The sequence below is a fragment of the Euleptes europaea genome, chromosome 20 (genome assembly GCF_029931775.1).
Source record: "Euleptes europaea isolate rEulEur1 chromosome 20, rEulEur1.hap1, whole genome shotgun sequence".
NCBI lineage: Eukaryota > Metazoa > Chordata > Lepidosauria > Squamata > Sphaerodactylidae > Euleptes > Euleptes europaea.
Window position 1 is genome coordinate 19,888,447 of NC_079331.1, and position 121,308 is coordinate 20,009,754.

General features: G+C 48.2%; 2 protein-coding genes across 2 annotated transcripts; one reads left to right on the top strand and one right to left on the bottom strand.

Moving 5' to 3' along the window:
• Window positions 1-60,585: 60,585 nt before the first annotated feature.
• Window positions 60,586-61,467, top strand: LOC130492309 (F-actin-capping protein subunit alpha-1-like). Its single transcript, XM_056866107.1, has one exon. It carries the CDS (start codon window positions 60,586-60,588, stop codon window positions 61,465-61,467), a length of 882 nt encoding a protein of 293 aa, XP_056722085.1.
• A 7,535-nt stretch (window positions 61,468-69,002) lies between these two features.
• ST8SIA2 (ST8 alpha-N-acetyl-neuraminide alpha-2,8-sialyltransferase 2) lies at window positions 69,003-104,206 on the bottom strand. Its single transcript, XM_056866108.1, has 6 exons — window positions 104,103-104,206; window positions 83,974-84,036; window positions 80,731-80,859; window positions 78,289-78,546; window positions 74,623-74,916; window positions 69,003-69,288 (listed from the first exon to the last, which is right to left on the bottom strand). The coding sequence occupies exons 1-6, from the start codon at window positions 104,204-104,206 to the stop codon at window positions 69,003-69,005; spliced, it is 1,134 nt and encodes a 377-aa protein (XP_056722086.1).
• Between the last annotated feature and the right edge of the window lie 17,102 nt (window positions 104,207-121,308).

Below are 121,308 nucleotides of genomic sequence, written 5' to 3' on the forward strand. Positions count from 1 at the left end.
TTCCTAGAGGCCCCTGGTTGGCCACTGTGTGAACAGACTGCTGGACTTGATGGGCCTGGGTCTAATCCAGCAGGGCTCTTCTTATGTTCAACAGGTAACCCGAGTCAGGCTTGCTGCTGGCTGGGTTTTTGCAAGATGAAGATTGCTACCGGGGAGACGTTTTTAGCAAGGCCTGGCCTTGGCTTGGCTTGCGCAAGAGACTCAACATCTGAGCCAGGGGGAGAAAGCCCCCCCCCCAAGGAGGAAGCTGGCATGCCGCCTGCATACCAAGAGTGGTTGCCAGGCAACAGTGAAAAAGGATCCGAGCCTGGGCCTCTCCCGTCATGCACTGCCACATGCCTTGCAAACTATTCCTGCCACGTCGGCGAGAGAGTGGAAATTTACCGCCGCCTTCCCCACCCCCTCGATCTTCCAACACCCGCTTCTAACTGCTGTAAACCTTGACACTGGTTTTGTGCAAAAGGAGACACCCCATATCTCCCTAGCTCTGGATTATAACCGCAGAGGGTTTTAAAATATATGAACAATGTGCGAAACACTCCTTTGATTCTTGCACATGATTTATTGTTTAATAAAGTGGCGCCAGGAGGAGGGAAAACCAGTAACTGGTTGATACTGGTATGCACACCTTGTATGGAAAGCTAACACAGCCCAGAAAAGAACAAGCAGAAAGTATTCCACTGGCAGTGGGCTCTTTTATAAATTGTATAGAATATATTTTGCACAGAGTCCAATTGGAATACACCCCTACATACATACCTGGGTTATTGCTATTACTCTGCTATACATGTTGTATTATGTATTGGTGTGCATTGTAAGTAGGGTTGCCAGCTCTGGGTTGGGAAATACCTGGAGATTTTGGAGGTGGAGACTGAGGACGGCGGGGTTTGGGGAGGGGAGGGACTTCAATGCCCTAGAGTCCAGTTGCCAAGGCAGCCATTTTCTCCAGGGGAACTAATCTCTATCGGCTGGAAATCACTTGTAATATCAGGAGATCTCCAGCTAGTACCTGGAGGTTGGCAACCCTAATTGTAAGTGATGTTATCAGACCACTGATGAAGGCCAGGGCCAAAACGCGTTTGGATTGTGGTTTTAGTTTATCAACTTGTATTACTTGCCATTTGTGCTTTCTTTTAATATAATTTTTAATTTATCAGCTTGTATTAGTTGCCATTTGTTCTTTCTTTTAATATAATTTTAATGTTTTTAATATAGATATCAGTGCCTTAAAATAAATATATTGCTATACATAATTGAGTCTTTTCCCACCCAACCTTTGGGTACCCAGTGTACAAAACACTCCTTTAATTCTTGCACGTGATTTATTGTTCAATAAAGTGGCACCAGGAGGAGGGAAACCGGGAATGTGTCTGTTTGGATTTACAGGGGAGCATTTTTGCACATGACCCCAAAGGCACCCCCCGTGACCATCCATCAGGGGATTTGTGTGCCTGCCTAGATATCACCCATAGGTTGACCTTTGGAAACCAAGTGGGCATTTTAAGAAAGGCAGCTTTGCCATTGTGTTGGAAGCAAAAGGAATGGTTTGTGAAAACACTTGGGAGGCTACAGACTGGGGACAGAAGGGAGGTCAGGGATAGGGTTGCCAACCTCCAGGTGGGGCCTGGAGCTCTCCCAGAATTACAAGTGATCTCCATTCCACAGAGATCAGTTCCCCTAGAGAAAATGGCTGCTGTCCTGGGTGGACTTTATGACATCACATCCCCGCTGACCTCCCTCCTCAAACTCTGCCCTCCCCAAGATTTGCCCCGAACAGGAAAATGAAGTAAGTGGCTTTGGGTCTCCACAGGGGAGAAAGGTACGGTATAAATGAAGTACGTCGCTACATTAGTTGTTAAGAAGGTCCTGAATCTACAGTCATGCTTTATAAATGTAAAGCACTTTAGTGGGCCATAGTAAGAAACAAAGATGTACCATGCAAGAGTGTCCGTTCCATGTCTGATCTACACAGAAACAGGAGTGTCTCAGTTTATAATGAAGAAGAAGAGTTGGTTTTTATATGCCGACTTTCTCTACCACTTAAGGGAGACTCAAACCGGCTTACAATCACCTTCCCTTCCCCTCCCCACAGCAGGCACCCCGTGAGGTAGGTGGGGCTGAGAGAGCTGTGACTAGTCCAAGGTCACCCAGCTAGCTTCGTGCGGAGGAGCAGGGAAACAAATCCAGTTAATCAGATTAGCCTCCGCTGCTCATGTGGAGGAGTGGGGAACAAACCCGGTTTTCCAGATCAGAGTCCCCCACTCCAAACCACAACACCATGCTGACCGAGGTTGATATAAAGAGCCCTTCTGGCCTTCTCTGATATAATAACAAGGCTGAACTGGGAAGAGTCAAATCCTCCATCTTTCCACTACTCTCCCTAAGAAACATTCATTTTTTTCTTGGCAAGTCTTAATCTGTGTTCCCCTTCTGAATGTCAGCACATTTTAGCTGATAGCAAGAACAAGTATTCATGAAGCATCATTCCCTGATCCAGCCAAGTGTTGTAGCTGACAACCTGTCTGAAGCTTTTCAGAGACATTAATTGGGCCTCAGTTTTCTCCGCTTCTTGAGGAATTATTACAGGCTGTGCCATGAGTTCAAAAACAAGATTGGAATCAAATTTATCTTCTGAACATTTGCATGCTGGCTGTCATGAATATAGCTTTCTGAGAGTTGGTAATCCTAGGCATGAAGTGTTCAAATGACTCCTCTCCCCCAGCAATGCATTCCCATGATCAATCTGCCTGCCTGCCTGCCTCTCTGTCTGTGTCCGTCCATCCATCTGTCTGTCCATCTATCCACCCTTGGGCACACTGGGATCCACATAAACAGGTGAAGCTGCCTTCTACTGAATCAGACCCTCGGTCCATCAAGGTCAATATTGTCTACTCAGACTGGCAGCAGCTCTCCAGGGTCTCAGGCAGGGGTCCTTCACATCCTCTACTGGCTGATCCATTTTCCATTTTTAACTGGAGAGGCCGGGGATTGAACCTGGGACCTTCTGCATGCCAAGCAGATGCTCTACCACTAAGACGACTCTCTGACCTCTGCCCTATGCTCCACTCGTGCTGATTTTCTTTAATCTTTCAAGGACTGGCAACCCATGTTATATATAGGCAAGCATGTTGTGCATGAATGCATCATGTTCTTCAAATGCCATGCATCTGTTTTAGAAAGCTGCCATAAAACCAGCTCTCTTAACTGGGCAGCACCTTCCCATAAACTGTCAGAGTTGGCACCACTGTATGTCTTCTTGTAGGGGAGAATCTCTGGAGTGTGGGGATGTATAATGTGAGCTAGTCCAAAGATTGTTTTGGGGTGCAGTTGAGCCCCAGTATCTGTATGTGCATTTGTACTGGGGGTACCCCACTTGGGAGCAGCTGGCACAAGAACCGGACTTTGGACCAGGAGCCAGCATGCGCCACCTCGGAGGGCACAGTCCCCTGAATGTGGGGGTGTATGATACGTGGTGGTCCAAGCTTTCTTTCGGGGTTTTACATTGTCCTCAGTATCATTCAGGAATTAGGAAATGCAAATAAGGAACTGGGAGGGAACTGGGAACCAACTTCAGCCTCCTCAGAGTTGGAGAGAAAAGAATGATAGAAACAAGAGAATCTAGCAAGGGACAGGTTTTTTTTTTAAAAAGAGGCAATTAGTTGGTTAATGAATAACATAAAAGAAGCAAACCGAAGAATGACTCACATTTCCTATCTGGGGCTTCTGAAAAAACACCCTCCCCCCTCACCAGTTGTCGAATAGCTTCAAACACCATTGTGTAAGAAATTCTACCTAAGCTTATTGTTTTTGTCTGATTTATTTATTTACCATTTTCCTCCCAAAGTTAAGCACTTAGAGGGCCATGCATTTCAGCAGGGCAATCAGATACGTGCTTGCAAATGCATCTCTTCCCAGGGAGAAGTCATCAGACTGAGTCATCAGACATCCGGTTGCGACGAATCTCTAACGTGAGCTTAATTTTGGCTGGACAACAGTACCCGTATATTTAAGTTGCTCTCCTATCAAAAAATAAGCAAAAAATAATAATATTTTTTTTTTACAAAAATAATGAAAATCAAAATCTACTTCGGATCATGCCACCACTAAATAAATACCATCTCCCTCCCCTCCCACAAAGCCTCCATCTTTCTTTCCTTGCTCTCCTTTTGCTGATGATGTAATCCCAGGGCGGTTGCTATGGGAACCATTGTGCAATGCGGCATTTCCTGCTATGCTGCCAGAAGCCAAGCCCTGCTGGAGAAGAGCTGCTGCCACCCAGTGGCCAGCATGCAGGAATCTCCTAAAATCCACACCCTCCCCAGACACGCCTCGCACGTCCCCTGAGGAAGCGCATTTCACAAGGGATTCATCTGCATAAGAACATACGAAAGGACATGCTGGATCAGACCAAGGCCCATCAAGTCCAGCAGTCTGTTCCCACAGTGGCCAACCAGGTGCCTCTAGGAAGCCCACAAACAAGACGACTGCAGCAGCAGCATCCTGCCTGTGTCCCGCAGCACCTAATATAATAGCCATGCTCCTCTGATCCTGGAGAGAACATAAGAACATAAGAAAAGCCCTGCTGGATCAGACCCAGGCCCATCAAGTCCAGCAGTCTGTTCACACAGTGGCCAACCAGGTGCCTCTAGGAAGCCCCCAAACAAGACGAGTGCAGCAGCACCATCCTGCCTGTGTTCCACAGCACCAATAGGCATGCTACTCTGATCCTGGAGAGAATAGGTATGCATCATGACTAGTGTCCATTTTTACTGGTAGCCATGAATAGCCCTCTCCTCCATGAACATGTCCACTCCCCCCTTAAAGCCTTCCAAGTTGGCAGCCATCACCACATACTGGGGCAGGGAGTTCCACAATTGAATTATGTGTTGTGTGAAGAAAGACTTCCTCTTATCTGTTTTGAATCTCTCACCCTCCAGCTTCAGCAGATGACCCCGTGTTCTGGTATTATGAGAGAGGGTGAAAAGCTTCTCCCTGTCCACAACCCTCCAGGATCCCTGGCCAATCCAGCCTGGAAGAAAATTGCTCAGAACAGAACATTACCTGGCAAGAGATTAAACATCAGAATTCATAAACTGTGCAGAGGGTGGAGGAGATACTAGATCGATCCACCCTCAGATATTGGAGAATGGCTTCCAATCTACCCTTGGGGAGTTTCCAGTAGTCACGGCCAGGGCTTCTGTTGAACTCTATCTACGGAATGTGCAAACAACGTGGGCGGTTGACACAATTCCTCTCAGCTGTCCTCTCCCTCCTGTGGAATCCACTCCCCTCCCTGGTATGTTGAGATGTTGAGGGCCATGCACGAAGTAGCATGGTGTCTAGAACGCAGGTGAAGACATACGAAGTAGATGAGATCACATCATCACACCTTCTCACTGGTAGTGAGAGTCTACCACAGAGCCTGCAGAGGGTTGTTCAAGTTATTCCAAAGAGGGATGCTTTCAAAGTAGACTCTCAACGTTTCCCCAGAAAATTCAGTCACTCGACACACATGAACACATGAAGCTGCCTTATACTGAACCAGAACCTTGGTCCATCAAAGTCAGACCGGCAGCGGCTCTCCAAGGTCTCAGGCAGAGATCTGTCACACCACTTACTTGACTAGTCCCTTTAACTGGAGATGCCGGGGATTGAACCTGGGACCTTCTGCATGCCAAGCAGAGGCTCTACCACTGAGCCACAGCTTCTCCCCATTATGTTATGTCTACCACTGAAGAAGAAGAGTTTTCTATATGCCGACTTTCTCTACCACTTAAGGAAGAATCAAACCAGCTTACAATCACCTTCTCTTCTCCTCCCCACAACAGACACCCTGTGAGGTAGGTGGGGCTGAGAGAGCTGTGACTAGCCCAAGGTCACCCAGCTGGCTTCGTGTGTAGGAGTGGGGAAACAAATCCAGTTCACCAGATTAGCCTCTGCCACTCATGTGGAGGAGTGGGGAATCAAACCTGGTTCTCCAGATCAGAGTCCACTGCTCTTAACCACTACACCATGCTGGCTCGCTGAGCCACAGCCCCTCCCCAATGACACATTGATGGGGCATTTTGCAGACAAAAGCTCATGCAGTCATGGCAATAGACTCCATGGCTGTGAAAGTTCAATCTCAGGAGGCTTCTAGAACTTAGCCTGGTCAAAAAAAACCCTTTGACTGATTTTCAGCCAATGCGCTTGGAGGATATCGAGGGACACCTGTCATTTTTTCACTGCTCCCTTGGCCTAGGAAGAAAAATGCCTGTTAGGAAGAAAAAAAGAGTGGTATCTTTGGCATTTTAGGAGGGGTGATTCAGGCTTTATTGAAGAAGCCCTTTTTGGGCCGTCAAGTTGCTTCCTACTTACGCTGACCCTATGAATGAATGACCCCCAAAACATTCTATCCGTAACAGCCTCATGCAGGTCTTGCAAACTGAGGGCTCTGGCTTCGTTGACTGAGCCAATCCATCTCTTTCCCTGCTACCTTCAACCTTTCCTAGCATGATTGTTTTTCCAGTGACTCTTGTGTTCTCATGATGTGACCAAAGTATGATAGCCTCAGTTTGGTCATTTTAGTTTCTAGGGGTGAGTTGCCTTGAAGAGCGTGATGGAGCCACCAATATCCATAATCTTGTCTGTGTCAATAAAGGTATTTGAAATTTGAATTTTCCAGTGACTCTTGTCTTCTTATAACATGACCAAAGTATGATAGCCTCAGTTCCTAGGGGAAAGTTGCCTTGAAGAGCGTGATGGAGCCACCAATATCCATAATCTTGTCTGTTCCGGGCGTGATGACGTGTCATGGACTCTGTGTGGAGCTGCCCTTGAAGACTGTCTGGAGGCTTCAACTCATCTGAAGAAGAAGAGTTGGTTTTTATAGGCTGACTTCCTCTACCACTTAAGGAAGAATCAAACCAGCTTACAATCACCTTCCCTTCCCCTTCCCCACAACAGACACCCAGTGAGGTAGGTGGGGCTGAGAGAGCTCTCAGAAAGCTGTGACTAGCCCAAGGTCACCGGGGAAACCAGGTTCTCCAGATTAGCCTCTGCCACTCATGTGGAGGAGTGGGGAATCAAACCCAGTTCTCCAGATCAGAGTCCACCGCTCCAAACCACCGCTCTTAACCACTACACCACGCTGGCTCTCACAGCTGGACCACAGCTGCAAGATCACTAGCTGGGGTAGAGCTCTAGGCAGTCAGTCACTCCCCTATTGAAAGATCTTCACAGGCTGCCTCTTTGCTTGCAGTCCCATTTGAAAACCCTCCTATAGGGCCTAGGATAAGTTATAATAAGATGTTCCAGCACCCATATATTCCTACCCTGGCCCTGCAATCTCCTTTCTTTGTTTTTCATCCTGGAAGACCCGTGTTTTTTTTATCTACTACTGGACAGGCAGAAATCAACCGACAAAGCTCCCCACCACCACCACCACTGTATCTCCATTCTGGCAAAAGTTTAACATCTTGACGTTTATCTTAGAATCCTAGAGTTAGAAGGGGCCAGACAGGCCATCTAGTCCCACCCCCTGCTCAATGCAGGATCAGCCTAGACTGAGCATCCCTGACAAGTGCTTGTCCAGCCTCTGCTTCAAGACTGCCAGTGAGGGGGAGCTCACCACCTCCCTAGGAAGCTGATTTTTGCTAATGATAGAGCTATTAAAGAATGGGTGTCAAATTCATTGTTACGAGGGCCGGATATGACATAAATGTCACTTGGTCGGGATGGGCCAAGCATACCAGAACATTTAATGCCAGGTACCAGAGATACAAACTTTATAGAAGACTTAGGCTAAGCCAATTAATGATATTATTTTTTACTTAGACTACAAATAGGGTTGCCAGGTCCCTCTTTGCCACTGGCGGGAGGTTTTTGGGGTGGAGCCTGAGGAGGGCGGGGTCTAGGGAGGGGAGGCGTTTCAATGTCATAGAGTCCAATTGCCAAAGCTGCCATTTTCTCCAGGAGAACTGATCTCTATCAGCTAGAGATCAGTTGTAATAGCAGGAGATCTCCAGCCAGTACCTGGAGGTTGGCAACCCTAACTGCAAACATGCTTAAAGTAAAAACACTCTTGCAGTGGGCTCACCAGCCCAGATCGAGAGCGGGGTGGTGGTGGCAGCCAGATAAGAGCTCCCAAGGGGCCATATGTTTGACATATCTATATTATAGGAATAGGGAACTTGCTATAAAGAAAAGGTGGTAATCCTGTTCATCCCATGGGCACAACGTTGCTCTTTTGCAGCTAGGGTTGCCAGGTCCCTCTTTGCCACTGGCGGGAGGTTTTTGGGGTAGAGCCTGAGGAGGGCGGGGTTTGGAGAGGGGAGGGACTTCAATGCCATAGAGTCCAATTGCCAAAGTGGCCATTTTCTCCAGGGGAACTGATCTCTATCGGCTGGAGATCAGTTGTATTAGCAGGAGATCTCTAGCTACTATCTGGAAGTTGGCAACCCTATTTGCAGCCTTTAATTTGTACCTGTGATTGTAAGCAAAAGAAGGACAGTGGCAGGCGGTGAGAATCAGAGGCACTCAGAAAGACCTCTGTGGCAGAGTTGTAGGGTAGCTTTGGAACTGAAGCATCGCAATCAACCTTGAGGGGGGATGCGACAGATGATGCTTAGGACTCCGAGAAAGGAAAGGACCTTGGTATAGAAAACAGCCAAGCCCTCTAGTGGTAGAATATGTCATTGCTAAAACAAAAAGTCATGCAATCCCTTTATTAGGAACAACAGAAAGATTAGATCGCATTACGCATGCTTTCAAGTAGATCGGGATGGGTATTTGGGAAGGGAGGAGGAGGAGGAGAAGAGGAGGAGGAGGAGTTGGTTTTTATATGCCGACTTTCTCTACCACTTAAGGGAGAATCAAACTGGCTTATATTCACCTTCCCTCCCCCTCCCCACAACAGACACCCTGTGAGGTAGGTGGGGCTGAGAGACCTGTGACTAGCCCAAGGTCACCCAGCTGGTTTCATATGTAGGAAGGGGGAAACAAATCCAGTTCACCAGATTAGCCTCCACCGCTCATGTGGTGGAGTGGGAAATCAAACCTGGTTCTCCAGATCAGAGTCTCTAGATCAGGAGGAAGAGACAATAAAAGGTATGTATGTAGGGATGCCAGCCCCAGGTTGGGAAATACCTGGATATTTTGGGGGTGGAGCCTGAGGAGGTACGGTTTGGGAAGGGAAGGGACTTCAGTGGGATATAATGCAATAGAGTCCACCTTTTAAAGCAACCATTTTGTCCAGGTAAAGTGTTCTCTGTCACCTGGAGATCAGTTGTAATAGTGGGAGATCTCCAGCCACCACCTGGAGGTTGGCAACCCTATATATATATAACTGTAATCTTAACATGACAAGCAGTCAGATTTGGGTAAGATGGCGCTGGGCATAAAACGGGGTTTTTCAAGTTGAACCAATAGTTGCTGGGACCACAAAATAAACGGCCATCCCGTTTAGGGATGCATTTCAGGGTGAACACATTCAGTTGCTGGACTTACCATGTTTGACAGTGATGAATAGATGGAAGCTGGCTGCCAGGTTGGTTCAGTCCGGCACCGAACGATTCAAACGCCTGCCAAGCCAACCGAGGATGCCTTCGCTTTTTCCAGACAACGCATGCATGAAAACACTGCCAATTGGCAGCCATTAGTGTCATTAATGAATACTTAGGATTGCATGGAACAGCAGGGCTTTTTTAAACACAGCATTTAGGACTGATTGATTTATATGATTTGCAACTGGTTTAACCGTCTGAGAGCCAGCATGGTGTAGAGGTTAAGAGCGGCGGACTCTAATCTGGAGAACCGGGTTTGATTCCCCACTCCTCCACATGAGCGGCGGAGGCTAATCTGGTGAACTGGATTTGCTTCCCCACTCCTACACATGAAGCCAGCTGGGTGACCTTGGGCTAGTCACAGTTCTCTTAGAGCTCTCTCAGCCTCACCTACCTCACAGGGTGTCTGTTGTGGGGAGGGGAAGGGAAGGTGATTGTAAGCCAGTTTGATTCTTCCTTAAGTGGTAGAGAAAGTCGGCATATAAAAACCAACTCCTACTCCTCCTCTTCTTCTTCCCAATATATCTGAACAATGCATTAAATTTTATATATTATTATATATTCAGTGCATTGGAACAGAGGCAGGAGAATGCTGCTGCAGTCGTCTTGTTTGTGGGCTTCCTGGAGGCACCTGGTTGGCCACTGTGTGAACAGACTGCTGGACTTGATGAGCCTTAGTCTGATCCAACAGGACCTTTGTTATGTTCTTATGAGGCGTCCAACCTCCTAACTTCTGTCATGGGACAAGATGGCATATATGGAGGGTTCCCCAGGAACTCCCCACCCCCCACCCCCGCCAAGCACTGACATGCCCCAGGCTTACTTAGCTCCAACAAGTCTGTGGTCTGTGCCTTCCAACCACACTCTGGTTACTGGGTGCAGTTGGAGTTCCACCCAGGAGAGGGCAGCGGTTCCTCAGCATTCTCAAGCGGACGCCCAAGTCACGAAATCGTGAGGGCCCAACCTGCAATTTCGGGTTGGTGCTGCACAAAAGATTTTTAAAAATCTGCAATGCAGAAACGAAGCAGTTGCCTGGCGAGCACTCCGCAATAAAAGGGCTGAGCGTGTGGAGCTGTGAGCAGGTACCCTTGCTGTCTCCTTGCCTGCTAAAGCCAGCCTTTGCTCATGACCGGCGAGCCGCTCTTTGGCGATTCTATTATGGCATTCGGTTGGCTCCAAGACATTTGTTCTCAGGCCAGAGACATGCATTAGGATGGTGACCAGGAAACACTGGACCCTGTAACTAGGGTTGCCAACCTCCAGATACTAGCTGGAGACCACCTGCTATTACAACTGATCTCCAGCTGATAGAGATCAGTTGCCCTGGAGAAAATGGTCGTTTGGCAATTGGACTCTATGGCATTGAAGTCCCTCCCCTCCCCAAACCCCGCCCTCCTCAGGCTCTGCCCCAAAAACCTCCCGCCGGTGACGAGGGACCTGGCAACCCTACCTGTAACTGTCAAGGACCACGGATGTACTCTTTTGATCCCTCTGGCTGACATAGAATCATAGAGCTGGGAGGGACCACCAGGGTCATCTAGTCCAACCCCCTGAACAATGCAGGAAATTCATAAGAACACAAGAAAAGCCCTGCTGGATCAGACCAAGGCCCATCAAGTCCCGCAGTCTGTTCACACAGTGGCCAACCAGGTGCCTCTAGGAAGCCCACAAACAAGACGACAGCAGAAGCATCCTGCCTGTGATCCACAGCACCTAAGATAATAGGCATGCTCTCTGATCCTGGAGAGAATAGGTGTGCATCATGACTAGTATCCATTTTCACTAGTAGCCATGGATAGCCCTCTCCTCCATGAACATGTCTACTCCCCTCTTGAAGCCTTCCAAGTTGGCAGCCATCACCACATCCTGGGGCAGGAAGTTCCACAATTTAACTATGCATACCAACTCTTTTCTGTTTGTGACCACAGTGTGCAGGGAGTAATAGCGGCAGCTGCCCCACCCTGTTTTCCAGTGTTGGAGAGCCAGCGTGGTGTAGTGGTTAAGAGCGTCAAACGGTGATTTGGAGAACTGGATTCAATTCCCCACTCCTCTGCCCGAAGCCTGCTGGGTGACCTTGGGCCAGCCACCTCAGAACACCGCAGGTTTGGGAAACATTGGAGCAAGCCTGCGGAAACCACAGAAGAAGGTGGAAAAAAAGAATGGAAGAGGTTGTTGTGTGGATACTCCCTCCTCCCCCCAAAAAGTACCCTCCTGTAGTTTGAGAGCCAAGGCAGAGCAAAACACCTATGCAAAAGGAGCCTTAATTTAGACCGTTAAGATCTCTGTGGCAGGCATTCTGTAAAGTGCCAAATACAATGACAGGGTGGCTCTTCATCTTACCACAACAGTTCTCTGTGGAAGAGACATGGAGGGCACTGGCTACTACAGGCAAGCTGATCCAAGAACCCCTTTGCAAGACCTGTTCAGCTCGGAAGAGGAGGAGTTGGTTTTTATATGCAGACTTTCTCTGCCACTTAAGGAAGAATCAAACTGGCTTACAATCACCTTCCCTTCCCCTCCCCACAACAGGCACCCTGTGAGGTAGGTGGGGCTGAGAAAGTTTGGAGAGAACTGTGACTACCCCAAGGTCACCCAGCCGGCTGTATGTGGAGGAGTGGGGGAAACCAATCCAGTTCACCAGATTAGTGCCGGCCGCTCATGTGGAGGAGTAGAGAATCAAACCTGGTTCTCCAGATCAGAGTCCACCACTCCAAAACACCGCTCTTAGCCACTACACCACGCTGGATCCAGCCTATGCTGATGAGAACAGTCCAATTCCGACCTGAAGGTACCCTGCCTTCTAGAGGGCTGTTTCAACCTGCCAAGCGGCCCCTGTCAACCTTGCTATATAAATAGACTCCCCGCTGGCAAATGACCTTTGAAAGGAGAAATGTTTAAGCCTCTTTTGTGGGGGCTTTCATGGTTTGCAGGATGATGTTCATTGTCAGCTAGGAGAGAGTAATCCGTGTCAGCCATCAATAGTGGATTCCTGTAGCATTTTTGCTACTGGGCGATCCATTGGGGAGGGGGAAAAATATAAAGGCAACATCCGGCAATGAATCTCACACTGCAAAATGCCAGATGTCATTTATCCCTTCCGCGGCGTTGTCATTCTAGCAAAAGAGAGAGGGTATTGGATGATTTTTAAAAAGTCCTTTGAGTGTATTAACTGCTATCTGAAAACCCTCTTGGCGAGGTCTCTCAACACAAAAGACAGACAATAAAAAAATAGTTTAGCACGCGGCTCTCTCGCTTGCTTGCTCTCTTCTTCCTCTGCAGCTATTCTGGTATCCCTTTTGGTGGATGAATTAAACACAGTCAAAGACTGTTGGTGGGGGGAAATAAAGAGTGGGGAAAGCTAGAAGAAAAAGGAGGAGGAAGAGGGTTGGTTTTTATATGCTGACTTTCTCTACCACTTAAGGGAGAATCAAGCCGGCTTACAATCACCTTCCCTTCCCCTTCCCACAACAGACACCCTGTGAGGTAAGTGAGGCTGAAAGAGCTCTAAGAGAGCTGTGACTAGCCCAAGGTCACCCAGCTGGCTTCATGTGAAGGAGTGGGAAAACCAACCCAGCTCACCAGATTAGAGTCCGCTGCTCATGTAGAGGAGTGGGGAATCAAAGCCGGTTCTCCAGATCAGAGTCCATTGCTGCAAACCACTGTTCTTAACCACTACATCACGTTGGCTCTCAGCTAGGAGTGAGAATCAGATTATCCGATGCAGTGTGTGTGTGTGTGTGTGTGTGTGTGTGTGTTTGGGGAGGGGCTGTGGCTCAGTTGAAGAGCCTCCGCTTTGCATGCAGAGAGTCCCGGGTTCAATTCCTGGCATCTCCAGTTAAGGCCAGGCAATAGGGGATGTGAAAGACCTTAGCCTGAGACCCTGGAGAGCTGTTGCCAGTCTGAGTAGATGAGACTGCCCTTGATGGACTGATGGTCTGATTCAGAAGAAGGCAGCTTCATGAGTCTTGTCCGCCAGCTGGTATTTTAGAGGGAATTGTCTACTCAAACTGGCAGCGGCTCTCCAGGGTCTCAGGCAGGGGTCTTTCACAACACCTACTTGCCTAGTCTCTTTAACTGGAGATGCCGGGGATTGAACCTGGGATCTTCTGCATGCCAAGCAGAGGCTCTGAGCCACAGCCCCTCCCCGTAAATAAATTTGATAATGATGATGATGAGGAGGAGGAGGTCATTTGGCCTGTTGAAATGGCTTTTAGCGCCTGCTCCAAAAAGGAAGAGTCGTTGCTAGATGTGAGGGAATGTCTTTTTAATGCTCTGGGAGGGTCTTATCACTAGTAATCTCATCCACCCGCAGATATTTAAGCAACAGGAGCAGGAGAGGTGGGAAGGGAGGAACCCGTAAAATGTTAGCTGGCTTTCCTCAGAACTGTCTGCCACCACTGCCCTTATCAGATTGATGCCAGGAGCCCTCCCTGCCAGCGAGAGGCAATTTGGGGGAGGGGGCAGGAGGCAACTCCTGCCAGGCCCGATCTTCAGAACGCACTTCATCCGGAGTGACGTCCCCTGCCATTCCATGGAAACCGTCAGCCGGATTAAGCTTCAAAGATCTTCGCTGCCGTCTCAGATAAAATAAGGAGGCTTGAGCCAACGGCTTAAGCGGCAGCCATGGAGATGCTGGCTGGGGAGAGTGGAACTTTTACTGAATTTCTCTGCAAATGGGAAATGGCCAGATGTGTCTTGAATTGGCTTCAGCATATCCTGGGCCTCTAATTTGTATTGTTTTTAATTTTTACTTCATTCACTCCCCACCTTTACCCAGAATGGAGACCCAACGTGGTACACAACATTCTCCTCTGCCCCACTTTACCCTCACAACCACCCTGTGAGGTAGGTGAGGCTAAGAGGGCCCAAGATCACCCAGCGAGCTTCCATGGCAGAGTGGGGATTTGAATCTCCTCATGAGAAAATGGAGGAGGAGGATTGCCAACCTCTGAGTGGTTCAAAAAAGAGCAACAAAAGGCAACAACGCTAAAAATTAGTTGCGTAATTCATTCATTCAGATGCCTCGCAGGGCTTAATGCAAAAGCAAGATTGCGTGTTAATTCACATGTAAATGCCTCGCAGGGCTTAGACAGAAACTTACCAAAATTTACAATAGCGATCTAAGGCAAATACAACTGTAACTGTGGCAATAAGCACTAAAATTAAAACTGAACAAATTGTGCCACCACGTACTAATCACGAAGAAACGAATCCAAAGTAAAGTCCATGGCAGGGGCCATGGCTGGACTAGGGTCCGTGGCAAGGACGCGTTTCGAATGTCCTTCCTCAGCTTGCCAACTTTTAGCCAACTCAACTACAGGAGAGAGTAGCTACTCTTTGAAGTAGCTACTCTCTCCTGTAGTTGAGTTGGCTAAAAGAAAAAATCTTGGGAACTTAAGATGATCCGTTTTTCTTCCAAATCATACCTGAAACAGTGGAAAATTAACAACGATAGACGGCGATTTCTACGCCTAAAATTGGGTCGGCAAGCCCACGTCAAATACTGGGTCGGCAAGTACATGGACCCTTGCGCTGTTTTCCTAACTTTATAATCTGCTTTGAGTATCAGCAAGAAAGGTGGGCTGTGAGTACAGTATATAAATAATCATACCCAGTATCTATTTTTAACTTGCTTTGAATTTCAGAACGAATTGGAAACATCACATTTTTTAAAAGGAAGGCATTCTCTGGCAGATTGCCCAGCGGATTCGGCTTCTTCTTGGCATCGCAGGGGAAGGGTCAGGAGGTATTTTGTGTGTGTAAAGAGATGTCAAGTCGCAAGCAACTTATGGCAACCCCTCATGGGATTTTCAAGGCTTGAGACGAACAGAGGTGGTTTGCCATTGCCTTCCTCTGCATAGCAACCTTGGGCTTCCTTGGTGGTCTCCCATATAAGTACTAACCAGGGCTGACTCTGCTTAGCTTTTCAGATCTGACGAGATTGGGCTATCCTGGACCATCCAGGTCAGGGCCAGTAGGTATTACTCCCAGGTAAATGTTCCCAGGACTCCATGGTCTCTCTGTGTTTGTCACCTGCCTAGGGTTGCCAGCTCCGTGTTGGGAAATACCTGGAGATTTTGGGGGTGGAGCCTGAGGAAGGCAGCCAAGGAGCCTAACGTGGTCTCTTCCCACCCTGCGTTTGATCCCCAAAACGTCAGTAGATGCCTGGTGTCCAGGAAGAGAACATCCTGAACGTTAGGAGCGAAAAGTAAGGTTGCTAGTACCCTGTAGGAAAAAAACAACATATCCTCCCTTTTTAATAGAGGCTTAATGTGTGGAAATGAGCAGGTGGAGGTTTTCATGGCATGGAGATAATTAAAATCAGCTGAAAAATAACATCCCATTAAGCTTCTATTAACTGGGCAGGATCTTTTTCCTCCAAATTGCTGCCGACCCTAGCAAATGTGAAGAGACATGTGGGAGTAGGGTTGTCAGCTCCAGATTAGGAAATACCTGGAGTTTGGGGAGGGGGTGAAGTCTGAGGGGGTGGGGTTTAGAAAGGGGGAGGGACTTCAATGCCATAGAGTCCAATTGCCAAATGGCCATTTTCTCCAGGGGAACTGTTCTCTGTCGCCTGGAGATCAGTTGTAACAGCGGGGGATCTCCAGCCACCACCTGGAGGTGAAACCTAGGAGCTTGTTAACTGAAACATGGAGTTAACCTGTTACACGGAGGCAAATTTGCTACTCATGATATATGAAGAGATGTTGCACAAAACAGAGAAAAAGCAATATAGTCTCCATTTATTTTGTATTAGAAGGCGTTGCAACAATATTACTGAATTGAATTATATTATTGGATGGATATTCATGTACATACAAATATATTTATGAATATATTATTGTGGCTGTTGGAAGTTTATACCAGAGGTTGGGTACCAGCTGATATATTGTTAGTTTTGCACATTTAGTACCTGACTCTCCCCATAATTTTTATGCAGACCACCTGAAGGTTGGCAACCCTACACCTGCCCCGATGGCCATACTTATCTGTGCTGAACTGGTCTTGGATGGGAGACAGATCAACTCCTAACCAGCCTGTACCGTATCCACAACCAACACCTGCAACCCTGTTGCTGGGAAGGGCCGTGGCTCAGTGGTAGAGCCTCTGCTTGGCTTGCAGAAGGTCCCAGGTTCAATCCCCAGCATCTCCAGTTAAAAGCACTAGGCAAGAAGGTGATGTGAAAGACCTCTGCGTGCCAGAAAGCCTGGAGAGCAGCTGCCGGTCTGAGTAGACAATACTGACTTTGATGGACCAAGGGTCTTCATGTGTTCATGTAAGCTTCCCGTCTATGAATGTCTGCAGGTCCAGCAAGCGTGTTTTAATGATAAGGTTAAAGTGGCAATTCCTGTCTGCATCTCTAGGGCCTTTGGGGAATGCGATTAGCAACCGCAAGTGTGCTTGATATATTTTGTTCAAGACAAGATCAGAAGCGACGGGGAAAGTCGCAGAACCAGTCTGGGGGACACCGTGCCAACCAGCTTCAAAAACCTGACAACACTGTACAGTCAATTCTCATTCAGGTGTCTTCTCGAGCAGGGCAGAGTGTTCTTACCGCATGAATATCCAACCATGGAGGGGAAGGGGAAATCGGCTTCTGTGGCTTTTTGGTTCCTTGATTCTCAAAACAGAAAGGCTTGGTGACGTGATCTCTCTTTTGACCTGACGGTTCTGTGAGGACTCTCAAACCATTATGCCGTGTGTCTTAAGTGCCGTCAAGTGGCTTCCAACTCACTGCGACCCTATGAATCAATGTCCTCCAAAACATCCTATCCTTAACAGCCTTGCTCAGACCTTGCAAACTGAGGGCCGTGGCTTCCTTTGTAGAGTCAATCCATCTCTTGTTGGGTCTTCCTCTTTCCCTCTTTTCCTGCTTCTGACTTTTCCTAGCATGATTGTCTTGTCCAGTGTCTCTCGTCTTCTCATAATGTGACCAAAGTATGACAGCCTCAGTTTGGTCACTTTAACTTCTACGGTCAGTTCAGGCTTGATTTGATCCAGAACCCACTGATTTAGGTTTTTTGGCAGTCCAGCGTATCCGTAACACTCGCTCCAACACCCCACTTCAAAGGAATCTACTTTCTTCCAATCAGCTTTCCTCATTATCCAGCTTTCAAACCCCTACACAGTAATAGGGAATACGATGACATGAATTATGTGAAACACCAGTTCTTGGACCTGTGCTATCACCAGTGGGGTACACAGCTCAGCAGTTGCTCTTCCTCTGAGCCAGGGTCCCTTCCCCACTGAGAGCCAGCATGGTGTAGTGGTTAAGAGCGGTGGTTTGGAGCTGTCGACTCTGATCTGGAGAACCGGGTTTGATTCCCCACTCCTCCACATGAGCAGTGGACGCTAATCTGGTGAACTGGATTTGCTTCCCCACTCCTCCATATGATGCCACCTGGGTGACCTTGGGCTAGTCACACTCTCAGCCCCACCTGCCTTCCATGGTGTCTGTTGTGGGGAAGGGGAGGGGAAGGTGATTGTAAGCCGGTTTAAGTCTCCCTTAAGTGGTAGAGAAAGTCGGCATATCAAAACCAACTCTTCTACACTGAACTGAACCCTCTGGAAATGCAGAAAGACACCTTGCAGCAGTCCTGTGCATGTCCTGGGAGTTGCCATCAAGTCACAGATTCCTTATGGAGACCCCTGCAGGGTTTTCAACAGACAAACAGAGGTGGTTTGCCATTGCCTGCCTCTGCGTACAGCTGAGCTATGGTCCTTCACCCTTAAGATCAGTATTGTCTACTCGGACTGGCAGCTGCTCTCCAGGGTCACAGGCAGGTCTTTCCCCATCACCTCCTACCCGGGCCTTTTACCAGGAGATGCCCAGGATCCAGCTGAGCAGCTGCTCTCCCTCTGAGCCAGGGTCCCTTCCCCGCTGAAGCTCAGCATCACCTACTCGGACTGGCAGCTGCTCCGCAGGGTCACAGGCAGGAGGTCTTTCCCATCACCCGGTCCTTTCAACAAGAGATGCCCAGGCTCCTCCTCCGCCCGCCCGCCCTGCGCAGCCCTGATCCGGCTCCGGAGGAGGAGGAGGAGGAGGAGGAGGAAGGCGCCGCGGCCGCGATGCGCTCCGCCGGGCTGCTGCTGCTGCTGCTGTCGGCGCTGTGCTGGGCCGCCCTGCCGCCGCCCGCCGCCCCCAACGCCAGCCGGCCCGCCGCCCCCGCCGAGCCCCCCGCCGGCAACGGCAGCTCCGGCTCCGGCTCCGGGCGGGCGGGGGGGGGCTGGGCGCGGCTGGCCGAGCTGCCCGCGCTGCAGGCCGGCGTGGTCGGGGCTTGCGCCGCCAGCGCCGCCCTCGGGGCCTGCCTCCTGGCGCGCAGCTGCAGGTGCGGGGCGCGGGGGCGCGGGGGGGGCGGCGGTTGCCAACTGCAACGCTGGGCCCGGCTCCTCTGCAGGGGGACCAAAGGGGGGCGGTTGCCAACTGCGCCGCTGGACTCAGCTCCTCTGCAGCGAGCGTCAAGGCTAGCAGGGCCTCGCCTCCGGGGGGGGGGGCGGTTGCCAACTTCGCTGCTGGGCCCGGCTCCTCTGCAGGGGGAGCAAAGGGGGGCGGTTGCCAACTGCGCCGCTGGGCCCGGCTCCTCTGCAGGGGGAGCAAAGGGGGGCGGTTGCCAACTTCGCTGCTGGGCCCGGCTCCTCTGCAGGGGGAGCAAAGGGGGGTTGCCAACTGCGCCGCTGGGCTCGCCTACTCTGCAGGGAGCGCAAAGGCTGGCAGGGCCTCACCTGAGGTGGGGAGGGGGGCGGTTGCCAGCTTCGCTGCTGGGCCGGGTTCCTCTGAAGGGTGGGGGGAGAAATCAGTTCCCCTGGAGAAAAAGGCTGCTTTGGAGGGTGGACTATGGCGTTGAGGTCTCTGCCCTCCCCAGGTTCCACCCAAATCTCCAGGAATTTCCCAACCCAGAGCTGGCAACCCTATGGGCCAGTGAGGTTCATTGCAAGGGCAGATAGAATATTTGAAAATACAGGAGAGTATTTCAAAATATGTTTCTAGCCCTGCCTCCTTGCAAGGAGTTCAGGGTGGCATACAAGATTCTGCTCTGTTTTATCCTCCCGACAGCCCTGCAAGGTAGGCCAGTCCGAGAGAGAGATTGAGTGTGACTTTTCAAGGTCAGCCAGTGTCAGAGCTTAATGTCAGTGTGGATTTGAACTCAGGCCCTAGTCCACCACTATACCCTACTTGCTCACAAGAGCTCAGTAATTTTCACCTGAACCCTATAAGGTAGTCCAATGCAGACACACCTCGTTTTATTGCACCTTGCTATTTAATTGCATCTTGCAGATATTGCATTTTTGAGCACGTCTATTGGAGCCTTTTTTCCAACAGCACATGCTCACTTCCTGTCTCTGTGTCACATTTTGGCAGTTCTTGCAATATTTCAAACTTTCCCATTATTATTACAGTACAAATAGAGTATCCCTTATCCAGACATCCCATATCCGAACTGATCTGAAAACTGGATCCTTTGAGACGGCATGCAGGCAGATCCGTGCTGCCTGCTTTCAGTGTTTGCTCTCGCCTAAAAAAAAAAAAAAAATACAGCTTCCACTGCGCTGTAGATGGAGACTGAAAGCCGGCCCTTGTTTGTTTGTTTGTTGTTGCTCTTGTTTAACAGCTGATACAGCTATTCTGGTGAGATACTCAGTTACACCTTTGCTTTCTGATGGTTCAATGTACACAAAACTATTTAAAGTATTGTTTAAAATTATATTCAGGCTATGTGTATAAAGCGTCTATAAAACATAAATGAATTTGGGTCCCATCTCCAAGATATCTCATTTTCTGCTACAGCATATTCAAAAATTCCAAAATATTCCAATAAAAGGAAAGATCCAAAATACAGACCACTTCTGGACCCAAGCAGTCCGAATAAGGGATACACAACCTGTACATTGGGTTTTTTTTTAGACATAATGCTATTGCACACTTAATAGACTACATTAAGGGGACCTTAGATTTAACAGCCACTGGCTATCCATCAACTACTTCACACTTTAAAAAGGGGAAATTAAATTTATTTTTTCCTTGATGCTATTAAGAGAAAAGTTGCCACATCTCTCAGGCAATTGACCGATCTACTTGACAGCAGATAATGCAGTCTCCTCTTCTCAGAAAGTGTCTTTAGCTGTTTTTTCCAGGGAGTGATATATTAATTTTGTGCAATATTATTTTGCGGACGTGCTAAAAAAAAAAAAAACCCGTGACTCGCTTTATTGCGCTATCACCGAGGCATGCTTGTATATATTTTCTCCATATTGCAAGTCGCTTGGCTGGGACAGACCGGTGATAGTTTGCCTTGGACCACCTCACCAAGGAGGTTTTCTTCTCACGTGTCTTTTGTGTATGCGGTGTGCCCTTTGCTTATGTGTGCCCAGTGACCTTGCAGGGTAGACCAGTGGTGATGACAGTATCGGTGAGGGAGCTGGGTCCAGAGATGGTGGTTTGCTGAGGGTTTCCTGGCCGGAATACCGAGGACTTTATCTGTAGCGCCATCCTGTCTTTTGAACAGTTGGCTTCTGGCCTTATTGTTCGCGAGCTGGAATGGCTTTTAAATGTGAAATCTGGACTCTCATCAACCTAGCAAACAGTGCTTCTGAGTTCTCAATGAACTTCATGTACACTAGCAATCCTTCAGCTGTGCCTATAAGGTAGGCCAGCGTTCATTATTGTTATGTTACAGATTGCAGAGGCGAGATTAGAACTCAGGACTTCTGGGCTTGCAGTTTAGCTCCCGCGCTCCTCACAAGGAGACACCGGTCCGCATCAGGGATTGCTTTGCCCTACTGAGCAAATTCCTTCCCTCCAAAATATTCTAGCCCCACCTGCTTCCTCCTTCTCTCTGTCACATGAATTAGAAATCTGCAAAGATGCACAGGGAGGGGAATCCAGCTTCTTCCAAGACTCCGCTCTTCTGCCCCTGTTTAGTTTTGCTCCCAACTTTTGCTTTACCTTGGGGCTCCCCCCCCCCAAGGACAGTTTGGAACTGCACCGTGGGGGGGGGATTGATTGTACTTCCCAGCAACACCCCTGCACGTTTTTTCTTTGCATGCGTGTCTCAAAGTGGCTTACAATCGCTCCCCCCCCCAACAGATTGGCAGCCATTAGTGTCGTTAAAGACTTCTTAGAAATTCATGGAACAGTAGGACTTTTTTAAACACAGCATTTATGATTGACTTATGATTTATTGATTTATATGATTTGCATCTGGTTTACCTGCCTGAGAGCCAGCGTGGTGTAGTGGTTAAGAGCGGCGGACTCTAATCTGGCGGACCGAGTTCGATTCCCCACTCCTACTCGTGGAGCCTGCTGGGTGACCTTGGGCTGGTCACAGTTCTCTCTGAACTCTCTCAGCCCCACTTACCTCACAAGATTTCTGTTGTGGGGAGAGGAAGGGAAGGAGATTGTAAGCCGGTTTGATTCTCCTTAAATGGGAGAGAAAACTGGCATATAAAAACCAACTTTTCTTCTTCCTTGTGAGGTAGGTGAGGCTGAGAGAACCGTGACTGGCCCAAGGTCACCCAGCAGGCTTCATGGGGAGGGATGGGGAATCGAACCCAGTTCTCCAGATTAGAGTCTGCCTCTCTTAACCACTACACCACGCTGGCTCCTTTACAGCCTCGTGTTTGTCTCTGCAAAGCAAATCTGGCTGGAAAAAGCCACATCAGACTTGGCTCAGCTACCTGTTTCCCCCCCCCCCCCACCGCCTTCTTCAGGAAACATCTGTGAGCCAAGGTCTCCTGCTGGGAAATATTGCAGGAAGCCGCTGGCTGGCCCCTCCTGAAAAGAGGTATCCTGCCCCCTCCCTAGCAATCATTCTCTGAGGGGGCGGGGAGGTGGGGGTGAAACTTCCAGAGCAATCCACTCTCCTCTTGAGCCTTACCCATGGGTAAGACCAGCCGTGTGTTCTTAAGAGCCGGTCTTTCCGGCCCGGCAAGTCGGCATTCGGCCGTCTCTTCAAAGAACACGGTCACCCAGCTGTGTTGCAGCCTGTGGGAATATCAGAAATGAAATATTACAGTTCAGTTCTCCCCCCCCCCCCATGCTAACCATTTGCACTGGGTCACTAGAGCCAGCCTGGTGTAGTGCTTAAGAGCGGTGGTTTGGAGCGGTGGACTCTGATCTGGAGAACCGGGTTCGATTCCCCACTCCTCCACATGAGCAGCGGAGGCTAATCTGGTGGACTGGATTTGTTTCTCCACGCCTCCGCATGAAGCCAGCTGGGTGACCTTGGGCTAGTCACAGCTCTCTTAGAGCTCCCTCAGCCCCACCTCCCTCATAGGGTGTCTGTTTGGGGAGGGGAAGGGATTGTAAGCCTGTTTGAGTCTCCTTCTCTTTCCTCCTCCTCCTCCTCCTTCTTCTTGTTTTTCATTGGCCTAATTATTTCAGAGGCAGTGTGGGACTCTTGGGTGTGTGTGTGTTAATATCAAAGCTGTAAGTGACCAGTTGGCAAGTCAGGGATCATTTTCTCCTCCAATGGGTCCTTTCCCCCACAGTGGGGATGCTACAGCCAGGCATCTGGAATCCTTCAGGCTATTGTCTACCAAGGGATCGCCGGGCGATCCGACCATCCCATGACTGTGCGGTGGGGATCAGCCGCTCTCCATGTGACTCCCTGCTCTTCACTGGCAAAGAGGCTGAGCGGGGATTTGCCTCCCTCCCTTCCTCCCAGATGGCTTCTTCACTGGGTCCTAAGAGGCAGGCTGAAGCTTGCAGGGAAAGTGGCAAAGGTTTTGGAAGAGTGTGTGTGTGTGGGGGGGTGTTGGAGGAGATGGCTGCTTACCCTCCGCCTATCCGTGGCTCTTCAAGCAAGCTCTCCTATGCGCAAATGAGAGCAGTTTTCAGTGCAACTTTGCGCCTCTGCTTGGGGTTTCTTGTGACTGTATGTGGAAGATAGGGGCTCCTGTGTTTCTTAAACAGCACGGTGTAGTGGTTAAGAGCAGCGGACTCTAATCTGGTGAGCTGGGTTGGTTTCCCCACTCCTCCACATGACGCCTGCTGGGTGACCTCGGGCTAGTCACAGCTCTCTTCGAACTCTCTCAGCCTCACCTACCTCACAGGGTGTCTGTTGTGGGGAGGGGAAGGGAAGGCCATTGTAAGCTGCTTTGGAACTACTTAAAGGTAGAGAAAAAGCAGGGTATAAAAACCAATTCCTCCTCCTCCTCCTTCATAGTAGCTTAGCTGCATTAGATCTTGCTAGGTTCCCCCCTTGCCAGGTTCCCCTCCCCCCAGCAAGGTGTTGTGGTTAAGAGCGGTGGTTTGGAGCGGTGGACTGTGATCTGGAGAACCAGGTTTGATTCCCCTCTCCTCCACAGGAGCAGCAGACTCTAATCTGGTGAACTGGGTTGGTTTCCCCTCTCCTCCACATGAAGCCAGCTGGGTGACCTTGAGCTAGTCACAGCTCTTCAAGCTCTCTCAGCCCCACCTACCTCACAGGGTGTCTGTTGTGGGGGGGGAAGGGAAGGCGATTGTAAGCCGGTTTGATTCTCTCTTAAGTAGTAGAGAAAGTCTGCATCTAAAAACCAACTCTTCTTCTCCTCCTCCTCTTCCTCCTCTTTGAACAGCAGCCCACAATGCAGAAATTCATCAGGGGAAGCTTCCTGGCCTGCACTTGCAGTTCTAAAATTTCTTGCTGTTCATGATGTAGGAAAAGGGCCGATAAGAAAGGGGGCAACTCTTTTCTGACCTGAGTTCCATCTTGGCCAGTATTCTGTCTCCAGCAGTTGCCAACTTACCAGGTGGAGGAAGCCCGGCTTGCTCTTGTGCCTTGAGGAGCAGCTCGATGCTCAGAAACCTGACAGGGAAAGCTTTTAATAACATTATGGCTAAGATTCCAGTAATGCTCTTGAAGCCTGATGGATTCTAGTTGCCCATGGAGATAAGATCTAGTCTCTGACAGGTGCGCTCTGGTGGCCACAAGGTTACGTGGCCAGCCGAAATGGGATTATCCCGGTGCTTCTGGGGCACTGTCAAAGAAGGCCTTGAAAGAGCAGTCTAAGTGGAGCAGATAGTGTCGTAGATCACCCAGCGAAGGGTGTTTTGAATTCAGAGCCGAAGGCTGAGAGAAACTCCCATGAAGATTTTTACTGTGTTTAATCTGTGCTTGTGCCAGGTATACTCGCATGCTTGTTTACAGCAGTTTCAGGATTTGTCCTGCAAAATTGCTTTCAGCCTACCTTAAGTAATATTTAAAACACATACACACAACGAAATCAAGCATGCGTTAAATGAATTCAGAGTAACGTTTCCAGGGCCTGGAGGGTGTGTTTCTAATCTATTTCATGACAAACTTGCACATTATATGGGGGGAAAAAATCTGCTGCTGGGTTTCTCAGTGTTTTCTTTAACAATAAAAAGCATCCGGGTGGGAGAAAATTTGGATGGGGTAGTACTGGAACAGAAGCACTGCCCTCTGTGCCAGGGCCTTACCGGAAATCCCCTCCTTCCCTAGATGTTTTGGGGGCCGATTTTAACATGTTGCTGGTGAGGCAAAGAATTTATCCCATTTGGAGCCTCCGTGCGAATTATGCCGCAAAGCAGCAACGTTTTATGGATTGATTGGAAATAATCCTGCCTTCTTTCTGTAGAATCAAGGCGGCTGTCAAACCCCCAGCAAGCCGCAAAGCAAAGAGCATAAGATGGGTTGGTTTTGCACCCCGAGCTCCGTAGCCACGTTAGGAGTGCTTGTGAAGTATGTGTAGATGCTTACAGTGCCATTTAAATACACCCCTGCAAATCTGCCCAGGGGACCTCTTTACTTAGCTAGGTAAAGGTAAAGGTAGTTCCCTGTGCAAGCACAGGGTCATTCCTGACCCATGGGGTGACGTCACATCCCGACGTTTAGTAGGCAGACTGTGTTTACGGGGTGGTTTGCCAGTGCCTTCCCCAGTCATCTACACTTTGGAGAGGGGCTGTGGCTCAGTGGTGGAGCATCTGCTTGGCATGCAGAAGGTCCCAGGTTCAATCCCTGGCATCTCCAGTTCAAGGGACTAGGCAGGTAGGTGTTGTGAAAGACCCCTTCCTGAGACCCTGGAGAACCGCTGCCGGTCTGAGTAGACAAGACTGACTTTGATGGACCAAGGGTCTGATTTAGTATAAGGCAACTTCATGTGTTCATGTGTTCACTTTACCCCTAGCAAGCTGGGTATTCATTGTGGAGAAAGGCAGGATATAAATGAACTAAAGCAAACACATCAATAAATGCTGGTTACAGGCCATTAGTCAATTGCACACCCCATTCTGGGAACATCTGAGGTCTGTCCCCCCTCCCCCCAGCTTGCCATTTTCGGACATGCAAAAGTGGATGGCGGTAGAGAATGATTGGCCCATCAGCTGCTGATATCACAGTGGTCTAACTCTGCTTTGGGGGAGTGTTTTCCTTACCACTGTTGCCAACTTCGGAAGGATGGAAGGCTGAGTCAACCTTGAGCTGGCTGCCTGAAACCAACTTCCGTTGGGATTGAACTCAGGTCGTGAGCAGAGCTCGGATTGCAGTACTGCAGCTTAACACTCTGCACCACGAGGCTCTCTGTAAAGGTCTCTGTCTATGTGTCTCTGCTTCCCATCACCTGCTTTGTTATCAGTAAACTCGTAAAAGCAGTTCACACCTTCTGGTCTCAGGCGCCAGGCCTGATTGCCCCAAGTATCTTCCCCCCCCCGCTGTTCTTCCTGTCAGTACTCCCTCAGGCCAATGCGGCCTTGAAAGTGTGATAGCTTCAGCAGACTTCCTGGGACTCGTCTGATGTTTTGTATTATGCCAAGCTTGTAACTTCCCATAACAATAAGTGTGAACCCCAGTGCCCCGGTGCTCTGGAGTCAATATATTCTGTAAACCCGAGTAGCCCCTCACTTGCAACTTTCTACCTGTGCCTGTCTCATCTCCTGATGTCTTCAATAAATCCTTTGTTTCTTTATCAACGTCTAAACATTTAATTTAAAAAAGCAAACTCAGAGAGAGGGGATCTCTCACATTAAGTTGCAAGTCTTTGCCTCTCGGACTGCTGCTGTACCTTTTGGGACAGAATGCAAGGCGACGAGGAAAACACCCCTACTACCCCTAACGCACCGAATGAACCGGTGGTGCCGGAGAAACCGGACCCCAAGGAGGAGGGTGCCAAGCCAAAGAAACCTAGAAATCCCATCCCCGACCAAGGCCGGGACGAACGTCCCCGAGGACTTTTCAACAATTGGCTGGACTCCCCCAAGGGTTGGTCTCTCTCCCGAACCGCGGCGAAGGATCGCCGATTAGCCTTCCCCAGCACGGGACTCGAAGGGGACCCGGCACGCAAGGAGGCCCTGATGAAAGAAAAACGCAGGCAGTGGCAGGAGGATCGCCAAGCTATGCAGGAGCAGATAAAAACCATGCAGCGTGTGATGGGTGAGATGGCAGCGGCCCTTGACGCACTGAAAGTGCAACCGCCCGCCGGCAATCTCCCGGACGGGGCACCGGCAGCCCCTCCCGCCCCTCCTAGCCTCCCGTCCCGTCGGGACCTGAAAGTCACGTATGACGGTTCAAGGGACCAATTGACCTTTTTCATGGTCCAAGTAAACATTTTTATGCGAGAACAAGGCCGAACCTTTACTTCCGAGGAGTCCCGGGTGCAGTACGTGGCTTCCTTACTGCAAGGGGAGGCGGCCGCCTGGATGGTGTTGCAGTATAAACTCCGCTCGCCGGTGCTGCGAACCCTGAACGAGTTTATGGTAGCACTCCAAAACCGCTTTAAAGACCCGACTCTGGGTGAGCGGGCTAAAGCCTCCCTAATGCAACTGCACCAAAGAACCAAGTCAGTGGCGCAGTATGCAAGTAAGTTCCAGTCACTGGCCAGCCAAATCCTGGACTGGAGTGAGGCCACTTTGGTACAGTGTTTCAGGGAGGGCCTCAACCCAGACCTCCAACATTAAGCCTTTATGCAAGGGAACCCCCCGAATGTGAAAAGTTGGGTTCGCCACGCTGCCAACATCAAAAATCGCAAACAACTTCTGACCTTGTCCAAACAACGCATCGGACAAGACCCAAGACCCCGGAGCGACCGGGGCCAAAACTTCCGACTGGGGGGCAGCGGGGGTCCCTCTGCCGCTAAACGCCACAAGCGTTTTAAAACCGGTGTCTGCCTGACCTGCAAAAGTAAGGGACACTTTGCGTTGCAATGCCCCTCTCGTTCGGGCCGTCCCAACCCCCCACGCCAAGCCCCAACCAAACCACAAAAGGCGGCTGCCGAGGACCAGCCCCGCCGCAGGAGCGGACCACCGGGCCAACGTTCCGGCGCACCCTCCGGCGGCAAACTCAGAGAGAGGGAATCTCTCACACTCTCTTTACTTAGCTAGCTTGGTATTAGTTGAAATCAGATCTTAATTCGGTATCAGAAGAGTATGGGCTCCGTTATTCTCCCTGTCTTTACCCCACTAGGGCTATTAGGATTTCTGGGTGCCTCTTTTGTAAGTCGCATTTGTTTTCATCAGCCAAAGCAAGCGGGGTCGCTCCCACACAGAGAAGATTCCCCTGTTCCTTCTGTTTGTCCCCTGTTTTCCTCTCCAGCCCACTATTTCCAGCTCACCAATGCCAGTGGGCCCTTTTTTAATCGTCAGCAGTCTGATCTGAGAAGCTAAGCAGGGTCAGCACTGGTTAGTATTTGAACGGAGGCCCACCAAGGAATATCAGGGCTGTGAAGCTGGAGGGTGAGAGATTCAAAACAGATAAAAGGAAGTCTTTCTTCACACAACACATATTTAAATTGTGGAACTCCCTCCCCCAGGATGTGGGGATGGCTGCCAACTTGGAAGGATTTAAGAGGAGAGGGGACATGTTCATGGAGGAGAGGGCTATCCGTGGCTACTAGTCAAAATGCATACTAGCCATGATGCGTACCTCTTCTCTCCAGGATCAGAGGAGCAGGCCTGCTACATTAGATGTTGTGGAACACAGGCAGGAGAATGCCGCTTCAGTTTGTGGGCTTCCTAGAGGCACCAGGTTGAACAGACTGCTGGACTTAATGGACCTTGGTCTGATCCAGCATGGCCTTTCATATTATGTGATTCAGAGGCCAGTAATGGAAAATCACCTCTGTTCGTCTCTTGCCTTGGAAATCCTCCAGGGTCGCCATAAGTCGGCTGCGACTTGATGGCACTTTCCACCACCACCAGTGTGGGTTATTCCTTTCCCCAGATTTAGCAGCCATTGGCTATTCATCTACCAGTTCACACTTTAAAAAAAAGGGGGGCAGATGAACATTAATTTTTTCTTGACACTATAAAGAGAAAACTTGCCGCATCTCTCACATAACTCGCTGATCTACTTGACAGCAGATAACATAGTATCTGCTTCTCAGAAAGCAACATTAGCTGTTTTATTCAGGGAGTGATATTTTTTATTCGTGCAGTATTATTTTGTGAACATGCTAAGACAATGTGGGTAAGGGAGTCGACTTGATCCGGACAAAATGGGCATTTGCATTCTGCTGCAATAATGTTATTGTATCTCCCTTGCGTCTCAGCTGAGTGTAAGGCATTACGGTACACCACTGGTTCACAAAGTGGGCAGTACCACCCCCTGGGGGGTGGGATTACCTCGGGGGGGGGGCACTAAGAGGCAAGGGGGCAGCAGGGGGGGACTAGAAGTGGGTCCCTTTGACTGTGTTGTTCACTAATTTACAATAGATCAAGCTATGGCACCATGCTGGCAAATTTGGTGGAAACTATCAGAATTTTTTTCCAGACTTTGAAGAGCTGGTACCGCTGGATCACATTTATCAGTTTTGTTGAATAAATTTCAACTAAAAAGTTTTAATTTGATTTTGAATAGATGTGCAATTAATTGTTACTGTTTTGAAATGTTATTGTTATTATCTTCTTTAGTGAGTCATGCAAACCCCTATTTTGAATAATGTTTTTTATCAGATAGGGTAGGGAGCTCTGGGGTGGAGTTTGTGGAACCGAAGGGGCGGTGGCCCCAAATGTTTGGGAACCTTGTTTTATTCATTACACCTTGCCAATAAGAAAGCTCATCTAAATGTATGGATTTCTAACCAGTGGGAATAGTCTGGCAAGGGAAAAAGTTCTGTTAAAGGGTATCTGGGGTTATCATTATCATGTTAAAACACTGTAGCAATATCCGGACTACTACTACTGCTACTACTACTACTACTACTACTAATAATAATAATAATAGATGGCAGAAAGCCTGCCATCAGTGGGAGGAGTGGGGGACATGGTGCTTGAGGTGCAGAATTGACACCTTTCCTTCGAAGCATTCCCAAACCTGCTTTGGGTGCAGTCTTCCAGGAAAGATCATACAGGTTTGGGGGAAATTGCAGCACAGCTGTGGAAAGCCCAGAAGGTAGGTGGAAGCAGCAAGCCATGAACCCCACAGATAGGGCCTGAGGATCCCCCGGGATTATGGCTCATCTCCAGATGACAGAGCTCAGTTCCCCTGGAGAAAACGGCTGCTTTGGAGGGTGGGCTCTATGACATGGTACCCCACTGAGGTCCCTGTCCTCCCCAGGAATTTCCCAACCTGGAGCTGGCAAACCCCCCCCCCCCATGATAGCCCGGGGGAGCTGGCAACCCTAATCTTTCTTCAGTCCATGAAACTCATCAATAGAGATTTCTTTAACAGCTTGACAGGTGCTAATTCTAGTGAATAGCAGTGTTAATTTGGAGAATCAACAGAAGAAATGGGTGTGAGTCCTGTTGGCTCCTTATTGTCAGCTGCCTCCTAAAAAAAACAACACCTACTTGGGAGGGGAAATTAGCTAGTTGTGTGCAGAAGAGAGGGCCCAGGGTTCTGTCCTTGAACCTGTTGTCATTGCCCTGTTTTCATGACCTCCAAAACCAGTCCTAAAGAGAGCCTCCCTAAGCATGTGCCTTTTAGTTACCATTGAGTTCAAGCCTGTCAGGATTGAGCCTCTGTACCTGTTTCATCTTTGAAACCAGCCAGGAGCCTATCCAGGATTTGTGGTCTTACACAGAGCTTGTTGTGATGCCATGAAGATGTGGGGGGGGGGCTGCCGAATGTGGGTAGACCCCGCCCATTACCCTCCTGCCCCACCTTGTACCACCGTTATATATTACACACAGCTTCCTCCAGTGTTGCAAAGTATCAGACTAGGACCTGGGAAGTGTGTGTTAAGTGCCGTCAAGTCGCTTCTGTCTCATGGCGACCCTATGAATCAACGTCCTCCAAAACGTCCTCTCGTTAACAGCCTTGCTCACATCTTGCAAATTGAGGGCCATGGCTTCCTTTATAGAGTCAATCCATCTTTTGTTGGGTCTTCTTCTTTTCCTGCTGCCTTCAAGTTTTCCTAGCATTATTGTCTTTTCCAGTGACTGTTGTCTTCTCATAATGTGGCCAAAGGACGACAGTCTCAGTTTAGTCATTTTCTAGGGTCAGTTCAGGCTTGTTTTGATCTAGAACCCACTGATTCGGTTTGTTGGCGGTCCAGGGTATCGATAACACTCTCCTCCAACACCACGTTTCAAAGGAATTTACTTTGTTCCTATCAGTATTCTTCATTGTCCAGCTTTCACACCCATACATAGTAATAGGGAATATCATGTGTCCGGCCCCCTATCTTTTCAACCTTTGTGTAAACGATCTTGCACTTTAAGAATGGTAGACGGTCATTTCCCCCAATTGGACTCCTGTTATTACTTTATGCTGATGATGCTGTGGGATTATCACTAACACACAAGGAGTTTAAGACGTTTGCTGTCTATATGAGCTATTGTGACTCTAATTTATTATCTATACATTTTAGGAAATCTAAGATTCTGGTTTTTCCCAAACCCTGGTGGAGCCACTGTTGGAAAATTAAGGGGCATGAAATTGAACAAGTAAAACAATTTAGATATCTGGGATTGAACTTCCAATATAATAATAACAGGACATCACATCGAAACTACACTTTGTTTTCTCTATGTTCATGGTGGTCAAATTGTTCCTGTTGCTTTATGTGTATTTAAGGCTAAATCTGTGGCCCAACTTTTATATGGAATTCCTATTTGGATCCGAGAGGCCCCTGTTCGAATCCCCACTTGACCATGAAAGAGTGCTGGGTGATCTTGGGCCCAGTCACACATTCTCAGCCTGCCTGACCTACCTAGCAGGGTTGTTGCAAGGAGAAAAATGGAGGTGAAAAGAACGGCGTAAGCTGCTTCGGGAAGGAAGGCGGGGTGTGAATGAAGTCAGTAAATAAATGATGCGCCCACATAGCTGCACAGGAGGGATACATGGTGCATGCGCTTTGTGGGGTGGGGTTCTTTAAGAAGCTTGCCTCGACTAGCATCTTTTGAAGTGGAACAGCTTCTGTTTTTTCTCTTTCTCTTTTCTTAAAGATCTCGCAGGAAGACGAAAAAACCCCGCAAGTATGACATCATCACCACGCCAGCAGAACGGGTCGAAATGGCACCGTTAAACGAAGATGAGGACGAGGAAGAAGATTCTACAGTGTTTGATATCAAATACAGGTGATCTGGGCGTGGTTGCCAACTGCGGGCAGGGAAATGCAGGGGGATTTGAGGGTGGAGCCCGGGGAGGCCGCCAGGAAAGGCATTGGCGGGTGCCGTGTTGGGGGCCTCTGACTGGGTAAGTAGAGCAGTCAACTGGGCGACTTTGAGGCAGTCATTCCCTCACAGCATAACCCACCTCACAGGGTCATTGTTGTGAGTTAAAATTGTGGAAGGGAGCACAGTATTGGTAAATAGAGTTGATAGAGAATTGATGGAACAGTTTCCATCTTTTCTTGCAGTGAAGAATAAGATAATGGTTGCATTTGGGAATGAAGGGGAATGCCTGCCAGGATTGAGGAGCGGGTTTCCACACAAGTGGTGAGCACTAATTTGGTGAACTGGATTTGTTTCCCCGCTCCTCCACATGAAGCCAGCTGGGTGACCTTGGGCTAGTCACAGCTCTCTTAGAGCTCTCTCAGCCCCACCTACCTCACAGGGTGTCTGTTGTGGGGAGGGGAAGGTAATTGTAAGCTTGTTTGAGTCTCCCCTAAGTGGTAGAGAAAGTCAGCATATAAAAACCAACTCCTCCTCCTCTTCTTCTTCATCTTTGTCTTCCTTCGTCTTCTTCCTTCATCTTCTTTGTCTTCTTCTTCTTCCCTGACATGCGCATCTTCTGAGAGTGTACAGTGGAGAGCATGTTGGACTCGGATCCCGATCTCTGTTGATCCCGGCCAGACCCCCTCTCTTGGCCTAGCCCGCTTTTTTGAAGCGACCGATAAAATCTGATGCGAGAAGCCTCACGGCTTGGGTGCTTTTTTTGCCAGTTCTGTCTCTTGAGGGTGTTTTTGTCCCTGTTAGCAATGGAGGATGACTTCTCTGTCCTCCTACTTCCCTGGAGCGTGTCCCTACCAAAGAATAAGAGCCCTTTGCGTAGCTGGACCAGAGAGCTGCTTTTGGCGTACACGTGCTGAAGGGCTTTTGCTCTCCGGGAGATTGTCCGTGATAGCTTTCGTTCGCTAGAGCCCTGTGGGCCTCCGGCGTGAGGCGAATTGCTGCGGGCGGTGTGGCCATTGTAGATGTATTTATCCTTCCGCAGGAGGCGCTGGCACCTGGTTGGAGGGCGTCTTTTATTCTATTCTGAAGGAGTCAGAGCTGATAGTCGCTGGCTGAGTCACATATCTGCAAAGGCAGAATAAATGGCTTGGCTTTTGGGGGTTGTTGTGAAAGCATTTTGGCCTGATACAGAATTGATAGTGTAGAAGCTATCAAAAGGAGCAATCTTGGCCTGAACTGTGTCCCATGACATGTTTCAAGGCATGGTGTGCCACAAGAGAGTTGTGGAGAAATTCAAAGGTCCTGTAAGCCCCAAAGCTACTCACCTGTACAGAAAGTGTCCTTTGTGCCTCTGCACGAGTCAGTGTTAGGGGGTGGATTTCTCCTCCTGATCTACCTTTTGGGAGTATGGGGACTCTTGAAGCCAGCTGGGTGCCCTTGGGATAGTCACAGCTCTCTCAGCCCCACCTACCTCACAGGGTGTCTGTTGTGGGGAGGGGAAGGGAAGGGGATTGTAAGCTAGTTTGATTCTTCCTTAAGAGGTAGAGAAAGTCAACATATAAAAACCAACTCTTCTTCTAATTCTGCCCCACTTTTCCCGTCCTGTCAGGTGAGGATGTTCTCCGAGGCCCTGTGAGATCAGAGTTTGCTGTCCAACACCTTCCCAGAATCTCAGCGATAAAGAGGCCCCCTGAAGAACACTACCTTCATCTTGAAGAAACTCAGACTGCCTTCACTTTCAAGATGCTTTGGAATGGATACGAATGTCCAGGGTGGTAAACTTACCATTACTGTTCATTACTGTTCTGGGACCCAAACCAAAAGAACTGGACAAGACCCCCTTTCATGATTTTGTTTCTCCGCTCTTGGTTTGCCAGAGGTTCAGAGGCACTATGCTGACTCTGAACCACAGCAATCGGGGCGCAAACTTCTTCAAAGTCCGAGACGTCTGATGGACTTCCTGTTCTGGATACTAAACTTGGGTGGATGGGTGTTCTCCGCTACACCGAAAACCATCTGAGATTGTGCAGTTCTGGGGGCAGCCAAATAGTTTTGTGTCAGCTGGGGACTTGGGCAAACTCTACTGAAATGGCTGATGACATGTGCTGATGTGTTTGTGTGTGTGTGCGTGCGTGCGTTTGTGGGTGCAATGTAGACAACTGTGAGTCTCGACACTAAAAACCCTGTCCGCACTAAAACCCTATTCCGCAATAAGGTTTCCTGGTTTCTTTGTTTGGTTTCAGGGAAGACCCCCCCCCCCCCAAAAAAAACCAGTCTTCCCAGAGTGTGCAGGGTGGGGAGGGGGGAAAAGACAGTTAACACCTGGTACAAGAGAACATTTTTATTTTTGTATCTTATCCACCTCTTTTCCCCTCTGGAAAATGTTCTCTCTTTCTCTTTTCTCAGGCACTAACCAGTATATTTCAGATCAGTCTTCAGTGAGAGAATTTTGCTTTGCGGCTGGTGGTAGCAAGATTAGGGTGCGTGTCCACCTATGTTTGAAGCATCTCTCTCAATCATGCCATTTGTCTAGGGGGTGGGTAAGCTGTAGAAATGAGGTGTTTTGTCCTTCTGTCAGAGACTATATCCCTGGCAAAGCCGAATCTTGCAAGACAAGATGCCACTTTTTTGTGGTGGGGTCAGCTCTGTTCCAGTTCTGAGCTCCAGTTTTGTGATGTGTAATGGCCGATTGCAAACAAAATGATGGTTGGCAAGGGGCAGGTGGGTTGCCTTCCTTTCCTCCCTTTCTTTGAAAGCCAGTGTGGTGTAGTGGTTAACAGCGACAGATTCTAATCTGGAGAACCGGGTTTGATTCTCCACTCCTCCACATGAGCGGTGGACTCTAATCTGGAGAAATGGGTTGGTTTCCCCACTCTTCTGCATGAAGCCAGTTGGGTGACCTTGGGCTAGTCACAGTTCTCTCCGAACTCTCAGCCCCACCTACCTCCCAGGGTGTCTGTTTTGGGGAGAGGAGGGGAAGGTGATTGTAAGCCAGTTTGAGTCTCCTTAATAGTAGAGAAAAGCAGGGTATAAAAACCAACTCTTCTTCTTCTTCTAATCTCTATGGTAAAGACCATAGAGACCAGAGGAAATTCCTTGAGCATCACTATGGAGGCCTTTCTCTCCTCCCACTCCTGAATTTCTTGAGGGCAGGAGATTGGCACTAGGGGCAAGGAATTTCTCACAGGGGCCCAGGTAATTGGGAAGCCAAACCTAACCCTGGTCTAACCAAATCTTTTCCTCCTCTTCCATCTTCTTCTTCTGACCTCCTGACTTTGAGCTGCCATCTTCTCCTGTGCAAATTGTCCTCCACGGTTTGCGTCAGAAAAGAAACCCTCAGAAGTTCCCTCCTTCCAACTGTTTTCCTTCCAGAACCTGATCTAAACCCATGTTTGTCTGGTGTTCACATTTCCTAGGCATGGAAGGGTGTTTATTTCTTGCCATCCCATTCTCAGAATGATGATAGCTGAGGGTTAGGGTTATCGAACAGGGTTGCCAAGTCTGGGTTGGGAGATTTGGGGGTGGAGCCTAGGGAGGGTGGGGTTTGGGGGGGGGACCTCAGCAGGGTACGATGCCATAGAGTCCACTCTCCAAAGCAGCCATTTTCTCCGGGGCAACCAATTTCTGTCATCTGGAGGTTAGTTGTAATTCCAGCAGATCTCCAAACCCAATTTGGGGGACATTGTGTACCACTGGGGCTGAAGGAGCTGGGTATGTTTAGCCTGAAGAGGAGAAGACTGAGAGGTGATATGAAGGGCTGTCATAGAGAGGAGGGTGCTGAGTTGTTTTCTGTTGCTCCAGAAGGTCGGACCAGAACCAATGGGTTGAAATTAAATCAAAAGAGTTTCCGTCTAGACATTAGGAAGAATTTTCTAACAGAGCGGTTCCTCAGTGGAACAGGCTTCCTCGGGAGGTGGTGAGCTCTCCTTCCCTGGAGGTTTTTAAGCAGAGGTTAGATGGCCATCTGTCAGCAATGCTGATTCTATAACCTTAGGCAAATGATGAGAGGGAGGGCATCTTGGCCATCTTCTGGGCATGCAGTAGGTGTGTGTGTGGGAGGTAGTTGTGAATTTCCTGCCTTGTGCAGGGGGATGGACTAGATGACCCTGGTGGTCCCTTCCAACTCTATGATTCTATGAACTCTGGATTGGGAACTTCCTGGAGATTTGGGGGTGGAGCCTGGGGAGGGGACGGCTTTCGGCAGGGCTGTAATGCCATAGAGTCCACCTCCCAAAGCATCCATTTTCTCCAGGGGAGCTGATCTCTGTAGCCTGGAGATCAGTTGTAATCCCAGGGGGATCTCCATGCCCCACCTGGAGGCTGGAAGCACTAATTACAGCCCAAGGGGAAAAAAGTTTTTCCCACTTTGTTGTTCTGTTTTCCATCAAATCATCCCCTACTGGTGTTAGAAAGATATACCTTCCTCTGGACAGGAAGGGCAGCTGCCCCCCCCCAATCTTACCCCCCCCAATCTTATCCAGTGGTGCAGGCAAATGTTTTGAGCATCAGTTGCTGTTGCTGCCGAGAGACCAAAGCATGCTTAAAAAGAAAATACAATGTTGGTATTTGTTTATTTTAAAGGATTTCCATGGCACCCGGTAGAGTTCTGTATAGCAAATGCCCATACAGTTTATTTTGAAAAGGTGGTAATGGCAGATGCAGCAAGAGTTTTAACACTTTGGTCATTTATGCCTGGGAGTTTTGCCTGAGGTTTGTTGCTTGCTGGACCCACACTTTCCTGTTGGGAATCTCTGCACCAGCAGCCTCCAAGCTCAAATCAAGTCCCCGCCCCTTTAAATGCTGCTTTGTAATTGGCTTTTTTTTTATAGAGCTTACTGTGAGAGAAAAACTGCCACATAAAAAACAATTTTAAGAAAAACAACATAAAAAACGGAGCAATCTGAAATCGGGGGTGGGGGGAAATCTAAGCCTCAGTTTTAAAAAGATTTTCTTCTGCTCAGAACGAGCTCTGAGGAAGCAGGAAGTATTTCAATCCCCGCCTCTGGACATGCTGCTTTGTAATTGGCTGTGAGTGAAACCAAGCTTGCGTGCCCTGTGCTTTGCCTTATGCACGGGGATTTCACCTGGACTGAGCTCAGGAGAGAGGGAAGAATTGGGTTAACAGAGGAACGGGAAGTCCCGGGATTTGTGAGGGCCGGCAGCGAGGTCATCTCTAATGGATGGAAAACCCATGCATAACTGCAAGGAACAACCGAGACAAACTGGGGGCAAACGTGAGTGAAAGTACCCATGCATAAACTACTTTTGAAATCCAGGAAATCAATCTTAACTATGTTTTATTTTTTCCTGCGGGGGGAAATCGACAGCTACATGCTAACTACTGCATTAATGTGAAGTGGCTTCTAATGTGTCCTGCCCCAGTTGTGTTTTTGGGAGTGTAAACCTTCTTTTCTGGAACTATGAATTGCGACGGTTTCTTTAGGAGATTTGTTTTATTTTATGGCTTTATAAAAGAGAATGGTGAAAAGTGATTGCTGTGAAGGTTCTGTGACTTGAGGCAAACTTTCGAGGTGGGGGATGAGTTTCATTTGGGAAACCTGTGGAAAACTTCCTTCCTTCCATTTCTGCCCCGCCTTTCTCCCTAATGAGGACCCAAAGGAGATTACGCTGTGCTCCTCCCCACCCCTTTATCCTCACAACAGCAATCCTGTGAGGTAGGCTCGGCTGAGTGTGTAGCTGGCCCAAGGTCACCCAGCAAGCTTACATGGCAGGGTGGGGATTCGAATTTAGGTCTCCCAGATCCTAGTCTGATACTCTAACCACTACACAGCACTGTCTCCACTCCCCTTCATGTGGTCTTGGTCCATCCAATGAAGCAGCATCTTCACTGTGGACCTGATTCTGGTAGGCTCTGGGCTGGATTCAGGTCCGGGACTTCAAATGAAAAAGGGAGCCCCGTTCTCTTGGGTTAGAAGAACTCATGTGAGTGAACTTTAAGGCACTGAGTTCCTCTCTGGGAAGTAAAGTAAAGGACGAAGCTCTTTTCTTGGCCTTAAAAATACACATTTGGATGACAACATGGTTGTCTGGGGCCTTTTTGTCCTTCGATGACGGCATCAAGACCCAGCGTTTCTCCGAATTAACGCCGGTTGCCCGGAGCGGTTGTAAATTTCCCACAGCCTGCCGGAGAACAAAGACTGTCCGCCGGTAAAGAGTTACAGCACCCTTTGGCCCGGCAATTTGGCTGCCAGCACGGCTGGGCTGCCCCCCTCCCCAGCCGGGCCCCGGCGCTTCTCGGCCCTGACATCTTCATTTCCCACCGCCTAACAAATCAGAGTTGTAGGAAAGTCGTTTTGTGCAGGAGACACAGGGCAGCTGCTGTCTTAACGGCGGGCACCTAAATTATGTCCTGCCACCTGCCGGCACTGTGAATTGAAGCTCTCTGGCTCAGAATGAACCCATCAGAATGCCATCAAGCTGCCGGGGGCAAAGGCCGGCCCTCTTTGCCAAGCCTGTTCTTTGTAGGCTTAGAAGAAGGAGGTAGAGGAGGAAGAAGAGGAGGAGGAGGAGTTGGGTTTTATGTGCCAACTTTCTCTCCCCACAACAGACACCCTGTGAGGTAGGTGGGGCTGAGAGAGCTCGAAGAGAGCTGTGCCTAGCCCAAGGTCATCCAGATGGCCTCATGTGGAGGAGAGGGGGAACAAATCCAGTTCACCAGATTAGCGTCCGCCACTCATGTGGCGATCAGAGTCCACCGCTTCAAACCACCACTCTTAACCACTACAGCATGCTGGTTCCCTGTTGATGTAAAAGCCTGTTCTTTCTCTCCTGTTGAACAGCGAAGGAACGGGCCAACTGGCAAAAGGTCTCAATATCCACACCAGAGCGACGGCAGAGACTCCCGGTTGCCTGCAGTCCTTCTCACTTCATGTGCAACCTTCAAATGCCAAGACTGGGTTCTAGTCCAGGGGTCCCCAACCTTTTTGAGCCTGTAGGCACATTTGGATTTCTGACCTGGCACGGTGAGCACAGTAACAAAATGGCCGCTGCAAAATGGCTGCCGCAGGAGGCGGAACCAGCTACAAAATGATTGCTTCAGCTTAACTTCAGTAACACAGTGTGGATACTGATGCATACTTCTTCTCTCCAGGATCAGAGGAGCATGCCTATTATATTAGATGCTGTGGAACGCAGGCAGGGGAATGCTGCTGCAAGTCGTCTTGCTTGTGGGCTTCCTAGAAGCACCTGGTTGGCCACTGTGTGAACAGACTGCTGGACTTGATGGGCCTGGGTCTGATCCAGCATGACCTTTCTTATGTTCTTATGATATGCCTACTATATAAGGTGCTTTGGAACACAGGGCGAAAACGCATGGTCGCTTTAGCCTCCTTTCTTCCCTGTTCCAGCCAGGATTCAGCCAGGATCGAATGCAGGGCTTTTCTTATGTTCTTATCTTTGTCTTGTAGTGGCAGCTGCTGCCAAAGCAATTTTTTTAAAAAAATCTGCACAGCCAATCAGAAGCCCAGCTGGACAAAAGTCCTCTATTGCCCTGCTCACTTCCTAAGAGAGCCAGCGTGGTGTAGTGGTTAACAGTGGTGGTGTCAGTCTCAGGCGTATCCCTTAAGCAAACTCATCCAGACAGGTAGATCTGAAGCAGTAATACTTTATTAGGAACTAAAAGGCAAATAAAAGAAGTGACTGCACACAGGCAGGTGAGGTTAGCAATAGAGACCCCTTACAAATTACTTGCTTAAAAACACTAGGACAGGAGAATAAGATAAACATTGCTAGGCAACAGCGAGATAAGCGGTTCCCATGAGTGAAGACAAAACACGTCGCAGCTGTGAGAGTCAACACAAACGAAAGTACGCACGGCTTCAAAACCCTGAGAACCAAGGACTTGACTTGTAGCCAGAATTTGGCCTGAACTCATGTCAAGAACCTGACTGGATCTTGCATTCAGTGAAGAACCTGACAGGTGGTTTGGAGTGGTGGACTCTGATCTGGAGAACCGGGTTTGATTCCCCACTCCTCCACATGAACTGCGGAGGCTAATCTGGTCAACTGGATTTGTTTCCCCACTCTTCCTCATGAAGCCAGCTGGGTGACCTTGGGCTAGTCACACACTCTCAGCCCCACCTACCTCACAGGGTGTCTGTTGTGGGGAGGGGATTGTAAGCCGGTTTGATTCTTCCTTAAGTGGTAGAGGAAGTTGGCATATGAAAACCAGCTCTTCTTCATCATCATCATCATCATCATCATCATCATCATGGTTGGTGCCAGGACAGATGTCAGCAAGCACCATGGCACTCACAGGCGCCACGTTTGGGACCCTTGGTCTAGGTGGTTGGGAGCAGGCCCAGGCAGAGGGGAGGGAGAAAAAAGAAACCAGGGCACAAACGCCTTTGTGTGTGTCCAGATTTCGTTCCTGTCAGCTAGATAGATTAGCTGAAAGGGCCGCAAAGGAGACGTTAAATGGCATTTGAAGGGCAAAAGAAGCAGCATTGTGTAAGCTTCCCCTGAAAAATACCACCTCTGCGAGGGCTAACAATGGAGTGGCTTCCTTTTCAGATTTGAGCGCAAAGATTTGAGACCGCACACCACTGCTTTCCCCTGACAGACTATCCTTGACGGCTGGAAGATGCGGTCACCAGCTCGGTTTCTCCTGCGACCTTTGTCATCCATCTCTCCCTTCCCAGGGTATTTTTCTTCTCTGCTGCCTCTGGTTTCCCCCAACTAAATAGCTTTTCGCTTTGTTAACTTCCTGCTGCTTCCACAGGTAGCGGCTCTAATTCGTACCGCTTTACGGAGGAGAATATTTTTCTCCCCCGTGTGCTTTCCCATCTCTATTTATCGCTCAGGCTTCAAAGAATTGGGCATTGATGTTCAACATCTTTTTGTGCTCGGATTTCGGCTTTTCAGGGAAGACAAAGGGCAAACCAGACACCCAAGAAGATGAAGGGCCTCCGTTATGAGAAAATGGGCATTTTAGTTTTGGAGGAAAGAGGCGGGTAAGGAAGGAGGGGAGGAGATAGAGCGTTCTCAAAGTGTGAATGTTGTGGGAAGAGAGAGTTTTTTTGTCCGCAGGATTAGAACTCAGGATCACCCAATGAAACTGTGCTGTGGTAGATACAGGATAAACAACAGAGCCCCTCCTTGGGGAATCCTATTTGGGTAGAAAAGTGGCATAAAGATGTTTTCAATAAATGAAAATAAACAGAATTGTTTCTTCCCCAGCTGTGGAACTCATTGCCACAAGTGTCCCTGGCTTGGGGCCAAAACAAAGAGAAATAAAAAGGCCGCCCCAGTAACAGGAGATAAAAATAAGAGGAGAAGAAGAAAAATAATAAGAGTTGGTATTTATATGCCGGCTTTCTCTACCACTTAAGGCAGAATCAAACCGGCTTACAACCACCTTCCCTTCCCCTCCCCACAACAGACACCCTGTGAGGGAGGTGGGGCTGAGAGAGTTCGGAGAGAGCTGCTCACACACTGAATCACAGCTCATCTCCAGACTACAGAGATCAGTTCCCCTGGAGAAAATAGAACTCATAGAGCTGGAAGGGGCCGTGCAGGACGCCTGGTCCAACCCCTGCTCAATGCAGGATCAGCCTACAGCATCTATGACAAGTGTTTGTGCAGCCTCTGCTTAAAGACTGCCGGTGAGGGGAAGCCTCATCACCTCCCTAGGCAGCCGATTCCACTGCTGAACAACTCTTACTGTCAAAATATTTTCCTAATATTCAGCCAGTTCCTTTCTGCCCGCAATTTAAACCCATTATTGCAAGTCCTATCTTCTGCTGCCAACAGGAACAGCTCCCTGCCCTCCAACTGACAGTCCTTCAAATACTTCAAGAGAGCAATCATGGCCCCCCTCCACCTCCTCTTCTGAACGTTCCCAACTCCCAAATGGATACTTTGGAGGGTGGACTCTATGGCATTGTGCCTCACTGAGGTCCCTGTCCTCCCCAGGCTCCACCCCCAAATCTCCAGGAGTTTCCCAACCTGGATCTGGCAGCCCTATGCAGTCATCAGATGCCTTGTGGCAGAGAGTTTTACTGAAATAGCACTCCAAGCGTTTTAGTGCACTGCGTGGATTAAATGGCACATATCTTCAAAGTTTCAACCCACAGCAGTGCCATTTTCCTAGCCCCCTTCTTTTTGCAGCTGTCATTTTGCCTGTTATTGCTATAGCACTATAATGATATAGCAATGAACAATTTTTTTACAAGCCCTCAATTGCCCCCTGGTGGTGAGGCAATCAAAAAACGGCAGCTGACCGAAGGAAAAACCCAGAAGATTCCTGGTCTCTTGCAAATGCCTCTGTACTTGCAGCAACAAAGAAAGCAAAATGAAGAATCCTCACAGCTTTGGAAGCAATCTAGAAAAAATAATACACGCGAAATACTTTGGGAGAGCTGCCAAGAAGGCAAAACAATGGAACAAACCATTTTCTTTTTCATATAACCCAAACCAGGGGAAGATAATTCTACAGGCCTTAACTTGAGCACAGCCTGGGAAGTCCATGTTTGTTTTGGGTTCTGCTTTTTGCTCTGTTGCCTGCAAGCTTTGGGGGTTTCTTTTAACGATCCTGTAACCTGGGAATTGTGAAACTGACCAATCATCTCTTTTATTTATACAGTAAATACAGTATTACTTTAATGAAGCCTTATAAAAGGAGGCTACTTATTAGCTTGACAAGTCCCACCGAGTCGTTCGGAGCAAAAAAAAAAAAGGTTTTCCTCGTGTTGAAAGTGTCTGAAATTAGAATGAGCATAGCCAAAGGTTTTGAACGTGAATAGCTCATTAGCACTTAAAGCATTCGCCAGACTTGAAACGAGAGAATCTCTGAGGAGACATTTCAAAAGGCAGCAATACCAAAGGGCATCTTGCCCTTGCACGCTCCTGTTGATTTTTGGTGCAGCCGGCAGAAGAGAATCTTACTAGTGGATTGGGCCCAAAGAGGTAAAATGCTTCCTTTACACACAGGAGCAATTTTTCTCATTTTGGAAATGAGAAAAAAACACCAGGAGCAAAGGGAACTCTGTGACACAAAGGCCATTTATGCGTGGCTGTTTCTTTGCGGTCACCCCGTCTGACTACTTCATGGCTTTGCCTTGATCATGCACACATTTTCCCACTGACAAAGGTCACCTTGCTCTCCCTGCATGTTTCAGCATGTTTTGCCTGGGTTTTCTGAACACGAATCCAGAAAACGTGGGCAAAATGCATGGAAATGCAAGGGGAGAGTAAGGCGACCTCTGAAAAACTGAAAATGCATGCATAGTCAAGGCAAAGCCCTGAAGGAATCGGCGGGGTCACCGTGAGGAAACAGGCATGTATAAATGACCTTAATGCCGCAGGGCCACATTTAGAGACCAACTGTGGCCTTTTATGCAGGGACATTTCCCACGGTCACCCCCGTTGACTGTTTTGGGGCTTCCTTTTGATTATGCATGCCTTTTCCGCCCATCAGAGGTCTCCTTGCTCTCCCTGTGCGGCTTGCCCTCATTTTCCGGATTCTGGCAAAAACAGCATCTGGAAAACATGGGCAAAACACGTGGGGAAAGCAAGGCAACTTGTGATGGGCAGAAAAGGCATGCATAATCAAAAGTAAGCCCTAAAGCAGTGAGAGGGGGTGACCACAGGAAAACATCCCTGCATAAAAGGCCCGTAAGTATTGCCTTCCTACATAAAGTGGCAAGTCATACCGAGACCTCAACTCAGAATATGGAATTGCCAGCCTCTCTGGCTTGAGGGGGTGCCCACTGCCAGGTCAGGCCATGATCCTCAGTAGATGCCTGATGCCAGTTCTGACAAATACCATTTGCTAAGGACTGGAAGACCCAACATGAAATGGATTGACTCAATCAAGGAAGCCACAGCTTTCAGCTCGCAAGACCTGAGCAAGGCTGTCAATGAAAGCATATTCAGAACGTCCTTAATTTATAGGGTCTCCATCAGTTGGCAGTGACTTGACGGCACATAAGACACACACACCAGGGTCGTTTATGCATGGGAGTTTTAACTGGGGTTCAATGCTTGTTCAACCCACACTTTTCTCGACCGACTTCAAAAGTTGCTAAGCGTTTGCAAAAGGCACAAACCTCAAATCTGGAAGTGTCTCCCCGCCCCTTGAGAATGCTTTGTAATTGGCTGTAGAGGTCACTGTGAAAAAAACATCCAGTCCCCCCACCCCACCCAGCCTTGCAGAAACCCAAGTGCCGTGGTAAAATCCATTTCACAAAACAGCTTTTTTAAAAGAACAGAAAGGGGGGAGGAGAAACCCAGGCCTCGTTTTTAAACCCATTTTTATGTGACAACACCGGCTGGGAGACGAAAAACCAGGAAGCATTTGAGTTCCCACCCCCTGAAACACTGCTTTGCAAGTGGCGGTAGTGCCTACTGTAAAAAAAAGTGTCACACACACACACACATGGCTCAGTGGTAGAGCATCTGCTTGGCATGCAGAAAGTCCCAAGTTCAATCACCGGCATCTCCAGTTAAAGGGACTAGGCAAGTAGACGATGTGAAAGACCTGTGCCTGAGACCCTGGAGAGCTGCTGCCAGTCTGAGTAGACAATACTGACTGATTGACCAAGGGTCTGATTCAGTATAAGGCAGCTTCATGTGTTCAAGATGCCACAGGACCCTTTGGGGAGGGGCTGTGGCTCAGTAGTAGAGCAACTGCTTGGCATGCAGAAGGTTCCAGGTTCAATCCCTGGCATCTCCAGTTAAAGGGACTAGGCAGGTAGGTGAAGTGAAAGACCCCTGTCTGAGACCCTGGGGAGCTGCTGCCGGTCAGAGTAGACAATACTGACTTTGATGGACCGAGAGTCTGATTCCGTATAAGGCAGGATTTTTTGTGTGTGTGTTCCCTTGTCCCGCTCTTTGGATTATGCATAGAGAGGACAATTAGACCCGGGCTGATCTCAGAAGAGATTAAAAAATTCGGATTTCACAGCAACCTGGGATTTGTGAGGGCTGGCTGTGAGGTCATCTCTAATGGATGGAAAACTCATGAATAACTCCAAGGAACAACCGAGTCAGTCCGAGAGCGAACATGAGTCCAAGTACCCATGCATAAACGACCATGGACTGCTTATATCTCCTGAGTCTATTGGTACCCAGTAAGATTGCATTTTTGCTAGCAGATTACTCTTGCTGGGATTCCTTAGGCCTGCAACTGAGAAGCATTGCAAATGCATACCTCTTGAGATTCCTATGGCTTCCCTTCCCCCCTGCCTATTCTCCTGATGGTGTTTTCTTCACCAGTGAGCAGGATCCCACTTCCTGTGATGTCAACCACATTGCCTGCCTGCCCAAAGCAGCTGCCTGCGTGCCAAACCTCCCTCCTTTCAGCTATAAAAGTATGCATGGTAGACAGTAGAAGCTTTTCTCCCTCTCTCATAATACTAGAATGTGGGTCATCTGTTGAAGCTGGAGGGTGAGAACTTCAAAACAGACAAAAGGAAGTATTTCTTCACACTATGCATAGTTAATTTGTGGAACTCCCTGCCCCAGGATGTGGTGATGGCTTCCAACTTGGAAGGCTTGAAGAGGGGAGTGGACGTGTTCATGGAGGAGAGGGATATCCATAGCTACTAATAAAAATGAATATTAGCCATGATGCATACCTATTCTCTCCAGGATCAGAGGAACATGCCTTTTAAATGGGGTGCTGTGGAACACAGGCAAGATGATGCTGATGCAGTCGTCTGGTTTGTCAGCTTCCTAGAGGCACCTGGTTGGCCCCTGTGTGAACAGACTGCTGGACTTGATGGGCCTGGGTCTGATCCAGCAGGGCCTTTCTTATGTTCTTATGTCTTTTCAATGCAATATGTCCTCTGGTTTCCTGGTGCTCATTCTTTAAAAAAACTCTGCTATGGACCAATGCACTGCATGCTCAAAACTATTCTCAAAACTGAAAGCTGTCACTCAGAGGAGGGCCAAATGCACAGGCAACCTCCTTCCCTTTGGGGGATCCTCTATGACTTTTAAATTTGGTTCACACACTTGGCAACTGGCAAACGTTCCCCTTGAATTGGCAAGAGTTCTCCCCACCCCCATCATTAGTTCAAATTAGAGACCCCGCAGGGACAAAATTGGACTTATCCAAAAGGAAGTTTCAATCTGGCTCGTTTGTGCCTCCGGAGTAAATGGTTTATTTTGTTCAGGGTTTTGGACAGGAACAAGAGAACGGTTGCATAACAGAGGGGCCTGGTCCAATTTTTGTGAATTCTTTATTCACAGAATTTCTAACTTTCTCAGACTTCGCCATGAAGGACCACAGTGTGAAGAAAACAACTTTTTGAACCTCTGTTATGCCTTCTGCTCAAGGCCAAATATCTGATGAGTCCGCCATATTCCTTGACTTCTTCGACCAGCAATGTCAATGCAAGCCCTATGATGCATGACACCTGCGAGCAAAACTACAGTTTGCACAGTTCATAGCTAAACAGCTTTCTTCAGCGTTTAATTACCGGTACTTTAAAAATCGTAGCTGACTTTTGTTTGCTAGGGGCTCCTTGAGAGCCAGCGTGGTTAAGAGTGGCAGACTCTAATCTGGAGAACCAGGTTTGATTCTCCACTCCGACACATGCAGCCTGCTGGGTGACCTTGGGCTAGTCACTGTTCCCTCAGAACTCTCTCAGCCTCACCTACCTCACAAGGTGCCTGTTGCGGGGGTGGGTGGAGAGAAGGGAAGGTGATTGTAAGCTGCTTTGAGACTCATTAAGAACAAAAGAAAGGCCATGCTGGATCAGACCAAGGTCCATCAAGTCCAGCAGTTTGTTCACACAGTGGCCAACCAGGTGCCTCTAGGAAGCTCATAAATAAGATGACTGCAGCAGCAATGTCCTGCCTGTGTTCCAAAGCACCTAGTATAATAGGCGTGCTCATCTGATCTTGGAGAGAACAGGTATGCATCATGACTAGTATCCATTTTGACTGGTAGCCATGGATAGCCCCTCTCTTCCATGAACATGTCCACTCCCCTCTTAAAGCCTTCCAAGTTGGCAGCCATCACCACATCCTGGGGCAGGGAGTTCCATAATTTAACTCACTCCTTAAAGGTAGGGGAAAAATGGGGTATAAAAAACCAATTCCTCCACTCCCCCCTTCTTCCCCCAGCTAAATACAAGAAGAGTGGACAGACACCATCTTGCAGTTCACATACAGGCCAATGGGTCATACAGGCTGGTAAGAAAAAATGTGGCAGAGCAGTGCAGAAGCCATCTATTTATTCATTTACACCCCACTTGTGTCCCAAGTGGTGTCCCAAGCAGCTTACCACAGCCTTCCCTTCTCCATTTTATCACCCCCAACAACCCTGTAAGTTAGGTTAGGCAGAGAGTGTGTGGCTGGCCCAAGCTCACCCAGAGAGCTTCCATGGCAGAGTAGGGATTCGAATCTGGGTCTCCTAGAACCTAGTCTGCTGCTCTAACCATAAAGCCACGGTGGCTCTCAAGGATGTGGTATTCAGTCTTCGTGAGGGGGGTGGAACATTCCTATGCTGCTTAAAGAGCACGTTTTCTCGTTCGGCTGCCTCTCAGGGCCTGTTCTAAGGGCAAGATTGGCCGTTCATTCCTTCCCTCCTGGAATTAACGCTTTTCAAATGTCAGCTCCATGGGTGGTTTGTTTAAATGGCTGCATCGATGTCCATCTTTTCCTGAAGGAATGACCTTTTCAGCGTCTGGCCTCTAAGTGACCAGGTTTGCAGCACCTTGGAAAAAGGTTGCTATGGCAATCAGACATCGAGTTCTGCTCCCACCCCACTCCCCCGGCCCAAATTCTCTGCCCAGCTCCTCTCCTACTGGAGGCCCTCTTTGTCAGCGCTAGGTTGTCAAAAGGATGCCGAAGAACGGGTGAAACGGATGCCGGAAGAAGTGACATTTATATTGGAAAATTCTTGCTTGCATAAGTGCACCGCACATCGGTCTCCCCTCAAAATTAAATTGCAAACTCCAGCTGGTGCAGAAAAGCTTTTCTTCCTCTCTCATAATACGAGAACGCAGGGTCACCTGCTGAAGCCGGAGGGCAAGATTCAAAACAGATAAAAGGAAGTATTTCTTCACACAACACATAGTCCGATGGTGGAACTCCCTGCCCCAGGATGTGGAGATGGCTGCCTCCTGGGAAGGCTTTAAGAGGGGAGCGGACATGTTCTTGGAGGAGAGGTATATCCACACATACTAGTCGAAATGGATACTAGTCATGCTGCAGACCTATCCTCTCCAGGATCAGAGGAGCAGGCCATTTCTATTAGGTGCAGAGAAACACAGGAAAGATAATGCTGCTGTGGTTGTCTTGCTCGTGGGCTTCCTAGAGGCACCTGGTTGGCCACTGTTGGACTTGATAAGCCCTGGTCTGATCCAGCATGGCTTTTGGTATGTTCTTATGATCTTAATGCCCCAGCTGGGCTATTATTGAGAGCTAGATGTATAGTGTTTGGCTTTTCCAATCGCAACATTTAAAAAGATTATGAGCTCAGAATTCTCCAAAGCTCTGCTTTTGATACAATTCACAGCTTCACAACAACCTTTGCTTTACCATGCCAGAAAAAGTTAGCACCCTTTCCAACTTTTCATAATACAATATAATCTTTTGGTCCATGAGTCCTGTTTTTCTCTTATTCAAGCAACTAGCAATTGACCAAACACCTATTTGAACCTTTCTTTTATTGATAAAAGAAGAGATTATTTTTATTAAGCATGGCCGTGTATGATAAAGATGTGGAATAATTGTGTGGTTATATAGGCTAGTATTATTAAGGTTCCTGATGTCACCCCATGGGTCAGGAATGACCTGGTGCTTGTCCAGGGGACAACCTTTACCTTTTAAACGTTATTTTAATACTTATCAAAATTAGTTATAGCAGTTAAAACAGGTCAGGTTTCAGACTCTTGTCCGTTGCGCTTAAGGATTGTCAAATAAGCCCCAAAGTTCCCAGTATCTTACCAATCAGTGTTTCTGCAATCTCTTGCTCTTCACAACCATGTATATTTATAGATAAAAATTATCTATCTGATCAATCTCTAGAGTTAATAAACACCATCATGTGACTAACAGCGTGGTGTAGTGGTTAAGAATGGTGGTTTGGAGCGGTGGACTCTGAACTGGAGAACCGGGTTTGATTCCCCACTCCACATGAGCGGCAGAGGCTAATCTGGTGAACTGGATTTGTTACCCCACTCCTACACATGAAGCCAGCTGAGTGACCTTGGGCTAGTCACACTCTCTCAGCCCCACCTACCTCACAGGGTGTCTGTTGTGGGGAGGGGAAGGGAAGGTGATTGTAAGCCGGTTTGAGTCTCCCTTAAGTGGTACAAAGTACAAAGAGAGTTTAATACGGTCCAAGACCAGCATAAGTGGTAGAGAAAGTGGTAGAGAAAGTCGGCATATAAAAACCAACTCTTCTTCTTCTTCTACTACTACTAAGTATCTGATTCACTATTGTAATAAGCAATATCAGCATATACTAGGATTGCCAGCCTCCAGGTAGTTTAGCAAAAAGAAGCACCAAATACTAAATAGACAAGTTGTATGAAAAAATAGTACTCAGCTCACACAAATTATGCAAAAGTGCAATATTATTATATACAAGTGCAAGAAGCCAACAATGATAAGGATACATACAACGGAATATATACAAGGATAAAGTGTAGCTAACAGGCTACCAATGAAGATGGTCAATTTCAACCTGAAATGTCCTTTAAAGGTAAGTACAATGACTTTTCATATCTATTTTTTTCTTCTTTAGAGGTGAAAAAACTGAAGCATAGACGGAGCTGGACCACGTCAAAGCTGGAAGTGCCTTCCGGATGATTTCAACGCTTTCACTGTCAAAAGACAGCTTCTTCAGCCAATAGCCTCAAAAATGTTTTTCCTGAGGTTTACAATAAAATTTATATTTAAACCCATCTATCTCACATTAATCCTAGGTACTTTCTTATATTACACAAAAACATATGAAGACAGCAAGCTACATAAATAATTGACATACCTTAAATAAACAACGAATGTTCCTAGATTAGTGTGTCTCTCTTCTCTGCGCCCAGTTGGCTGCTTGAGTGAAGCTGCTTGTGCTCTCAGGCACAGGTGAATGTAATTTATTCCTTACTGTTGAGATGAACAAGTTCCTTGACTGATTGAGAAAAGCCGACCGCAGCTGTAAAAGTTGCAACTACTGAATGCTAATTTCCTAAAAGGAAACTTATCTAAATTTCATTTAAATGTTATCGTTATGGGTCTCTCAGATATTTTTTCTGGTATTCAACTGGTATTCTATTCATTCCATTCCTCTCCGTCCATTGGATTTGGGAGCTTGCCCCCGTCTTGTGGGTGTATGAAATAAAAAGGGGAGGGGGGGAGAGCAGAAAAACCTTTGTGGGATGACAGAGATCTCCAGAATTAATTCAAGCACTATAAACTGGGCTGATGAAGCTATGCTTTGGTGAAAGCGCTACAGAGTATCCTGAATAGCGTTTCCTCCTTCTTTGGATCGGACTTCGTGCCAACTAATTTTTGACATTGTCGACCACATTTGGATTAGAAGAAAATTTGCCTCGGATAGACTTTTGGACTTTGCTATTAGGCTTGTGATAATCAATTGTAAATAATTGTATATATTTGTACACCTTGTGGTTGTTTTTCACTGTTAGCACGCTGTTAATGAATTGTTGAATATATTGAGTTGTGCTGGGTTTTTTCCCCTTAGCTTTTGGTTACCAGTATTGTGAGTATTTTTTACATTAGTTTGAAAAAGTCAGCATATAAAAACCAACTCTTCTTCTTTAAGGTTAGGAGGCTATCTGTGCGCAAGAAAATGTTTGCCTCCCAATGCCTGTGAGAAGGAAATATAATTGTCCAGCATAGATTGTAAGTCAGGGGTGTCAAATATTAGGCCCTTGAGAGCTCTTATCCGGCCTGCAAGCCAGCCGAGGCAGCCATACACACCCCACTCTCAATCTGGGCTGGCGAGTCTTGGCTCTGCCCGACCAAGTGACATTTATGTCATATCTGGCCCTCATAACAATTGAGTTTGACACCCCTCCTCCTCTTCCTCCTCCTCCTCTTCTTCTGCTTCTCCTCCTCCTCTCATCTGAGCAAGGTATTCTGCCGGTGCCAACCTGCAAATGGGCAAACTCAACAACTCCCCATACGTGTGTCTTCTCTATTGTGGCTCCCATCTTATGGAACGGCCTGCCTGTGGAGGTCAAGAAGGCTCCCGCTTTCCTAGCTTTCTGCAACTGATGCAAAACTGAATTATTCAGGAGGGCTTTTCTACCCAAGCAACAGGGTAGCACTGTTACAAAAGGCTTCCCAAAGTTTCTTGGATAAATTCCTGGGGACTATGGCCTGTACTACTGGGTACAGTTATACTGGTCAAGGACTGCAATAAATTATAGACAGGGTACAGTTTGCTGTGGGTTGGTTCCCACTGTGTCATTTTTAGGGTGGGCAGGTTCCTCTGCCACCGGCAGGAGGTTTTTGGGGCAGAGCCTGAGGAGGGCGGGGTTTGGGGAGGGGAGGGACTTCAATGCCATAGAGTCCAATTGCCAAAGCAGCCATTTTCTCCAGGTGAACTGATCTCTATCGGCTGGAGATCAGTTATAATAGCAGGAGATCTCCAGCTACTACCTGGAGGTTGACAACCCTAGTCATTTTGCATGAAGAAGAAGAAGAAGAGTTGGTTTTTATATGCAGACTTTCTCTGCCAGTTAAGGGAGAATCAAACCGACTTATAATCACCTTCCCTTCCCCACAACAGTCACCCTGTGAGGTAGGTGAGGCTGAGAGTGTGTGACTAGCCCAAGGTCACCCATCTGGCTTCATGTGGAGGAGTGGGGAAATTTAATGTGTCATGTTAATACTTCTGCTTTGCATCTGTTCCCCCCCCCCCCGACTCCTGGCTGAATCTGCATCCTGAATCCTATTTCCTTGTTCATCAAATGTCCCATCTTGTTGATTGTATTGACATTGACTCACTCTGCGTAACCCACCTTGAGAATGGCAGACTATAAATAGCATAAATAAATAAATCCAAAGTGGATCACAGAAGAAAGCAACCCACTTCCTGCTTAGCACATGAACACACAGGAAAATGCCTTATACTGAATCAGACACTTGGTCTATTGAGGTCAGTATTGCCTACACAGCTCTCCAGGGTCTCAGGCAGGGGTCTTTCACATCCCCAACTGCCTGATCCTTTTAAACTGGAGATGCTGGGGATTGAACCTGGGACCTTCTGCATGCAAATCCAAAGCTCTACCATTGAGCCACCATCTCAAACCACAGCTACACTGAACGCTGGCTTTGTATCATCTTGGAATGTGAATGAGAGGCTAAGCCAGGGGACTTGTTAGGGTGAGGGCGGAGGAGAGTTGGTCTAATGGACCTTTGGGGCCCAGGGCGTTAGAGTTTGAAAAATGAAGGTTGTGGGAAATAATTGGAACAGCAATAAAAGCAGTAAGATAGAGGCTGCAGGGAGATGGCGGAGAGAGAGCTTTAGAAAGAAAAGAAAAATGTGCTTTCTTATCGAAGAACACCCCGTATTGCTTGCCAATCTAGGTAACCACAAGGATGTTTTTTATACGGCTCTAAATCTTCAGCTGTCAACTGTTCAAAAGGACAGAAAATCTGTCAGTAGCCCTAATTGGACTGCACATTCAACTCCATTTTATGCCTGGTCCCTCTATCTGTCAGGCGATCGTTTCATCGCTGGGACTCTGTTTTCACAGCAATTCTCATCCGATACTAGCGACTAAGCTCTTTTTGAAGCTAGACATTTGCTCAGCCTTGTTTCTCAGGAGCAGGTTGGGAGGCGTACGGCGAGTGGTCCGTGTCTTGTCTTGAGAGCGTTTTGAAGTCACTTCGAAAACAGGTTGTCAGGGAGTCGGCGGAAAGGCTCAGGTCGACTCTTGCCCAAAGAGGCAAGAGAATGTCACCGAAACACGAGAACGGGTACCTTTTCCAAGCAGTAAATGTTCAGGCAAGGCGGATATTTCTGCAGATGTGGGGGGGAGGGGAAAGATACTAATTGATTTCTAAGAGAGGCACCCGTGGGCCAGGGACCAATCCCACCTGATATCACAGCAGTCCTGGAGGTGGTCCTCTAGTTGCAGAAATGCAAGGGTTATCCACCTGTAGGAGAAATGCACTCTGTGCATGCTTCATGGCACTCTTACGGCAGCAGCAGCAACAGCAGAAGAAGAAGAGTTGGCATTATATGCCAACTTTCTCTACCACTTAAGGAAGAATCAAACCAGCTAACAATTTCCTTCCCTTCTTCTCCCCACAACAGACACCTTGTGAGGTAGGTGGGGCTGAAAGAGCTCTAAGAGAGCTGTGACTAGCACAAGGTCACCCAGCTGGCTTCATGTGGAGGAGTGAGGAAACCAACCCAGTTCACCAGATTAACTTCCACCGCTCATGTGGAGGAGTGGGGAATCAAACCCGGTCCTCCAGTTCACCGCTCCAAACCACCGCTCTTAACCACTACACTACGCTGGGCTTAGCTACTTGGAGGTAGAGGCTGGTCTTCAGCCTGTTGACAGATTTGTTTCTGGCTTTGAGGATCAATCCCAACCTCAAATGTACAAGAAATGGTCAATGATCATATTCTTTGTGTGTGCCGTAAAGTTGCTTCTAATGATAACCCTATGAATTAAGGACCTCCAAAACACCCAATCATCTACAGCCTTGCTCAGGTCTTGCAAACTGAGGGCCGTGGCTTCCTTTATTGGGTCAACCCATCTCATGTTGGGTCTTTCCCTGCTGTATTCAACTTTTCCTAGCTTTATTGTCTGTTCCAGTGGGTCTTCCCATGATGTCACCAAAGTACAATAGCCTTAGTTCAGTTATTTAAGCTTCTAGGGACATTTGATCCAGAACTCATGCTCTCCAATTATTATTTTTAGTATTATTACCACACCCTGATCTGGATAGCCTAGGCTGGCTCAATCTCACCAGATCGTGGAAGCTAAACAGGATCATCCCTGGTTAGTAGTCATATGGGAGACCACCAAGGAAGTACAGGGTTGCTTCGCAGAGACAGGCAATGGCAAACCACCTCTGCTTGTCTCTGTCCTGACCCAGATGGCCCAGGATAGCCCGATCTTGTCAGATCTTGGAAGCTAAGCAGGGCAGGCCCTGGTTGGTACTTGGATGGGAGACCACCATGGAAGTCCAGGGTTGCTACGCAGAGGCAAGTAATGGCAAACCACCTCTGAACATCCCTTGCGGCGAAAACTCCACAGGGTCATCATAAGTTGGCAGTGACTTGATGGCACTTTACACACATACATTTGTATCACCAACAAGAGCTCTGGGTCTGAGAACTGCATGAGCCCAGACATTTCTTTCTTTTCTTTTTCTTTTACTAACTCTGCTCTGATACTTTGAGCACCGAAGCTCTCTGTGAATGGATTTGGCACTCCATCTAAGAGAAGCATCTTACACCCATGGAAATCTCTGCGCCTTCCTCCACTGGTGTTAAGTAACAAGCAAGAAGTCGATTCAGAAGCATTTGGGATTTTTAAGCACCCTGCATTTTGCCAGCATCTTTTATCTCATGTGAGCCATAGAAAGAAAGAAAGAAAGAAAGAAAGAAAGAAAGAAAGAAAGAAAGAAAGAAAGAAAGAAAGAAACAAACAAACAAACAAACACTGGAGAAAAGCCAGAGTTTCTGTGATCTGATTCACATTGAAAATGCATCAATTAAAGGACTTTACCTCCCTCCATAATTATCTCCTACCTCATACAGACGGAGGATAATGAGTGATCCCTGTTGTTAATCCATTCTCTGGCCAAGACGTATTGTTTTTTTCTGCAACACCTCTCTCTATCTCCACTCCTAATTACACTTCATTTCAAAACATGCTATTAGCCAAAATGACTTTGTTCCCAAAATAAATTACAGCATCTCACCTTACATTGTCCCTGTGTCAGTTTTTGAGTTATAATGCTGGCGGCATTTGACATAGTGAGCTGGTAGGGTGTAGTGCTTAAGAAGAGTGGTGGACTCTAATCTGGAGAAGCGGGTTTGATTCCCCACTCCTGCACATGAAGCCTGCCAGTCACAGTTCTCTCGGAACTCTCTCAGCCCATGCAGAGGCAGGCAATGGCAAACCACCTCCAAATGTCTCTTGCCTTGAAAACCCTGCGGGGTTGCCATAAGTCGGCTGTGATTTGACGGCACTTCACACACACACACACACACACACACACATTCTTGACATCATCAGAGGGAGGGAAGGAAGGTTTGCATCAATGGCTCTTGTGGCCCTTTCTTTCCTGATGTTTCGCCAGCAGCTGTGGCAGGCATCTTCAGAGGAGTAATACTGAAGGACAGAGGAGTAACACTGAAGTTCTTCCTAATGTTTAGACGGAAACTCCTTTTATTTAATTTCAACCCCTTGATTAACAAGTAAGGGCCAGTGGTGGTGACTGACAGTCTAGCAGCTGTGAAAGAGCTGTTTGGCTGGATTTGTCCATGTGTGCACATGAATCTCACACAAGGCCTCAAGTGAGGGCATCTCTGCCCCTCTGGCCAGAATCAGCAGTGGCTTTAGCTTCCACAATATATGCTGTTTCGTATCTGGGATCTAAAGAGGATTCCCACACCTGTGCAAATCAGGACCCCTGATACTATTTCCTACCGCAAGTGACAGCAAGATCCATATCTTCTTCCTGAATAGTGCCAAAAGTGAAAAGACATTCTCTTCACTATGAAGAGGCTGATGATGAAGAAGAAAAAGGGGCTGTGGCTCAGTGGTAGAGCATCTGCTTGGCATGAAGAGGGTCCCAGGTTCAATCCCCGGCATCTCCAGTTAAAGGGCCTAGGCAAGCAGGTAATGCGAAAGACCTCTGCTGAGACCTTGGAGACCCGGTCAGAGTAGACAATACTAACTTTGATGGACCTAGGGTTTGGTTCAATATAAGGCAGCTTCATGTGCTCAAAAAGAAGAGTTGGCTTTTATATGCCGACTTTCTGTACCACTTAAGGAAGAATCAAACTGACTTACTATCACCTTCCCTTCCCCTCCCCACAACAGAGAGCTCTAAGAGAGCTGTGACTAGCCCAAGGTCACCCAGATGGCTTCATGTGGAAGTGGGGAAACCAACCCGGTTCACCAGATTAGCCTCTGCTGCTCATGTGGAGGAGTCAGGAATCAAACCCGGTTCTCCAGATTAGAGTCTACCGCTCCAAACCACCGATCTTAACCACTACACCATGCTGGCTCTGATTTACCATTGCTTCAATCAGCTCCATTGCATCAGCCAGCCAAGAACTTTCTCCGACTCCCTTCTTCCATGTTCAGAAAAACACACATTTCTCACCCACGCGAGCCATAAGGGAGAAATTAGAAAAGCCAGAAACAGGTGAGCTGTAAAGGTTAGGAATCAGAATGAAGTTGCCTGCCATTTGCTGGGCTGGTTAACCTGGATGCCTCCTAGTTGGTCTCCAACCAGAAATAAAGGTGTTGAAAGAAAGCGGGGCATGTTAATTTCCCCAAAGGCAGAGAATAACCAAGTCCTTGGGAGTTTATCGACTGTCGATTTTCTCACCCCGGGGCTGAGACAGCAACCATCACACCGTCCAGGTGGCTTGAATATGGCTCATGAATAGAGTTGCCAACCTCCAGGTACTGTATATACACAAAGTGCAAATATTTATAAGCTACTGAGGTGAAACATAGACCATATACATGACATATATACAACACAATTATATACAATATGTACAGTTCACACAAAAAATGTAGAGAAATTTCCAAAGGTCTCAACTGAGTACCACAAATATATAGAAGAAGTTCCAAAGGTCTCAACTGAGTACCAAATGAATGCTAATATTGTAATCCTTGTGTAAAGTTCATATAGAGCCACAATCATCGATGGATACGGCCGTTTCAGATCCTCAGCAGTGGAAATCTTTCTTCAGTCCTTAATACAAAAGTGCTGTTACATATTCATCATTCCTTCCCACACAGGGTAAGTATGAGCAATCAGACATCAGTAAAGTACATCACATAGTGCAGCTAGTTCTAAACCTTTTGGTACGAGTACAGAGGTGCCGTTTTTCTCCCCAACCTCCAGGTACTGGCTGATATTACAACTGATCTCCAGACAGCTGAGATGAGTTTTCCTGGAGAAAATAGCCGCTTTGGCTATTGGACTCTATGGCATTGAAGTCCCTCCCCTCTCCAAACCCCGCCCTCCTCAGGCTCCGCCCCAGAATCTTCAGGTATTTCCCAGTCCGGATCTGGCAACCCTACTCATGACCTGCATTCACTAGGAAGCCCAGGAACGTCTCCAGCAAATGGATGTGGGAAAGGGCCATGGTGTGAACCAGACCGGTGGCAGGACAGGCCTAGGAAGGATGGATGTTCTTGCAGATAACAAAATTCCTTGGCCTAGTCCTGAAAACCCCCGCCGATCCCCCCTCCAGCTTGCCAGATTCTGTAACAAATAGACCCAGGTGTTTGCTATTGGCATTCACTATGCAAATATTGCACTCAATGTATTTATTTATTGACTTTATTGATACCCCACTTTGCTCCCTTATAGAAGCAGTTTGCATTGTTCTCCTCTCTTCCTTTTTATCTGAAAAAGAGTTGATTTTTATAGCCCAATTTTCTCTACCTTTAAGGAGTCTCAAACTGGCATACAATCGTCTTCCCTTCCTCTCTCCACAACAGACACCTTGTGAGGTTAGTGGGGCTGAGAGAGTTTGGATAGAGCTGTGACTAGCCCAAGGTCACCCAGCAGGCTTCATGTTTAGGAGTGGGAAATCAAACCTGGTTTTCCAGGTTAGAGTCCACTGCCCATGTGGAGGTGTGGGGAATCAAACCCGGTTCTCCAGATTAGAGTCCTCAACTCATGTGGAGGAGTGGGGAATCAAACCCAGTTCTCCAGATTAGAGTTGACCACTCCAAACTGGGTTTGATTCCCCACTCCTCCACATGAAGCCAACTGGGTGACCTTGGGCTAGTCACAGCTCTCTTAGAGCTCTCTCAGCCCCACCTACCTCACAGGGTGTCTGTTGTGGGGAGGGGAAGGGAAGGTGATTGTAAGCTGGTTTGATTCTTCCTTAAATGGTAGAGAAAGTTGGCATATAAAAACCAACTCTTCTTCTTCTTCTCCAGATTATTGTTCACTGCTCATGTGGAGTAGGGAATCGAACCCAGTTCTCCAGATTAGAGTCCACAGCTCCAAACCACCGCTCTTAACCACTACACCACACTGGGTCTCATTAGGATCATGCCCTCTTAAGCCATGTGTGGATCCTGCATTAATCTGTGTTGTGGGTTCTTGAGTGTGGGACTTGCGAGAGATGCCACCATTCCAAGGGACCTTGGCCTGCCTCATGCACAAAAGGGTATCTCCTGGTCGCTATGGAAACGTAGAATTTGCCAGTTGGAAATACGGAGTTTGGCCTTTCAACAGAAGTCAGCCAGGTAAATCCTCCGACGCCTATTCTCGTTGTTCAGCATCCAGGACTTTGATTTAGGACAGCATTAAAGGAAATAAAGTCACTCAAGAGCCAGGGGTGGCGGCGGCACACTGTGGAAACGAGGTAGAGAGAGCTTTTCTCTCTCACATCGTAATAGTGCCGAGGGTCACTCAGCAAAGCCAGTGGTTCCACCTGACCAAAGGAAATATTTCCTCAAGCATGGAAACTACAGTACTGACTGCTAAAATATGTCATATTGAGAGCCAGCGTGGTGTAGTGGTTAAGAGCGGTGGTTCGGAGCAGTGGACATCTGGAGAATCGGGTCTGATTCCCCACTCCTCCACATGAGCGGCAAACTCTAATCTGGAGAACCAGGTTTGAGTTCCTACTCCACATGAGCGTCGGAGGCTAATATGGTGAACTAGATTTGTTTCCCCACTCCCCCAGTGGGAGAGAAAACCAACTCCTCCTCCTCCTCCTCTTCTTCTTCTTCTAGATTTTTTTTTTTTTAATAATGGCTGGATTAGGGAAAAGTGTGTCTCTGTAATGGAAAGAGCCAGAGACCAACTGACCAGAGATAGACAGATAATTGTAGCGTTATAACACTATAATGATATGCACATTGCCAATTTTTTTTAAAAAAGTCTTCTGGTGGTGAAGGGGGAAATGGCCACATCGGGGGGGTCTGGGGAAAGGACAACGGTGCCGTTTTGAGCAGAACCGGGAAGATCTGGACTTTCCCATCTGCACGTATGCTGCCCTAGCTTTGCTGAGGCATTTGCAAAAACATCACCGCAAAATAGGTTGGGGGATATCACAGGAAAAAGGGGAGCAACCTGGGAGGTGCACAGAAGCACTATGGTGCTGTGGGGAAGCAGGAACCAAACCTCTTACCAAATCCAAGCTGGGCAAACAACCCATGTGCAAATTTTTTAAATCCAAGCGAGAAATGGGATTTCCTCCTGTTGAACTTCAAAACGTCCCGGCACTTGCATTCCTAATTAAAGATGAGAAACATTGGTATGTTTTAGGATGCTCTAATATTTTCATTTTCTAAAAGCCTGTGCTAAACCCAAACTTGTTTCAAGTGCTTTGTGCCATCATGTACTGAAGCGCAGATTGAAATGCTGTGCTACTCTGATGTAAATTCTAATCTTGATGCCTCCCGCTTAGACAATTAGGCAGAGGGGCTCATTAAGGGGCCCATTAAGTGTCCATTTTGCTAAAGACCTTGCTGTAAAAAAGAGCAACAAGATAGGAAAAATCTAGTCTCTTGTAATCCATTCGGAAGACTTCATATTAGATCTGAGGTATCAGAACTGCTCAAATGAGCGGCAGAAATCACTGGGGAGAGCCAGCGTGGTGTAGTGCTTAATAGCGGTGGCTTGGAGTGGTGGACTCTGATCTGGAGAACTGGGTTTGATTCCCCACTTCTCCACCTGAGCGGCAGACACTAATCTGGAGAACTGGGTTCATTTCCCTGCTCCTACACACGAAGCCAGCTGGGTGCCCTTGGGCTAGTCACACTCTCTCAGCCTTACCTACCTCAGAGGGTGTCTGTTGTTGGGAGGGGAAGGGAATTGTAAGCCAGTTTTATTCTTCCTTAAGTGGTAGAGAAAGTTGGCATATAAAAACCAACTCCTACTTCTACTCCTACTCTTCTTCCTCTTCCTCTTCTTCTTCCTCTTCTTCTTCTTCTTCTTCTTCTTCTTCTTCTTCGCTTTCTTGTCTGGCCAGACAGGTCTTTTATTCGTTTTAGATATTTCCACTTACAAATCTCCAGTTATTTCCCAACCCAGATCTGTAAGGTTGCCAGGTCCCTCTTCACCACTGGTGGGAGGTTTTTGGGGCAGAGCCTGAGGAGGGCGGGATTTGGGGAGGGGAGGGACTTTAACGCCATAGAGTCCAATTGCCAAAGCAGCCATTTCCTCCAGGTGAACTGATCTCTGTCAGCTGGAGATCAATTGGAATAGCAGGAGATCTCCAGCTAGTACCTGGAGATTGGCAACACTACTGGCAGCCCTACTTAGTCTCCATGTCGAAGTTTGGCAGTTGTTGTTCTCATGTCATTCAAGGCAGTTCTTGGGGTTCTTTTCCTCTTCAGGCGTGCTGCGTCTGGTGTTTTGAGAAAGCTCACCATGTCGACAGAACAATCTTCCACAGAGAACACCCCGCCTCCGGACAGGCAAGAGAGGGTGCAGGTGGTGGGCCGTCTCTTGAAGCAGACCCCGCCGGGAGAGTTCCACGAGGTCTTCAGCGACTTGCGTGCTCTGGTGAAGGACGATGGTCTGATGTGCGACGAGGCCTCTGGCTTTTGCGCCATCCTCGACAAGGACCACTTCACCCCCGTCAAGACGGAAGGCTGCGAGGTGCTCCTGACCCGCCACAATGAGCTTGAGGAGAACCGCTTCCTGGACCCTCAGAGCCAATTCTCCTTCAAGTACGACCACCTGAGGAGGAAGCCAAGCGACTTCCAGGCACACCCTGAGGAAGACGAGAAAGGTGAACAGTGGAGGAGGGAGATCCACGAGTCCCTCAAGGCCTATGTCAACAACCACTACCCCAAGGGGCTCTGCAGTGTCTTCATTAAGGACACAGCGGTCCGGAAGATCTTTGTGGCTTGCATCGAAAGCCACCGGCATAAGCCCTTGGCCTTCTGGAATGGCCTGTGGAAGTCGGAATGGACGTTTGCTTTGGCTCCGGCCTCCACGTCCACAGAGGTGACCGGGACCATCACGGTTCAAGCGCACTACTTTGAGGACGGCAACGTCCACCTGACTGTCACCCAGGAGGTGGAGGAGACCCTTCTGGTGACAGACGAAGCCCAGACAGCCCGAGACTTTGTGAAGCTGGTGGAGAAAGCAGAGGACCAAGTCCAGAATGGGCTGATGGAAGAGTATCGGAAAATGAACAACACGTACATCAAATCTTTTCGGAGGCAGCTGCCTGTTATCCACACCACCCTCGACTGGGAGAAGGTAGTGACAGCAAAGATTGTGGAGGCCCGCATGATCCAATGAAAGCGTGCGGCAGGACGAATGGAGAAGAAAAATTGCTCAAGAAACGGGACGTTGGGAACAATCTCACAAAATAAATAAGTAAAGGAGGAGGGAGAAAGGAAATGAAAGAGAGCAGTGTCTTTAAAAGAAGGAGAAAAGGGGCCTTGATTCCGCCTGTATAGCTCTTTCAAGTGATCAAAGCACTTCACATACCTTATGGTAATCCTTACAATGAGCCCATTAAGGTAGCCAGCCTGGTGTAGTGGTTAAGAGCGGTGGTAGGATTGCTAACCTCCAGCTAGCTGGAGATCTCCTGCTATTACAACTGATCTCCAGCTGACAGAAATCAGTCCTCCTGGAGAAAATGGCCACTTTGGCAATTGGACTCTATGGCATTGAAGTCCCTCCCCTCCCCAAACCCCGCCCTCCTCAGGCTCCACCCCAAAAACCTCCTGCCAGTGGCGAAGAGGGACCTGGCAACCCTAAGAGGTATTTGGAGTGGTAGACTCTAATCTGGAAAACCGGGTTGGTTTCCCCACTCCTACACATGAAGCCAACTGGGTGACCTTGGGCTAGTCATAGCTCTTTTAGAGCTTTCTCAGCCTCACCTACCTCACAGGGTGTCTGTTGTGGGGAGGGGAAGGGAAGGTGATTGTAAGCCGGTTTAATTCTTCCTTAAGTAGTAGAGAAAGTCAGCATATAAAAACCAACTCTTCTTCTTATTATTATTATTATCCCCATATTGCTTGGGTTGCTGGCTCCAGGTCAGGAAATACCAGGAGATTTTTGGGGTGGAGTCTGAGGAGGGTGGGGTTTGGAGAGGGGAGGGACTTCAATGCCATGGCATAGAGTCCAATGGCCAAAGCTGCCGTTTTCTCCAAAGGAACTGATCTCTGTTGCCTGGAGATCAGATGTAATAGCGGGACGTCTCCAGCCACCACCTGGAGGTTGGCATCCCTACACATTGTAGATGGGAGGGGCTGAGAAGGGGGTTGCCTAAGGCCACTTAATGAGCTTGTGGCAAAGTTGAAACTCGACTTGGGGAGTCTCTCATTCATCGCTCAATCTTTTCACCTCTATGCTCTGCTGAGAGGAGCTTTCCTGCTTTATCAACCCATAGCTCTGTCCTGGAAAAGGGAAGATCCTCCACTATTAATCGATAATAAAATGGGGAAGAGCAAGGAAGAGGCTGTGATTCCACAAGGCGTTGTGGGGGGAACTGAACTCAGCTGCCTGAGAATCTCAGCTTTTATTTGTTGCCAAGAACCAAGTTCCTAGCCCCCATGGTCACAGGTCAGTGGGCAATGCCGTCTTAAATGCCAGAAAAGTGATCAAAGGTTTCTATGGTCCTGTGAAAAATGCTCAGAAAAGCCACAATGTGGCGGCAAGTTAGGGTTGCCAACCCTGGGTTGGAAAATCCTGGAAATTTGGGGGTGGACCTGGGGGAGGGAGGAGTTTAGGGAGGGGATGGAACTCAGTGCGGTATGACACCATAGAATCTACCCTCCAAAGCTGCCATTTCCTCCAGGGGAAGCAAAAAATAGGTGACAACCTCGGTTGCAACCTGAGAAGTGACAGAGAAGATTGGCTAGATTTTTAAAGTTGCCAACCTCCAGGCAGTGGCTGGAGATCTCCTGGGATTACAACTAATCCCCAGGCAACAAAGATCAGATCTCCTGGAGAAAATGGCCGGTTTGGAAGGTGAATTCTATGGCATTATTCCCCACTGAAATCCCTCCCCTCCCCAAACCCTGCCCTCCTCAGGCTCCACCCCCAAAAACTCCAGGTATTTCCAAACATGCACTTGGCAACCCTATAGATTTTCCACCTCTCAGTTTACTCACTTCAAGCAACCAACTAACCACACCCTTTACATCTCTCCCACATAGGTTGGGGCTGGAGATCTCTCACTATTATTACTGATCTCCAGGCAACAGAGATCAGTTCCCCTGGAGAATATGGCCACTTTGGTAATTGGACTATATGGTATTGAAGTAACTCCCCTTTCTAAACCCTACCCTTCTCAGATTCCACCCCCCAAATCTCCAGGTATTTCCCAATCTGGAGCTGACAACCCTCCTTCACGTTTCTTCACTTTCACTAGTGTTGCCAGCAATCTGTAGAAAAAAAGGTTCTGCCTACGTGGTGTAGTGGTTAAGAGTGGTGGTTTGGAGCAGTGGACTCTGATCTGGAGAACCGGGTTTGATTCCCCACTCCTCCACATGAGCGGCAGACGCTAATCTGGTGAACTGGATTTGTATCCCCACTCTTACACATGAAGCTATTTGGGTGACCATGGGCAAGTTACAGTTCTATTAAGAGCTCTCTCAACCCCACCTACCTCACAGAGTGTCTGTTGTAGGGAAGGGAAGGCGCTTTGAGTATCCCTTAAGTGGTAGAGAAAGTCAGCATATAAAAACCAACTCTTCTTCTTCTTAATAGAAGCTTAATGGGATGTTATTTTTCAGCTGATTTTAATTACTTCCATGCCATGAAAACCTCCACCTGCTCATTTCCACACATTAAGCCTCTATTAAAAAGGCAGGATACATATATTTTTTCCTACAGGGTATTGGCAACCTTACTATTCGCTCTTAACATTCAGGATTTTATCTTCCCAGACACCAGGCATCTACTGACCTTTTGGGAATCAAACGCAGGGTGGGAAGAGACCACCTTTGGCTCCTTTGGTGTCTTTAGCAATAACCATGACAGGTTCAGAGGAGTCACTCCTCTGTTGTGTCTGCCCTGAGTTTTACTTGACATCTCTCTCGCCTGTAGGGAGAATTGATTTGCGTTTCAAATGACGACAGACCAGCTGTTCAAAGTTCAACTCCCCCCCCCCTCCATGTACATCAGTTCCTGATTCACCTTGGCAAGACACAGCAAGGTGAATGGGCCCCCTCCTCCTCCTCCTCAGATTTGTGTGAACTGTCATCGCTCTGCCATTTATTTATTCGTTTATTTATCATTCTTGTATCCCACTCTCCCCGGTAAAGCCGGGCTCAGAGCAGCTTACAACAAAATCAAAAAACATATCCCATTTTTAAAAATGCAGTAAAATGATTTGTATAACATTAAAATCCAGCCCCATAAACATTAGCAATCGATAAAATCAGAATAAATAAGTGCATAAGTCCATAAGATGGCACTCCTCAGTGGTATCTGCCTTGCTGGTAGGGTTGCCAGGTCCATCTTTGCCACTGGTGGAAGGTTTGGGCGGTGGAGCCTGAGGAGGGTGGGGTTTGAGGAGGGGAGGGACTTCAATGCCTTAGAGTCCAATTGCCAAAGCAGTGATTTTCTCCAGATGAATTGATCTCTATCGGCTGGAGATTAGTTGTAATAAAATAAAATATAGGCCCCATTTCCTGAGGGGCACGCTCTGAGGAAGCTCAGCATGTTCACCTATAAGCCCCCAATGTTATCCTCCTTGGCAGAAGAGAGAGAGGCAGTCCCCATCCCCACCCCCCGTCTTCCCAATGCCTTCCTCTGAAATGAGTCTTACTCTGAAAGTCCCTGCTACGCTTTGCTATTGTAGTTCAACAACCCTTTATTTTTAAAAAATGTACTTCAAACATTTATATTCCACCCAAACAGGGGCCATTTAGTGGAGGGAACTTTGTTCATGCTCCAGGTGGTAGCTGGAGATCTCCCGCTAGTACAACTGATCTCCAGGTGACAGAGAAAATGGTCGCTTTGGCAATTGGAGTCTATGGCACTGAAGTTCCTCCCCTCCCTAAACCCTGCCCTCCTCAGGCTCCGCCCCCAAAATCTCCAGGTATTTCCTAACCAGGAGCTGGCAACTAGGGTTACCAACCTCCAGGTAGTAGCTGGAGATCTCCCGCTATTACAACTGATCTCCAGGCGACAGATCAGTTATTGCACTTTTATTAGTTATATTTCCACTGTCTCTAGCCACCCTCCTGGAGCGTGAGGGGAAAAAAAAAGTTTAAAAATTAGCTTCTGGAGGGGGGGTAACCTTGACCTACCAGCCCCTCCCTCCCTTCTTCCGTCACGCAAGAATCCCCAAGAAGGCTCCTCTTTGAATGCCAGTTAATGAAATCATTAATTCCACAGACTCAAATCATTACATGGGAAGGGTTTTGGTGCCCTTGGTTCATTTTCATCGACATTCCTCCTCCATCCCTCAAACACCCAATCCATCATGTCCCATCTGCGAAGTCTCAAGGTTACTGTAAACTCACTTTAATGGAAAGTATACTCAGTCAACAAGGCCAGGTAATAACTTTTTGTTTGGCCTCTGCTGCTACTGGCATGTTTGCGTTCTAAAGGGTGCCAAACCCCAGGTTGGTTAGCAATCCCAAGACAGCGCATAAGGCTCCAAAATGCTTCAATATATCTCAATTTATTAATTCATAAACCAATTCTAATCTGTTCTAATCTATATTTACAAATTATTCAGGTATATAGTCACCATATACATAACAGGAAGCACAGGTCCTGTTGAATACAACATAGGCAACATGAATGAATTGGCAATAAATATCAAGATAATTACTACCGGAACATATTTCTACTACAATTTTTGGACCATCAAGCAACATTATTAATGAGCTGAAGAAGGCTTCTATGAAACACAGCCAGGATCTAGAGGGAGCGTACTCTTTCTGGACTCTCTTCTTATATAAATTGTGACTGATTCATTTGTAAATATAGATTAGAACAGATTAGAATTGGTTATGAATTAATAAACTAAGTTGAGATATATTGAAGCATTTTGGAGCCTATGTGCTGTCTTGGGATTGCTAGCTTATATTATTACAGCACTGAGTGTATAATTATATTGAACTTAAACCCAGGTTGGGCCTGGAGATCGCTCAGAATTACAACTCTTCAGTTAGGTTCGAGTTGAGTAGCACCGTAGAGAACAACAAAAATTTGAGGTACGAGCTTTGGGGAGTCAAAGCTCCCTTTGAGTGCAGTAGCACTTTAGAGACCAACAGGATTTTCGGGGAATGAGCTTTCAGGAGTCAAAACTCCCTTTGAATCCAGCAGCACCTTAGAGACTGACAGGATTTTTGGGGTACAAGCTTTCGAGAGTCAAAGTGAGCTTCGAGTCCAGTAGCACTGTACAGACCAACAAGATTTTCGAGGTATGAGCATTCGAGAGTCAAAGCAAGGTTCGACTCTCGAAAGCTCATGCCCCGAAAATCATGCTATTCTCTAAGGCTCTGCTAGACTCGAATATAAAGATAGTACTGCAGACCAACACGGCTACCCTCTGAAACTCTTCTCCAAACTGCAAAGATCAGTTCCCCTGGAGAAAATGGCAGCTTCGGAGGGTTGCCTCTATGGCACTGTACCCCCGTTGAGGTCCTTCCCCTCCCTAAATGCTGCCACCCCCAGGCTCCACCCCCAAACCTCCAGAAATTTTCCAACTTAGACTTGCACATTCAAACACTCCTCCATCTAAATAATCCTGCCTGCATGCAGAAGACATGCAAAACAGAGGGCAAGGTGTGACCTACCAGTTTCCTTGACAAGATAGCTTTGTGTGAGCAGGAAAGGAAGGGTTGGGCGTAAACAGAATTCACACATGTAGGCTGATCTGGAATTGACAGGAAAAGCACTGTTTCTCTTTATATCTTTCCCATTCATGTGTCCTTGGGGTGTTAAGTCCAGTCCAGTCCAGCCAAGAGGGGGTCAAGGGGTGAGCTGTCCCTCCTCCTAGGCTCCATTTTGCTCAACCTAAGAATGTTTTTAAGGGGAAAATTTATGACCTGAAAATTTCCCTTAAAGTGTGAGAGCTTGTGTGTGGTGGTAAAGCATGGTGTAGTGGTTAAGAGTAGTGATTTGGAGCGGAGGAGTCTTATCTGGAGAACTGGGTTTGATTCTCCACTCCTCCACATGAGCAGCGGAGGCTAATATGGTGAACTGGATTTGTTTCCCCACGCCTACACATGAAGCCAGCTGGGTGACCTTGGGCTAGTCACACTCTCTTAGCCCCACCTACCTCACAGGGTGTCTGTTGTGGGGCGAGGAGGGGAATGTGATTGTAAGCTGTTTTGATTCTTCGTTAAGTGGTAGAGAAAGTCGGCATATAAAAACCAACTTATCTTCTTCTAAAAACAAGGCCTAGGGCTGGGAAATTCCTGAAGATTTGGGGGATCTGGGGAAGGCAGGATTTGAGAAGGGGAGGAAAATCAGTATGGTTTAATGCCAAAGAGACCACCCTCCAAAGCAGCCATTTTCTCTAGGGGAACTGATCTCTGTCATCTGGAGATCCGCTGTAATTCTGTGAGGTCTCCAGATCAGACCCCCCCTTTAGTACCTAAAAAGACAAGGCAAATAATTGCCTCGAGTTTCCCCCCATCCCATGTCCCTGTGCCCTAACTTTGATCTTTGGGTTGCCCCCCAAAAGGTTGTTCCCATGCAGAGGCCTGAACTACCCAGGGTCTTCCAGCATGAGTTTGGGGCAGGGACATACTGGCAGCCTGAAGGGGCCCGATCCACCTCCAGACTGGCTACCTCCTCTGCCATGTGTGAGAACCTTACGGCAAAAGAAAAACAGAACGCTCAATTAAAACTACCTGGTTTATTAAGAAACCAGTCAAACCACAATAAATCCAGTCAGTTGTAAGATGAGAAATTCAGCTAGTTTTCACCTTTGAGGTTTGGTTCAGCTTCTGAGTGGTATCTGGAGAATAGTCTCCCTAAAAGTTGAAATCTTTGATACCAACAGCTTTGGTTGGTAGCCTCCAGCTTCCTATATCCTAAGGATATATCCTTCCTATATCCCTTCCCACCTGCCCCACAAACATTTCTTAACAAAGGAATAATCCAAAAGCCAAGCTGCAGAGTCTTAAGTCCTTTAAATCTTGTCTTTAAAAGTCATTGTTTTCTTGAGGTCCTGACGTTTTCTCTCATCGTATTAAAAAAAAGAAGAAGAACTTGTCGTAACAAATCTTCGGTTACCTCTCTCCACTGAAAAACCGGTCACCAGTTTCTGAAAGAAATGTCTCTGTCTGCAGGAACGTTTCAGCAGTGGCTCAAAATTGGAGTTGTACAACTCAGTTGTCGCCTCAGGAAGAAAACTCTCCCAGAGAATGGTCCCCAGCTGCTTTTTCATGTCTTCGGTCCCTCTTTGCCCTTCTCTGGATCACCGAATCCACCCCCACCCCCAAGACCCTCTCAAAACCACTACGCAAGAACATGACACAAGCCGGAAGCCTGGCTTGCCGGCCAAATGGATCCTAGCTACCAACTCTAGACCACTCACGACACTGCCCTAACATCGACTTGTTCACGCTAAAAGTACCCATAAAGACCACATCGACTTTCCGCTTTGGGGGAAGGCCGTGAGAACCGAGCTCTTCTGTTGCGCCAAACCGCCTCCCCTCTCCTGGGCTGCATCTCCTGGCAGTCCCTCGGCTCTTCCCTTTGTGAACCCCAAAGAGGGACAGAGGTACCACGTCGAGATGCTCGGGCCCCCCGTCCTGCATGTTTAAGAAAACCATCTCCGCCCATCACTGCCCTCCTGGGCTCCGCTTCCCCCAACCGCCCGTCGAGAAAAGCGAGCCCCAGGGAGCCTGTCTCTACGTGGCCCCCTCGCACCCCCCCACCGTGAGTTTCAAGGCACCCTGTTGGTGCAAGGCCTTGAGAGCTTTGAACTCCAAGGGCATGGTGTGAGGGCTGGCCTGCGAAGTGTAACCGTATTTCAGAGTGTCGTAGTAGTGGTACTTGACGGGGTTTTGGTCTTGGTCCCGGGGAAAAGGCCAGAAGCCATAGAGATGAATCCTGTTGCAGAAGCGAGTCGCCAGGGTGTACATCAGCAAACCGGTGGTTGGGCGTTTGATATATACTTTGTTAGTCAGCCAATACCTGTGAGGAGAAAGAAAACACAACATTGTGGGGCATGCAGTTCCAATGGCTCCATGCTCCCCCACAGTGGAGGGCATCCTATCTATGGCTCCATGGTTGTCCAGGCTAGGTCTGTAGTGTGTGTGTTAAGTGCTGTCAAGTCGCTTCTGACTCATGGCAACCCTATGAATCAAAGTCCTCCAAAATGTCCTATCTTTGACAGCCTTGCTCAGATCTTGCAAATTGAGGGCTGTGGCTTCCTTTATTGAGTCAATCCATCTTTCATTGGGTCTTTCTCTTTTCCTGCTGCCCTCAACTTTTCCTAGCATGAATGACTTTTCATGTTCTGTAGAGGTCTGCACATTTGCCAAAATAATGGTACCCTTCAGTACAGCCAGTGAAAATGAGCTTCGGGCAAACTTGAACCCAGTAGAAAGCCACCAAACACACCACCAAATGTGGTGTAGTGGTTAAGAGTGGCGGACTCTAATCTGGAGAACTAAGTTTGATTCCCCACTCCTCCTGTTTTGCAAGCCAGCTGGGGGCCATAACAAAATCTGATCAACTCCGCAAACCGAAATGAAGTTGCGTTAAGTGTACACGAGGCGCCACATTAGCAGTGCACCTCTAGTGCAAGAGGCTCGGGTTTTTAATTAGAAGGCGAGGCAATCTTGAGAAAGAGTGTAATTATGCTTCCCCCACCACCACCAAATTGGCTACACCAACTGGCGTCGCTATTAAGGGTACGATTTGTATGAACTCAGGCAGGCATGAAGAGCCTGTTACTCGGCAGCTCTCTGCAGAGAGTCAAACTGGCAGCCCAGACCTTCTTCCGAAGGTAGCAAAACAGCACCCGTGGAAATGAATCTCAAGTCACTGCTATAACCAAGTGCTCGCAATAGATACTGTAAGGAGCAGGGAGAATACGATGAAGAGGAAAACAGCATCCTGACACTCAAATGACATGGGACATAACGTAAGAAAGGCCCTGCTGGATCAGACCCAGGCCCATCAAGTCCAGCAGTCTGTTCCCACATTGGCCAACCAGACGCCTCTAGTAAGCCCACAAAGATGACTGCAGCAGCATTATCCAGCATTATTATAATTATAATAAGAACATAAGAAAAGCCCTGCTGGATCAGACCCAGGCCCATCAAGTCCAGCAGTCTGCTCACACAGTGGCCAACCGGGTGCCTCCAGGAAGCCCACAAGTAAGACAACTACAGCAGCATTATCCTGCCTGTATTCCACAGCACCTAATATAATAGGCATGCTCATAAGAACATAAGGAAAGCCCTGCTGGGACGGACCAAGGCCCATCAAGTCCAGCAGTCTGTTCCCACAGTGGCCTACCAGGTGCCTCTAGGAAGCCCACAAACAAGATGACTGCAGCAGCATTGTCCTGCCTGTGTTCCACATCACCTCATATAATAGGCTTGCTCCTCTGATCCTGGAGAGAATAGGTATGCATCATGACTCGTATTCATTTGGACTAATAGCTATGAATACCTCTCTCCTCCATGAACATGTCCACTCCCCTCTTCAAGCCTTCCAAGTTGGCAGCCATCACCACATCCTGGGGCAGGGAGTTCCACAATTTAACTATGCATAGTGTGAAGAAATACTTCCTTTTATCTGTTTTGAATCTCTCACCTTCCAGCTTCATCAGATGATCATCTAGTGTCCACTTTCTCCATACCATGCATAATTTTATAGATCTCTATCATATTTGCCCTTCTTTCCAAGCTAAACAGCCCTGGGCATTTCATCTGCTCCTCATAAGGCAATTGCTCTAGCCACCTAATCATTTTGGTTGCTCTGCATCTTCTCAAGCTCTGCAATGTCCCTTTTTAGGTGTGGTGACCAGAACTGTGCACAGTATTCCAAGTGTGGTCTCACCACAGATTTGTACAAGGGCAGTATGATAGCAACAGTTTTATTCTCTATTCCTTGTCTAATTATGGCCCGCATGGAATATTACACATTGCCATTTTTCTGACAGCATGTGCTCACTTCATGTTTCTGTGTCAAATTTTGGTAATTCTTGCAATATTTCAAACTTTTTCATTACTATTACAATACTTTTTTAAGACATAATGCTATTGCACATTTAATAGACTACAGTATAGTGTAAACATAACTTTTATATGCACTGGAAAACCAAAAAATTAGTGTGACTCACTTTATTGCAGTTTTCTGGAACCAAGGTTTTCTGGAACCAAACCTGCAATATCTCTGAGGTGTGCTGGCATAACATTCAAGTGTGGAAACTTTTCTTGTCATAGTTCCTCTCTTGGATCTCTGCCTTTAGTGCAAAACTTGGGAGCTACGCCAGGAAAGGGAGCGTAGCATGGTGCAGTGGTTAAGAGCAGCAGACTCTAATCTGGAGAAGCAGGTTCGATTCCCTGCTCCTCTGCATGAAGCCTGCTGGGTGACCTTGGGCCAGACACAGTTCTCTCAGAACTCACTCAGCCCACGTGGAGGCAGGCAATGGCAAACCACCTCCGAACATCTCTTGCCTTGAAACCACTATGGGGTCACCATAAGTCAGCTGTGACTTGACAGCACTTTTCACCACTAGGGTTTCCAGCTCGGGGTTGGGAAATACCTGGAGATTTTGGGAGTGGAGCCTGAGGAGGACGGGGTTTGTGGAGGGGAGGGACTTCAGTGCCATAATGTCCAATTGCCAAAGTGGCCATTTTCTCCAGGGGAACTGATCTCTGTCTCCTGGACAGCAGAAGATCTCCAGCTCCCATCTGGAGGTTGATAACCCTACCCACCATCATCACCCTCCAGGAAGCAAAGTTAGTTGCACAAGACAGGATTTCTATATTGAGTTTTGGGGTCCCCAGAACCAACTTAAGTTGGCAAAAGGCAGCATAAATAGTTCATTTAAGCCTTATAGAGCAGAAAGGTTTTGTTTTTTTTGCTCACCTGTTTTGCTCAGAAAGGACGGAAGGACGGAAGGACGGAAGGACGGAAGGACGGAAGGACGAAAGAAAGAAAGAAAGAAAGAAAGAAAGAAAGAAAGAAAGAAAGAAAACTTCAGGTGGCCAGGCCATGCAGCTAGCTAGCTTCAGGTGGCCAGGCCATGCAACCAGAGATGAGCAGAGGGCTGGTTCGTTTTAAAGGCACGTGTTGCTGCAATGAATGAGATCGAAAGAGAGGGGGCCAAGAGAGTCAACAGCTGGTGCTGAGCTGAGCTTAATTCAATTACAGCTGCAAGCCAGGGAGAATTTCTCACAGTCAGCCACAAAGTCAACTGGCTGACTGGCCATATGGCTCACTTGGCGTATCACTGTTCTCCCAGAGGGGACAGTCAGGACTATAACTGATGGTTAATTAATGAGCATCAAATGAGTGGCTCCTTCGCAACGCCTGTGGTCAGAGGAATCCAAAATTGACCACGACGACCTTGCCTGGTGTGAAGCTTAAGATCAGGAAAAGCGTCCGCTTGTTAGGCAGTTTCAAAGGCAGGAGAGGCCTGTCTGACAAAGACAGGTCCTCTGGATGCCAGACTGAATTAGGTATGCCGGCCTCCAGGTGGCACCTGGGGATCCCCCGGAGTTGCAGCTCATCTCCAGATAGGGTTGCCAACCAACAGGTTGCCAACCAACAGCTGAAGATCTCCTGCTATTACAACTGATCTCCAGCTGATAGAGATCAGCTCACCTGGAGAAAATGGCTGCTTTGGCAATTGGACTCTATGGCATTGAAGCCCCTCCCCAAACCTTGCCCTCCTCAGGCTCCGCCCCCAAAACCTCCCGCCGGTAACAAAGAGGGACCTGGCAGCCCTATCTCCAGACGACCGAGATCAGAAAACGGATGCTTTGGAGGGTGGACTCTACAGCATCATGCTCCACTGAGGTCCCTGTCCTCCCCAAGTTCCATCCCCAGGTTTTCTCAACCTTTTAAGGAGACTCAAGTCGGCTTACGGTTGCCTTCCTCTCCCTGAGAGCTCTTCACTCTACTAATAATAATCTACAGGTGATTCCTGACCCAAAGCACATGCGGCTGTCCCCAGAGAGAGCCAGGGCTTTTTTGGCCCTGGCCCTGGCCTGGTAGAATAGTCTCCCCAGTAACATCAGGGCCCTGCAGGACCTAAAAGAGTTCTGCAGGGCCTGTAAAACAGAGATATTCTGCCAGGCCTACGAGGGCAGCCGCTAGCTATTCTAAGTTATTCATCGTACTGGCCTCCCCATCCTTTCCCCCCACTTGTTATCTGTGGGGGGAGATTCTGCTGTCCGGTCTACGGCAGTTACTACCATTTTACTGCTATTTTAGTGCTCTCTTGTTTGTTATGTTTGTGGTGTTTTAATTAGTGATTTTAGTGTATTATGGTTTTGTTGGTTTTAAAGGTTGTAACCCGCCCTAAGCCCGGTTGGACTGGGAACGAGGGTGGGCTATAAATGCAAATATAAATGAATAAATAAAACAGACACCTTGAACACATGAACACACGAAGCTGCCTTATACTGAATCAGACCCTTGGTCCATCACAGTCAGTATTGTCTACTCAGACCGGCAGCTGCTCTCCAGGGTCTCAGGTAGAGGTCTTTCACATCACCTAGTCCCTTTAACCAGGAATGGAACTTGGGACCTTCTGCATGCCAAGCAGATGCTCTACCACTGAGCCACAGCCCCTCCCCCAAGCCCCTCCTGGCACAGATTCCTTGTCAGGTAGGTGGGGCTGAGAAGCTTAAGCTTCATGAGTTTCATAGTAGATCCACCACTGTCCAGCAGGGTTTTTCTCATGTTCTTAATAAAATGAGGTTTGCCTGTACTAGAAGAAAAAAAAACTGGCAACCCTAACCAGTCCCTACTGGAATTCTTACCCTTTGGCTTGGCATCTGCGCCAGGACATTCCCTAAGCTTTAATATAGGCAAGTATACCATGCAACACAGGAAAAGTATAGAGGATGGTGCCAAATTGTTTTCTGTTGCCTCAGAAGGTCGGACCAGAACCAACGGGTTGAAATGAAATCAAAAGAGTTCCTGTCTAGACATTAGGAAGAATTTTCTAACAGTTCGAGTGGTTCCTCAGTGGAACAGGCTTCCTCGGGATGCGGTAAGCTCTCCTTCCCTGGAGGGTTTTAAGCAGAGGCTAGAAGGCCATCTGTCAGCAAGACTGATTCGATGACCTTAGGTAGATGATGAGAGGGAGGGCATCTTGTCCATCTTCTGGGCATGGAATAGGGGTCACTGGGGGTGTGGGGGGGAGGTAGTTGTGAATTTCCTACATTGTGCAGGGGGTTGGACTAGATGACCCTGGTGGTACCTTACAACTCTATGATTCTATGCGTAACAAAGGGATAGCTGATTATGGGCGGTGAAATCCACACCAGAGTCACTCACCCTCGGACAGCGTGCAAGAGGCGCAAAGAGGGGTAGGCCGTGCGGACGTTGATGTGATGCTTGAGGATCAGCTCATTGACCCACTCCACACGCTCCTTGCCCCCTTTCGCCATGAACGCTGGGATCCAGAGGATGCTGCCGTTGAGGCTGCTCAAGCGCTGGAGCAGCTTCTCCCGCCAGGTGTCATTCGCCAGGTCCTCGAAGGCCCGTTGGATAACGGAAGGGTTCATGGTCACCAGGTCTGTCTTTGTCCCAACATCCTGGGTGTACTCTTGCACGGGAGCCAGGTTGCATCTGGGAGGGGAAATGACAGATAGCACCAGTTCAGAAAGGGGACTAGCTCAGAGGTAGAACACTTGTTTTGCTTGCAGAAGGTTCCGGGTTCAATCCTAAATCACCTCCAGTTAAAGGATCTGGCAGCACGGGATGTGAAAGACCTCTGCTGAAGACCCTGGAGAGCTGCCTTTGATGGGCCAAGGGTCTGATTCATAGGGTTGCCAGGTCCCTCTTCGCCACTGGTGGGAGGTTTTTGGGGCAGAGCCTGAGAAGGGCGGGGTTTGGGAGAGGTGGGTCTTCAATGCCATTGAGTCCAATTGCCAAAATGACCATTTCCTCCAGGGGAACTGATCTCTATCGGCTGGAGATCAGTTGTCATAGCAAGAGATCTCCAGCTAGTTCCTGGAGGTTGGAAACCCTACTGATTCAGTATAAGGCAGCTTCATGTGTTCATGCGTGCGGCTTGCCTAACCTACAACGTTCCTGTGGAGCAGTTGTACAGAATTAAGGTAAGGCAAATGGCATGGGGGGGGGATATGTTACCTGCCCCTCCAGTTTGCTGTGATAACAGTCCAAGTTGGTGTCCTATCTACCTGTTATTTTTTTCTAAAAATGTTTGGGAGTTCTATGCACAGGTCTGTTGGTTCTGGCCTTCCTACCTTGCCTAATTTTCGGCTGAACATCAGGAAGAACTCTCTGACAGTTTGAGCGGTTCCTCAGTGGAACGGGCTTCCTCGGGAAGTGGTGGGCTCTCCTCCTTTGGAGGTTTTTCAGCAGAGGCTAGATGGCCATCTGACAGCAAGGCTGATTCTGTGAACTTAGGCAGATCATGAGAGGCAGGAAGGGTCAGTGCTTGGCTCTCGTGGCCCTTTCTTACATGCCCAGGGGAATGCCGATCATCACTTTGGGGTAAGGAAGGAATTACCTCCAGCCCAGATTGGTCAGGGATTCTGGAAGGTTTCCCCCATCTTCTGGGCATGGAGTAGGTAGGGGTCATTGGGGGTGGCGGTGGAAGGTAGTTGTGAATTTCCTGCATTGTTCAGGGGGTTGGACTAGATGATCCTGGTGATCCCTTTCATCTCTATGATTCTAGTGAGTTATCTGGGCCTGCAAGGGAGATATCAGAGACCCAGGCTGACGATGCAGCCAGTTGTGCAACATTTTCTTCGGGTGAACTGATCCCTGTTGTCTGAAGATCAGTTGCAATTCCAGGGGATCTCCAGGCCCTACATGGATGTTCGAAACCCAAAGCCTCTCTCTAGCACATGGCTAAAGATAAAGTACTTTTAAAAACTCCCACCCCACTTTTCTCTATCTTTAAGGTGTCTCAAAGCAGCTTACAATCTCTTCCCTTCCTCTCTCCACAACAGACACTTTGTGAGGTAGGTGAGGCTGAGAGAGTTCAGAAAGAACTGTTACTAGCCCAAGGTCACCCAGCATGGTTGGCCATTCTCTGCTTAGTGACCCTGGACTTCCTTGGTGGTCTCCTGTTGAAGGGCTAAGCAGGGCTTGCAATCACCTTTTCTTCACCTTCACAATAGATGCCTTGTGAGGCAGGTGGAACTGAGAAAGTTCAGAGAGAACTGTTACTAGCCGAAGGTCACCCAGCATGCTGCATCTGGAGGAGTGGGGAATCAAACCCGGATCTCCAGATTAGTCTGCTGCTCTTACCCACTATGCCACGCTGGTTCTCAAGGGATATAAGGTGACTGGTGTATGGTTAGGGTTGCTAACCTTCAGGTACTAGCTGGAGATCTTACGCTGTTACAACTGATCTCCAGCCGATAGAGATCAGTTACCCTGGAGAAAATGGCTGCTTTGGCAACTGGCCTCTATGGCATTGAAGTCCCTCCCCTCCCCAAAACCCGCCCTCCTCAGGCTCCCCCCAAAAAACCTCCCGCTGGTGGCAAAGAGGGACCTGGCGACCCTATATATGGTCTCCTGTTTCGAGGATGGAACATCTAAGGCATGAGAGGAAAGGGAGAGGTTTTGTGCGTCTGCCTGCTTCTTTCTTTCCGTGCCACCTCTCCCAAGTTCTCTGGGGCACATCCAAGTGAGCTCCCTTTCTGCCAATTGTTGGGTCGGTTCAAATACCCTTCCTTTGTTGCTGGGTCATTCAGCTCCAACACACTGCTGCCCAGACAATAAAGCTCTCTGTGCGATGGATCAGCATGGACTGAATTAAAAAGAGGGGAGAGGGAGCCCCATCCACTCCCACCAATTAACGTGGGCTCAGTCAACTGGGAAGTTCTCTTGCCCATGCCCCTTGGAAAATAATTCATGTCAATAGGGCTCGCATAGGAAAATGTGCTGCTGGACTGAGCCATGTTGTGCACTGAAGGAGGTCCAAAGGAATCCTTCTTCCCCAAGGGATTTTAACCCATGCTGCACTCGCCGCTCACCAAGATGCCGCTAACCCCTTCTTCTCCAGAGAGAACAGAAACATGCTTCCTTGGCTTTGCATGCCAATTAGCTTGCGCAGCCACAGCAGTTTAGGGGGAGAACTCAGGCAGACCCATAGAATCATTAGGGTTGCCAGCTCCAGGTTGGGAAATTCCTGGAGATTTTTCGGGGGTGGAGCCTGGGGAGGGTGGGGTTTGGGGAGGGAAGGGACTTCAATGCCATAGAGTCCAATTGCCAAAGCAACAATTTTCTCCAGGTGGGGATAGGGGGTAGGGTTGCCAGCTCCACGTTGGGAAATTCCTGGAGTTTTGGGGATGGAGCCTGGCGGACAGGGACCTCAGTGAGGGAAGGCAAGTGTACGCCGGTTTGAGACTCCTTAAAGGTAGAGAAAATTGGGCTATAACAACCAACTGTTCTTCTTTTTCTTCCTCCTTCTTCTCCCCCCTCCCCCCCCCAGCCAGGTCAGGCTAAGAGCGGTTTAGTAAGATTTATTTCTTTGCTCTCCGGTGACATCATTTTATCAAGTTTGCACTAGTAAACATTAAAGGAAAACTGAAGATGCCAAAAGAAAAATCCAACCAAGTTTACAAAAAAATAAATAAAAGAAATCTACATTGAGCCAGAGTGGTGCAGTGGTTAAGAGCAGTGGTTTGGAGCGGTGGAGTCTGATATGGAGAACTGGGTTTGATTCCCCACTCCTCCACATGAGCAGCGGAGGCTAATCTGGTGAACTGGATTTGTTTCCGCACTCCTCCACATGAAGCCTGCTGGGTGACCTTGGGCTAGTCACAGCTCTCTCAGCCCCACCTACCTCACAGGGTGTCTGTTGTTGGGAGGGGAAGGGAAGGTGATTGTAAGCCGGTTTGATTCTGCCTTGAGTGGTAGAGAAAGTCGGCATATAAAAACCAACTCTTCTTCTTCGTTGAATTTCTGACGCAAGATTGAACAAGGCCTCAATCTGAGCTCAGTTTCCTTCCAGCTAGTTACCTTATCACAAAGTTATGAGCATCGATTTCCTCCCCACAGGCACTGTTCAGGAGAATGCCGGAGTTGCCCACAATTGCACAGGTCCGAAAGTGCTTGCCCTTCAGGGGTGAGGTTCTGGGCAGGAGCGCGTAGAGGTTTTGGGAAACGTTCATGGTGCTGTCCCTGTCAAAGACATAGTGGATGATATCGCCGGGCTTCAGGGTCCCTTTGAGCACCGAAATGTCTTTCTCAGCATCCAGGAACTTCAAGATGTGCTTCCTGCCAACGGAAAACATAGACACGTGCTCTAGTGAATGAGGCCCTCTGACTAGGGTTGCCAACTCCAGGTTGAGAAATACCTGGAGATTTTGGGGGTGGAACCTGAGGTGAGCGAGGTTTAGAGAGGGGAGGGACTAATGCCATAGAATCCAATTGGCAAAGCGGCCATTTTCTCCAGGGGAACTGATCTCTGTCACCTGGAGATGAGTTGTAATAGTGGGAGATTTCTAGTCACCACCTGGAAGTTTGCAACCCTACCTCTGTTTCCCTCAGTGGAAGAAGTAGTAGAAGAAGAAGAGTTTGTTTTTATACCCTGATTTTCTCCACCTCTAAGGAGACTGAAACTGGTTTACAAGTGCCTTCCCTTCCTCTCCCCACAACAGACATCTTGAAAGGTAGGTGGGGCTGAGAGACTTCAGAGAGAACTGTGACTCGCCCAAGATCACCCAGCAGGCTTCATGTGTAGGAGTGGGGAAACCAACCCGGTTCTCAGGATTAGAGTCCACTGCTCTTCACCATTACTCCAGCTTTGAATCCCCACTCTGCCATGGAAGCTCAGTGGATGACCTTCTAAGGTTGACAGCCAGGAGCATCTGGGGGGCAGAGACTCGATAAATACTGGTGCATGACACTGTGACATCACTTCCAGGTGAGTACTTGGAACTGACTTCATGGTGTCAGTGACGCGCAAGGAATTCCCCAGTTCTATGTGGCTCTAGGATTTTCCCCAAACTCTAAGGTTTTATCATAGAGTTTGGGGGAGTTTTATCATAGAGTTTGGGGGTAAAACCATAGAGTTTGGGGAAGCCTTAGAGTACCATGCTGATATGATGATGTCACTTCTGGCTTTGCACCAGAAGTGACATGGCAGCATCAGAGCAACACCTATTCCCCCGCCATTTTACCCCCATATCTCTACTGAGCAGTGCAGCCAATTAGATGGCTGGTCTCCTGCCTTAGTGTGGCTTTCCCTCACAGAGTTGTTATTGTGTGGATCGTGTGGAGGAGAGAAGAATATGCCACTTTAAGTCCCTTCTGGGGAGAAGAACGGGGTATAAATAAAAGTATAGGACAATTTAACACAGGTTGAGTAGCCCTTATCCGGACACCCGATACCCGGACTGACCCAAAAACTAGACTTTTTGAGCCGGCATGCAGGCATTACTCACAGGACCTCAGTAGCATGCCAGTTTGCTTTCTGATGGTTCAATGTAGAAGAAGAGTTGGTTTTTATATGCCAACTTTCTCTGCCATTTAAGTAAGAATCAGATGGGAGAACTGTGACTGGCCCAAGGTCACCCAGCTGGCTTCACAAATATGAGTGGGGAAACCAACCTGGTTCACCAGATCAGAGCCCACCGCTCCAAACCACCGCTCTTAACCACTCTCTCTCCAGCGTGGTGTAGTGGTACACAAAATTATCAAAAATATTGTTTAAAATTATATCCAGGCTTTGCATGCAAAGTGTATATAAAACATAAATGAATTTCGAGTTTACACTTGGGTCCCATCCCAAAGATATCTCGTTATGTATGTGCCAATATTCTGAAATACACATCCGAAATACAGTCCCAAGCAGTTCGGATAAGGGATACTCAACCTGTAGTTTGAAAACTGGCCTGGCAAGGGAGGAGGGTGTGGCTGTGGCTCAGTGGTAGAGCATCTGCTTGGCATGCAGAAGGTCCCAAGTTCAATCCCTGGCATCTCCAGTTAAAGGGACCAGGCAAGTAGGTGATGTGAAAGACCTCTACCTGAGACCCTGGAGAGCCGTTGCCGGTCTGAGTAGACAGTACTGACTTTGATGGACCAAGGGTGTCTGATTCAGTATAAGGCAGCTTCATGTGTTCAATACTGGTTGCCACAGCCTGGGTCTAAGATGCCATACTATGGGGGGCCCTCGGCTAAGCTTACATCCGGATCCCAGTGCCCTCCAGGTTTAGCTGCCAATCTGGAACTTTCCCGATAAGGTATAGGGCTAGTCTATCTCGGACCTTTTCCGATTCTTTATTTCTTTATGTTCTAGTTCTTCATAAATCCAATGGACACGCTGCCGACGAGCTCGGAATTCATTTTCTGAAGGATCATTTACGGATATCGAGCCAAACTCTGCAGGGGGGCCTAAGGTTTTATTGCTTTCTGGACTACTTTTGGAGACGCTCCTCTCTCTAGGCAATTACCCAGTACCTGATCTTCAAAGAGAGAGTCTGGTTGTGTTTCCATTTGGACAGGCCCAGCCGAACGGGGTGCTTAAGGCTTTCATTACTTCTGTCAACAGCAGCCGGAGATGAGGAGCCATTTATTCCCACTTCAGCTCTGGAGAGGGAAAGAGAGAGACAGCGGATTTCTCAGAGTCATTCCTGACAGCATTAGTGATTGCTCCGCTCTGCCAGCCGGTCGGCTGTCTCTTCCAGAGGAGTAAGCTTGCTGCTGTTACCCAAATTAAAGGATAACCCAGGCTCAAGACCGACATGTTTTTAACTAGTTTCCCCAAGCCAGCTGTCATTCCCCGCACTCAGATAGCAACTGCTGGAAACTAATTCCCCAAGCGCCCTGGAAGCCAGATTTGGATCAGGGCTTTCCCCTTCCCCCTGTGTCAATTTCTAACCCAGAATGGCCCCAGGGAGGAGGAGGTGGAGGAGGAGGAGAAGAAGAAGAGCTGGTTTTTATATGCTGACTTTCTCTAACTGTTTAAGGAGAATCAAACCGGCTTACAATCACCTTCCCTTCCCCTCCCCATAACAGACACCTTGTGAGGTGGGTGGGGCTGAGAGAGTTCTGAGAGAACCGGGACTAGCCCAAGGTCACCCAGCTGGCTTCATGTGGAGGAGCGGGGAAAACAACCCAGTTCACCGGATTAGAGTCCGCCGCTCATGTGGAGGAGTGCGGAATCGAACCCGGTTCTCCAGATTAGAGTCCACTGCTCTTAACCACTATACCACGCTGGCTGCATGTTAAGTTTGCCAACTCCAGGTCGAGATCTTCCTGGAGATTTAGGGGGGGGTAGAATCTGGGGAGGCCAGGGTTTGAGGAAGGGAGGGACCTCAACAGGGTACACTGTCATACAATCTATCTTCCAAAGTGGCCATTTTCTCCAGTGAAACTGTTTTCTGTTGGCTGGATATCTATTGTAATCCCAGGAGGTCTCCAGGCCCCACCTGGAGGCAGGGTTGCCAAGTGCCAGGTGGTGGCGGGCAAACCCCACCAATCCACCTGGCTGCCCGCTGACCAGCTGAGGGTCGGCGGGCAATCTGTGCAGGCAGGGACAGGTCACTTCCGGTTCACATCTGGAAATGCTGCACTGCAAAGGGCCGGTTTCCACTCAAACTCCCAGGTAAAGGCCTGTTTCGGTGCAGCACTTCCGGGTGTAAAACGCATCACAAGGGGCCATTTGAGTGAGAAAAGGGCCCTTGTGGTGCGTTTTACACACGGAAGTGCTGCATCGCGACAGGCCTTTACCACTCAAACTGGGAGTTTCAGTGGAAACCGGCCCTTTGCAATGCAGCACTTCTGGGAGCGCCCGACCAGCCCCCCACCTCCACTCCAAAAACCTCCTGCCGAAGAAGAAGAGGGACCTGGTTAGCCTACCTGGAGGTTGGCAGCCCTAGTGCACATTCAGTAAGGAAAATAGTTCCCCGCAGCTGCTACATGACTGTGGGGAATGACAGACCCAACCCAACTCATTAGAAAACACCACATCTAGCTGGAGCCCAAGCTGCCTGGGTCACAGATGTGTGTTCGTTGTGCAATTTGTGAGCCAAGAAATGGTGACTTGCGCAGGTTAGAAGAAGAAAAAGAAGACCCCTCTTGGGAGATAACTACTCAAGTAGCCAAGTTTTGTCTTTGGCCCTGTGGGATTCATAAATGGCTGACCGAAAATCTCACCCCATAGATGATTTTTCCTCCCCCTCTACAAACCATCTTTCCTGGAATCATCAACATATTTTACTATTTTAACTTTTAGTTTTTATTCAGAGCTGATCTTGTATCAAAATAAATATTTGATTTGAGAAGAAGAAGGAGTTGGTTTTTATATGCCGACTTTCTCTACCACTTAAGGCTTACAATCACCTTCACTTCCTCTCCCCACAACAGACACCCTGTGAGGGAGGTGAGGCTGAGAGAGCTCTAGAGAACTGTGACTAGTCCACGGTCACCCAGCTGGCTTCATGTGGAGGAGTGGGGAAACCAACCAGGTTCACCAGATTAGCCTCTACCACTCATGTGGAGGAGTGGGGAATCAAACCGGGTTCTCCAGATCAGAGTCCACCGCTCCAAACACCCGCTCTTAACCACTACACCACGCTGACTCTCTTAATGAGCCACCTCAGGCTAGCTTCTACAGACAAAACCAGGTGACTGGTCCGCATGGCCTTGGAGGCAGCAGAGTCAATTCACACATTCAGCTGCTATTCACAAAATACTGCACTGTGTGTCTCTGAAGTGTACTATTGAAACCCAGATAGGTGAAGGCAAATATTACACACACTCACTTTGGCAATTGTAGGAACATTTGGGAGTGGGCATGCTTTAGAAGCCAGTGAAGTCCACCTCTTGTGTTTGGGGGTGTCTCTGTGTGTCACTATTCTGGGCATGCCTCCTCATAAGATGGAGCCAAGCTCAGAACACTGACTCATCCAGAGATACAGAAGGCAGCCTCTTTTGAGGGTGGACAGCCCCTCGGCATTTCTGTATTACACTTGACTTAGAGAGGGAAAGAATTGCCCTCCCCTGTGGAAGCTGATTGGAAGGGGGCAAGGTCAGAACACTGACTCATGCAGAGATACAGAAGGCAGCCTCTTTTGAGGGTGGACAGTCCTTCTGCATTTCTGTATTACACTTGACTTAGAGAGGGGACAGGATTGCCCTCCCCTGTGGAGGTTGATTGGAAGGAGCCAGGCCAGAACAGTTACTCATGCAGAGATACAAAAGGCAGCCTCTTTTGAGGGTGGACAGCCCCTCGGCATTTCTGTATTACACTTGACTTAGAGAGGGGACAGAATTACCCTCCCCTGTGGAGGCTGATTGGAAGGGGGCATGGCCAGAACAGTTACGCATGCAGAGACACATGAGGCAGCCTCCTCTGAGGACAGGTTCTTTGGGCTCCTATAATCCTTCAATTATTTAATTTCTTTGTTTCTCACAACACACTATGGTGCACAGTAAGTAACGCAGACATTTTCATTCTGTCGTCCTTGCTGTTGCCGCGAGGTACACCTTGTCTGTCACTGGCAAATGATGATCACTGCCGAGATAGGAGAAGGAGGAGGAAAGATGATTAAGAAAATCCCAAGCAGAGGTGGAAAGAAACAGATCTGTGAGCTAAGTGGAAAGAGCACCACCCTACAAAGAGAGAGGCAGAGAGAGTGAAGCGGATTAATAGCCGCCTTAAAGCCAAAAACAAATGAACACAAAATCTAATTTACAAACCTATTAGATTTGCTATGTAAGCTGTTTACCGCTGATCTGATTGCCCCTCTGCCTCCAGAATTCCTATAAGACAAAGGAAATGCATTATTTATCATCCTGGTGCCTCTTTGCGATGCCGTGCTCAACAGTCAAGGCAATCCGCTCCCAGCTGCGGACTGCAGAACTTCGTCCTGAAACGCCTGCCGCTGCAGCGTTCCCCCTTCCAGGGTCTGCCGGTCGTGCGTTTGGGGACAATTCTCTTTTCTCCTACCCTTTTACGAACCCCCATTTCTAGGCAGTCCTATCTCCTTTTCTTCTACCCTTCAAAGCATTAGTTAAACCTCTCTGATGACAGCAAATGTAATCAATAGGCTTCTCAATGGCCCACTTTTCACGGACGATTTTGATGCTCTCTTGCAAAAAAAAAGTGATTTAAATTTATTTTTCATGGGCACGATTTAAATTTATTTTTTCATATCCCAGTCAATCCAGAAGTAGTTTTGGTTTTTCATGGGAACAAAGAATGCAGTATTCTACAACGGTGTGGTCTGTCCCCTTCTGAAAAGCTCATGGTTTATGCCCGCCCCCAACTCCGCCCCAACTCCGCCCAGCGGATTACCTTGTGAAGTTCACCTCTGTGGACACGGCCCCAGGGCAAAAAAAAGCACCAGTCCCTCTGGTTTCCTTATATAACTTTTCTATTTACCATGCTCCCCATTCCCCCCGCCATACTTGGCCACGCCCCCCATTCCCAGACTTTGACAGACAGTCATCATTGTGCCCCCCCCCCCGTAGAGCTCCGGCCATCCATTGCCAGGAACATCCATCCAGATAGAGAAGGGAGACCCAGAGCAGACTGGCTGCCCCTCTTCAGAAGGGTGATGGGAGTTTTGCCTTGGATTTGCCACTCTCAGGATGCCCCCACAACACACACACACAGGATCGCACCAGCAGGGAAAGCATGCGTAGGATGGAAAACAATGGAGGGGGTGCCACAAACAGGGAGGGGAAGCCAGGCACTCCCTGCCCCAACCTTGGCGCCGGGCAGCGGGACCTCCTGGCAGCTGGGCCGTGGCTGTTTCCCCCCGGAAGACCCAAAGCAGACCGGCTGCCCCTCTTCAGAAGGGTGATGGGAGGGAGCTTTGCTTTGGATTTTCCGCTCTCAGGATGCACATTTTCCCCATCCGAATTTTCAAAACTCAACAATAAGCCCCCAAAGCAGAGTTTTAAGAATTTGGATGGGGAAATGTACATCTAAAGAGTGGCAAACCCAAGGCAAAACCTTCCATACATAAATGGCCAAACACTCTCCCTCCCCTTCACAGCATGCCGATCTGTCCTGCCTTGGAGGGAGGCTGTCCCCCAGGCTTAAAACTCTCCCAGCCAATTGCCGTTCACAGGGGAGGAGAAATTAGCCGACATGGGCGGGGACAATTGGTCCGAACCCAGGAACATTTTTCATGAAGCCAAAAACGGCGTAGCAACTACAAAGAACGGACCAACACAGGTTTGAGAAGACGCGGAGTTGACGCGATTTTTCTGCTAAAATTTGAAGCGTTCATGAAAAATTAAAAATTTGCAGCGGGCAAAACAAAAGTGAAACCGCGCCAAACCTCCGTGAGAAAAATGACCAATGTGACAATGGTTACCCTAGACCAATATCGAGCAAACACTGATTGAGCGTACCAAGTCTATTAAGCCACAAGCTGGTTTTAAGGATCGTGACCACTACCCAAACCGTGCTGGGAACTATTGCTCCACTCTGAGGGCCTTGAAAATGTGGTTGGAAATCAGCAATCTCTTGAGAGATCAGATAGATTTCAGTCCAGTAGAACCTCAGAAATCAACAAGATTTTCAGGTCTAAGCTTTGCAATAAACTGTTGAGGTGAGCCTCCTTTTAATTTAAACCAGAACAAAGAGGTGGTGTCTCTCTGTGCTAAGATTTAAATGAACAGTAGCAGTGGAGGACTCCACCCCAAAACCTTTGAGTACCACAGTCTGTAGCTTCAAGGGACTTTTAACTAGGCGCTTAACCCCTTCCTCCTTTACATTCCAGCTTGGAGCCTCTCTTTTGAGAGGGAGGGAGGTTGTGGAAGACGAGATCCTTTCAATTTTCCTACTTTCTGTTTGTAAAGTTCACAGGATCTGTGAGCCAATACTCCATGTTCTGTTAAATCATACTGGATTCAAACCTACAGTGTCATCTTGAAAAAGAAAAAAACAACAATAAAGAGAAATGGAACAAAATGCTTCAAAAAAGGGGGAGGGGGTCCTAAGCTTTTGAGAGAGCCAGCATGGCAAAGTGGTTAAGAGCAACAGAGTCTAGTCTGCAGAACCAGGTTCAATTTCCCACTCCTCCCCATGAAGCCTGCTGGGTGACCTTGGGTCAGTCACAATCTCTCTGAACTCTCTTAGCCCATATGGAGCCAGGCAATGGCAAACCACCTTGGTTAGTCTCCTGCCTTGAAAACCCTACAGGTTAACATAAGTCAGCTGTGACTTGACAGGACTTTCCACCACCACCAAACTTTTGAATGTCAATACGCCCTTCGTCAGACGCTCAAAAGCGTATAACCAGGAAATCTCTGTGGAAAATTGCATTTTTCCTTGGAGGTTTGAACTGAGCAAAACTTTCACCTTGAATTTTTTTTAAAAATTCTTTCTCTCTGTAGAGAACAGGCAGGTGTGAGTGTGTGTGTGTGAAGTCAACTCAATTGCTTTCCAGCCTCACCCCCTTCTCTCTCCCTCCCCTCCCTCTTTTCTCCCTCTCCCATAATACCAGCACGCAGGGGTCATCTGCTAAAACTGGAGGGTGAGAGATTCAAAACAGATAAAAGGAAGTATTTCTTCACACAATGCATTGTGGAACTCCCTGCCCCAGGATGTGGTGAGGGCTGCCAACTTGAAGAGGGGAGTGGACATATTCATGGAGAAGAGGGCTATCCATGGGGATGAGTCAAAATGAATACTAGTCATGATGCATACTTATTCTCTCCAGGATCAAAGGAGCATGCCTATTATATTGGGTGCTGTGGAACAGAGGCAGCATAATGCTGCTGCAGTCGTCTTGTTTTGGTTGGCCACTGTCTGAACAGTCTGCTGGACTTGATGGACCTTGGTCTGATCCAGCAGGTCTTTTCTTATGTTCTTATGTTCTCAGCCACCTTTTTAGTAGGGTTACCAGGTCCCTCTTCACCCCAGCGGGAGATATTTGGGGAAGAGCCTGAGGAGGGCAGGGCTTGGGGAGGGACTTCAATGCCATAGAGTCCAATTGCCAAAGAGGACATTTCCTCCAGGTGAATTGATCTCTATCGGCTGGAGATCAGTTGTAATAGCAGCAGATCTCCAGCTAGTACCTAGAGGTTGGCAACCCTACTTTTTAGAAATGCTAATAGGTCTAGCAAGAGACAATGGGATGGTCAAGCTCCCCACCCCCAGAGCTAGACAGGTGGTATCTAGCAGGGAAGAGAGATTTAGAGGACTTAAGAGGCTAGAAAGACTTCAGAAAAAAATTCTTGGACCTGGCCTGACCTGATTGGTGGAAGGAGGAAGAGAGATGATCAAATTCTTTGGAGTGAGGAGGAGGGCCTCTTTTGTGCTGATTCCATCAAGGCAGGCTGAACTCTGACCAGAAGTCTGCAGGAGATGGCCATTGTCACAGGCTGGCCCGCACATTTGAGCAGAGAGTTCAAGGTAATAGACGTTTTTTAGAAGAACTGTAACCTTTCAAGCTAAGGAGCCTGACTTATCCTGAGATCCAGAAGGGAATGTACAGGGGGGTGGGGGAACAGAGGAATTGTGTTTTACCCTTTTCTTTTGAATCCCTTGCTCAATCTGGTGTGGTGCTGGGAGCCAGTGTGGTGTAGTGGTTAGGAGCGGCAGACTCTAATCTGGCGAACCGGGTTGGTTTTGCCACCCCTCCACATGAAGCCTGCAGGGCTAGTCAAAGTTACATAAGAATATAAGAAAGGCCCTGCTGGATCAGACCAAGGCCATCAAGTCCAGTGGTCTGTTCACATAGTGGCCAACCAGGTGCCTCTGGGAAGCCACCTTTTGGTGAGGCTGTCTGCGGCCCTAATTCTCCACCAACAGTAGTATTTCAGGTAGGATTGCCCACCTCGTGTAGGGTTGCCAGATCCCTCTTCGCACTGGTGGGAGCTTTTTGGGGGTGAGGTTTGGGGAGGGACTTCAATGCCATAGGGTCCAATTGCCAAAGTGGCCATTTTCTCCTGGTGACCTGATCTCTGTTGGCTGGAGATCATTTGTAAGAGCAGGAGATCTCCAGCTAGTACCTGATGGTTGGCAACCTTCTATCACATCCCTCCTGAGCTCCTGTCCCGTCCCCCCAAACTCCACCGTTTCCAGACTCTGCCCCCAAATCTCTGGTAATTTCCCAGCCTGGAGTCAGAAGCCCAACTCCTAGGCCTGCTCCTCATAGCCCACTAGCTTGCTATTTGAATCCATGACAATAATTTTCTATCTGGGTGTATAACAAATTTATATTGTGCTCCTTCCCCTGAACTGAATTTATTTATACTGTGCTCCTTCCCTTGAACTCACTGGTTGTCTGGGTTGAAGAAGGGTTGGCAACACCAGCCTGGAAAATTCCTAGTAGTTTGAGGACAGTTCCTGTGGAGGGCAGAGTTTGAGGAGGGGAAGGAAATTGAAATTCCCGCCAAAGCTGCCATTTCCACTAAGGGAAGTGGTCAGTAATTCCAGAAGAACGCCAGAGCTAGGGTTTCAAGCTCCACGTTGGTAAATACCTGGAGATGTTGGGTATGGAGGAGGGTGGGATTTGGGGGGGAATGGACTTCAATGGGGTAGAATGCCATTAGGGTTGCCAACCTCCAGGTGGTGGCTGATCTCCAGCCGATAGAGATCAGTTCAGCTGGAGAAAATGGCCGCTTTGGCAATTGAATTCTATGGCACTGAAGTGCCCTCCCCAAACCCCGCCCTCCTCAGGCTCCGCCAAAAAAAACCCTCCTGCTGGTGGTGAAGAGGGACCTGCCAACCCTAAATGCCATCGAGTCCACCTTCCAAAGTGGCCATTTTCTCCAGGTGAACTGATCTCTGCCACCTGGAAATCAGTGTTAATAGCAGGAGATCTCCAGCTAGTACCTGGAGGCTGCCAATCCTATCCAGACCCCACCTGGAGGTTGGCAACTCTAGTTGTAAGAGAAGGTCCACTCCATTTCTAGGTCTGTAGCAAGGCAGGTTTACAACTCAAAGAGCTTGGAAGGTCTTGATGGGCTGCAGCTGAAATGCAAGACGTGCTCGGAGCAAGACGAGTCATGCCAGCCCATCTGTTCATTTGAAGAATACATTTCATTCGCTAATTGCTCACGATTTTGCTCAAATTTACTCATTTGCGGGAACAACTGCCTGAATAACTCCAACACTCCGAAGCTCAAGGATTACCAAATACAAATTTATTAAACTTCACAGTCCTACCCGCGTACCACTCTCCACCCTCCTCCCTGTGTGAGAGAAGTATTTATTATCCACCTACTGAAAAGACAGCAGCTTCCCAAAGCAAGAACCATAAACTCTGTCAGATGTGTTGCCTGATAGTAGATCTAGACAATAAAGTCAGCAGACGCAGGATCTGCTGCTGGTACCCTAGGCAAGATATCCTCCGAAGGCTACCCTGTAGGGAAGTACATGGTGATTTTGGGGGTGGAGCCTGAGGAGGGCAGGGTGAGGTATAATACCATACCACCTTCCAAAACAGCCATTTCCTTCAGGTGAACTGATCTCTGTCACCTGGAGATCAGTTGTAATAGTGGGAGATTTCCAGCCACCAGCTGGAGGTTGGCAACCTTACTCCCCCCTAGGGTTGCCAGGACTTCCGCCAATTGTCACCCTTTTCTGCCGCTGCTCTGAGCAGTGGCAGGAGGAAAAAAACCACCACCAATACATCACTTCCAGATGCAATCTGGAAGTAACAATGGAATCACCAGAACCTCTATGCTGCTGCTTCTTCTGTTGGACCCGGAAGTGATGTGCACCCTCTCATTGGTTGCCAGGCTCCCCAATAAAGACACCATCCCCTCTTGTATATGCACCCCTCCACCACTGATGGAGCAGATGAAGACCTTTTCAAGCTCTTCTAAGCCCAGTTGGCACTGTCAAGGTTAAAATGGAAGACAGCGGAATTCTGGTCCAGAGATATCACAATGACCTCCAGAGCAATCTCCCATTCCTGGTGAAAGTGGGAGAGCTGAACATCTATGGTTGGAGGAGGTTCTCTACTGGGTCATGTACCTCAGCAGATGTTCTTGACGACCCTGAGCAGGCACATGACTAGCTAGCCATCTGACCATGCATGGCAGGTTAACCCTAGGGTTGCCAACCTCCAGGTACCAGGTGGAGATCTCCTGCTATTACAACTGATCTCCAGCCGATAGAGATCAGTTCCCCTAGAGAAAATGGCCTCTTTGGCAATTCAACTCAATGGAACTGAAGTCCCTCCCTCCCCTCCCCAAACCAAGCCCTCTTCTAGCTCTGCCCCCAAAACCTCCCACCAGTGGCGAAGCAAGACCGGGCAACCCTAGTTAACCCCCAGCGTCAGCCCCAATTCCCTACCCTTGAGAAATTGAGGAGCAGGAGGAAAAAATGGCCTCCATAGTGGTGCTCTAGGAATTTCCCCATCTCTGATCTTTTACCATAGAGATCAGGGGACCTTCCTAGAGTGTCACCCTGAGGCAATGTCACGTCCTCCCCCAAACCCACTGTCCCTAGGCACCACCCTCAAAATCCCCCAGCATTTGCTGAGACAATGTTAATGACTGTTGGTGAAGAGGGCAGCCCTGCATCTCCCCTTCCTCTCTCCCTTGCAATATCTCATGATATGTAACACAACACTGTCATGCTCCAACCTGTCCTGTCCCTGCAACAGACAGCCAATGAAATGAGTTGGGTTGGTGGCCTGTTAGACCTCCATTTTTTCCAACCTTTCCCGGTAGGGATGCCAGAATTGTGCACCACGGGAACTGTTTGGGGGCAGGGCCTGAGAAGGGACAGCATCACTGACACTTCAACGTCACTTCCAGGTAAAGACCTGGAGGTCAATCCATTCCTGCCCTCCTGACGCTCTAGGAAGCTCCAAGACTTGCCAGTAAATACCATAGATATTTGATCACTTCCTAGAATGTTGCGGGGGGTTGGGTTTCCTCCTGCCACTGCTCAGAGCAGCGGCAGTAGGGTTGCCAGGTCCCTGTTTGCCACTGGTGGGAAGTTTTGATGGTGGAGCCTGAGGTGGGTGGGGTTTGGGGAGGGGAGGGACTTCAATGCCATAGAATCCAACTGCCAAAGCGGCCATTTTCTCAAGCTGAACGTATCTCTATCGGCTGGAGATCAATTGTAATAGCACGAAGTCTCCAGCTAGTACCTGGAGGTTGGTAACCCTAAGCGGCAGACAAGGGTGACAATTGGCAGGCCTGGCAACTCAAGGGGGAAGTAGGGTTGCCAACCTCCAGGTGGTGGCTGGAGATCAGCTATTACAAGTGATCTCCAGGTGACAGAGATCAGTTCCCCTGGAGAAAATGGCTGCTTTGAAAGGGGGACTCTATGGCATTATAACCCACCGGACTCTATGGCATTATAACCCCCAAACCCTGCCCTCCTCATGCTCCACCCCCAAAATCTCCAGGTATTTCCCAACCCAGTGCTGACAACCCTATACCAGGGGGAGGGAGGAGCTGGGAATGGGATTGAATCCTGCCCCCCCCCTTTCTAAACCCACTGCTTTAGGCACTACCCCACACTGTCCCATCAATTGTGCTGATTGCCTCGGTTCCGCTCCTGGCCTTGACTCCAACTCTCAACTTCTCAGTTCGGCCACTAGAATAGGTCCTATGATGTAGCCCAGAAGGCTTTGCAACACGCAGGAGTCCTTTGGGTGCCCCCCATGGCGGTTTCCCCCCAAAGTCTCCAGCAATATGGTTGACTGGCGTTTGATATTTCTTCTACCTGCTTGTGACCTCACACTACCTGCTACTTTCCAGTGTCAACATTGGAACAGCTGCCCTTTGAGGCATTTAACACCTGCCACAGAGAAAGGCCGTTGTGGAGGAGGGGAGAAGTGAGTAAAATGAGTCCCCCTTGGGGGATACATTTCAAAGGAGTCTACAAACCCTTCCCTTCCCCTGCCAGGGATGCGGGGGTCTCAGATTCCTGCCTCACCTTGGGAGATCTTGCACGTCGAGGTTGCAAAATCTCACCCCTTGGTGTTATCAGACCTTGGCAACTTGGGGGCCTAAAAGCATTCCCCACAAACAAACACAAACCTTTATTGGCAAAATTAAAAGTGTTCCCCTTTAAGTCGCAAGCGCTATTTTGGGGGGAGCTAAATCCCTTTTTAAAACCGTGGCAGTGAATTTCAGTGACAACGTCTCTGCCTATAATGTCAAGGAATTTCCTTTTCTGTTCCTAGCAACAGAACTCTTGCAATTCCTGCAGAGCTAGTTAATGGTGTGTGTGTGTGTGTGGTCTGATAAGTTAATACCCATGTCTAAGGAAGGAAAAATTAGGACTGACAGTCCAAAACTGCAGGTAGGCAGGAAGGGTTGCATCAGTGTTTGGCTCTCATGACCCTTTCTTACATGGCCAGGCCAGATTAGCCAGGAATCCTGGAGGTGGTTTTTTTTTTTTTTTTTTGGCATCTTCTCCGGACACTGGGGGTGTGGAGGGGAGGTAGTTGTGAATTTCCTGCACTATGCAGAGGGTTGTACTAGATGACTCTGGTGGTCCCTTCCAACCCTATGATTCTAGTAAGCTACCTAGGATTGCCAGGTTCTTCTTCACCACTGGCAGGAGGTTTTTGGTGAAGAGGTACCTGGCAACCCTATTCATTAGCCAAGAAGGGAGTGTCACATAGGGTTGCCATCTCTGGGTTGGGAAATACTGGGAGATTTGGGGGGGCGGAGCCTGAGGAGGGTGGGGTTTGGGGAGGGGAGGGACTTCAATGCTATAGGGTCCAATTGCCAAAGCGGCCATTTTCTCCAGGCGAGCTGATCTCTATTGGCTGGAGATAAGTTGTAATAGAAGATCTCTAGCTACTACCTGGAGGTTGGCAGCCCTTGAGCTACCTTGGCTAGCAAAGGAGATATCAGGGACTCATGCCCATCCCAACTCGTGAAGAAGAAGAAGAGTTGGTTTTTATATGCCGACTTTCTCTACCACTTAAGGAAGAATCAAACTGGCTTACAATCACCTTCCCTTCCCCTCCCCAAAACAGACACCTTGTGAGGTAGGTGGGGCTGAGGGAGTGTGACTAGCCTGAGCTCACCCAGCTGGCCTCAGGTGTAAGAGTGGGGAAACAAATTCAGTTCACCAGATTAGCATCCGCCGCTCATGTGGAGGAGTGGGGAATCCAATCCGGTTCTCCAGATCAGAGTCCACAACTCCAAACCCTTAACCATTACACCATGCTGGCTCTCCCCCTTGCGTGCTTCTGCCCAACTGTAATGAACTCTGTGCTCTCGCATTAAGTGCATTACTCTAGTGTAAAGTAAGTACCCTTAAGAGCCAATGCGGAGTCACAGTGGTGCATGTGTAGAAGGGAAACATCAGGCAGCGAGGTAATGTATAACTCTACTAGTAAATCTTCACCTTCTTCAGGCAGTAGCTCTGCTTAATAGGATGCCATTTAGAATTATATTTAAAAGTATTTTCTTGCTTACACAAAGTTTAGTTTCAGTCGCATTCAAAATCTGCACAGCCAATCCCATCTCCAATAGCTAATCAGATGTCCTGCATTTTAGGTGAAATAATCCTTCATAGGGACTAGTTTATTGTTTTCCCCTGCCAATTTATGGAGCCCGTTTCTCAGATGGCTGGGTGGAGGGATCGGAGGAGGAGGAGTTGGTCTTTATATGCTGATTTTCTCTACCTTTTTTTTAAGGAGAATCAAACCGGCTTACAGTCACCTTCCCTTCCTTTCCACACAGCTGACACCTTGTGAGGTAGGTGAGGCTGAGAGAGCTCTAAGGGACTGGCCCAAGGTCACCCAGCTGGCTTCATGTGGAGGAGCGGGGAATCAAACCTGGTTCTCCAGTTTAGAGTCCACCACTCTTAACCACTACACCATGATGGCTCTCACAGAGTTGGAAAGAGCCTTTCCAGCTCTACAATGCGTACTCAAAGAGTATGCTCTACTCAGTTCTTAGATATCCTTCCTCCTCTGCGAACACAATATTTTAGTAATTTAACAGTCCCATGTTTCCAAAGGGCCTTTGTGCTTGCTCGTCTGAACACCGCACCTTCAGCAGTGCTAAATGGAAGGTATGGCAATTCACCCTACTCAGAAAGACTTTGCTCATGTAATATGAAGCAAATTGATACACTTTCTCATATGATGCTGGAGTGTCCCCATGTCAAACTCCAACGTGACCAATGGATCACTCCTATTTTAATGAAATTACCTGCCACCATAACAGATAATAAAACAGTCCCCTCTAAGCTGGTGGATTATCCAAGTATAATAGTGGCAGTGGCCAAGTATCTCTCCACCATATTTTCCTTAAAGAAACAGAAAAAATAAAAACACTCTCCATTAACCGCTCAAGATCTGTGGGTCATGGGAGCTTGGAAGGAAAGGAAGGGTCATCTAGTCCAACCCCCTGCACAATGCAGGAAATTCACAACTCCCTCCTTTCCACGCCCCCAGAGACCCCTACTCCATGCCCAGAAGATGTCAACAAAAACCTTCCAGGATCCCTGGCCAATCTGGCCTGGAGGAAAATGGCTTCCTGACCCCAAAGGGGTGATTGGCATTACCCTGGACATGTAAGAAAGGGCACGAGAGCCAAGCACTGACTAGGGTTGCCAACCTCCAGGTAGTAGCAGGAGATCTCCTGCTATTACAACTGATCTCCAGGAGGAAATGGCCGCTTTGGCAACTGAACTCTATGGCATTGAAGTCCCTCCCCTCCCCAAACCCCACCCTCCTCAAGCTCCGCCCCAAAAACCTCCGACCAGCAGTGAAGAGGGACCTTGCAACCCTAGCACTGACGCAACCCTTCCTGCCCTCCCTCTCATGATCTGCCTAAGGCACACGAAGAAAAGGATTTCAAGGAAGTGTTCCTAGATAAGGTAAAACGAACAAATGTGAGAAAAACTTTGATCGAGATTGAAATCAAATGAGTTTCTGAAAATCAGGATTTAAAGAGCTGGAGAATTGGAGACAAAAGGAACCAGAACAAGAAATGGGAGGGGAAAAGAGTTGGGGAAGCATGAAAAGAGGTGGGCCTGCCAGGAAGGAATAGGGAGACAGAACAGGCCCCTTCTGAATAAATACATCCTGACAGCGGCATCATTATAGTGGGGCTGCTAGACCAGAACGGGCAGCGGTCCATTGCAACCCCCTCCCCCGCCCAGTCTCTTCCAGTGGTTAATTCAAAGGAAGACGATTATACCTTTGATCACCTCTGCTGCCCGAATATCATCATTCGCATCACATCGGGCTGGAATACTGGGAGAGGATGAATTAATTTTTTTAAAAGTCCCCGCCAGCTGCGTGCCCAGCCTCCACTTGGCAGGTACCCTAAGGTGCTTGACAAACGCCGTAGCAAGTGTATTGATCAGGCTGCAAATGGCCTTTTATTAATTTATTTATTTTCCCAATAATAATCTGGGAAGAAGGAGAAGAAGAGGAGGAAGAGGAGAAATTGGTTTTTATATCCTGATTTTATCTATCTTTAAGGAGTATCAAACTGGCTTACAATCGTCTTCCCTTCCTCTCCCCACAACAGCACCTTGTGAGGTAGGTGGGGCTGAGAGAGCTCTAAGAGAACTGTGACTAGCCCACTCATGTGGAGGAGTGGGGAATCGAACCCAGTTCTACAGATTAGAGTCCGCCACTCATGTGGAGGAGTGGGGGATCCAAACCCGATCTCCAGATTAGAGTCCCCACTCATGTGGAGGAGTGGGTAATCGAACCCGGTTCTCCTGATTAGAGTCCACTGATCATGTGGAGGAGTGGGGAATCCAACCCCGATCTCCGGATTAGAGTCCGCCGCTCATTACCACTATACCATGCTGGCTCTCAAGGAAAGTGTGGTGTTTCTCAGTAAACAGTAAGCAGTACCTTTATTGGCATTAACCTGTGGTGTTTCTCCCTAAATGGCCTAAGAGAACCCTTAGTGAGGTTAGGCTTCAGAACTAGGGCTGTCGATTCAGTTCATCCCGAACCAAAAAACAGCCAAATTTCCCCTGATTCGGCGGTTTTTAGTTCGGATGGAACCGAACTCAAAAAAGGCAAGAAAACGGGGAGCTGAATTCAGCGAGTTCGGGGTGTTGGGTGAATAAATTCGGCAAATTCGGGGTTCGGCGCATCAGCATAACCGTCAGTTAGTAAGCAGCATTCTCCCCCGGCCAATCGGTGGTCAAACTGGGTCTTCTTCTGGCCAATCAGTCGCGATTGAGTGCATGAGCCCAGCTGCTCCGTAGCCCGGCCGGGGAGAGAGAGTATCTGTTTGTGCGAGAGAGGAATCCCCATGGGGAGGTGCTTGTGCACATTTGCTCCTTTCCGTGGCTGCAGGGGGCGCATTTTTGGGGGTAGCTTCAGAGGAGCCTTCTTGCAAGAATCCCCAAATTTGGTAAAAATTGGATCTGCGGGGGCTGAGATATGCCCCCCCTTTTCCCTATTGGGATGAATGGGATCAGCCGATCCTGTGTGCATCTTGACAGCGGCAAATCCAAGGCAAAACCTCCCGTGCTTAAATGGAACCATATTGGATTACCCAGTCCTCCAAGTCCCTCCTGATGGAACAGAAGACATCCACAGTAAAACCCCTTCTTCGCACCTGCCCTGCCCTTGCTCCCCGCAGCTCAGCTGGGAGCTTCGAGTGGGCAGCAAGCTCTGCTAATTGCAAATGCACATTAAGGAGGGGGGAACCATTTCGGGGCCCATATCTCAGCCCCCGCTGATCCAATCTTTACAAAACTTGGGGGTTATTGCAAGAAGGGTCCTTTGAAGCTACGCTGAAATTTTCAGACCTCTACCCCCAAAAATGCCACCCCGGAGCTGCGGAAAGGTGCGGTTGTGATTTTAATGGCTTTATTCGGCCGAATTTTTCCCCGAACTCCGGACCTCATGCCGAATTGCACGGACCCAAAGCGGGGGAGTTCGGACTTTGGCATTTCCCAAATAAAAATGGGCTAAATTTTGCCGAATCCAAATTTTACCGATTTTTTTTTCAACAGCCCTATTTAGAACATTAGAACTGCCTCACCAGATCGAACCAGGGGTGCGTTTGTTTCCATCAGCAGTCAGCTACATATCTCCAGGTGCAATACAAGAACCACCCCTCCCCATTCTTTACCCCCAAGATTCAACAGAGATCCACTGGCAGTGTGGTGTAGTAGTGGCATGTCAGACTAGGACATGGGCGATCCGGGTTCAAATCTTTACTCTGCCACAGAAGCTTGCTGGATGGCCTGGGACCAGTCACCCACTCTCTGCCTAACCTACCTTGCAGGGTTATTGCGAGGATAAAAACAGAAGAGGAAAGAAGACGGCAGTCAGCTGCTTTAAGGTCCCCATTGTGGAGAAGAGCGGGGTATAAATATCTGAATAAATAATCACCATAGCTAATCGCTTCTGCTAGATAACAACTTGTTTAAATCCTTCCTCCCCTTAAAGCTATTTAAATTGTCTGGCTATCACTGCTTAGTGTGGTTGTGAATTTTATCAGGTAATGATATGCTACGGGAAGTAGCCTTTTCTTTTGTAAGCCTTGAATGTAGCGTCTGATCTGCTGCCTCTGTAGAATGCCTAAGAAGATATTCCTAAATAGGAGCCTGTTCTTAGATGTTCATACAGTTCCCTTACAGCAACTGAAACACATGCTTTTAAGTATGTTACACCCCAGTTTAAAGCACAGCATGTAAGTTTGGGCAGTCACGCAGGGTTCTTCTTCAGACTCCAAAACAAAGAAGGGAATTACTACTAATCACTGGGCTAAATATGGCAGGGCATGGGTTAGGGTTGTCAACCTCCAGGTACTTAGTACAAAATTATACACAGAAACCAATACGCACAATGAGTATAACAAAATGCAAAAATGTGTTACATGACAAAGGACAAAAATATTGCCAACTATATACAAAGACTAAGATACAATATTTATTAAAGTCCCCTGTCTCTCACTCTCTCTCCAATATTCTTGTTTTGTAGGTGCAGTTTAGAGACTTTTTTCAACTAGATGTATTCTGGTGTGATCCCTTAATCAGGGAGGAAGAGGAAGATGGCCATTTCCAGTTCTTCATCAGTCCCTCTCCATATCCATTATGTATCTTGTAATACAAATTCCAATCCCTTCTTAAGACAACTTGCAAAGGTTCCCAAGCTGGATACAATAAAACTTTGGCAACTGGACTCTGGCATTGAAACCCCATTGAAGCCCCACCGCTCCAAACCACCACACTTAACCACTATACCACCCTGGCTCTCAACCAGAACCAAAACACGAGAACAAACAACCAGAACCAAAACACATCTAGCATAATATGTTTAAAGATATTTAACAGTGTTCTGTTTATTTACTTCATTTATATCCTGCCTTTCTCCCCAACGGGGAGCCAAAATGGGTTACATCACTCTCCTCTCCTCCGTTTTATCCTCACAATAGGCTCAACCCAAGGTATCCCAGCCACTTAGCAGAGTGGGAATTCGAACCGGGGCCTCCCTGATCCGAGTCCAACCATGACACCACACTGGCTGTCTCAATTAAATATTACAGAATTTTTAAACGTGTGCCTGGCGTGCGTGATCAATTTCAGAGCTGCAATCTTGAGGACACTTACTAGAGAGCAAGACCACTGATCTCAATTACACTTTCTTCCTAAGTAAACATGCTTAGGATTGCACAGTCTGCTACATTAAGAAAAAAATTTTGTGGCAACTTAAAAGACTTATTGAGACAGAAGCTTTTGTGGATCGGATCTGCACACCGTGACAACTAGCAGATTTACTGTGGCTGAAATTCTCCTGGAAAACCACATTCTGTCAGCAAGAGCCATAAATCTATTAGTCATTTAACATGCCACAAGACTCTTTTTTGGTAGTTAGTTATCACAATGTCTTTCCAGAATATTGGAAAACTGGAGCAGGTTTATTCTAAGTGAGCAGCCAGAAATATTACCTGCATGATTTTCCATGTATTTCACAAGTAAAAGAGGTATGAGACTAGGGTTGCCAACCTCCAGATGGTGGCTGGAGATGTGCTATTACAACTGATCTCCAGCCGACAGATCAGTTTACCTGGAGAAAATCATCACTTTGGCAATTGGACTATGGCTTTGAAGTCCCTCCCCTCCCCAAACCCCACCCTCCTCAGGCTCCACCCCCCAAATCTCCCAGTATTTCCCAACCTGGAGCTGGCAACCCTATGTGAGCCTCACTTCATGGCTAATGAATAGGGTTGACAGGACCCTCTTCGCCACTGGCAGGATGCTTTGGGATGGAGCCTGAGGAGGGAAGGGTTTGGGGAAGGGAGGGACTTCAAAGCCATAGAGTCCAATGGCCAAAGCAGCCACTTTCTCCAGGTGAACTGATCTCTATCAGCTGGAGATCCGTTGTAAGAACAGGAGATCTCCAGCTAGTACCTGGAGGTTGGCAACCCTACTAATGAATGCTGAATATCCAGCCAATGTATAAGATTTTATAATTTCCAGCTCAACCTTTGAGGCTCCCTGCCCTTAGAGCACCGCCTCATCTCACCCCAACCTTTCCTGGTAAGCAAAAAGGCCAGTCCGTCCCTGCCTGAGGGACCCTTTGGAACTATGGCTCGATCCTCATGTGCCCAACCCCTTCTTCCTAACTTTCAGGGATCTTGAAGATTACTGGATCTGCCTGAGCCGACTGGGTTTCTTTGGACAGGCCAAGTTGGGATCTTTCTCGCTCCATTCCTCCAGCTATCAAAAGTCCTTTCTGCCCACTTCAAGCCTGAGCCAAGGCAAGCCATCCAAATTCCAGTTGCTCTTGCTAGGCATTTAAAGAAAACAAATGACTCCCTAAGAGGATCAGATAAAAGATCATGAGAACATGAGGAAAGCCCTGCTGGTCAGACCCAGGCCCATCAAATCCGACAGTCTGTTCACACAGTGGCCAACCAGGTGCCTCTAGGAAGCCCAGCATTATCCTGCCTGCGTTCCATAGCTCCCAATATAATAGGCCTGCTCCTCTGATCCTGGAGAGAATAGGTATGCATCATGACTAGTATCCATTTTGACTAGTAGCTATGGATAGCCCTCTACTCCATAAACATGTCCACTCCCCCTTCAAGCCTTCCAAGTTGGCAGCCATCACATCCTGGGGCAGGGAGTTCCACAATTTAACTATGTACTGTGTGAAGAAATACTACATTTTATCAGTTTTGAATCTCTCACCCTCCAGCTTCAGCAAATTACCCCACGTTCTGGTATTATAAGAAAGGTAGAAAAGATTCTCCCTGTTCATTCTCTCCATACCATGCGTAATTTTGTAAACCTCTATCATATCTTACCTTAACCACCTTCTTTCTAAGCGAAGGAGCCCTAAGCATTTCAACCGCTCCTCATAGGGGAGTTGCTCTAGTACCCTGATCATTTTGGTTGCTCTTTTTCTGCACCTTGCAATATTCTTTTTTAGGTGTGGCGACCCTTGTGGTCCCTTCCAACTCTATGATTCTATGATGCTATGACAAGAGCCAGGGCTTTTTTGGCCCTGGTGGAATAGTTTTCCAAGTAACATTGGGGCCCTGTAGGACCTTAATGAGTTCTGCAGGGCCTTTAAAACTAGGGTTGCCAACCTCCAGGTACTAGCTGGAGATCTCCTGCTATTCCAACTGATCTCCAGCTGATAGAGATCAGTTCCCCTGGAGAAAATGGCCGCTTTGGCAGTTGGGCTCTACAGCATTGAAGCCCCTCCCCTCCCCAAACCCTGCACTCCTCAGGCTCTGCCCCAAAATCTCCAGGTATTTCCCAGCCTGGAGCTGGCAACCCTATTCCGCCAGGCCTATAAATGAGGGCAGCTGCAAGTTTTACATTGTTGCTGGCCTCCCAATCCTCCCCCCACTTTCTGATTTATGGGGGTTACAGTGGCTGCTCTCCCCCGATTATGAGAATGCCATCATGTTCTTTTATTTCTGTTTATATTTGTGTTAGGATATTGCGATCTAAGCCAATGTTTTTACGTTTTTAAATGTTGTCACCTGCTCTGAGCTCGGCCTGGCTGGGGAATGAGGGCGGGCAATGAATGTAATAAATAATAATAATCATAACTGTCTCTGTTCATCTCGTGCATTGAAAACACTACGGCGGGGGATCACCATAAGTCAGCTGCAACTTGACAGCACTTCCCACCACTAGTACAACAACCATCGATTCAGCCAGTACCTGCTTACAACTTTCTTCCAGTTTAGAACAGGGTCCCCGCGCTTCCAGCCCAGAGAGATAGGCGGCTGTCTTGGCAGCCTTCTTTAGAGACTGGTCCAAGATTTTGGTCATGACTTTAGCCTGATTTGACCTCTCCTCCTACATAAGAACATAAGAAAGTCCCTGCTGGATCAGGCTGAGGCCCATCAAGTCCAGCAGTCTGTTCAAACAGCAGCCAACTAGGTACCTCTAGGAAGGCCACAGGCGAGATGACTACAGCAGCATTACGCTTAGGGCTGGTGAAAAAAAAACTCGGTAAAGTTCGGCTTCGGCAAAATTCGGCCCTTTTAAATTTGGGACTTGCCAAAGTCCGAACTCCCCCGCTTCGGATCTGCGAAATTCGGCGCGAGATCCGGAGTTCGGGGAAAAATTCGGCCGGGTCTTTGAAGTGCTGGGCGCCGCCTGCCCAGGCGGGGCCCACCACTTCAAAGAGTCGGGAAGGGGGCGGGGGTCTTTAAAGAGCCCCCCCGTGGGCCTTCACGGAGCTTCCTTGAAGGCACGCGGGGGGCTCTTTAAACAGATCTGCGCCTTCCAGCTGGAAGGCGCAGATCTGTTTAAAGGGCCCCCCGTGCGCCTTCAGGGAAGTCCCCTGAAGGCACGCGGGGGGAAACAGAACTGCGCCTTCCAGCTGGAAGGCGCAGATCTGTTTAAAGGGCCCGAATTTGCCGAATTTATTCACGAACACCCCGAACTTGATGAATTCAGCTTCCCGTTTTCCCGCTGAAAAATCCGAACTGAAAAACCGCCAAATCGGGGAAAATTTGGCTGTTTTTCGGTTCGGGACGAACCGAATCGACAGCCCTAATTACGCTGCCTATGTTCCACAGCACCTAATAGACATAATAACGTAAGAAAGGTCCTGCTGCATCAGACCAAGGCCCATCAAGTCCAGCAGTCTGTTCACACAGTGGCCAACCAGGTGCCTCTAAGAAGCCCACAAACAAGGAAACTGCAGCAGCATTCTCCTGCCTGTGTTCCACAGCACCTAAGATAACAGGCACGCTCCTCTGATCCTGGAGAGAATACATATGCATCATGACTAGTATCCGTTTTGACTAGTAGCCATGAATAGCCCTCTCCTCCATGAACCTGTCCACTCCCCTCTTGAAGCCTTCCAAGTTGGCAGCCATCACCACATCCTGGGGCAGGGAGTTCCACAATTCAACTATGTGTGGTGTGAAGAAATACTTCCTTTTATCTGTTTTGAATCTCTCACCCTCCAGCTTCAGCAGATAACCCCGCGTTCTGGTATTATGAGAGAGGGAGAAAAAAAGCTTCTCCCTGTCCTCTCTCTCTCTCCTCTTCCTTCCCTGTCTATCCAGATTTAAGCTGGCTCAAGAGGTTAACAAGGTCTCTGCCACACACCCCAAGACTGGTTTAGGGTTTCCAGCCTATCCCAAGGGGATGGCTTGTGGCACTCACAGTGGAGAAAAGCAGGCACCAGGCTCTGATTTTGGGTTGCCAGCTCTGGGTTGGGAATTACCTGGAGGTTTTGTGGGTGGAGCCTGAGGAAGGCGTAGTTTGGGGAGGGGAGGGACTTCAATGCCATAAAGTCCAATGGCCATTTTCCCCAGGGGAACTGATCTCTGGAGAATCTCCGCTGTAAGAGCAGGAGATCTCCAGCCGCCACCTGGAGGTTGGCAACCCTAGTCTGATTGGAAAACCACACCTTGTGATCTGGGACCCCCCCCCCCTTCGTTGCCGAAATGAGGGACATCTCTATATTTATGACTTGGTGGGCAGGGAATTGCCCTCTGCACCTGCTCAAGAACACTCTTCCTCCGTTCAAGGGTTATCTCCTGGTTTTAGAAACAAATTCCTGCTAAGCTCCAGCGTCAGTTAAGCACCAAATGGAACCTGATGCTATGGGGGGGGGGGGGCGTTATACTGGGGGTGCTTTGTTCATTGCAAAAAATGGGGAGCTCTCCTCCCGAAAGGAGGCAAGGGGGGGCGGGGGGGGAAAGAGACTTTTGGTGATTCTGAAAAACTTCCAGCTTTGCATGCACGCGATTTTCCTAAAATTGCAATCGACCCTCCTCCGCGCGCAGGAGTGGAAGGGAGCATCCACCCCCCCCTTTTAAAGAAATGTCTCCAGTGCTAACCTGGGGAAGCCAGCGGCTCCTTACATGCCCCCCCCCCGGTCAATTTCCTGCTCTTTCTCCTCCTCCCTCCAACCAAGGCAGGTCCACGCCCCCCTCCGCCCCTCCCTCTTCAGCCCAGCAATTCATTTCCTCGGGGGGGGGGCGCCCCATCGGCAGCCCTCATTCCAACCAGCTGGCCGCCCCAACCCCCCCGGAGCCCCCTCCCCTCTCCTTCTCTCGCGCGGGGTGGGGGGAAGGGTCGAGAAGACGCCCCCCTCCCGCGCCTCCCGGTCCAGCAGCCGAGGCGAGAAAGCAGGCGGCGTCAGACAAAGAAACTCCGGAGCCCCCTCCTCGGGCTCCCCCCTCCTTCATCCCCATCCTTTGTATCTGCCCCCCCCCGGCACCCTCCAACAACATCTAGAGCTAGCAGAGCTCTCAACGCCCCCCCCCCCGGTCGTTTGCAAGCTGTTCCACGCCCCCTTCGTCTTTTGGAACCCCCCCCAAGTTTCTCCCCCTCCCCACCTTTTGCAACGCAGCTTGCAGCGACCTCTCCTCTTCCTGTACCCCCCAAACACCCCCCCGCCCAAACTGCACCCTGCCTCCCCTCTCCCGCCCCCCAGCGACCCGGACAGCCCCCCTGTCCCGCTCACCCCAGGTCCAGCTCGATCTCCGAGATGTCCGCGAAGATGAGGATTCCCACGAGCAGGGTCAGCAGCGCCAGCGTCCAGCTGCGGCAGGGCAGCGGCGGCGGCATGGTTCCGGGGCGCAGCCGGCAAGGCAGGCAGGCGGAGCCGGGCTGCAGCTGCCGGCCGGGGCCAAGAGACCGCCTCCTTCTCCTCCTCCTCCTCCTACCGGGCTGGTCCCGAGGAGAGGGAAAAGAGTCCCGGGAACAGGAGTTGGCGGAAGCCAGGAGACCCCCCCCCAAAAAAAAAACAACCCGATTTGGGCCGCGCTGGGGGGGTCCCTCCGCACCCCTCCTGGCTGCCTCCGACCCCTGGCAAGCCCGGCGCGGACTTCCTTGCAGGGAGACCCAGCAGGACAGAACCTCCTCTGCTTGTCACTGCTGGCGGAGAAGCAGAGAAATAGAGCACTGTCCCCTCCCTGCCTCTCTTCCTCCCTCCCTCTCCAAGTTCCTCTCTTTCTCTCTCTCTCACACACACAACCACACACACAGCCCCTACCTGGGAATTGGGCAGACCCTTCCCACCCCAGGCAGAGATGCTCCAAAGATATTGGCTGGGCCGGAAGAAGAAGAGTTGGTTTTTATATGCCAACTTTCTCTGCCCCTTAAGGGAGAATCAGACCAGCTTACAATCACTTTCCCTTCCCCTTCCTACAGCAGACACCCTGTGAGGTAGGTGGGGCTGAGAGAGCTCTAAGAGAGTTGTGACTAGCCCAAGGTCACCCGGCTGGCTTCATGTGGAGGAGTGGGGAATCAAACCCGGTTCTCCAGATCAGAGTCCACCACTCAAAACCACTACTCTTAACCACGACACCACGCCAAAGCCCTTCATAGAACTCAAAGAACTCATCGAACCATAGCGTTGTAAGGGGCCATGTAGGCTGTTGTGTATGTATATAGTTAGGGAATATGCAGGAGAACATTGAAGCTTGAGTCTTGGGCAAAGGCTCCAAAGCCCTGCTCACGCGATTGGCCAAAGCCAGCACACGCCATTGGCCCTAAGCCGGCACGTGCCATTGGTACCCTGGGGTTCTTTCCCCCCTATCACGAATGGGGGGGGGAGTGGCCGCGGGCTGCCAGAGGAGCATATAAGCAGGGCCGTTTCTACTGAGTTCTCTAGCTCTGTTCTGCAATAAATGCTTTGTGTTGGAACTCCGTCTCAACCTCTTGTGTCCTCCCCACGCGGACTTAACAGTGGCGACGAAGGCTGGTAGGCAGCCCGGCTCTGATACTGAAATCACTCTCGCTGAAATCGCCTCGCTTTCCGCAACCTTACAGTGACCGGTAGGCAGTCCGGTTTGCCTTGCTGAAATCCTACTGCACACCAAGAGACGCAACACCTCACTTCGATGGCCACCCGAGGCTCACTGGAACCATTCGACTCCGCCAGCCCAAGCGAATGAGACAGCTACGTCGACCAGGTGACATGCTTCATGGACGCCAACGACGTCACAAGAAGCGCTCGCTGTTCCTCAGCATGTGCAGCCCGTGGACCTTCCAGCTCGCCCAGTCCCTGCTGGCCCCCGCTAAAGTGCTCAAGATGCCACTACTGGCCATCTTTACCGCGCTGGGCAACCACTTCTCGCCCCAGCCAACTCGCCTCACTCGTCGCCTGCCATTCCTACGGGACCAGGAGCCCGGCGAGTCCGCAGCCAACTACCTAGCAGCCCTACGCCATACAGCCCGGTCCTGCAAATTCCCGGACCTCAACGGCTCCCTGCTAGACCTGTTCGTATTCGGCCTGAGGAACGAGAAGGTGTGCCGCCGCCTCATCGCCCTCAAGGAAGTCTCCCTCACATCGGCTGTCGAGGAAGCCACCGCTGCAGAGGCCTCCTCCAGAGCTAACCACTTGGGCCACCACGCTACCCCGCCGCCGCCTCTTGCTCCCGTCCATTATGAAAGCGCCAGCGACGGGGATGGCGAGGCTGAGACCCACAAAATGGCCGTCCAGGGGCACCGGTGGCAGGGCCCAATGGCTCGCCCATGTGCCATCTGCAGTGACCAACAAGACCGCCGCACGTGCCGTTTCCACGACGCCGTCTGCCGTGGATGCTGCCATGGCGGCCACATTGCAAAGGTCTGCCGCTCCGCAAAGAAGGGTCGGCCAACTACCCCGGCCAAGAAAGATGGCGCCGCCCAGCCCGTTGTAAGCTCTAGTCCTGCGGCCCCATTAAACAGACTTCAGCAGACAACCAATCCACAAAAGCAGTTTTATTAGGTAGAATCAACAGGTTTCAGAAGCCATATTCAAAAGGACACTAGTAAGGGTCAAAGGCAAGGTACACCGCATATATGGAAGAGCAAAAGGAGATAACCGGTTACCCAGGCAACCCCGCCCCCTCCAGGAGGCAGGAAGGAGTACTTGGCGATTCCCACAGATTGGGAATCTATGAAGACTAAACACGGGGCATAGACTGGCCTTGGATAGAATAGCACAACAGCACCTGGAAGCAGCACAATCGCACTACCACATACCATCCTCATGGCCTGCTCCTGACATTCTGCCCCCCTAAATACCCCCCTTCACCCTCCCACCGTGGGTTTGTGAGGGTAGGTGGCATGGAATTCTTGTATTAAGCAGGGGGCGCAGACATCACAGGCGCGCACCCATTCATCCTGGGCAGGACTAAAATGTTTCCAGTGGACCAGGTACTGAAGTGAACCGTAGCGAATGCGAGAATCCAGTATTTTAGCTACTTCAAAATGCTCTTCCCCCCCCCCCCACCATTTCAGGCACTTTGGGTTGTGGCTCAGAATGCCATTTTTGGGAAGGAACATACGGTTTTAAAAGACTGACATGAAACACAGGATGAATTCTTTGTAGAGACTTGGGCAAGGAGAGTTCCACAGCCACTGGATTAATAATCCGGAAAATGGGTAACGGACCCACATACTTGGCACTGAGTTTGTCGCACCGGCGGGTGGATCGTAGGTTCTTGGTGGACAGATAGACAAGGTCCCCCACTTTGCATTCCTTACCAGGGGAACAATGTTTGTCAGCCTGAGCCTTGTAACGCTGTTTGGCTCGCTCCAGATTTTTAACCAACCATGGCCAGGTTGTTTGAATTGAATGTACCCATCCGGCCACGTCAGCTCCCCCCTCTTCCTCAGAAACATCAACATGACCAGCGGGGCCAAACTCTTTACCATGGACAACCTGGAAAGGGCTGCACCCTGTGGATTGGTGAACCACATTATTATAAGCATATTCAGCAAAAGGCAACAGGTCTACCCAATCATCTTGATGGTCATTAACGTAACAGCATAAATAGCATTCCAAAACCGCATTCACCCGTTCGGTTTGACCATCCGTTTGGGGATGGAAGGTACTAGACAGTCCTTGTTCTACTCCGACTAATCTGAGAAAAGCCTTCCAAAATTTGTCCACGAAATTTGAACCCCTGTCCGTGACTATTTTGCATTGGCCGTTTCTACTGAGTTCCCTAGTTCTGTTTTGTACTGCAATAAACGTGTTGTGTTGGAACTCCGTCTCGACCTCTTGTGTCCTCCCCATGCGGACTTAACATAGGCCATCTAGTCCAACCCCCTGCTTAATGAAGGATCAACCTAGAGCATCCCTGACAAGTTTGTCCAGCCTCTCCTTGAAGACTGCCAGTGTGGGGGAGCCTCACCACCTCCCCGGATTCCTTTGCCTCCATCCTCTGGGAGCAGACCTCACAATGACCCTGCAGAAGGGCTTTCCCGATGCGTGTAAAGTGCCATCCGGTTGCAAGCTGCCTTCTGGCGACCCTGTAGGGTTTGCAAGGAGGCGAACGGAGGTGGTTTGCCACCATGTAGCGACCCTGGACTTCCATGGGGGTCTCCCATCTGAGTACTAGCCAGGACTGACCCTGCTTAGCTTCTGAGAGGGGCTGTGGCTCAGTGGTAGAGCATCTGTTTGGCATGCAGAAGGTCCCAGGTTCAATCCCCGGCATCTCCAATTAAAGGTACTAGGCAGGTAGGTGATGTGAAAGACCTCAGCCTGAGACCCTGGAGAGCCACTGCCAGTCTGAGTAGACAATATTCACTTTGATGGACCCAGGGTCTGATTCAGTAGAAGGCAGCTTCATGTGTTCATGTGAGATCTGACAAGATTGGGCTAGCCTGGCCCATCCAGCTCAGGGCAGAGACAAACAGAGGTGGCCTGCTTCTACAGAGCAACCTGGACCTCCTTGGGGTCTCCCATCCAAGTACTAGCCAGGGCCAACCCTACTTAACTTTGGAGATCTGACAAAATTGGGATAGCCTGGGCCAGCCAGGTCAAGGCTAGAGAGGAGCAGAGCTGGTTTGCCATTGCCTGCCCCTGCAAAGCAACCCTGGACTTCTTTGGTGGTCTCCCATGCCAGGACTATCCAGGGCCGACCCTGCTTAGCTTCGGAGATCTGACAAGATCAGGCTCGCCTGGGCCATCCAGGACAGGGCAGAGATGAACAGAGGTGATTCGCCATTGCCTGCCTCTGCATAGCAACCCTGGACTTCCTTGGTGGTCTCCCATCCGAGGACTAGCCAGGTTAGCCTGGGCCATCCTGGTCAGGGCAAAATGGTGGTGGAAAGTGCCATTGAGGCACAGCTGACTGATGGCAACCCAGTAGGTTTTTAAGGTAAGAGACATTCAGAGGTGGTTTGCCATTGCCTGCCTCTGCATAGCAACCCTGGACTTCCTTGGTGGTCTCCCATCCAAGTACTAGGCAGGACCAACCCAGCATTGTGTAGTGGTTAAGAGCGTGGTTTGGAGCGGTGGATTCTAATCTAGAGAACCTGGTTTGATTTCCCACTTCTCCATATGAGCACCAGACGCTAATCTGGTGAACTGGGTTGGTTTTCGCACTCCTCCACATGAAGCCAGCTAGCCTGATCTTGTCAGATCTCAGAAGTTAAGAAGAAAAAGAAGAGTTGGTTTTTTATATGCTGACTTTCTCTACCACTTAAGGGAGAATCAAACCGGCTTACAATCACCTTCCCTTCCCCTCCCCACTACAGACACCCTGTGAGGTAGGTGGGTCTGAAAGAGCTCGAAGAGAGCTGTGACTAACCCAAGGTCACCCAGCTGGCTTCATGTGGAGGAGTGGGGAAAGAAATCCAGTTCACCAGATTAGCCTCCACAGCTCATGTGGAGGAGTGGGGAATCAAACCCGGTTCTCCAGATCAGAGTCCACCACTCCAAACCATCATTCTTAACCACTACACCACGCTGGCATGTCAGAAAGGGCCACAAGGGCCATAACTGAATGCCTTCACACCATGCAAGAACATAACATGATATAAAACAGCAAGCTGACAGCTGTCCAGATCCCCTGTGGTGGCTGCCAGACTCGTACACGTTCAGGTTCCAGCCAGATTTCTCTGGGACGGCCTCTGTGGCAATATGTGCAATATCTTTGTTTTGCAGGTGGGATGGTAAAGGACTAAGGTCCCAGCTCCAGGTTGAGAAATACCTGGAGATTTTGAGGGTGGAGCCTGTTGGGCGGGTCCCGATTTAACCCTTCTACTAACAATCCAATGATCATAGCATTTCAAACAGCAATAATGAGAGATATAAAGTCTGTAGAAAAGAAAAAAATACCTTAAAAATACAACCTCACTAAGGAACAACAGTCTGCATTGGATAATTTGACTAATGACCCGATGTTAGTTATCAAGCCTGCGGACAAGGGCGGGGCTATAGTGCTCCAGGATCAGGACCAATACGTTAATGAGGTCATGCGACAACTTAATCAGAACCTATACTATCAACCCCTCTCACGAGATCCTACTAGTCAAGTTATGCACTCCCTTGAAACCATTATAAGTGAGGCTAAAAGTAAAAATATTATAGATTCACCTACTGCTGAATATCTTATTAATAGACATCCGTACGTGCCCATTTTATACATGCTACCGAAAATCCATAAACCGGGACGCATTCCTCCCGGTCATCCAATAGTATCGGCTTCTGAAGGATTATTAGAACCAGTAGCTAAATATCTCGACTATCACAGCAATTTGCAGTTGACACTCCATCGTATCTCTAAGATACTAGAGATTTTATTAGATATGTAGAAAACTTAGAAATAGATCAGGATTTTTCCATAGCTACCATCGATGTAACATCGTTATACACCAATGTGCCATTAGATGATACAATTAACATCATTCACACTTTGTGGACTCCAGACTAGAAAAGAATCCCCCCACTGAATTTTTACTTCAACTTACAGAATTGTTGTTTCATAATATTTTTTTCCATTTTGAAGACCGTATTTATTTTCAGAAATACAGTATAGCTATGGGTTTAGCTGTCCACTCCCACAATTGCCAACATTTTTATGACTGAATTTGAAAGGCTATATATATATCGTAACAACCCTTACTCTGATAAGATCCTGGGTTATAGGAGATATATTGATGATATGATTTATTTTACGACTTCTGATTTTGACTTTGAATTATTCCTTGATTGGCTCAATACACGTTCCTCTATCCGTTTTACAGGACAAATTGACTTGGTGCAACTGCCCTTTCTTGATACCACTGTTTACCGCAACAGCCTTAATAGTCTCAGCGTTCGATCTTATAAAAAACCTACAGATCGTAACGCTCTATTACATTATAATTCCCATCACCCCAAACATCCTAGGGATAATTTACCCTACAGTCAATTTATTAGATTAAAAAGGAATAACTCCACCATGAATGATTACAGTGAAGGAGCCCGTATGCTAACGTCATCATTGAGAGACAGAGGCTACCCTGACTCTGCTATTCAAAAGGCAAGAAATAGAACTGATACCAGAGATGGAAAAGAATTCCTTTATTGTGATAATACTAAAAAATATACAGACAACCGTTCACTTACCTTCGCTTTCCATTTTAACCATCTTTCAAACCATATTACAGCCATTATACGATGACATTGGCACCTACTAGCTAACATTCCAGGGTGCCAACAGATCCCCAAAATAGGATGCAATAGAACAACTTCTATCCGTGATAAATTAGTCCATACTGACATATTTACTGATACCGATAACCATAAAAACATCATAGGGCATTATAGGTGCCATAAGTGTCTAGCTTGTAATTTGGCACTTGAGGTCAAAGAATTCAAACAGCTAGACTGTGATTTTGTTTTTCGGCTCAGAGATTTTTCCAATTGCAATACTACGTTTTGTGTTTATTGTTTAATTTGCCCTTGCAAAAAAATTATATTGGATCTAGTACACACCCAATTAAAACCAGAATTCTCGAACAGAAATCAAGAATACGAACAGGCATTTGCTCAGCCCCCATTGTAGAACATTTCCTTAAAGCACGCCATAATGAGAACGACCTTCGTTTCTTTGTCCTTTGGCGTCTGAAAGGTAAACCATTTGATAAAAGAAATAATGAAAGCTTACTTAGACAAAAGGAAGCTTATTTTATTCATTTATTCCAATCTTTAGAACCAAACGGGTTGAATTTAGACAATGACCTGTCATGTTTTATTTAGATCATGTCTCTTTAAGAAACATGTGACTGCATACGCCACCTGTGGCTGATTTAACGCTACCCGTTTTGCAGCCTAGGCAATTACTTGCATTATCCCATTGGGAATAGTCAAATTGTTAAAATTGTCTGTACGACTGTGTATTCTGAGAATGTCGTATCCTGTATTTGAACCTTAATATTAATATTGTACACAGTTTGGGTTTCTAATCTCTGTGAGAGACCGGATTGAACTTGGATACTTGTATGTGCATATATAGAAACTTCAACTGTAAGTAACATTTATTGACTATGTAGTTATTTGATAGATTTTTAATCATGCTTTATATAAATAAGTATTTTTTTCATGTGTAGAAATGGAACTGATGAAGAAATAGAAACGTTCGTCTTCCTATGCAACTTCTACATGAAAAATACTCTTCTACCTACTTGGAAACTGTTTTTTACCTTGATGGACTATGAAAGAACCTTTTGTATATAGTTTTGTGGTGTTCATTTTGGTTGCTCAACCTCCAAGTGGTGGCTGGTGATCTCCCGCTATTGCAACTGATCTCCAGCCAATAGAGATCAGTTCACATAGCGAAAATGGCTGGTTTGCCAATGGGACTCTATAGCATTGAAGTTCCTCCCCTCTCCAAACCTCACCCTCCTCAAGCTCCGCCCCCAAAACCTCCAGGTATTTCCCAACCCGGAGCTGGCAACTCTATTTGGGGAGGGACTCCAATGGGGTATAATACCATAGACTCCACCTTCCAAAGCTGCCATTTTCTCCAGGTTTACTGATTTCTGTCGCCTGAAGATTGGTTGTGATATCAAGAGATCTCCAGCTACCACCTGGTTGTTGGCAACCCTATGAAGGACAGAGTGTGAGGGTGGAGGAGGAGAAGAAGGAAAAGGTTCAGGGTAGGGTTGCCATCTCCGGATTGGGAAATACCTGGAGATTTTTGGGGCGGAGCCTGAAGAGGGTGGGGTTTGGGGAGGGGAGGGACTTCAAAGCCATAGAGTCCAATTGCCAAAGCGGCCATTTTCTCCAGGGGGACTGATCTCTATCGGCTGAAGATCAGTTGTAATAGCAGGAGATCTCCAGCTAGTACCTGGAGGTTGGCAAGTCTAGTGTCAGACTAGAATCAGGGGCAGCCGAGCAATGACTCAGGAAGTCAGCTCCTTCCAGCTGTCTCTCCTCTGAGGCGCCAGTCATCAAACGCTCTATCATGGCGCCCAATCGAATCGCAGCCTCAGCCCAGAGGAGACAAAGCTTGGCCGAGATAATGTCTGGCTGGCTGATGCTGGCCTCACACAGTGGAAAGAGGACAGAGAGGGAGTGAGAGAGAGAAAATGATAGAGGTTCATAAAATTCTGCACAGTATGGAGAGAGTGGACAGGGAGAAGCTTTTCTCCCTCTCTCATAATACCAGAGCACAGGGTCATCTGCTGAAGCTGGAGGGTGACAGATTCCAAACAGACAAAAGGAAGTATTTCTTCACATAATGCATAGTTAAACTGTGGAACTCTCTGCCCCTGGATGTGGAGAGGACTACCAAGTCAGAAAGTTTTAAGAGAGGAGTGGACGTGTTCATGGAGGAGAGGGCTATCCATGGTTACTAGTCAAAATTGACGCTAGTCATTACGCTATTCTCTCCAGGATCAGAGGAGCATGCCTGTTATATTGGGTGCTGTGGAACACATGCAGGATAAAGCTGCTGCAGTCGTCTTGTTTGTTGGCTTCCTAGAGGCATAGGGTTGCCAACCTCTAGGTGGTTGAGGAAATAAATAGTACTAGGCTCTTGCAATGCAAACAAACATCTATTATACAAAACTTTGCAATAAGTGAAAGTCCAAACTCTTACAAACGAAACAACAACACATACACATACAATACAGCTCCAAAAGGCTGTTCAATGTTCTACAAGAATTATCACAGAAGTGTTGTAATCAGTCAAAATTGACTTGAACTAATACATAAATTATCTCGATGACCCTCGCGTTTTTGCTGCTGCAGCTTCTTCAGTCATTTGTCTTGAATTTCATATGCAGTTGCTTCTTGGTTATAGAATAAAAATTCTCAAAAATTGGCTCTGCTCTCTCTGCACTGCAAGGCTGCTCGCTACCAAAATGCTACCGCAGCAGCGAAAACGCGAGGGTCATCCGGGCCACGTTCTCGTCTTGCGCTCACTCTCGAGATAATTTATGTATTAGTTCAAGTCAATTTTGACTGATTACAACACTTCTGTGATAATTCTTGTAGAACACTGAGCAGCCTTTTGGAGCTGTATTGTATGTGTATGTGTTGTTGTTCCGTTTGTAAGAGTTTGCACTTTCACTTATTGCACAGTTTTGTATAATAGATGTTTGTTTGCATTGCAAGAGCCTAGTACTATTTATTTCCTCAGCTTAGCATTTGGTACTTGTGCCTAATTCTCCAGTTTGCTAACCTCTAGGTGGTGGCAGGAGATCTCCTGCTATTACATCTCCAGCCAACATAGATCAGTTCACCTGGGGAAAACAGCCACCTTGACAATTGGATTCTATGGCACCTTGACAATTGGATTCTATGGCATCCCCTCTCCAAACCCCGTCCTCCTCAGGCTCTGTCCCAAAAACCTCCTGCTGGTGGCAAAGAGGGACCTGGCAACCCTATAGAGGCACCTGTTTGGCCATGGTGTGAACAGACTGCTGGACTTGATGGACCTTGGTCTGATCCAGCAGGGCTTTTCTTATGTTCTTATGTTCTTTATAAATATACATCTTTATAAATGATTTGGATGAAGGAATAGAGGGGATGCTTATTAAATTTGCAGATGATACTAAATTGGGAGGGGTAGCAAATACGGTAGTAGACAGAGCCAAGATGCAGGATGATCTTGACAGGCTGGAGAAGTGGGCTAGAACTAATAAAATGCCCTTCAACAAAGACAAATGTAAAGTTCTGCATTTAGGTAGGAAAAATCAAATGCATAATTATAGGATGGGGTAGATTTGTCTGAGTAGTAGTGTGTGTGAAAAGGATCTTGGGGTCTTAGTAGACCAAACACTGAACATGAGTAGCTAAAAAGGCAAATGCAGTCTTGGGCTGCATCAACAGAAGTATAGTGTCCAGATCACGCAAAGTGATGGTATCGCTTTACTCCGCTGTGGTTAGACCTCACCTAGAGTCCTGTGTTCAGTTTTGGGCACCACAGTTTTAAAAAGTTGTAGACAAGCTGGAACGTGTCCAGAGAAGGGCAACAAAGATGGTGAGGGGTCTGGAGACCAAGTCCTATGAGGAAAGGTTGACGGAGCTGGGTATGTTTAGCCTGAAGAGGAGAAGACTGAGAGGGGATATGATAACCATGTTCAAGTATTTGAGGGGCTATCATATTGAGGATGGTACCGAGTTGTTTTCTGTTGCCCAAGAAGGTCGGACCAGAACCAACGGGTTGAAATTAAATCAAAAGAGTTTCTGTCTAGACATTAGGAAGAATTTTCTAACAGAGCGGTTCCTCAGTGGAACAGGCTTCCTTGGGAGGTGGTAAGCTCTCCTTCCCTGGAGGTTTTAAAGAAGAGGTTAGATGGCCATCTGTCAGCAATGCTGATTCTGTGACCTTAGGCAGATGATGAGAGGGAGGGCATCTTGGCCATCTTCTGGTCACTAGGTGTGTGGGGGGGAGGTGATTGTGAATTTCCTGCATTGTGCAGGGGGTTGGACTTGATGACCCTGGTGGTCCCTTCCAACTCTATGATTCTATGATTCTTGATGGGAGGCACCATGGAGGCCTCTGGAAGACCTGGAACTTCCAAAAATGAAAATAATAATAATAAGAGTTGGTTTTTATATGCTGACTTTCTCTGCCCCTTAAGGGAGACTCAAACCGGCTTACAATCACCTTCCCTTCCCCTCCTCACAACAGACACCCTGTGAGAAAGGTGAGGCTAGCCCAAGGTCACCCAGCTGGCTTCACGTGTAGGAGTGGGGAAACAAATCCAGTTCACCAGATTAGTCTCCGCCGCTCAGGTGCAGGAGTGGGGAACCAAACCGGGTTCTCCAGATCAGACTCCACCGCTCCAAACTATCGCTCTTAACCACTCGACCACACTGGTTATAAAATTGTTTCTCTTCTATATTAGAAGACACACATGAACATACATGTGTATGTTCTGCTGAACATCAGATCCATGGTCTAGCAGAGTTTCCAAGTGTATCCATTTTGGTCTGCCACAGAACAATTAGATATGAGTCCTGGAACTCTGTAAAGGCCAACAAGATGTTCAGGGCATCAGCTTTCGAGAGTCAAAGCTCTCTGATGAAGGCAGTGTTGACTCTCAAAATCTGATGCCCTGAAAAACTTGTTGGTTTCTAAGGTGTCCTGGACTCGAATCCAATTGGTCTGTCATGAAAACATGAACACATGAAGCTGCCTTCTACTGAGTCAGACCTTTGGTCCATCAAAGTCAGTATTGTCTACTCAGACCGGCAGCGGCTCTCCAGGGTCTCAGGCAGGGGTCTTTCACATCACTTACTTGCCTAGTCTCTTTAACTGAAGATGCCAGGGATTGAACCTGGAACCTTCTGCATGCCAAGCAGATACTCTCCCACTGAGCCACAGCCCCTCCCCAAGAATGTCAAAGACACTCTTTTCTACTTGGACCAGCAGCAGCTCTCCAGGGTCTTAGATGGAGGTCTGCCACATCATTTTTTACCTGGAGATGCCAGGGATTGAAACTTCGATCTTGTGTCTGCTCTGCTCCTGAACACATGAGCTATCCTGAGTGAGACCGCTGGTCTATCAAAGTCAGCATTGTCTACTCTGACAGACTGGCTCTCCAGGGTCTCAGATGGAGGTATTTTACATCACCTACTATCTGATCCTTTTAACTGGAGATGCCGGGGATTGAACTTGGGACCTTCCACATGCTGAGCAGATTCTCTACCACTGAGCCACAGTCCCTCCCTGAACGAACCTGTCTTATACTGAGTCAGATCATTGGTCTATTAAGGTTGATGTTGTCTACATTGGCATGAGTTCTCCAGGATCTTAAGCAGACGTCTTCTACATTACCTACCTCCAATCCTTTTACCTGGAGATTCCGGGGATTGAACCAGGGACCTTCTGCATGCCAAGCAGATGCTCTACCACTAAGCCAGGGCCTCTCCCTCAGCGAAGCTGTTGTATAGTGTGTCAAAACCATTGATCTATCAAGGTGAAGGACCTTCTGGGTGCAAAGGAGATGCTCTACCATTGAGCCATGGCCCCCTCCCCGAAGGCTTCCATGATGTGTCTCTCAGACTCCACCTATGACTTATGTGGTCAACTCCCATTCCATTTGAGACTTTGCAGGCTTCTGTTGTCCTCTGCTTTCTCCTCCCCAAATTTCAAGTTCTCCACAGGTCTGGGTCAGGTCTGGGTCAGACATAACCTGTGTGTTCTGTCATGTGTGAATGAGGTTCATTCTTCTGTCTGCCCTTCAGTAGGACCAAAGCCCGATTATTTTTTGAAAAAAACAAAGGATTTAAAAAAAATGGGAATGGCCTCATTTTCAAATATTGCGTACTTGGTTGAAACGGCTGGTGCCACTTTTCCCAGGGTGGAAATGGGGAAATCTTCCCCTGGTACAAGTTATTCTGCAGCAGAGCTACGAGAGAGAGAGAGAGAACACACCACATTGCTGAACCGGAGTCCATTTGCAAATTCACAATGATGAACCTACCAGGGCTGAACAGAGATGGAGGGTTCTTATCTCACTGGTGGTGGTGGGAAGTGCTGTCAAGTCGCAGCTGACTTAGGACGACCACATAGGGTTTTCAAGGCAAGAGATGTTCAGAGGTGGTTTTTGCCTCTGCCTCTGTCAGTAGGTGGGAGGTTTTTGGGGTAGAGCCTGAGAAGGGCGGGGTTTGGGGACTTCAATGCCATAGAGTCCAATTGCCAAAGCAGCAATTTTCTCCAGGTGAACTGATCTTTGTTGCCTGGAGATCAGTTGTAATTGCAGGAGATCTCCAGCTACTACCTGGAGGTTAGGAAAAAAACAGCACACGAGCACAGTTTATAATCACAATTTAGTGATAGTTCATATACCTCTAAACAATGTGATGATATACTCTATAATTAATATATCTTCTCTACACAATACATTTTATATTACTGATCGGGGCCTGCGGATGAAAAGAGACCACGATGGCAAATTCCCAAAGCAAAGTTGGTAAGTATAGCTTTAGTGAAGGACACCCCAGCAAGCGCGGTAATGTCAATGAAGATCCGATGGGAGTGTCCTGAACAACCGCCCGAAGGCTGCTGGAATTCTGCGCCTCTGTCTGATGAGGCGAAGTCGGGAGACCCAGAGGTCCCGGCGTAGCCACAAGGACCACGCAGCAAGGCAAAAGAGGAACGTTCTATCCGGAAACATTTTCGCCAACCGGCTTCATCAGCCCAAGTTTCCAGAATATAGCTTTCAATAGACCTGAATTAAGGTTCATATGGCAGGATTCAGAAAGAATTCTCCAGCCAAATTCTTTGTGAATAAGCTCTACTTGCATCCCTGACAAGTGTTTGTCCAGCCTCTGCTTAAAGACTGCCAGTGAGGGGGAGCTCACCACCTCCCTAGGTAGCCGATTCCACTGTCAAACAACACTTACTGTAAAAAACAAAACTTACTGTAAAAAACATCCAGCTGGGTCCTTTCCGCCCACAATTTAAACCCATTATTGTGAGTCCTATCCTCTGCTGCCAACAGGAAGAGCTCCCTGCCCTCCTCTAAGTGTCAGCCCTTCCAATTCTTAAAGAGAGCAATCATGTCCCCCCTTGATCTCTTCTTCTCCAGACTGAAAATTCCCAACTCCCTCAGCTTTTCCTGGTAGGGCATGGTCTCCAGGCCCCTGATCATCCTCGTTGCTCTCCTCTGCACCCGCTCGATTCTCTTCACATCCTTTTGAAGTGAGGCCTCCAGGACAGCATACAATACTCCAGGTGAGGCCTGACCAATGCGGTGTACAGTGGGATGATGACATCTTGCAATTTGGATGTTATGCCTCTGTTGATGCACCCCAAGATCACATTAGCTGTATTTGTTGCTGCATCACCCTGGCTGCTCATATTTAACTTATGGTCCACCCGTACCCCAAGATCTTGTTCACACACACTGCTGCCCAGAAGTGTATCCCCCATCCAGTATGCATATCCCACATTTCTGTTACCCAGATGTAGAAGGTGACACTTATCCTTGTTGAATTGCATCCTGTTCACATCCGCCCACTTTTCCAGTGTGTTCAGATCTCGTTGAATTCTATCTGATGGAGCTTTGACTCTCGAAAGCTCTTACCCCAAAAATCTTGTTGGGTCTCTAAGGTGCTGGACTCAAATCGAACTCTTCTACTGCAGTCCAACACTGCTATCCTCTGTAACAACATTTACAGTTTGTTTTTATGTGTTGTGCGCCCAGTGCAAGAGACAGGTGAGACAAATGGCTGCTAAAGCCAGGAAAGGAAAACCTTCCTGCCAGCATGGTGTAGTGGTTGAGAGCGGTGGACTCTAATCTGGAGAACCAGATTTGATTCCCCACTCTCCACATGAACGGCAGAGAAAATTACTTGAATCAGCCTGTCCTAGAGCATATCCCAGAATCCTTTGCATTGGACAGTGGTTCTGTGGCATGTGGCAGAGATACTTCAGGGGAGAAGCTGAAAGCCAGCATGGTGTAGTGGTTAAAGAGTGGTGGACTCTAATATGGAGAACCAGGTTTGATTTCCCCACTCCTCCACATGAAACTAGTTGAGTGACCTTGGGCCAGTCACAGTTTTATCTGAACTCTCTCAACCCCACCTACCTCACAAGGTGCCTGTTGTGGGAAGAGGAAGGGAAGGAGATTGTAAGCCAGTTTGATTCTCCTTAAAAGGTAGAGGAAATTGGCATATAAAAACAACTCTCCCTCCCCCTCCTCTTCTTCTTCTGCTTCTGCTTCTGCTGGAACTTCTGAGGTTCCTGCCAATTATCTCAAAAACCTCTCTGTGGGCAGAATGGTCCCTCTCTCAGAGGAATGACATTGGAGGGTTTAATAATATTAACGTGAGCAAAGTCCAGAGCCGACAATTTCCCAAGAATGCTTTTGCCTCTAACATGATTATTCCTCACTCAAGGTGTTTGATAAATGCAGCGGCTCTGGCAGAAAGTTAACTGAATGGATCTCCTTGTCTCTGTTCTGGCCCGTTGCATGGATACACCCCTCACAATGCCAGAGCGGACTGCCCATCAGCTCAGAGATCACAAGACTTACCACTAATCTGCCTCCACAAAGCACAGACATCTATAGAAAGGAATGTGGTTTTAGCACATCTCAGACGAGGCACGTGATCTAGCAAGCGCTTCAGTTGTTTTCATGCAGAGACATACTCAAACATAATATTAATCCTTAAACCCCAGGGCACATGATATTTTGTGCATTGAATAATCAAAGCTACAGTTAATATATCCTTAATGTACATTATAATTTTTTAAAAAAAACAACCAGATGTTATTTTCCCGCCTAGGAGTCCCCTAGGCCACACATAGCCATTAATTTTCCTCATCACACTCTGGCGTTTTTAGCTCTTTGTGGGCACTGCGAGATGCCCACATGACTCAAGCAGTCAGCCAACACAGTCCGTTGAAGCACAGGGGGTTGTGTAGGATTGCCAACCTCCAGGTACTGACACAGAAATCACACCTCTACACCTAATAATGCTGTACAAAATCAGTATAGGTTAAGGAATATGTCACTTTTAACAAAATACACAGCAACATAAGTTCCTATACAGTAGCATATAATGAACAATGTTTCCAATAATGAATACACCAGAATAACAAAACATCGCAGGAAATCTCAAAACAACAAACCATAAATGGCAAAGTCCCACAGAAACTGGAAACAAGAGAGGTAATCCAAGATCTTGAACGCAAGGTGCAACAAATTGAAGAGAGCTGCGTGTGTCTAGTCGGTCAAGTTCTGTGTCAATTTCACAATGGAAATACACGCATGTAGCATCACAAATAACATTGTTCTCAGCTACAGTGAAGCACACAAACGGCTTTCCCGGATATCAGGCCGTTTCATTCTCATGAATTTCATCAGCATGCACTGAAATAGGTATACAAATCACAATAAATTTCCATATTCAAATTAAAACCTTGCACAATATATAAATAACACACATTGTTGTCTACATTTCAAATTATATACATATTTTTCCTCTTATACAAGTTGCTTACCTATAATATACTTGCAATATCTTACACTTAATTGTGTGTCTGTTCGCTGCAGTGCAGTCAATAGTGTGATGTGTGGGCGTCCTAGAATCCCAGCGGAATTGCCGCTGAATAATAGGATCTTTCAGGTGTGGCTATTTAAGAAAGGGTTGTATTCTGATGTAACTTAGAGATAGCAAGAAAGATCGGTCTGTAAATTAAGCCTGTTTGGTTCCATGGAGTTGAAAAGATGCATAAAGTACATTTCTTTCTGTATCAAAATACTATCAGCATTTATAACATGATAGGGTGAGAGTGTAAGATGCCACAGGACAAAAAAACGTAAATCCTGTTCTGGCATGGCGAAAGTGAGCTGTCAGGGGTGCCTCCATAATGCCCGCTCAAATTCTTGAGCGATGTTCCAATATACGTGTTTTAATAGCTCTCCATGTAGAGCCAATATAAAGTTTGGAGCAGGGACCGACCACACAGTAAATCACCATGCTCGTATTACAATTAGTG

Excerpts from the sequence above, each read along its gene's own strand:
- ST8SIA2 (XM_056866108.1), bottom strand. The coding sequence starts at position 104,206 with ATGCCGCCGCCGCTGCCCTGCCGCAGCTGGACGCTGGCGCTGCTGACC. Across the intron at positions 74,917-78,288 it reads GCTCATAACTTTGTGATAAG|ATGCAACCTGGCTCCCGTGC; the intron begins GTAACTAGCTGG and ends TTCCCCTCCCAG. Across the intron at positions 69,289-74,622 it reads CTCTTGCACGCTGTCCGAGG|GTATTGGCTGACTAACAAAG; the intron begins GTGAGTGACTCT and ends TTCTCCTCACAG.
- LOC130492309 (XM_056866107.1), top strand. The coding sequence starts at position 60,586 with ATGTCGACAGAACAATCTTCCACAGAGAACACCCCGCCTCCGGACAGG.